Source organism: Diceros bicornis, chromosome 20 (assembly GCF_020826845.1).
Source record: "Diceros bicornis minor isolate mBicDic1 chromosome 20, mDicBic1.mat.cur, whole genome shotgun sequence".
Taxonomy (NCBI): Eukaryota; Metazoa; Chordata; class Mammalia; order Perissodactyla; family Rhinocerotidae; genus Diceros; species Diceros bicornis.
This window is the reverse complement of record NC_080759.1, coordinates 42,073,353-42,217,531: the sequence shown is the minus strand read 5'-3', so window position 1 is coordinate 42,217,531 and position 144,179 is coordinate 42,073,353. Positions and strand designations below refer to the sequence as shown.

Genomic DNA, 144,179 nt, shown 5'->3' with positions numbered 1-144,179 from the left:
TCCCCTCTATAAAAGAGTTACTCCTCCCCTTGTAGCTGGGGGATTTGCATGTGGCTCGCCATGGTTGTAGACCTCAAATTGCAATTCTTTGTTGATCTCAAATAAACCAGTTTTTGCTGGAGAAATAACTTGTTGTCTATTTGTTTGAGGTGAACACACCTCAGTGGCCATTGCCTTCTTTAACATGCCCAAATAATCGGTTTATTTCACAGCAGATAAAATTACTTCTAAAGTGTAAATCAGCATCTCATTTTTCCACAAATCTCCAATGCCTCTAGAGAATGACCTATAATCCTAGATGGACCCCACGATCCTTCATGATTTTCAGCTCCTATCTCTCTGACTGATTCCTAGAACCCATTATATTTGGAGCTCTCCTTTTCTCTGGTTCCCCATGCTTTTTCTAGTATCCATGACTGTCCATAGGTTTCAATTGAAACATCTAGTCATCCTAATGTATAAATGGATGCCTTTTTAGAAAAATAGTCTCTAAATATTTCTTGAATACATATTGATTACAGAAACCAAATGCTGGGCAGGTGGACTTTTGGTGCCCTTATCTAAACTCTCCCCCTCTTTTTTATTTTCCAAGCATTTGACCTCTAGCCCCAGTCTTCCATACATTTCTCAGTAACCAAAAAACAAACTCTTTCAGCAAAGCACAAATAGTCCACTGGACTCACCCTCCTTTGAGCCATTTTATTGATTACCAACCTAGAGAAATTGCACTGGTGCCTTACGCTCCTATAGAAACCACAAATCAACATTAATTTTCCAATATTAGATTGAACCATATAAAATTAGCATTTTTTCTTGGTCAAAGCATCTGATTTTGACAATTTTTTGTGATTTAATCTAATATGTACAAGATTATATTCTACAAAATACTAGCAAAAATAATTTTATCTGCCTTGTTACATTTCCAGTGACAATATGGTACTGGTCAGAGTTTGGTCTATCAGACACCTCACATGTTGATTCACCCTTTAATGTGTATTTGATTCAGATAAGATATTTTCTCTGGCTAAGATGGCTTTACCACTTTCTAAAAAAAAAATAGCTTTTACTTTTAAGAATAGTTTTAAATTCCCAGAAAAACTGAGTGGAAAGTACAGAGTTCCCATATCTCCCTTTGTCCCACACAGGGCAGCCTCCCCCACTGTCAGCATCCCCTGACCAGAGAGGGACATTTGTTACAATGAATCACGCTTCATTGACACATCATAATCACCCAAAGTCCATAATTTACATTAGGGTTCACTCTTGGTGTTGTACGTTCTGTGTTTAATGACATGTATCCATCATTATAGTATCATACAGAATATTTTCACTGCCCTAAAAATCCTCTGTGCTCTACCTTTTCATCCATCCCTCCCTCTTCCCAATCCCTGGCAACTATAGATCTTTTTATTGTCTCCATGGTTTTGTCTTTTCTAGGATGTCATATAGTTGGAACCATACAATATATAGCCTTTCCAGATTGGCTTTTTTCACTTAGTAGTATTCATATTCATTTAAGGTTCCTCCATGTCTTTTCATGACTTGATAGCTCATTTCTTTTTAGTGCTGAATAATATTCCATTGCCTGGATGTACCACCATTTATCTATCCATTCACCTACTAAAAGACATCTTGGTTGCTTCCAAGTTTTAACAATAACGAATAAAGCTGCTATCAACATCCACGTGCAGGTTTTTGTGTGGATATGTTTTCAACTCACTTGGATAAATACCTAGGGCAGGATTGCAGGATCATATGATAAGAGTATATTCAGTTTTGTAAGAAAATGCCAAAATTTCTAACAAAGTGGTGGTGCCATTCTGCATTCCCACCAAGCTTGATCACTTCTCATTGCTGGGAGGACTCTTGTACACTATTCAGATGGAGCTCCGTTCTGATTTTCTTTATGAAACCCTCACCATCTCCAGGTAAAACTAGGCATTTTGTTCTCCATTCTACCATATGTCTTAATTTATTTTTAAGCATATATTAAGTAGACCCCCAAATGAGGCCAAATCTAGGAAAGGAGGACAAGTGTCCTTCCAAGGATCAACTCATAGAAAAGATTATGGTGTGGAATGGTGATTTGTGTCAAATACTAAAGCTGAGGAATTGAGGAAGACATATTTTAGGTCAAAAAATGTGGGTGTTTCTGGTATCATCCTGGACTCTGTCACATTTGTCTATGGCTACAAACAACTGAATTAAACTACAAGTTTCTTAGAGCTTTCATTGTGGGAGCCCTGATCTGCTTTGGCATGAAGTTCTGTCTGAGCATTACACTGGGAAGATAGACTTCTTCCCCTCAACACCGAAGCAGTATTTGACAGATTGGGATCAGCAGAGTGCCCTAACATGGCGCTTCCTGTTGGGGACAGGATGCAGAGACAGCAGAAATCAGCAAGGGTCAGGATTTTGACTGGAGGAAGGGACTGCCTGGTTTCAGTTTTATCCTGCCTTTGAATCTATGACCTTTGAACAAAATTCTTAAAGAAATTGAGACTAGTAATTAATGATGCCCAGAAATCAGTTGATTTGTAAATCATCCTTAAGGGTTGAGGATTGACAAAAATTACTCAGGAAAGGGAATCAGTAGAGGAATAAACACCTCAAAATCAGCAGAAGGCAGGTACCTTTGAAATATGGTTAATAACAAGTATGAAACAGGATCTACTAGTTATGGAATAATTAGAGATCAAATGAAATAGTGCATATTGTTGTACTTTGAAATAATATGCTATAAAAAGGTAAAGTATTACCATAGAAATAAGTATCTTCTAATTGTACTTTGAAAATAATTTAAATAATGGCATTTTAATTAGTTAATATTCCTTATTGGGGAGATTGATATAGGAAAAAAGCCCCAAAAATGATTTCATTTAGTATGAAAATACAAATGTAGTTGTTCATTTTAATTTTATACTTTCTGTAATCTTCTGGTATTTTTTTTATTTTCTTTCGTTTTTTGGTGTGGAAGATCTGCCCTGAGCTAACATTCATTGCCGATCTCTCTCTTTTTGCTGAGGGAGATTAGCCCTGAGCTAACATCTGCGCCAGTCTTCCTCTATTTTGTATATGGGACGCCACCACAGCATGGCTTGGTGAGCGGCGCGTAGGTCTGCGCCCAGGATCCAAACCTGCGAACCCCAGGCCTGCGAAGCGGAGCGCGCGCACTTAACCGCTACGCCACTGGGCAGGCCCTTCTCCTGGTATTTTGACATTACTATTATCAGAGAACAAAAATGTGTTCACATACTGCCCTACAGGTAACTGGCCTGAGGAACTAAGGAATTCCACGAAAGTCCTGAGGAGGGCTGACCTGTTACCATTTTCAATTTTCCACGTTGAAAAAAGTGATCATCATTAGCTTTTAATAATGAATTCACGTGTCTAAATGCTTGCCAAACTGACAAGGAGGCTTTATATGTTATTGTTTTCCTCATTATTAAACCAACTGAAATTGACAGGAATACTCAAACTTAGAGGCGATTTTCGGAAGAGTTTCACCTTTAGTGTATTGTATCATCTGAAAGTTTCAAAATGCTTATAGAACTTTAGTTGTGGTGTAGATTTGTACTGTATATGCTTTCTATAAGAGTAATAATGATTGTATGCGTGTGACTGATTAGAAATGATTATCGTTAAACGTAGTAGTGGTTAAGAGCATAGATTTAGGTGTTAAACTTACAGTGTCAAATCTTATTTTGACAGTATTATCTGAGTGATGAGGGCAAATTAATAGTACCTCTTTCACTGAGATGTTTTGGGGATTAAATGAGTTGACATCTGTAAATGATGTGTTCAACATTCAAAATCAGTCTAATTTACTACATTAGCAGAATAAAGAATAAAATTGATATAATCATCTCAATAGATGGAAAAAGCTTTTGACAAAATTCAAAACCCAGTCATGATAAACAAACACCTTCAGTGACCTAGATATAGAAGGGATCATCTTTAATATGGTAAAAGATATCCATGAGAAACCTAGAGCTAACATAATACTAAATGGATAGAACACTAATTCCCTAAGATGGGAACAAGGCAAGGATGTCTGCTGTCGCTACTTCTATTCAACATTGTGTTGGAGTTCCTAGGGAAAGAAAAAAAGAAAAAATCGTTCAGTTAAGAATGGAAGAATAAAACTATCCTTTTGGAAGAAAACATGATTGCTTTTATATAAAATACTAGTTGATTAGGAAAAACATCCCTAAGATTATTAATAAATTAATTTAGCAAGATTATAGGACTCAAATCAATATGAAAAAATTAATTATATTTTCATATACTAGTAACAAACTATTGAAAATTACCATTTTAAAAACAATACCATTCACAGCAACTTTAAATTAAAAAAATATTTGGAATAAATATGGTGAGAACACTACAATGAAAAGTATAAAATAGAGCAGAGAGAAATTAAAGAAGATCTTAATAAATGGAAACATAGATCACGTCAAAAATTTAAAAGATTTAAACGTTGTTAATATGTAAATCTCCCAAAAACAATATACAAATTCAAGATCACTCCTGTTAATAATACAATGGGCTTTCTTGTAGAAATTGACACATTGATTCTAAAATGGACATGTAAACTCAAAGGACCATGATAGAAGACTTATAACTACTTGATTAATACCATAGTCACTATAAACCTCTGGTAATTAGGAGACTACAGGCATAGACAAATAGATCAATGGGACAGAATAGAGAGTCCAGGGTAGACATAAACATATACGACCAATTAAATCTTGATACAAGTATTAAGGTAATTAACTTGGGAAATGTTTACCTTTTCAAGAAATGTTCAAAAACGACTGGATATCTGTTAGAGGGAAAATGAATAGATACTCCTACCACAAATGATTCATTAAAATTAAATTGAAATGGATTGAACGGAACATGAATGTTCAACACAAAAAGTTTTAGAAGAAAACTTAGGATTATATCTTTGTGACCCCTAAGTAGGTAAAGATTTCTTATAAAAGATGCTAAAATCATTAAATATAGAAGAAAATTTGATAATTTAGACTTTATTAAAATTATACATTTCTACTCCTCAAAATATATACTAAGAAAATGAAAGAGCAAGTCACAAATTGGCAGAAAACACTTACTAGATGTAAAGCTATCAAAAGACTTGTATTCAGCATATCTGCACATCTATGTGTGTGTATGTGGAGGTGGTGTATCTTATAATTCAATAATAGGAATAGCAGTTTATAAAATGTGCAAAAGACTTCTGCATTACATGAAATGATGCTCAAAATGGTAGTCTTCAGGGAAAAGCAAATTAAAACCACCAAGAAAAATTACTTCATAGTCACTTTGAGGACTAAAATTAGAGTCTGACAGTATCAAGTGTTAACTAGTATGTGGAGCAGTTGGATCTCACACACTTTCCTTCTGGGAGTGTAAGATGTTACAATCACTTCAGAACATAGTTTGGCAGTTTCTTATAAAATCAAGCAAGACTTACGCTATGACCCATCAATTCCGATCCACTCAACATAGGACCCAGCAATTACTCTCAAGAGAATATTCACAAAAGCTTCTTTCACAGTAATTAAAAGGGAAAAATGACACTAATATCTATTAATATCTATTAACAGATGAAGAAATTGTGGCTTTCATACAATTCATATCAAACAGTAAAAGAGACAAAGAATTGACGCATGCAATGACATGGAGGAATTTCAAAACTTTGTGGTAAGTGAAAGAAGCCAGTTACAAGATAGTACATAAACATAATTCCATTTATATTAAGATCTAGAAAGGCAGAATTAATTGATAGTGATAGAAATCAGAAATTTGTTTTGCACTGGGGGACTTGGGAGTATGGATTTACTGAAACAGGACCTGAGAAACATATAGCAATGACAAAAATGTTCTATAGACTAATTAGGGTAGGGATTATACATTGCACCTATTTGGCAAAACCCCAAAAATTCTATACTTAAAGTATACTTTATTAAAAAAATAGTCTACCTCAAAGCAAAATATGACTTTCATCTACGACTAGTGATCTATAACTAAAAGCTGCTACAAAGAAGTACTATATGTGGAAATCATGTACATAATATCTATATAACTACATAGATGTGTAATTACACGTATGCATATAACAGTTTTATATGTATACATATAACAGTATTACAAGGGGATTTGTGTGAATATGTATACGTACATACAGGTGGGTGTGTATTGAACATATGTATATGTCACTTAGGGTACACCAATAAATGTTAAAAAGATTGTTAAGAATAGACAAGAGGGGCCAGCCTGGTGGTGGAGTGGTTGAGTTTGCGTGCTCCACTTCTGCAGCCTGGGTTTGCAGGCTGGGTGCAGATCCCATCCTGGGCTCAGACCTACGCACTGCTTATCAAGCCATGCTGTGGTAAGCGTCCCACGTATAAAGTAGAGGGAGATAGGCACAGACGTTAGGGGCCAATCTTCCTTAGCAAAGAGAGGATTGGCAACAGATGTTAGCTCAGGGCTAATCTTCCTCACACACACACACAAAAAGAATAACCAAGAAAATTCAATACAAATTAAAGTACATTTTAAAGCCTTGATGTTCTCCAGTTATTCAACCACGTGTTGAAAAGTTCATTTGAATATCAATATATTCAACTACATCTTAAAAGGCATGTTTACATATTTAAGTATTATAGTCATTATTTCTCCACACCTAGGTCAGCCCTATCTAATTACATAATTTAAAGCATATTTTTAATGTGTTAGTGATTTTGTTTATGCAGATCATTTTAAGGAGATAGATTTGGCTTATTATTCTTAATGTAATATTGTTTTTTAAAAGCAGTTCCTTTTTTTGCTCATTATAATAACAGAATAATGTTTTTTTCCTTCTTTGTGAGACAATCCTAAAATATTCTTAATAATTATAGTTTTAATCATAAACATACTTGGTAGGTAAATATAATCTTTGTTTCTCATTTTCTTCATTTCCAAAAAATACAAGTATTAACTAGTATTTCCTTTAATCTTATTATTTTCCTATGATTTCAAATCCATTTTTCTCAAATAAAGGAGAAGTTATGAGCCAAGATATAAGATGATAGAATGTAAAAGTTAAGAAAGACTTGAGCTGACATCCAAGCTTTTGACCAAATGAGAAATATGCATCAGCTCCCAGATTCCAACCTAAATAGGCAAGAAAGAGGATTGAAAGAACCGGAGTTAGCAACTACCACTGAATTCTGACAACTTCGTGGGAATATGTGGGGATCCCACGTGGGAGGGATAGCAGAAATGGACTTCAACACTGTTGGAGGAGAAATCACCGCCCAAGAGTGGGAAAGGACAAGAGGCCACAGACTGATGACAGAGAACAGGCTGGGGAAATTATTATATTTGTGCCTTCGTTCCTTTGCAAATCAACCAAGAGGGATCTTAGCTTATGTACTGGCTCAGTGAGGACTACAAACCACAGCCGATGCCATATTATAAAGTAAGAATGGGAGAGCTCTGGAGCTCATATGGATAACTAGGTACTAACAATGTGTAAAGTAAGGCACGTTGGTGTGTTTTCTCGTGTTTCTCCTGATCTACTTCCCAGAACACACCATATACGAGTGCTTGTCAATCACAACACACAATTGCAAACTAAGGGTTGTGTAGCTCCTGCAACAGAGGTGAGGAGAAATTATTTGGGGTTATAGGAAAACCTGTGGAGGAAAAAATGGGAGATATCAAGCCCTTTCTCCATCACCAAGAGGGTGTTTTTCAGACTGTTAAGCATAATTTACTTGTAGGGCACAAACCGTTTTAGTGGGTCACACTGAGTATGTTTACTTGAAAAGAAAGTGAATTGAAACATCAAGGTGTATCACGAGTAGCGGTGTTGTTTCATAAAATATTTTTAAGTTAAACTTTTTGAATGTGTGTGTATATATATGTATATATGTGTGTAAAATACTAACCTCATAATTACATCAATTTTGGCCTGTTTTCTCGATCCTGTTACCCAGGGAGTCAGATTGCACCAGTACTTAGTATTTTATAGGCACTCAATAAGCAACTTTAAATAAATACAAGTATGTGATACTTTATTAAAATATATTATGAAAAATATATTTTCCATGGTAGGTTGCAATAAAACAAAAGTTTGAAAACAGTGCTGTAATTTTAACTAAAAGAGCACAAGACAGGGACAAGATTTTCACCCCGTCTCCAGCCCCAGTTAGATATTATTAGCTAGAGTAAAACAAACATCCTTGAGCATTAAAAATGAGCACATGGCATATGAAGAAGACAGTTACAGTGAAAGACCATGAGGTATGTAAACCACCAACAAAAGAGAATCAAAACTAGTGTGTGTGTGTGTGTGTGTGTGTGTGTGTAACATTGAAAAGCAAAAAAAAGGATATTAGAAACATTAAGCAGGAATAAAAAGCAATTTGGGAAATAAAAAGCAATTGAAGATATTAGGTATAAAACTACAGTGTTGAAATAGAGATCATCTAGTTCAAAGCTCTCTTATTCAAAGAGGAAATTGAGACTGGAAACTGAGAAAGGAAATAATTGTTTCATGTCTCTGCATGATCTTTGAATTAATACATGAAAATGTAAATTTGCATATGACATATTTTGCTTTGCCTTTTTGCTATTTCTGAGACATTCTAATGATAGTTATTTTATTTAGTTCTAAAGAAACATATTTTTGCTTTCCTATATAATTTGATTTTAGTTTTATTTTAGCCAGCCATATCTTCACAAGTACTTAAACGTTAAAGAAATAAAAGGTGACTGTATAGTAAGCTTTGTCACTTAAAAAACATTAAAAACTCTGTTAAAATCCATCTTTACTAGTATATTTTAGTACCGATTAAAGAGATCCATGGCATATATACTTCTTCGGAAAGAGTGTTAGCTCTTTAGTTGTAAAGAGTAATACACAAGAGAACTTTGGCTCTGAAGGAAAATAGTGTTTGATTGAATCTGATTCTCTCCTCCTATTCTCCCCCCAAAAAAGCATAAGACCATAGCGAAACACACACACACACCCACATTCCATACCTTCAGCATTACTAAGAAACAGATAACATCACAAAAATTGTATTACCTGTAAGTAGACATATAAACACCAACTTTTTATAGTACTCCCACACTGCTGCAAGCTTCTTGGCACAGAGAGCAAATGTGGGGAGAGGAGACTTAAGAGATTCCTTGGAAAAGCAGAGGGGAAAGAGGAGAACTTCAACAAATCATACACTAAATTACCCTCATGACCTTCAGTTAGAGAAATTTCAGTACTAAATGCTAAAATACTAGATCCATCTGGGATTTGGTAGCTCACTGTACCAACTACAGGAAGGTAGCTTAAAAGAGAGAAGGACATGAAGTGAGAGACAGGCAGAAACATTTCTCTGGAGGAGAGGACAATAAATCAAGAAGGAGAAAAAGAGTGGGAGAGGTGAAGAATTAAACATTCTACAGAAATCAAGTGGAAACAAGACTCACTAACCCCTGACCTTCACCCACTACATCCAACTTCAAGAAGGTCATTACTTAAACAATATAAACTGACAGAGGTGGATGCTTTTGAACTAGGAACCTGTGTAGGCAGAATAATGGCCCCTAAAGGCATAAACATCCTAATCCCTGAAAACTGTGCATATATTTCCTTACACAACGAAAGGGAATTAAGGACACAGATGAAATTGAGGTTGCAAATCAGCTCACCTTAAAAGAGAGGTTATTCTGGATTTTGTAGTTGGGCCCAGTGTAATCATAAAAGTCCTTAGAAATGGAAGAAAAAAGCAGAAGAGAAAGTCAAAGCGCTGTGATGTGAAGACTCAACCCACCACTGGGATTTTAAGACACAGAAAATGGACACTGACTAAGGAATGCAACTGACCTCTAGAAGTTGAAAAAGGCAAGGAAATGGATTCACCCCTAGAGCTTCCAGAAAGGAACCCAGCCTGGTGGACATCTTGGTTTTAGCCCAGTCAGACCTGTGTCAGACTTCTGAACTACCAAACAGCAAGATAATAAACTTTTGCCATTTTTAATCCACTAAATTTGTGCTAATTTTTTAAAAGCAACAATAGGAAACTAATACAAACTCTTTCCACAAAATATTTAAGAAAATAAATCCAACAAACTCCATTTAAAGCTATGGTAAAAAGAGAAAACATGAATCAAAATATTTCAGCCAATGATTATCGTATGCCCAAGACATACACACACAGAGCAGAAGTAAATTTTATTACTGCTAATTGAAGTAAATATCCAAAATAAGCATTCTGAAATTTTAATTAATTAATTAATTTATTTATTTGGTGAGGAAGATTGGCCCTGAGCTAACATGCTTGCCAACCTTCCTCTTTTTGCTGAGGAAGATTAGCCCTGAGCTAACATCTGTGCCAATCTTCTTCTAGTTTGTATATGGCATGCCACCACAGTATGGCTTGATGAGCGGTGTGTGGGTCTACGTCGAGGATCTGAACCTGCAAACCCTGGGCTGCCAAAGCAGAGTATGCAAACTTAACCACTACACCACTGGGCTGGCCCATGAAGTGTTTCAAAAGTAACAAAAAGTCCCCTATAATCAGATCCAAATTTAAGAATAATAGACAAAAAGAGGAATAAGTACAAAGAGATTTAATTGGACCCAGGGAAGTAAAGATAAAAAAAATGAAAATGGCAGAAATAAAAAAAACTACAAAGTTGTCAAGCGAAAATAGACTAGAATAAAATTTAAGAAAGCAAATTTATGAAAGAAAATAAAACAACAGGGAGAAATGAAAACAAAATAAAGAAATTGAAAGATTCTGAAGTAAAATTGGTTGAAATGAAGGACAGGCAAAGAAGGTCCAATATCCATAGAGTTGGAGTGTTTGAAGAAGATAACAAAACAAACAGAATGACTATATCAAGCTATAATGCAAGAAATCTTTCAGAAATGATTTTTAAAATCTTAAATAAACTTATTGAAATTGCCCAGGATATACTTTGGAAAAATTAGTCTGCAAAAAAATCAATCCCGAGATATATCTCAGTAAAAGTTTTAGACTTTAAGACAAGGAAAAAAAATTCTTGGAAATGCTAAGCAAAAATATCAAACTACTTAGAAGTCATTGAAAACTAGGTTGGAATTAGATTTCCCAAATGCTACATACAAAACTGGGCAATGGGGTGGTAAACATGAAACTCAGGAAACAAAGTGCATGCCAAGGATTTTATATTCATCCATATCGTCCTTCAAATACAAAGGACTCGAAAAAACATTTTGAAAGGACAAAAACTCAAGGACTGCCCATTGTTGAGGGTTTAGGTAAACTACTCCACAGTATTGTTGCCTCCGCATCCATTTTGCATGGCCTAAGGACCTGCAGGGTCCTTGAACTGACACTAGCGCCTCCCTCAAGTGCATGCCCAGATAATACCCCCCGAGTCACAAGTCAATGTAGGTTCCTGATGTGACTCCCCCAGCTGCCCTTGTGATCAGCATGTTCTCCTTGTCCCAGGGCCTAGCCCTTCTGTGCCCCTTAAATAGGACCCCCTTGAAGCTTACCAAAACCTGGCTGCTTTTGGTTTCAATTGCCCAGTCTGGTCTTAGCCCAGGAACCCCAAAGCACTCCACCTGCAGACCCTGATAAAGGTGTGTGCCCCAGGTCCTGCCCCACTCTTTCTGTCTGTGCCCTATCTTGACCTCTTGTGTCCCCTCCAGGAGTGCTGTGTACCTGCTCCAGAACCTGTGAGTAATAAACTTCTCTATTTCACTTTCCCTTGTTGAACCAGGGTTCACCATCTGACACCCCAGGGCTTTACTTAACAAATATTAATTTAACAAAGTCACAATTGGCTTCAGGAACAGGATGGATTGAGTCAAGCACATAGCGGACCACAGGGAATGCCTTTTAGCTGCAAATGGTTTACAGACCGCCTTTCCCAGGTGAATAATTATTTCTGGCAGGGGTCCACTGTTTACTGGCTGCAGTTGCACTATTTTTCACTGAATTGTACTGGCTGTGCCAGGTTTTACCTTGGCTTCCCAGAGTACAAGCTCCGAAAAAAGCACCCAGAGTCCTCCTGAACCTCAGAGCATTGCTCATTGGAGCTGGTTTGAAGGGCTACGGATGTGTTTTCCGCCTATTAACATCCCATGGGGAGGGGCTAAGGTCCCCCGGCAGTTATTAAGCTTTGGGTATGTTTCCTGACTCTAAGAACTCACCCAGCTGCCAACTGTTAGGAGAATTGGCTAAGACTTTTGCAGAGTCCCATTGCATTAGTTAATGGCCTGGACATGAGAGTGGCAACCCCTGTCCAAGCGTGGGCTACTTTATAAAGGTGCCAGGCCTCACCCTTATAAGGAGGAGAGGGAGACTCCCCCTCCCTGACTGCTGTGTCTGTGGGCAGCACCAGGACGATTGGGGCACCCTTACTCAGGAAGTCATGGTCCCTGGTGAGGCAAGTGCAGCTGGGGCCTGAGGTCCCTCTGTCACTACATACCTTGCTGCTGTCACACCTCGTCCCCTGACTCTATGCGATACCGTGGGTCCCAACCCTGGCACGTAGCAGCACAAGATCTAATGGTCCAATACAAATGGCAGGAACACCTAGCACCAACCTGCCTTAAAATGCCCAAAGAGGTTAATAAGGACCTCGCTAAACTTAAAATGCCTGTAGAGGCAGACTGGGCACCGCTCAGCACCACGGCAAACCAACATGCCAAAATGCTTGTTCTACACTTTCAAAATCCAGGGCCCAGTCTTAAGGATCCTGCTGCCCTTGCGCTAGTGGAGGCTGACCCCAATCCCAGGGAGGTAGATTGGGACATCCTGGAGGAAACAGCTGTCGACAACTCTGGCCCCTGTGGACATCCACTGCAGATCTTTCCTGTGACAATCTGTAAGGTCAAATCAGTGGGGGATAATAGAGACTTAAAAACTCAAAACTTTACCAATCTGGAGATTCAAAATATTTTAAAAGACATGGTATAGCAGCAGGGAAAGAAAGGGGGCTGACTGGCTGTTGAGAGTGTTTAACACTGTCTCTGAGCTATAACTCACTGCCACATAAATAAGGCAACTAGCTGGTATTTCCAAGAATTACAAAATGCATAACCTTTTAAAAGTCCCCCGAAGCCTGAGGGCCAAATTCTTGAGAGACGCTGTGACTCCGATCCCCCACCTACACGGGACGGCCCCAGGACTAAGTCAACCAGACTTAAAGCAAAGGCTGCCACCTCGGACAGTCCCAAGGCCACAATCCAGGCTTCTAATGATGAGAGAGCGTCCAAACACAAAGACATAAGCCCTAAAGAGATAGAGGGAGAATCCTTCCTCTGCTTACTTGGATTTTTATGGCTTGGTGCTGAGCTCACCCTTCCACCAAGGTTATTACCTCAAAGGCTCAAAGCCAATGGAAGGCACTAGATGGAGCCTGGCTCTCTGTAAGGTTAGTACGTTCTAATGGATCTGTCAATTCTTCGAAGATAGCAACCCAGATGACCCAAATTTCGTCTCCAGTCCTGAGGAGGCCCCAATTGATGCTGACTCCAGAGAATTCTTCTTACACAGAACCCCTCGCCCTCTCAAATTACAGGGCTTACACTCCTCCACTACCTGGGGACTTCTCATGGTATTCAGAAGACCATGGAGGGGAGCTTCTGACACAATAGCCCTCCATAAGGGAGGTGCTCGCCCAGACTCCCAGATTTTATAGTACCAAGACAGCCCACAACCTCAAGAAGAGCCCTTGAGTGCCAGGCCCTGCACTGCACCTCACAAAACATTCTTCCCAGCGTCTGGTCCTGGAGTCCCCATGCCAACCATTTTGGGAAGCAATATCCACCAAGGATGATTCTAAACAGCAGAGTGCCTTATATCAACAGCTCCACCAATGGGGGTCCCCAGTGAGCTTGTGTCCGGGCAGCCCTGATGCAAACTCCTGTTTTTAAAACAATTGGTCACTTCATTACAGAATCCAGTCTCAATGGCCAAGAGGCCCTCAGAGGGTCCTGAGACTCCCTCTGCCCTAAATAACTTCCCCAACCTGTGGGTTTGGCAGCTCCCCAGAGCATTACCATAGAGATTGGAGCTTGTGTCACTTCTTGAGACAGTCATTCATTTACTACTCTGGTGGTCCACTGGGACAAAGGCAATAATCAGATATTCTTGGCTCTATTAGACATGGGACCCCAAGTCATTCCCATAGTAATTCCAGGTAACCCTTCTAAATTCTCCAAGGGAAGCTCCTACAGCCTACAAGGCATAGCAGGTAAAATTGTAAAGAGACTACAAATTAAGCTGGCTGTGTCTATTGGCACCATATTTCTAAAGCAGTTGCCAGTGGTGGTAGCCCCCCAGTTCTCTTTTTCTGTTATAGATATGGATGCCCTTGTCCAGCTACATGCCTGGTAGAATAAACCCAAATTCCAGGCCTTTTTCATGGGAGCTAACAAATGGGAACCTGCCCAGCTGCTTTCTCCAGTGGAAACAGTAAACACACCACAGTATCACCTGAAACAAGATAGAAAGGGCCTTCAGCCCATCGTTAGAGATATGCTTGACACCAGGCTCATTAGGCCTACCATCTCAGCTTTAATAGCCCTATCTGCCCAGTGTTAAAGCTAGCCACCAGTGAATGGAGGTTAACAACTATCTATCAAAACTTAAATCCATAGGTTCCTGCCATTAAGGCTCCCATTTCCAATATTATAGAGATGATAGATGACATCCAAAAAGCTCAGGGCCCTGGTTTTGCTGTTCTAGATCTAGCCAACACGTTTTACTTGGTCCGGATAACTGAAGACTCACAACCTCAATTTGCTTTGGGTTCCAAGGGCACCCAGTATACCTTTACCAGGCTGTCCACAGTTATCTAAATAGCACACCATCACATATAAGCTATGCAGACAAGATCTAAATTCATTCAAACTAACCCATTGCTGTCTTTGGCCTTATATAAAATGACATTCTACTATGACGGTTCTCTGAGGATGCCATCTGGGAAAACCTACACCTAGTAACACAATATTTACAGCGTAAAATCAAAGAACCAGACGCTGAGGTGTCAGCAGAGGGCCTCAAAACGCCTCACACTGTTAAACGTCAATTCACAATCAAGCCTTCCATTCCATTACAGCAGGCACAGCACATATCAGGTCTCTTCACCTTTTGGAGGCAATGCATTCCACACTTACCCATTCTACTTAAGTCTATTTATGATGTTACATGCAAATCGGCTTATTTCCATTGGAGAGAACCCCAACAAACTACCTTGTGGCTGGCCCAACAAGCCATACAGCAAGTCCTGTCTTAAGTCCCTCCAGCCTCATACTTCTGAATTGAGTCACTGGCAATGCTTTGTGGAATCTCTAGGTTAAGCACAGCTCTACCTGGCTTTCCATGGGGTTCTGGACCCAATGCCCGCCCCAGACAGCATCTGGGTACATGCTACTTGATCACCAAGTTTTGGCAGCCTACTAGGCCCTTTTAGAGACAGAGGCATTATTGTGCCCTATGACCCTCTTATCCTGGGGGACAAACTCCTACCAAATTGCTGAGAGATCATGATTATACAGATTTTATTGGCCCAGACGATGGCCCAGTACCAGCTGTGAACCTAAAGCCAAATATGTGTGGTTCAAATATTACTATATTTTTTTAATTAAAAACTTCATTCTCCATAACAACACTGATGATAGAAATCTTCTCACTATCATCACTGCCCTGAGACATCAAGATTTATTATTTTATCCTCACCAATAGTAAGCTTGGGTTTAGGAGCACTAACCTTAGAGTTGAGTCACTTGTGTTTCCCAGCTTCGTTGTGTAAAAAGAGTAGAAACTTGGGCAATTTTATTTAATCCTCACTTGTACTGTTTTCAAATGTAAAATGGAGATATTAATAGTACTTACCTCACAGAGTCACTGTGACAATTAAATGTGTTAGTATATATAAGACATTTTGAACAATGCCTGGCATATAACAGGCATGTAAATGTTAGTTACTATTATCGTCATCATCATCTTTATCCTCTTAATCATTACCATTATCGTAAATTATACACAGCCTTACAATCCTATGTTGAAGTTTTTCAATCACACATACTAAAGGTATTGTTAATCATTGACATTTTATGTACTTAAGTTTACCACTTAAAAGGTGCGTCATTATATTTTAAGTGATATGGAGAATAAGCTTTGTGTTTGTCTTTATTTTTCCTACTTTTCAACAAAATTGAAAAACTTATACTAATGAATGTATCAAGGTACAAAATTAATTGAGTTCAAAATTCTATATTAGTAAAGCACTGAGATTTTAGCTTCACAGATAGGGAAAACGAGATATACTATGGGTATCTTTAAATAAATTATTCACTTTGCCAATAAATACACCAGAAATTGAATTTCACTTTTTCTATTCCTGTCTCAAAAATAAAGTTTATAAAAGAGTGCATCGACTTTGAGTTTTCTTCCATCTATCTGAATGCTGTCTGCCCAGGCTATCACTTTTGGGGAGATGATGTAAGAAGGTTTCAATATATAGCTGGCATAATTGTGCATAGCTGCTGTCAAGAATTCCTAGGCAGAGACTGTCATCTTAAAAGGTTACTGTGACATTTCTAGAATATGCTTTTTCAAATATGAATGAAACATGTTGCCTTTTTGGTTGAGGGTAGGGAAGGCATGGAAACTGACATTTTCCACAGTGCCAAAATTAGAAAACAAAGTATTAGAATCACTCAACAAGTATTTATCTAATACATACTTAGGTGTCCAGCACTTAGAAGGAGCATTTTATCAGGTTTGTGTTTAACTAAATGTAACCTAAAAATCAAGGAGTTGCTTTAATCTGAATTAGATAGATCTGCCAAGAGAATGTTCCATTTGTTGGAACTGCTAAAGTACCTACACTCTTTTGAATGAACATTTTCTATGTTCAGTGTTATTACAAATGCAGAATCAAATTCTGCCTATAATAAAATTTAACTCTTTGAGGAAAGAGAAATATGAAATTTATGTAGTTAAGATGTATACATATAGCAAATCATTTTGTTGTACGCCTTAAACTTATACAACGTTATATGTCAATAATATGTCCATAAAGCTGGGAAAAGATAAATAATAATTTCAAATAAATAACTTTGTAATGCTAAAGTCCTGCTAATCTCAAAAAAAAGTAGAATATGCTGGAAGTAGAATCACTCACTAAGTTTGGGATGTTTTTAACCAAGATGCATTGACATTAACAAAATCACTTAGTAGAGATTTATTTTAAGATACATTAGTAGTGAGGATAATGGAAATAAATGTAAACTGTATCACAATGGCCTAGATTTTACACGTTGATAACAAAAAAAAACTCATTTAAAATCCTCTTGACTGTAAAAGGAGAGAGACAAAGATCATGGTAAGAGTCTTAGGAACGTTTCTAAATATTTCACATTATGTAGGAGGTTTGTTCAGATAAATTTGGGAATCAAGTTGCTGTGCTCTCCTTCCTGTGGAGCTGTAAATGTCATGTTCCAAATTCAGGATAATTCCACAGCTGGAAAGGAGTTTTCACAAACTGTCTACCAGTTTTCTATTATGCTGTTATTGATCATTAATTCTTTCCTATATAAATCCTTTAATTTAATGAAGAGTGTCCATTGTGCAACTTTATGCATATTCTAAAATAATCCTATTTATAATAGTAGTGGAAAATAAGGTTAAGTAAAGTATCTTTATTTGCCTTTTTGTTTGTTTTTACACATACGAATTAGAATTGTGAAAAGTACCTTTCTGTCTCTTCTTTTGCTTAGTTGGTTTCCAAATGTGAAATGAAATAGCTAGTTCAGCATGGAGGTTACTACTGTATTTGTAGCCTTAAACAAATCCTGAGGTTATCATGAGAATTCGATGCAAATTGTAATATGTATGATAAACGTTTGGGTAGACTAAAATAAATATATATATATATATAATCTATAATATATATATAAATTTTGTATACATACTGTTTTGCTAGCTTTTTTTTTGGGAGGCTGAGACTTTATATGTTTATTTATTTGTATATTTATATATGTGTGTATATATATATATATTTTTTTTAATTTTTAACCATCAATGTACCTTTGACTCCAAGCATCTTTGCTCATTCACATCAATTGTCTCAGCTCATTTCCTTGTTCTTTTTTGCGAGTTGTTGATTGATCAAGGCTGTCTCTAGAGTCCATGCCTAGGTAAAATTGGAGGGTGTTCTCTTTTCATATCAATAATGTGGTATGTTTTGGCAATTTCAACAAGTGAGACTTGTTAAAAGTAATCAAGAAAATACAAATCTAACTGTTTATACCCAGTAATTACGGCCTGTAAAAAATAAACAAAGAATACAAGAAACAAATAAATTACAAAATTAAACCCCAGTGCCTTTTGGCAAGGAGGCAGGAGAGCTGTCCCTGGGGCTCTGGTCTTCTTTTCCACTTCAACATTCCCTTTCATCATTATCTTTCTCAAAACTTTCCCTCATCAACAGTCCCGTTACTGGGCCTTTTCACAGCACTATCAAGGTCCCCAAAATCATGACCTAGACCCCAACCACACCAGAAGGGAACCCGAAAAGATAGTCAATCTCTGCCTCGATCATTTATTTTACGTCAATTCCTACTATCATAATCTTAGGCACTTCACAAGTATTCCAAACACATTTGTAATATAAGGTCATTTAAAACAATGTTTTGACTTTCTCAGATTTTTGTATCTTTTAAGATTTATTTTTAATTTCCTAAAGCAATTAGCCAAAATAATTATTAGCTAATTATCATTTATCCTTAAAATGATGGCCCAGTGGTGTACCAGTCTAGAAGAAAAAGGGTTCCCAGAAAATGAACAAAGTCACTAAGACCTCTCCTATAACTTTGAATAGTTCACCATCTAAAGGAGGAGGCAGAAATATCATATGTATATAATATGTATTTGCATACATATATATTTTAAATAAAGTATAGTATTGATAAGCTCAATAGTATAATATTTATTAATTCTTCCAAAAATATCTATTGAGCACCTAAACAGATAGAGGTAATTCTGTTTATTGGGCATCACAATGAACAAAACTGACAAAATCCATGCTCTCATGAATTTTATATTCTGTTTGAGGGAGATAGAAAATAATCATAGTAAACAAGTAAGTCCCATAACTTTAAAATTAAAAAGGTGGTGGTGTTTGGGAGAAAATAAACAGTGTAAGAGCAATGGGAGTGCCTAGGGAAACGCTATAACTCTGAGTAGGTGGACAGGGTAGACCTCAATTAAAAAACAGCATTTGATAAAGAACTTGAAGGAGGTAAGAACATGAGCTGGAGGAAGAGGGAATGGTCAGTGTGAACACGTGGAGACAGGAAAGAACAGCAGGGAGTGAGAGGCTGGAGCAGAGGAAATATATGGCAGAGGAGGTCAAAGGGGTATGAGAGGCTTTTAGGACGTTGTAGGATTTTTCTTCTACTCTGAGCAAAATGAGGAAGGAGTGGAATTTAGAACCAGAGAAACAACCAAATGGGAAACGCATTGTGAAAATATTTCTTTGACCTCCACGCTGATAGTAGTGTCAGCGGGGCAAGGTGGTAAGAGAGAGACCAGTTAGGAAGTTAATTGCTCCTAATAATGGAAGAGGTGTTGGTGACTTGGGCCAGGGAATGGAAACGGTGAAAAGTGGTGGGATTCTGTGTATGTTTTAAAAGTAAAACAAATCCAATTTCTTGGATGTGGGATTTGCAAGAAAAAGTAGGATCCAGAATGACTACAAAGTCTAGGGCTTGAGCATAACGTTGGAGGAAAAGGGAACCGACTTGGATCTCTCATGTGCTCTCAGCAAAATAAATAAATGACTTGACTAGAGGCTACTATTGCACACTATTTACAACCTGCAGAATGACCTGATGACCAAGCAGGGGTCCTGAACTCTTCTTTGTGGGCCAATACTGTACGCTTTCAAAGCAATGGGCGAGGTCCAGCAGGTGGGCCAGCGGATAAAAGGAGACCAGGGGTTTACTATTATTTCAAGGTTGAAGACAGGCTGCACTTCTAGCAGATCTGGAAGGGCAGCATGTGAGTCAGGGAAGTTCTGTTTATGGCCACAAGCAGCTGCAGCTTGCCCAGCACTCCTGCTGCGTTGCCTCAGGGTGCCTGCCCAGGCGCAAGTCCGCGGGGCCAGGGAGCTGCAGCACACGGTCCCAGCGCCAGGCAACAGATGGCCCGCAGGGTTGGGCTATAGCTGGTGAAGGCATATTGAAGGCATTGTATATAGATACTTATGTAGATGTATTGATAAATGAGCCCAGATACCTAGATATCCTTAATTCTCAATCCTAAATCTTAGGTTTCCTTCTTTTTGAATATCCTAGACACTAATTCTTCATAATTTATGTGTTTAAGTCTACCAAAACTTGTCTGGAACTCTTGCAGTTGTGTGACAGTATCTACTTGACATATAGAGAGAAACCTCAGCCTAAGAGCAGGAATTTATCATTGCATAAACTTTCTTTGATATTTTGTTGAAAATAGAACTGATGAAAACTGATTAACGTGCTCACCATTTCTAATTACCAAAGGTTTATAGATCATTTTATTTCATTTATCTGAATATTTAAAACATGAAAAAGCATGACAAAATACTTTCTTTTCTTTGTGTTTACAAAAACTAATAATAGTGAAAATTAGGTATTTTGTTATAAATTCTAAGTGGTTTGATAACTATTTTGCCATTTTTTCATTTTCATGAATAGAGTAATTATGCACATATATAAAAATTATATACGATTCATTATTACATCTCTAGGGTTTAGAGCACCCTTTGATTTTTATAATAGATACTCAAAATGTTTGATGAACGAAGAAATAAATGGATAAATAAATGAAAGGTCCACAGTTTTCTGGTGAAATCAATGACACTGAGACATTTTCCCCACTCCTCATACAAAATAAATTTTGGACAAAAAATAATCTGTATGTTGGGCATTCCTTTAGAAGAACATCATGCAAGGGAGAGTACTGAGAGAGTCTGAGCAGGTCTTTATAGGCATACTTTTTAATTTCAGGGTTTCCAAGAAATTAATTAATTAACATATTACCTTTATTATTAAAAAAATTAGGATATCTGTTACTGAGGACAATTTCAGTACTCTGAAAAATGATTTTTGTACAATATAGTTCTCATATCTCCAAAGAAGCCTGCTAATCAATCTCCTTCAAGAGAATTCTTGGGAGGTTCGTTTGGGTGATGCTAGAGATCACTGCTATAATTCTTTAAATTTATAAAAATTGGATGACAAATAAAATAAATGAAAGAGCAAGTTAATGTCAGTTTGAAATTATCTGAATGAGGATAATTAAAAATCTTCAAATAAGAATTCCGATTACTGACATCTAATATTAATAAAAATAGCCAGTGCTAGATATTTTAAAACTAATTTTCAATAAAATGAATATTATATTTTTAATCATAACTAATGTGAAATGCTCATAAGATATACCTTCTTATATCATTTCCATGTTTGCTGATTTTATTTGAATAATCTTTCTAGGACATTGAAGGTTTTCTTTTCCTTCAGTTCAGCATACATGATCAATTTTTTTTTTTTCTTAAACTTTGTCCTTTTGACAGTCAGTCTTCTGGGTACATTAATGGGTTTTTGAATATAGGAAGTCAACCAAGTTATGTTTTACTATGGTTGATGTGTCTCTTAGCCTTGTAATGTGATTGTAATTTTAACTAGACCACCTGGGTTGTTTTTCTTTCATAAATTACTAGGAAAACCAAAATGCTTGCAGTCAGATGAGTGAGTGCCTTTTCAGCCTAGAAGTTGGGGAAAAAGTATCATTCAAGAAGATTAAAATAATTAATTCTGCATTAAGGATATGTCAATATTGCAATCTGATTCACTCCAAAAGCATAGCATTTTCACTAATTGGAAAGCACACAAATATTTGTCTTGTTCACAATATACTCAGCGGGGAATGTGACTTTCTAGTGTAGGCCCAACAAAGTGTTCCATTTATAAATAAATCATGTTTGGATCTTGAGCAATGAGGGATGGGTTAGTGGTAGTTAGCCTCCATGAATCTCAGGATCTCCAGATAATTAACTGCCAGTATTTTTTTTTTTTTTTTTGCTTTCTATTGAATCATTCATTGACAGAAAAACAGACTTTGTTACAAATAGTATATAATGCACTTTCTAAAACTTGACATAATTACAATGCTGTATCTTAATGGAATATTCAGCATTATTACTGTCATTACTAGGCATTTTCAAAGTCACCATGGGAGGTAAGCATATTTTCCATCAAAGAATTATTTCAGTCTGAAATCTGTCTGAATTATTATTGCCTATAAACCTCAATAGCATAAATGTCATACAAAAATAAGAAAATGTTTTATTCTTTCAGATATTATTTTAGTGAATATGAACAAAATGAAATTACTGTATTGCTGGTGTTTTGGGATATTTAGCATAAGGATGGCTATGTTTTAAATGTGTTTAAATGGTAAAATTTTAAGTGATCTATAAATGACTAATACTTTTAATGTGAAGAGTTTTTCAGAAATCACAGCATAACAAGACTCATTGGAAAAATAATTCTTACCTAAATCATATTAATTTGGTTATAGTAATTGTAATGATTTTGTGTTCTTACCTGCTTTCAGTGTAATTTTGTACCAAGAAAGTTAGTCCATAGAGAAACTTTTTATTCCTAGGGAAAAAAGAGGCTGGAGACAAGGTAGTTGTAAAAACTGGTTTATTTTTTAAAAATAAATACAAAAATATAAATATAAAACATTAGCAGATAGAATTTGATGAAATGAAATTGCACAAACGTTTTTATACCAGGTTGCATATCACACCTACTAACACCACATGTACATTTTTCTCTTTAATTTAATGTACAGAACAGGATATATCTTAAATTTTTCTTCACCTTTTTAAAAGCTTCATTTGCACGGGCAGGACGTGTATCTAACAGAAGCGGCTTGTTTGTGAGGTTGCTTAAGGGAGAACTATCCTGTTCATGTTTCTGAAATTATCTTTTATTTCCTAAGATGGACAACACTGAATTTCCATAGCTTTGGCTCTTGGAAGTGATTAAATAAAATGTCGTATATATTCCATGAGACATCCTACAGGAAAGAATTAATGTAATTAATGAACAAATTAAAAAGTAAATGGGAAAAAAATTGTGCTGAGTGGCAGGAAAACTCTCCTGAATATCAAATAGTGTGAAGTGGAGATGGTGTGGGTAAAGTTACTTCCTCTTGTTTGAACAGAACATATATCCTAGGTTAAGAGTCTTTGTCACTTTCCCCGCCACCATACATTTCGGCCAGCTTATTAAACCGAGGGCCCCATTCTCGGAGGTAATCGTAGTTTTGGTCTCCATCAGTCGTACCTGATTCTAAAGAACTCAGAGATTCCGCGATGGAATCATTTCCTTCGTAGGCATAGGTTGCAAGTGAGTCGTAGGGAGGTGCGGTGGGATCCAGATCATGCTCTTTTAGCCTTTCGTTAATGAAATCCCGGACATCCGTGTTATCCGGCGCTGTGGGAGTCCTCCGTGGTATAAATAAAGTTTCTGGAATAATATCTCGCCGGAGCTTTTTTTCCTCGATAGCTGCAGGATTCCGCAGGGTGCCGATATCAAAGGCCTGGGTGTCCTCCTCGCCGCCGCCTTCATCGTTATAGCTCACGATGTTGTCTCTGATATCCTCTTTAGACAAGATCAGAGGCTCTTTTTTCCGCTGTCTTTTCAGAGCTGCAAACAGTACTACTATAACTTGAAAAAAGAAAAGAAGATACATTAGAGGTCCATCAAAAACACTGTATAAATAACCAGTGGAAGTAGTACAAAGGAATTTAAGTTATTAGGTTTTCCCTGGTAGGTTAGAATTTAAGATTAATTTTCTACTTCCAACAATTTATTTGGAGTGGGAAAGGGGGTTTTGAAGGATTTAGCCAGGGGTTTTGAAGGATTTAGCCAGGGTGTTGAAGGATTTAGCCAGAGTGGGTAGTGTTTAAGACCAGTGTTTGTAATTTATTTTTAAAGCAATGTGTGATATTTCACAAATACAGTGACTTATTTTTATTTTTCTAAGAACTGTTTCAAGATACTTCCTGATGGTACAGATATTATTTGTACTTTGAATTAAACAGTGACATAAGATGTTATATAAAAGAAATAGACACAAATTGAATTCAGCTTCAAACAATTAAGAAGAGCAAAAATATGCTCATATTTTTCACTTCCTTATATTAAAAAGGCAGCATTCTTCACAAGATATGAAGTATTGGTTTCTGTTAAATAGCTTTGCTGATGGATTTACATAGATTTGTTTTCTTACATTGTTAAAAGAAGACCATAATTACTGGGAAAAAAGACTACATTATTTAGACATTAGATTGGTTTAGAAATTTATGAGATTTTACATGGAAATACATACCATGCATAAGACCCAAAAAACATTGTTGGATCACACGATGGCAGAGAGTGAATTCACAACTACACTGAATTAACTACAAAAACCATACAAGAACTTTGACTGGATGCATCTCTTTTTTTGGTGAGGAAGATTGGCCTTGAGCTAACATCTGTGCCAATCTTCCTCTATTTTGTATGTGGGATGCCACCACAGCATGGCTGATGAGTGGTGTGTAGGTCGCATCTGGGATCTGAACTGGTGACCCCCAGGCTGCCAAAGTGGAGCATGCAAACTTAACCACTGCGTGCAAACTTAACCACTGCACCACCAGGCCGGCCCCCAGCTAGATGCATCTTAAACAAATGTAGATCCATAAGTGGAAATGTATTTCACTCAGAAAGGACATTTCCTTATTTCCATGAGAAAGTATCAATAATAATTTTAATAATCATAATAATGGTAATGGCATAAAAGATAGGAGAAAGTTAATATCAAATTCCCTCTGGTTGCATTAGTTTCGCACCCTCATTCACTATCCCCAAACATTTTGGTCCTAACCCTTTAAAATGATGATTCGGAAAAACAGATATGAATTCAATTAGATGGGAAAAAGGAGGGAAAATATCTTAGTAGGTATATACATGAAGAAATATCTGTATTTATTTACCCTCTTTAGAACAAACATTTAAAGGATATGGGATTTATTATTGCTATGGGCTGCATGTGTCCCCTCAAAATTCATATGTTGAAACCTAAATCCTCAATGCGATGGTATTTGGAGTGGGGTCTTTGGCAGGTAATTAGGTCGTCAAGGTGGGGCCGGCATGAATGGGATTATAAAAAGAGACACAAGAGAGATGATTGCTCTCTCTGGTCTGCACCATGTGAGGATACAACAGAGGACAGCCATTTGCAAACTAGGACGTGTGCCCTCAGCAAACACAGGATCTGCCAGCACTTTGATCTTGAGCTTCTCAGCCTCCAGAACTGTGAGAAATAAATTTCTGTGGTAAGCTACCAGTTTATGGTATTCTATTAGAGCAGCCCAAACTGACCAGGACAATTATATTATTATGTGAACGAGTGTTAAATTATGTTTTCTTTTTCATTAACATAGAACAGTAAGACTACTTGCTTTCAAGCTTGTGTGAGAGGGCAAATAAGGGACTTTTCTAATGCTACAAAAAAGAATGTTTAAATCCATTGATAAATATTCTTGACCTTCAAGGTGATTAAAATATAAATAGGCCACCGCCGAGAGAAAAAACGTTTATTCTTCAAGTTTTTTAGAAGAGATGACATTTTATTTTTCCTGAATTCATGTATTCAGGCACACACAAGAATTTGTGATGTAAAAATTTTAAACCTCAGATGGTTTACTATCAACCAAGGGATCCTACCCAGTAAAAAAGGTTCTAATAATGAGGATAATGAAACTTACTAAGATTGGCTCCAAAGTCCAAGTTCATTTTGCTGCTTCTTGAAATGTCAGGTACAATGTTTTTTTATTAGGGTCATGGGAATATTTACAATAGTTTTATTCCCACAACTAGAAAGTAAATTTAATCTGAGTTTTAATTCAAAAGCAGTTAAAAAGAGATTTGCTCTAGGTTATAAAATCAAGTAAAATCATTGTTTTGAAGACAAGAGAATGAGGTAAATGGCTATTTTAACATTATTTCAGTGAAAAGGTAAGACAGTGTGGCCTCCACTCAGCCATACTGAGAAAAAAAGTGAAATAAACTTTAGGTTTACTGAAAAACTATGTATAAAGTGACTAACAGTAAGGTGCCATGCCTTGGCTCAGCCACTCAGAAATTGTGTGACCTTGGAAAATATTTTGAATATTTCTAACTTTCAGTTTCATTATTTAAAAAAGGAAGGTCTTAAACTGGTCTGGTGACATAGTGGTTAAGTTTATGTGCTCCACTTTGATGGCCCGGGGTTTGCACGTTCGGATCCCAGGCATGGACCTACACACCACTCATTAAGCCATGCTGTGGTGGTGTCCCACATACAAAAAAATAGAGGAGGATTGGCACAGATGTTAGCTCAGGGACAATCTTCCTCAAGCAAAAAGAGAAAGATTTGCAACAGATGATAGCTCAGGGCCAATCTTCCTCACCAAAAAATAAGAAAGAAAAAAAAAGGAAGGTCTCTATCTGATCAGATAAAATATTTTTAATATAAACAACATTCCATAGTTAATTTATGTCTATGTTAAACATTGGGGTTAGTTTGGGGGAAGGTATTTTAACAGCAAAATTTCTTATGAGGAAACACACGAAAGTAAGCAACCTAGGAACTAGTCACATTTCCTTTAAAGTTTCTCACCCAGCAGAATAATGATGCAGAGGAGAATGGCGATCAAGGCCCCTGTGCTGAGGCCAGCCGGGAGGAGCAGGGCCTCAGCGCTGCAGGACTGCATGTTGCCTTGGCCGTCGCAAGCGCACACTCGGATGGTCAGGGTCCCTGTGCTGCTCTGAATGGGGTAATCGTTGTCTGATATCACCACAGGCAAGAGATAGGTACTGATTTCATGTCTACTGAATCCATTTTTTCTGGTTAAAATTCTGGCTGTATTATCTAAAACAAAATTTAAAATATCATAAATGGCTTGAAACAGTAAATTTGTCTCATCCTGATCACTATGGTTTGATATATATATAAATAAAAAGATGTTTATGTAAAATATAAAATTGATATCAATTTTCCTATAAAATGTATATAATGCAACTAAAATATAGATAAGATAAATTAGTTTGAGGAATCTAATACTCAAATTGCTTATTTATTAGATTTTTAACTAATTCTTAGATAACGTTTTCAAAGTGGTTAATTTTCGTAAGTGAATTTTTTATCAAGACTACATAGCTGATAGTATATTGTTTTTCAGAGTTTTCAGAAAACATAAATATTTTGCATACCAGGAAAAAAATCATAGTAAATGTTTTTCTTATTTACAAATGTGTAAATTTGTAAATTTACGTGCACACATGAAACACCCACATTAATCCAATATTCATGTAGAAAAATATGATTGGGTAAATTTTAAGAGTAGTTGCACTCTCTATATCAATATTGCAGTCAAAAACCTTCAAGAGTCCCAATATATGAACAGCAGTGAGCAAGTTACTTAATATTTCTGAACTTTGATTTCCACCCATTAAAATGAATACAATGTAACTCATTTATAACATTGAATATAATGGAACTCATTTGTATAACTCTAAGTACTGGTGGATGACAATGTGGAGTGCCTGATAGACCCATGGAAAGTAGTAGGGATTAATAAAGGCTAGTATCCTACCATGTGCTACTGATAATTCCTTTATCTAATAACTCACCCAGTATCCTTAAATGAGGGTTGTAGGGTTAATAAAAAAGATTTCTCTCAGCCCTGTATAACCAATATTAAAAAATAAAATCAATATATACTTGGATGATAATTTCCTATGTTTGTCCAACGCACTTAGTCTGGTTTAGCGAGTCCTATAGGGCTGTTTAAAATGTCACTATAGAGCCAGCCCTGATGGCCTAGTGGTTCTAGTTCAGTGTGCTCTGCTTCAGTGGCCTGGGTTCAGTTCCCGGGCTTGGAACCACACCACTTGTCTGTCAGTGGTCGTGCTGTCCTGGCGGCTCACATAAAAATGAAAAAAAAAAGGAGGAAGATTGGCAACAGATGTTAGCTCAGGGTGAATCTTCTTCAGCCAAACAAATGATAAAAAGCCACTGTAGGGAAGGGAGCGAGTTAGCCAAGTGCTAAATCAAACAAACAGGACAGCACACACACACAAAAAAGAATAGGAAAAAGAAGTGACAGTTTCTTACAGGTATAGTTGTTGAACATAAAACAATAATTTACTAAATTATTAGTGAGAAGTTAAATTCTACTATATCAGTTAACTACATAAACTAGGAAAGTAGACTAGCAAAATAGATGTACATGAGCAAATTTTAAAAATAAAATGTAGTCCTGATAATTTTGCAATTTTGACCTATGTTCCAAGAAGTATTATGACACAATTCTTCCATTCTCAAACCTACACTGAGATAAACATTTATATGCATGTGGGTATTTTTTGAATTTTCTTGCCTTATTGTTTTCTGACTTTTCAAAAGTTTCTAAATCTTAATGTTGCCTAGCTTTGATATATTGAAGAAACAAATGAAGTTTCACCCTAAACTAACCATTCTATTCAAGTTATTTTATTAAACATTCAGAAAGTCATCACACAATAATGCTTTTGACCTACAAGTTAGTGAAAAGTGAGGGAATCTTAAAAAGTTCCAAGTGTGGTAACACAGAAGCCAGAAATTAATCTTTTAAAAAATGATGCCATAGAATTAAAGATTTTCAAGATGAACAGGTAAATAAACGCACGGGTATTTTCTCAAGAAGAGCAACATTAAGGTGATGTCTATGTCATGGGAATTCCTTTCAAAATCCTCCCAATAACAGAAAATAGTGAATTTATGCAGGATTAGATCAAATACTCCATCAGACTTTAGTGATATTCTAGTTAGTAACATGTTCAGGTTCATATTCATACGGCTTGAACCCTTGCTTTGAGTAACTTATATAAAACCAGGAACTCTTCCTAACGTAGGAAAATGGCACTACTTGTCACAAATTAATTAAAATTAGGGACCAGCCCAGTGGCATAGCAGTTAAGTGTGCACACTCTGCTTTGCAGGCCCAGGGTTTGCTGGTTTGGATCCTGGGCACGGACCTATGCACTGCTCATCAAGCCATTCTGAGGGGCGTCCCACATACAGCAACTAGAAGGCTGTACAACCATGACATACAACTATCTGCTGGGGCTTTGAGGGGAAAAAAGGAAAAAAGGAGGAAGATTGGCAACAGATATTAGCTCAGGGCCAATCTTCCTCAAAATAAAAATAAAAAATAAAGTGTCTGTATGTAAAAAAAAAAAGAATTAATTAAGATTAGCCTTGAGTTTTTTCTCCAGGAACTGAAATGCTGTGATAAGACCACGCTATTTCAAGTCTCTATTACTTTTTAAAATTGAGAGATACCTTGTTGAGATCCAGGGCTCAGCTTAAAAGGAATATAAAACAAATGAAAAAGACAACTAGAAAGAAGTATAATATTGTAAATTCAGTACTAAGGATGTCCAGTCTATATGTTTAGGTTGCCAGATTCAGCAAATTAAAACAATGGGTGTTGTTTATCTGAAATTCAGATTTAGCTGGGAATTTTGTATTTTATTTGCCAACTCTATGTTAATTTCCCAGTCACAGTTATTTTAAGTGTCCAGAGGGATAGAAAACATAGACATTTCAGAAACACAGATTTAGGAAACTGATGTTACCAACAGATGCCCTCTCTTCCACTGATTTGTGCAAAGCTTCTACTACATCAAATATCTCAAATAATAGTTGGCTCACTGTAAAACTGTCTATTATCTTAAACCACTTTCTGATATTCTGCAAGCCACTTAGAGGTGATATGGCAGCCTGGCTCTGCCGGCATACATGCACTGTTATGAAGTTAATGTAAATATGCCAATCTAGTTATTAGATTTATTTTAAGAATACCTATATCTTCAGTTGCTCTAAAACAAGTATGATTTTTTAACAAAACCTAGCTGATATAATTAGTTTAACATAAATGTACTAACGAGAGAAATACTCTAATTACATACTTTTGTTTCGACTAGAATAATTACCATACATATTTTCCAAAGACTAAAGCTGTTCAACTTTTTAAAAATAGTTACCATTTTCATTTCATTTTCCTCTAAAATATGTTTCTGCCTTTTTTGAGAATGCAAGAAATATAATTTCAGTATTTTTTATCACAGTGAGATTATAAAATTCATATAGTACACAGGACAATAGTACGTCTTGCCCTTGCAATTATGCTTTTGCACTTAACCCCCTCACAGGCTAATATGGCTACATACTTCTCACCCATCTTCTATGCCTTTTTGGCTTTGGTGAATCTGCTGCTGCTAAATCTCATTGAAGTTTGCACAAGAGTCAAGTCATTCATTTCTCTACCCTATGTGTCTCACCCTTTTTGTTACAGGAACTGATTCTTTCCAGCCTTTTCGTGTTTTCAAGATTCAGTCTTTTCATTAGTACCCATACAGAGACTTCTTTCATATATTTTATTATTTTAAAATTCAAGAGAGTAAACACTGTCAATCAATATCTTATTAAATATCTGATGAAAACAAAATTTTGTAACACAGATCAATAAATCAATACATAATTTATATGATAATTGTTACTTTGGAGGAAATTTCTTGTTAATGTCACCTTAAATCATAATGAACACTGTCTAAAATTTACCTTCATTATCCTGTACTGTGAAGTTTGGATTGACAGCAGCCAAACTGAAGAAAAATTTCTGTCCACCTAAAGGGTCATCTTTGTCTACTGCACTTATAGTCTGTATTAGCTGCAGAAAAGAGAAAAATATATATTTATCAAACTTTCAAGGGTATAATCTGCTTTATAATATGTAATTTATTAACATCCAATTTTGTCTAACATTTTTTAAAGGCAATCCATTTTCTTCCTTGTGCATGTATCTTTGAGTTATTCCATCTTTCCTATTATTCCTTTGATTTTAACAGTGTCTCTCTCTCTCTCTCTCTGCCTTTCTCCCTCTCTCTCTCTATTTCTGTCTCTGTCTCTGTCTTACTTTCTCCTAGATAGTATCCATTCCTTCAAAATAGGAAATACTAATGTTATATTCTTTGCAGTTTTATTAATTTAGATATAGCATTTGAAGTGAGTAGGTTATTTCATACATATTTAAACATTGATCTGATGCAGGAAAAATTTAGAAAATTACTGTGATGGCCTTCCTCCTCATCAAAAGTAAAGTGAAAACTGTTCAAAGAATGTAGAGATTTTATAGACAATATTATACATAATTTTTAAAGGAAAATCTTAAACATGATTATCTACTTTAACAGTAACAGTTCACTTCACTTGCACTGTCAATAAAATTATATATTTTTAAATTCAACATATGCATACTACAGGGAATGGTTATTTTATACAGGTCTACTCTTCAATTTTAGGGTAGGAGATAATATAAGAAGAGCTATCTGGTAACGAAGTAGGAAACTTAATACCATATACTCTAGTCAGATCACTGCTTTGAATATATTATATGATTGATTAATATTATACATATACATGTGTCACAGACAGCTATGTACTTTTTCCTGTATATATCCATCTTGTCCTTAACTTATATGTATAATAGCAATTTATATATATTTTTTGCATTTAATTTTGTAAGAAGACCTCAGAAGTTGTTAAATATTTGTATTGATACCTATATAAATGGTCAAATTTATGCTTAACTAAAAGGAATATACTTTTACTGCATTAACCCAATTAAACATTGTATGGATATTTGATGTAAATAGGTTACTGATGTTTGTTGATTTAAAAATGGTTTCAAGTTTAGGACATTAAGTAAATTAATTAGAAAAATTAAGAAATTATTTTAACTATTCTTTATTAAATTATTTTTCTTTTAATGTGTCTTCTAAAAATAAAAATGTGGTAAATTTGAGGTACTCCTTATTGAATTAAAACCCTAACCATTTATTTCAAAATGATACAAGAAATATAATTGGACCAAAGAAAGATAAATGCTTATTGTCTAGAAATAAGCAGCAAAAAACTATTTAAAACTTGGAATAATTTAAAAAATATATTTTAGAATATAACATAACTACTTTATAAAATTTTAGTGGTAATTTAAGATTAAATAGAAGCAAGAATATATGGCTAAAGGCTTATTCATTCAATAAAAAAACCAAGAGATGGTACATGTATGAAGGTTATAAAGAGAAAAATGTTAAAATAATGTTAGCTAATACACTTTAAGAGGTATCAATTCAGTTACAAAAACATTTCTTGACTGACTCTTACTTGTCAAGCAGTGTAAAGGATTTTATTTTTAAACAGTGATTAATAAGTTGAAGAGGAAAAAATGGCATAAATGAAATAACATATCAAGAAAGATAGAAGATGGGGCTGGCCCTGTGGCGCAAGCAGTTAAATGCACGTGCTCCACTGTGGCGGCCCGCAATTCTCTGATTCGGATCCCAGGCGCGCACCGACGCACCGCCATGCTGTGGCGGTGTCTCATATAAAGTGGAGGAAGATGGGCACGGATGTTAGCCCAGGGCCAGTCTTCCTCAGCAAAAACAGAGGAGGATTGGCAGATGTTAGCACAGGGCTGATCTCCTCACAAAAAAAAAAAAAGAAAGAAAGATAGTAGACTAATGGAAATTCTTATGTTTAGATATATCATTAAGATTAATATTTTAACACTCACATATAGACACATAAAATGATAAAAAGTAAATTAGAGATAAGAGTCTTTTAAAATAAAAATAACAATGTCTCAAAATAAATATATATTTGCAACTGTGATTACAAATTACAATTCCAGTTCATTTTTATGGATCAAAATAATACATTTCAGAGGACAAAATGGCCACATCTTTACGTAGATCTATAAGAAATTATAAAGATTTACATAAAAATTCTCAAAATGCATTATTTCAATAAAAGATGACAGCATTGTTGATTTCAAAATCAGTGGTTCATTGATGTATTTTCACTAAATATTATAAAAGGAATAAGTCAAACTCATATTAAAAATACAAACAAAATAGAATTACATGTTGCAAATCCATATCACACTAAAGCACATTTTTATGACCTGAAGACTTCTTCTCTATTGCAGATGGAGGCACTTACTTCCTTTACAAGATACGTTTTTTTCCTTTGAGACACAACTTGGCTTCTGGTGTCCAACTTCTTCATGTCCAGCATATACTTTTCAATATAGTCCTCCTTTCCATTTCCACTAATACATTCAAAAATCACAGTATTTTGTTTTGATATATGTACCATAAAGAGTTGCAATAGAAATCAGAAGTTGGCAACAAGAAGTTAAAACTGTTTCCCCTGTCTTTATCTATAAGCACTCACTGTTTTATTTCTGCTGGAGACAAATTCATTTTGACCCATTTCCAATAAAAGAGGTTGCCACAATGAGGAAAAAAAAATACCGGCGATGTGCGTATTCATTGTGAGTATAAGAAGAATAGACACAGATCAAGTCATTTATATTTTACCTCCTTAGCAGTTACATAATTGGTTTGTATTTTCACTGGCCTGTCGAAAATAATCTTCAATCAACTAAAGGAGTGTCTCAGTGATCATATTATAATGGAGTGTGGAATGATGAATAGATGTTAAGATATTTAAAGTTAGAGAATTGGTCACTAAGTTTTAATGTAGCTTTTTCAGAGGAAAGACCAGTAGTTTCCATTGAGAAAAAAATTCCCTTTGTTCTGGTAAAAAGCACCCTTTTCAGTTGTTGGGGAAGTAACTAAACACTGTTATGGAAAATACGTAATGAGATATTTTGGGTTTGATAAGGGCCTGGAGCTTAGATACACTCCTCCCTGGGGAGATTCCCTGAGAAATCTCTTGTGAGGTTGAAATGATATTTCCGTGCCAAAGAGATTAAAAATTATTGAAATATATTTTATTGACTGAAGGAGTGGGGGTATGTATGAGGAAAAATGGGAGAACAGAGAAACAGCCAGTCCCCTCTCCTCCCCTTTCCCCAGGTCCCCCGACTGAAAAAGATGGGGAGTCAAGTAGTCAAGTTCAGGCACAAGAGGGGACTATTAATCCTCTATCAGTTGTAAATTGCATCCTTTCCAAGGGAGAAAGTCTTCTACCCTTAGCCCAAGGAATAGGCAAGAAAGGAGAAGGTGGTGGCAATTAGCTTTATTTCTGTCTCCTTATTTTGTCCCCACACCAAATGAGTAGAATTATTTTCCATGTTGTTGTTCTAAGTGCTACTCTTAAAAAGCACTTAATTCAAAGGAGTACTGGGTGGACTGAAATACTCTATAAATAATTAAATCACACTCAGAAGTCCTAACAAGCTCCTACTTCCCTGGGAGGAAGGGAGACAGAGTTAACAAGTGAATTTCAAGGAAGCCTCAATAAAGAAGGACTTGACCAGATAACCACTTTGGTTTTGCCTGCTAGGATGTCATAACCTAGAATTCCATCAAGTATATAACAGTTTGGTTTAAGCAACCATTTTTCAGCCCATGAGACCATAACAACATCTAAATGGTCTTACTAAAATTAACTGCTATGGGAGACTGGTGCACATGTAGGCTACAATTAGACAAAAATTACTAAACATGCTCTTCGTATCAAGTTTGTCAAAGTAAGCTAACAACTTTCTTATTAAAATAATCTTTCATTTGATTATTTTCCTTTAATATGCCAACTGGTTTTAAAAATCCAAAAAATATAGTTACTGAGCCAGATATAGTTAAAAAAAGAAAAAAGGCATAAGGAAAATAAACACAATCCCGTACTTTGTATATTTTGCATACATTTGGAAATCAGTATTTATAATGACTCAAATGCTCTGAAAAAATATCTCCTGAAAATCAAATAGAATAACCATAGAAGGAGCAATGTATGCGGCAGTTGCAAAGTGGGTAATTTATCTCTTAGAGAAAAGGCTTCGACTTATATCATGCTGAGCCTGCCACGCAGAGGACTATTTGGAACCGTATTTTTAGGGCACACACTGTTTCATTAAGAAGTAGGTCGGAAGTAGCTAAGTCATTTAAATATTCCAAATTAAACATTTCCATAACATATTCAAATAAAAAAAATGAATCCAATTGCAGCAATTTTACCATTTCAAACAATAGACAGACTATTGAATTCCTGTTAGAATCTTCAGAAGGAAGATTTTGAGTTATTCCACAATGCAATTTGCATGAAAATGTAACAATGACATTGATGTTTATAAAGAGCATCAAATGATGTCAAAACAGAATACAGTTTCACAATGGCTCCTCTTTCTTTAATAAAACACATTTGATTCCCAATTATTATTTATAACATGCAGCTTCCTTCTGTGAAGATAGCACTCAAACCAATTAAGAGCATTTCTTTCAGCTATATACGCTAGAGCTTTTCAAACAACAAAATGAGTCCACTGAGGAAAAGACTTAAAGAGTTATAAACAAAGCTGATGCAGAAAGAATGTTTTAAAGGATGAAAACTAAGTCATTAAGCACTTCATGTGTTTCTATAATGATGACATGCAATGTGTAATCCACGGAGCAAATTCTGCGGCCTTGCTTCAGAATGGTATTTGCATACGTTGGAATATTGATGGAATTTTCACCGATCCCATATATTTGTCTCTTTTTCCCAACTTCATTTCCTGTCTCTCTAGAAGTTATCAATATCTATCTAATGGCACAGCAGCAGGTTTTTTCCTTTGTTTCTTTGTTTATTTGCTTTTGTTTTTGAAAGTTTGAAAAGTTAATTTCTTCTTACACCTGGACTTTTGTGGCAACAATGAAATCTTATCTTTATATTAGAACTTTACAAAGGAAATATGAGAACTGTTATACCGTTATTTAAAACATCTTCAACCCTAAAAAACATTAGCCTCTTTTTTTTAAAATTATATTATTGGGACTATATATGAGTGTTTTTATCTCTGTTTCTTCATTCCTCTCAAGATTGTGAAAATAAAATATTTAACATGCCATTAAAGTCTTCCTACGATTTTAAATCCTACCGGTGCTCACCTGTCCTGGTCTGGCATTTTCACATACAAAAGTGTCATAGAACACAGCAAATTGTGGGGCATTGTCATTAACATCCAAAATTCTCACAAAAACAGCCACACGAGTCATCTCTTTGGGATTGTCTAGAACGGGGAAAGGAAAACTTTGTTGAGGAAGACACATTTGTACACCAGATTTAATTTATATAAGTATCTTGTGGATATTAAGTGCTAACATACAAACAAGCACTGCATTCATTCTACAAACATAATGAGCAAATGCAATAAAGAGAATTACTACAGTGCCTAATTAAGTAGTCATGAATTCAGTTATTATTGGGCTCATGAGCACTACTATTATTTTGGAGAATCTTTTTAAAAGCACAACCCGTTGTAATTGAGTTCATATTATATTTGTGTCCTTACTGTCCAAATATAAAAAATGACAACCAATATTTATTAAACTCTTGTTATACATTATTTATTACTTAATCTTTACCAATTTTTTGGATGAAGAAATAGTCTTAAACAAATTAGGAACTTGCCCAAGGTCATTAACTCCTGAGTGGTAGTTGTTACATTACAACCAACCCCTCTGACTATTTTTATCATTAAAATATATTCCAACAGCTACTCTCAACTCTCCTTTTGGAATTTTAATATATGGCTACCAATTTTACAAATTGGATGGAAACTTACAATGAAATATGAGTTCAAATATTTCATTAAAGTAACTGTTATTGGTACCATTTCAACAATCCAGTCCCATTTTGCATTAAAAAATTAGTGCAATAGTAACAAATAATATATTAATCATGATTATTTTACTACAAATGCTAAAATCAAGAGCATCAAAGTTTTCACATAAAATATGCATTTAAAAATTGTTTTGATTTATAAATGGAATTTAAAAATGTAAATGTCTATTTAGCTTAGCCTTGGGTAACAACTTCATATTAGTCATAATTGCATTATTTCTACTATGGCTTTCTCTAAGGCACTTGTACTAATATCTGAGAGTGTTGTGACATCTTAAATTCAGGTTATATTCATCAGCCTTCATGATATCAAAACCTCACTCTTTGTATATAGTTCAACTTCTGTGTGAACTTTGACAAAGTCAAGCTGAATATAAAGGAGAAAGGAGATAATTATCTAAAAACAAAGCAGAACAGAAAAATAGCAGATGAGCTGAGGGACAGCAGCAATCTTGTTAAATGGCCTCTACCAACATGAGTGATGAGTAATATCATTTACCCTTGTAAAATTTATCTGACTTTCTAATTTTATCTAAATCATTTTCAGATACGTACAAATAGGGAGAGTATCACTACTCAAAAGAATTTATTTCTCCTCCTTTCTCTCCATGTAATTATAATGTTACTAAAATAATGAAATCAGCACTTTTTAAAAGTAATGTGTAAGAACTGATTACTCAGCAGGGACATTAGCAAGGCTGACATAGTATGAAGGAAGGCAGACAGAATTCTAAACTCATTTGAAGTGTATTTACCTTTCCTTCCTCTTTTCAAGAGAAAATTTAAAACACATCCCCTCTTCAGTCTTACTTCAGTCTTCTTAACCTATGTGTATTCAGTTCTCAGATTCTGATTTCATATTTGCTAATGTATTGTTGCATATTGTTCATTTCTTAGTGTGTCAGTGGTTAAGAGTTTAGACCCTGGAGTCAAACAGAGCTGCTTTGATTCCCAGGTCCACCACGCATTCATCGTGAGATTTCGGCCAATTTATTCCACCTCTCTAATGCCTCAGTTTACTCCATATGAATCAAAATAGAACTTCCAATCTTAAAGAGTTATTTGAAAAATTAGGAGAGTTAATGCATGAAAAGTTCTTATCAAAGCATCCATTTGTTGGTAAACACTCAATCAGTGTTGACTGCTATTATTAAGTTCATCTTTATTATCACTGTCACATCTTCTTCATTTCCTTACATTACTTAAGAGCTTATGCTATCTTTCTCCACAAAAAGCATCCACACAATAAAAATATGTTAACTAGTTTTCCTACAATTCATGTGGGTCTGAAAAGGAGTACCTTTGGGGAGAAGTGGAGAGAGGAGAAAAATGCTATTTCACTATTTTCCTACCTCCTCTAATTCTAGACCATTTGCTAATACCCAGAGGTGTTCACCTATAAATGAACCCTCAACTACCTAAAGTAACTTGTTGCTATGGAGAAGAGTGGGAAGCTATGATTTTTCCATATTTTCTGGAATGTGCTCTTTAACGTACTTGTATAGTTAGTGGACATAAAATATTTTCTTTCAATATAAAGTCTTGACATAAACATAACTCTTTTGTTGGTAGCAATTTGCTTTCTAACTATGCCACAGAAGCTGAGAGACAGAAAGGTTTTATATCTAAAAAATTGCACCACCAGTCCCACCCCTAACACAATATGGAGATTCTCCAGCCTCTGTATGAATAACTCAGGGCTCTTCAAATCAAAAGCTAAATCCACAGGGATAAACGTGCTTTGTAAAGCATCAGGCCTGGAGTCACTTATTCAAAAAATAGTGCTTATATCAATCTTTTTACTGGCAGATCCTGCAGCTTATGTATAAATAAAAATATAAAGCATTCCAAGGAAGCATCATACTGAATAGTAGCTGGCATATATTTACCACTTGAGTCTCTTTCAAAGTCATCCAGGCAAACTCTACTGTAGCAAGAATGTATCAGCAATAAAGGAGCTTAAAGTGTATGTCCCAAGGTGAAACCATTCCTATGTATTCACAGGCTTTTCTATACCTCCAAGAAGAGGAAAGCTTAAATCATTATCTAGAAATCCCAGGCTTTACAAAGGTGTACCTTTTCTACATGCTTGGCACAAGAAATTCCACTAATAAGGAACTAGGTATAGATAATGGAGTCCTTCAGTCATAAACTTTGCTTTACAGTCCTCAGAATGTATTCCAATGATTATAATTCAGTTTTCAGATGCAGTTATAGAAATTCACTGGTTTTTACTACAATATGTTCTACAATCCCTGATTGTGACTTTAATTTTAGATTTTTTATTCTCCATATGGCGTTTAAAAATATTTTTCAAAGAATAAAAGAGAAGTTATTCCACAGTATAATGCACTGAATAATTACCTGGAGTAGTATTTGCCATATGATGCAATATACTGCCATGAAATGTAGAATTAAACTGTTCAAGGCAGGGCCTGGAAACACATTGGTAAGAAGTACATTCATACATCATTCTGCCCTGCACAGGGCTTGGTGTATGACACACTTACCATAAACCCAGTGTCTAAAGTCTAGTCAAAACAATTCCCTATATGCTGTTTCCCTCTCCATCTCTTTCCACTTAATACTCAGAACAGCATAATGGGCCCCTGACTGTTTGTGGTTTGGCAGGTAGGCATTTCCAGCAGTTACTCTATAGACTGATTTTATTTAAGGGCAAAAAATAGGTTTAGTTCTTAAAAAGAAGAACTTAATTGGCTTAGCTTTTTACAGAATCGTAATTATTTCAACTAGCTTTAGAAGTTAACTTTCTCGAAGTATCTGAAATGGAAAATGCCATTTCTAGCTCATTAGGCTTGAATAAGGATCTTGAATCTAGCAGAGAGCACAAACTATTGTGATTCTGGAATGACCAGATTGGATCCTGTCAGACACATCTAACTATGGTGATATGGAGACCGACATAGAAATAAAAACTTCCCTTGAAAGAAAATCTCAAAAAATCTTCAGTCTGCCTTAAAAGGCACAGTCATTTATATCTCACTGCAAAAAAAAAAAAAAGGATCATTTGGATGGCGGTGTTAATCTGTATTTCAGAGCCAGATTTAAGGAGAAAGCTAAATCGACTATTTTATCTTGAAGCTTTGAATTCATTCCTAATGTTCTGTCTAACCCAGTTCCAGCCTTCTGAGACTCTTGATGATTCAGCCCCAATGCTCTGCCTTCCAAATCCTGGAACGGTTACTTCAAATAACTTGACCTTGATATGTGTTTGTGGATTCAGCTTAGTATTTCAGATCTGGAATTTATAGGCTTAGTTTTTCACCATGATTCATTCCCTAATTAATGTTTCTCTTTAAAACAGTTAAAGGGTTGCTCTACTCCTTGTACATCATAGGACAGGTATCAGAAACCATGAACAGGTTTGCACGTGTGGACAGGGCTGGCTCCATGGGCACTCGCAATTGTACAGGGCCTCACACTTAGAAGGGCGCCATGCTTGTTTTAATGCTCTGCTGTTGCTGTGGTAAATTTCTTAATCTTTTTCTACCAAGAGGCTTGATATCTTCATTTTATAATGGCCTCCACAAATTATGTAGTCAGTCCTGTGTATGGGCAAGAACTTTTATAATTAGAGAGAGATATGGTTTTGAATCCTGGCTCTGCCTGTTACTAGTTGGACGAAATTTTGTAAATTAGGTATAGAACTAAGCACTGGATCTAGAAACAGAACGGCTGGTTTCAAATCCCAGTTTTAACTACATGTGGCATTGTGACCTTGGGCAAGTTGCTCAAGCCTCTGGAGTCTCATTGCTGTCTCGGTTAAATAAGGTCAATAAAAATATTAGTAGGAGAGAATTAATTTAAAATTCTTATAATAATGCCTGGCACAGAGTGCTTAATGTTAGCTATTATTACCAATACTTTGGCTTCTTCTTCTGTAAAAGGAAGTAATAATATCTACCTAATTGTTTTTGTTAAATGATATACATTCAGCATTTAGCATAGATTTTAATTCAGTGTCCATGCAACCAATTTAATAATTTCTTTTTCCTCAAAAGAGAATATCTTTAGTTCCCAGTTCTAGATCATTTTTATTAGTTAATATTAAACGTAGATTTATGAATACCTGTAGCTAACCCTCAGTATATATAGAACTATTGAAAAACATTATGGTGTTGAGAAGCCTTTTAAAAACTTGGATTAAAATTACAATTCATGTGTGCAATTAAAAAGGAATTGTCTGTAATATAAAATTATACCTAAGAATATATGTTAAATATTATATACATAAAATTCATCTTACTGATTTCAGCAGCTATAACAGAAAGATTATGCCATTGAGCTAGTTCACGGTCAAGTGGCTTTGATGTATAAAGGGATCCATTTCCAGAATGTATGTTAAAGATCCTGTCAAGGTCAGTATGGCGATCCAAGGAAAATCTGAACATAGAGGGCAAAGAAAAATACATGGCAATATTATTGATGGTTTTCAGGAGAAAATGATGAAATGCAAAGACACACATATATTAATACATAATAATTTCAGGAAAGTACATACTACTGATCTATAATGCAGACTTGTTTCACCAATTTATCATAGACACACACACACGCATACACACACATAAACTCCCCTCCCTCACTTCTTCCCAAGACGTGAGTTGGCACTTTGTTCTGCATTCAAATGTTGGTCTTCTGAATGTTTGTATTATTAAATCATTATCTATTGCCATATTCAACTGACCTTGATGTATTTTTTCCACAAAATAGTTGGTATGACAGGTGGTTACATTACCAGCTGACTTGACCTAGTGAGTGAGAATTCTGCTGAGGAATTATTACAAGGATCCAATGCAAGAGATCATTCCGAGAAGCAAAGTCTTTTCCTTACTGAGAAAACTGGAGACAACCTTAGTTTCCTCAGAGTAGTAGGTCATCAATTTATGATGGTGTTTAGTAGCTTCATGGTATAATACATATGTGCCTTCAGTTTCTTAACCACATGTATCATTATAAAATGTATACATTTTAATTAGAGATGTTTTAAAAATAGAAAAGTTTGGGATAGGAGTTTTCATACATTGGTTTCAAACAAAGTCTTAGTATATGTATAAAAAAACAACTATGCTGCAAATTGATCAAAGGTATTGTGTTGGGTGTCATTCTAAAGCCTAACACCAGGTTTATCAATCACGTTGATGGAGTTCGGATAAATCCCATTACTTTTGGGACCGTCAGCTGAGGTTTAAAATAGCTATACCCTTTATCAGTTCCTGTCACTCCACAATCCCAGTGCCTTACAAATGTTTTATAGTTCTTGAGCTAGCAAGAATAATCCCTAAGTTATATTTAATGCTCCCTATTAAAAAATAAAGAAAACAAAGATGACAAGAATAGGAGTAATGTTCAGTTATAGCATGTGTTTTCCTACGCCACAACTGTCATTTATTTTAAGGAAAAATAAACGAAATTTTATTTTTAAATTGTGTTTTGTAATAATACAAAATAATTAAAAAGATGCCATAAAACTCTTTTCTCTTTTAGTGATCCAAACTTGTATAATATTTACAAAAGTCAATTGAAATTTACAATCTTTATGTATGGTTTTGAATAAATTGCATTAGAAAAACAATTTAACATGTCAATACAGCTAACGTAGTTTTACTTTGGAGGACTGCTTATTTTAGATTTTTATTTTAAATTAGTTCTAAATAGTATAGACTAGTAATTTATAAATCTCCTTAATAAACTCTAGTCCTCTCTATTAACACAACATAAATCCAGTTTTGTATTGCACATATATCCACATATATATATATATTTAACTTGCGTAGTCTATCAAGATTAACATTCAAGAATATTCATTTGCATTTTCTACATCAAGTTAGCATAAATTCAAGTATACATCAACCTTCACGGTTTAAACTACGTCATTAATAAGCAATGAAGTCATTAATTCTGTTGCATACAGTATACGTAAATGTATTCTTTCCTCCTGGTCTTTAGACTTGCATCCTGATTAAATATTTTATTTTTTGGTTCAAAAATCCACAGACATATTTTGATATATAATAACCCTTATTCTACAAAGGATGCTAAATCTATTTCATTATGTGGATAAATATCTTTATGTTGCCACTTAATAATGCCACTAGATTTAAACTGAACTCTTTTTAAAATATTATATTTCATTTTAAAAAGGCCATTTAAAAATCAGGAACACAGAACACAGCCTGTTAAAGTCAGTTAGGAGCTATGCCAAGGAAATACTTGGTAAGTACTTAATGGGGAAAATTAAATGTCTATTTTGGTTATTTAAAAGCTTCAAAGGAAAAAAAATCCAAGGAATGCAGCAATTTCAATGAAGATAAATGGATTGAGGAAGAGGCATTTATGAGGAAGTCATGCTGGCAGATGGGAGCTGTACGTGGTGATTGCCATGTACAGGTTTCTGCTGCCAATATGTAACCTGTGATGCTGTGTGAATATAAGAAAATATTTAGGTAAAATTATATAAACCAAATTAGGTAAAATTTTTATTTAAAATATGACTTCACTTGAAGAGAACCTACAGAATTTTTAACATTAAATCAAGCTAGAGTCACATGGCACATAAAATTAGATATTCCCTACATTCCACTGCCGCATACTTAAGAGTCAGAGAAGAGTGAAATTGGAAATTGCACAACTGTTAGAACTCCTACTTGACTGGTCCACGTGGAACAAGGGGCAAGCGAAATCAGCTTGCTGAGAATTAGAGAAACAAATGAAATTCAAAACACACAATGGACTAACAGTTTAAAGTGAGCAGTCATTTTGATGTTGAATTGAATATTATGTATAGATATTTATATTTCTTTAAAATGATTGAACAAATGTCAGTGATAACTTTGAGTCTTTCTCATTCATATGTGTCTATCACATCTCATGTTTTTAGGTTGCCATAAGAAAGCAAAGGAAAAAAAAGTGAAATTACTCTGTTCTTTCTGGAATGTTCTAATATTTTTTGAGGCAGCCAAAATAACAACAGCAACAAAAACTTCTCTCTTTGATGGCAGGAGTATAGGGGAGTGTCTAAAATCATAATGTAACTGCATTGTAACATTGTTATATTCTTTTTAGCTGTTAAAACTCTTCTCGACCTCACATATTATTTAAGAACCTGAAAGCACAAATAAAGTGATTTGGTTACACGGTAAATGCACAGCCTAAATAGTTGCCTTTATCTGTACCAGGGGTCAGATCATCAAATACTTTACATAGACAGATAGATAATACAAGCCAAGTTTCCAGCTAAGGGGCATGATTAAAACTGAAGTAAACTATGAAACTTGTGCATGCCCTGCCCCCCTCAAAAGAGACAATTTACTTTAAACACTTGTGCTCACCAAATTTGTGTACAATTTATGGAGAGATTTTCTTATTTTTCAATGCATTAAATGCTTTAAATAGATTTCATGATCTCTATATCTACTTCAATTCCCTTTCTTTTCATCTTAAACACAGGCATAATTACCTAATGGGGCTAGAAGTAGAATCTGGGTCCCTGGCCATTACAGTACCAATGATTGTGCCCACTTCAATATCTTCATGAACCTCAAACAGATAGGAGGATCTGCTAAAAACAGGAGGTTCATCCACATCTTCTATAGAGATTTTCACAATTGTTGTGTCTTTAAATGGTCCTAGGTAATAAAAACGTGGATCCACATGGGTATTTTCTGCTTCAACCTTCAGAGTGTAAAGTCTTCGGCTCTCATAGTCAAGTGACTGTATAAAAGAATAAATCATCAAATTAGAGTGAGGAAAAATGGATTATATGTTCCTTCTAAGTTACAGTGTGATTTTTAAAGCCCAGTTGAGGTCTGTCAAGTTTTTCATTAACCATAAACAATTAAAAGTAATTAAAAAAATATAATCTTTACATATCAGATAAGATTCAATTTTTACTTTTTATGTATTCAATATGTAATACTTCATAACATAGGAAAATGAGATTTTAAATCTTGGAAAAACTGGAAAGGATATTAAAACTTATCTCATAAGGTGGTGACTCATTACAAAAAATGGGCTGGTGGGTTGTGTCTGTGTGTTTGTATGTGCATGTGTGTGTGCTGAGGTATTGTCTACTGCTAAATTTTTCTAAGCAAAAAATTCAGTTATCATTTTAAATTTATGTTGCGATACTTCCGTTCAGTTAATGGGCTCGTGGTACTACCTAAACTTGATGAAATTTTGAAGACTAATAAAACTTTCAACAATTGTATGAAACATTGAAGATAAGGAAAACCTTGGGTAAAGACAAAAATTTTGATAACAAATTAGTAATTAGGTTACAATATGAAACAAGAAGGAACTTAGATATTGATATAGTTTAACTGTCACAAGTATAAAATTAAGCCCCCGCCTCTCACCTATTCTCAAAAGTATGTTGTATTAGAAAAAAGGCATTATTGATTCAGAATCCCTCAATCTTCTTTTTGTATCTGAGAAGCAGCAGATTCCATTTGTATTACTATTACTTCCCCGCCATGAAAAAACAGCAAGAAAGCTGCTTTTTCCCCTCTGCTGGTAACTGTTCATTTAAAAACAGTTGGTTGTGTACCTTGGCTTTGCAATAGAATCTTGGGAAAGTTTCATGATGAACCAGTGCTTCAGTGGTTATTTTATGCATATAGAGTGTTCAGGATGTTTCATTAGGATCTAAACTTTATTGTGCCTTACTATTTTCTTATAATGATGGTACTCACTCTACAATAAAAAACTAGTTACCTCTAAACTGTATCACTGAGCATATGTTAGCAGAAAAGTTTAATTTATGTAGCAGAAGGGAAAATGTGAACAATTAAATTATCTTCCAATCCATGCTGTCTCTTTTTAGTAGCAACTCTAATTATTGCTTCATACATCTGGATAGATGGCATGCTACTTTTTATGCCTCCAACGGTGGTGATATATTGCCATTATTAGCTATTAACTTTTTTTAAAAAAACAATGTTACTGTGGGGGGCTTTTATTAATGTGGCTCAGAAATATAATCACACATATATTAACTTGCCTTTTCTATTTTGTAAAATCTCAGGTTTCATATTTCAATTAACAAACATATTTTGTCAAAATGTCCAAGGAGATCTTCGGCTTTATGGCCCTCGTACTTATGCACAATGTAAATTTTTATTTGAACATGATATTCATTTGAAATATATGAAAATTATATTTGAACATGATAGTGATAGTTCTTAACGGATAATGCATGAGTGGATAGTACATAATGAAATCTCTACTTTCTAAACAGGCAGATTCTTATTCATACTGATGCTGTGCACCTTTTTCACAGTTATGATGCCTTCCTGTGTGTCCTTCTCAGTTATGATGTCAAACATATCAGTCCCGTCACCATCAATAATTCGGTACTCTACTTCAGCATTTTTCCCAGTGTCGGCATCAGTTGCTTTTACACTTCCAATGGCTGTGCCAACTGGGGATGATTCAAGAACTCGAAGATGGATGGTGTCTGCAAAGAATAAAGAAAAGAAGAGAGAACGAGAGAGAGAGATTTCTCAATAGAATATTCAAGGGTAAAATGTGCATCCGAGAACATAATAAATCTTAAACTCTACATTAGATGTTGACTAATTAATGAGGTGAATACACATAATATGAATAATATTCAAGTCTAGGAACAGAAAAGTGGAACTTTTGGGGATTTGGTCTGTGCATATTATGAAACGGGAGTACCAACTTCTAATTATGTTAGGAATTCTGGTTTTAAAAATGAGCATGTTGTCTTTTTTTGCTTTTGCACAAATAACTAGAGATCTGCTTCGAGTGCAGATATGTACCCATGTATGTTTATACAATCACAGCAAATCACAGAATATGCAGTGAATATTTATATTTAATCGTTTTTCTTTTTTTATATTTAGTTATTACTACTCAGTTTATTTCAGATGCAGGGCAGAATATTACAAAATTCCATGAAATCAGCCATAATGGGGAGGAATCCTATTTCTGCTTGTGACAGGAAAAACAATGGATAGTCTGTGGGAGAAATACAAAGATGTCTTTCACAGTGTCAGTGTAAAAATGCTCAATTCTGACAAACTCTCCTCCATTCCAGAGCAAAACAAGAATTTATCTAAGTCCCGAGTTCACCACGATGTGCATGAACAACCTCTACTGCTAATGAGATTTATGTTTTAGCACCTGATCATAAACTACATTTTACTGACAGCTTAATCGACCTGAAGCACACTTCTGATTATAGCACCTTCTTGCTCATAAACCTTAAGTAATTCTCCTTAATATACATAATAAAGTCCAGATCTCTTAGCCAGCCATGCTCTTGCCTGAGTATATCTTTCCTAATGTGTTTTTCCTTTAGTCACATACATGAAACATTTGCACCAAATTGGACTTTTCAAAGTTTTCTTGTCAAAACTTAATTTCCTATATCTCTCTCTTACCCCATTACCTTCATATAATCATAATACAATTGACCAAATCTAAGAAAATGGCACTGATATGGATTAAGTGTTTGGAAGGCTGTGCCTTCCACCCCTAATTCACATGTTGAACCCCTAACCCCCATCCAGTAATTGAAAGATGTAATTAAGGTTAAATGAGAACATTAGGATGAGCTCTAATCTAGTATGACCAGTGTCCTTATAAGAAGAGATTTGGACACAGACAGGCACAGAGAGAAGGCTATGTGAAGACACAGAGAGAAGATGGCCATCTACAAGTCAAGGAGAGACCTCAGAAGAAACCACCTTGATCTTGGACTTCTAGCTTCCAGAACTGTGAGAAAATAAATTTCTGTTGTTTAAGCCACCCAGTCTGAGGTACCTTCTGATGACACCCCTAACAAACTAATACAGGCACCTATATCTGCTCAGTTTAGTAAGTCATTTCCTAGGAGACATCATTAAGACAGTTTCCATCACACTCCAGTAATTCTCTTAGCCTGTATTTTTGATTCTCTTTCTACATTTTCTCTCTCTCTTTCTTTGGTAACACCCTATTGAAAAAAACTCCACTCATTCCTTGGCTACTGTCTCATTGGCTCTCTTTGACTTTGCTATTTCTTTTCCTAGAAACACTTGTCCCTGGATATTCAGATGGCTGTCTCGCTTACTTTCTTCAGGGGATTTTTCAACTGTGATCTCCTCAGGGGACTTTTCAACTGTGATCTCCTCAGAAGCTTTCACCAATAACCTTACTGAAAACAATCTTATTGAAAATATCACTATTAATCACTCTTCTTATCACTTCCCATTGCAAGGTATTATATTATTTACTTATTTATTTGTATGTACCATGAGGATGTAATACAAAACAAGGACTTTGTATTTTTTCACCATTATTTTCCCATTGTATTTCTTTGAGTGTAGTAGGCACTATCTATTTATTTGTGTATTGGATAAATGAGAAACTTCCTAACTAGTCTACCAGCTCCTTTACTTGACCAAATCCAATCAAATCTCAGATTCTCTCAGTACACACTGCAGCCATATTATCCTTTTGAAAACAATAATTGTATCAATAATTACTCAGAGCTTCAAAACTCTTTGATTGCTCCCTTTGTACTTAAAATAAAACACACAGAGGCTGGACCTCCATAAATCAGTTCCTCTTTCCTGTCATACTCTTCTCTTAATTAATGCTCTCCATAACACTGGTCTCCTTTAGATTTTTTGAATATGCCTTTCTTATTTCAATTTTATACACTTTTCCTCCTTATGATAGATTTTCCACATAGCTCTTTGCCTGGCAAGCTCTGACTCTTCCTTTTGATATATATCTATTTCACTAGCTTTGCTTCTATCACAGAACATCATTAACTCTAGCCTACCTACTGCAAGGACTTTCTTTAAAAAATTAAATCTTATAGAAGCAGCACCTCAATAGATTGATTTATTACCTGTAGCAGAAGTAACCTTTCTAAAATATAAAAATGTTATCATTGCTCTACTGTAAGCACTTATTATTGATGTTAATATTGATGGGATTTAGGGTAGTCTGTTTCCAAATATGCCACTTTGGCATATTGATTATTTTGAATTAACGTTACTTGAGAAACAGCTGCTGCAAGAAGGAAACTCTGATCCTCCAGTCTGTCCCCTGGAATGCAGAAAATAAATCTCACACACAAAAAGGTACCCTCCTTCTACCAGGCGGTAGAGACATCCTTATCACCAGAGACAGGGAAATCAGGGCTGAAAAGACTGTGTAAACAAACTCTGCTTAGTTTCTTCACTAACTAGTACCCAAGCCTAAGTTTCTTTGTCTTGTCAGTTCTTCACAAATTCATTGTTTCTTTGTCTAAAAGGTACATAAACAGCCTGCTTTGGTCACTACTTGGGTCCTGTATCTATGAGACCTCCGTACGTGCAAAATTAAATTTGTTTTTTTTTTTTTCTCCTGTTAATATATCTTGTGTGAACTTAATTATTATACCAGCCAAAAGATCCAAGAGGGGTAAGGGGAAATTTTTCCCTCCCTGACAGGATAAATTATTTCTTTATTTGGTTTACAATGTCTTGTAAAATCTGGTTTCTGTTAAAATCTTCAGTGTCATAATTATCTATTCTCAAATCTAGAGTATATTTGAAATACAGCCACATTAATGTTTTTGCAGTTAATGCTTAGTCAACCAGATTGAAAATATTACAAATACATGGAATATTTAACAAAATAAATACAAATGATATGGATGATTTGATTGATGTGTATACAAAACCCGCATGCACCATCTAGCGAATACAGATTCTTTTCAAGCAAGTATGAATTGAACCCAATTTCATAAGTACTAAGTTATTAGACAAGTTTGAATAAATTTTAATAAATCAGTATCCACTTAATTCTCTGACCATGATACAATTAAAGTAGAGGTTAACACAAAAAAAGACAACCCCAAAATACTCATTGTCTTGAAATTTTTAAAATAAGAAAATTTTAAATAACTTCTATGTAACTGATGGTTCAAATAAGATAAAAATTTGGATACTTAAAAAAATTGAAAAAGCAATGAAAAGAAATTAAAACATGTGGTGCAGGGGCTGGCCCAGTGGCACAGAGTTTAAATGTGCGAGCTCCGCTTCAGTGGCCCAGGGTTCACAGGTTCAGATCCCAGGCACGCACCGATGCACTGCTTGTTAAGCCATACTGTGGCAGTGTCCCATATAAAGTAGAGGAGGACAGGCATGGATATTAGCTCAGGGCTGATCTTCCTCACAAAAAACAAAAACAAAAACAAACATGTGGTGCGGATAAAATTATTCCACTTAGAAAAGGTAATTTATAACTTTATGTGTTGACATACAGAGAAAGACAAGCTGAAATTAATGAGCGAAGCATTAAACCTAAGAAACTAAAAAAGAAATACATAATAATTGCCAAAGAAATAGGACATAATTAAGATAAAAACATAAAGTAATGAAGTTGAAAACAAATATACAAAAAAGAGAATAAAAATGCCAAAATTTGGGTTTTTGAAAGGGCTCACAAAATAAGTACGTATCTGGCAAAACTGCTTATTGAAAGGAGAGGAAGGCAAAAAGTATTATTAAGAATTTTTAAAAAGAAATGCAATGGCAGATAATGTAGTGATTTAGAAGATTAGAGATTATTATGAACACCTATATGTCAATAAAATTGAATATTTAGCTATAGTGGTAAATTCCTAAAAATAATTAAAAATATACAAAACCCTACTAAAGAGGAAATAAAGTATGATTTAAAATGATCTACTCTCCCAAATACAAAGAGCTTAAATATTTTCAAAGAACATTCATGGTATAGAAAATTTCTCATCTTCCTGGAGAAAGAATGTGAGAAAAAATGAGGATTGTTTCCCAACTCACTAGATGAGAACAGTGTAACCCTGACACCAAAACCAGATAAGAAGGGTCAAATAGTTATACAATATGGGTTAAAATTCAAGATCCATCACATCTCATTGTATAACATTCAGCAAGTTCATTTTTAATTTTTAATTCTCAATCACTTATACGTTTAGTTTATGAGAAACACTACTCTAATCACTGTACTATTAACTAAATTCCAGCCTTTGTTTGAATTTCATCACCTTTTCCATTAAAGTCTTTCCAGAGACCCTACTTTGCATTTGGTTGTCCTGTCTCCTTACTCTCCCTCAATCTGTGAGTTCTTCAGTCTTTCCTTGTCTTCTATGACCTTGACACTTTTAAAGAATACTGATCAGTTTGTAAAATGTCTTTCAATTTGAGTTTGTCTCATATTTCCTCATGATTAGGTTGAGGTTAGGCATTTTTGTCAGCTCTATCACAGAAGTGATGTGTTCTCAGTGTATCACACATCAGGGAGCATGTGATGTCAATACGTCTTATGACTGATGTTAAACCTTGATCACTTGGTTAAGAAGGTGTTTCTGCCAGTTTTCTCCATTGTTAAGTAAATATTTTTCTTTATAATCAATATATATCTTGGAAGATATACTTTAAGATTATGCAACTATCCTGTGGGTCTCTCAAAAATCTGCCCATTAATTTTAGCATCAATCAGTCATCTTGCCTTCAATAATTAATACTACGGTTTTCTAATGGTGATTTTCTATTTTCTTCATTTTTTCCACATTTATTATTTGGAATTCTTCTGTAAGGAAAAGCTGACACTTCTCCTCTATTTATCTATTTATTTATTTATTTTTAATTAATTAATTTATTATATCAGTATAGACTCAAGGACATTTATTCTACATGTCATAATACAATAATATGGTTATTTATTGTTTTGTGCACATTTTTCCTTAATTCCTGGCATCACAAAATGTTACGGGTTCATCTTATATTTTCCCTGCCCAAGACCTGAAATGAACCACTTCTCTAAGCTAGTCCTGGTTTCTTTTTACATAATTTTTTAATATAGTCAGAATTCAAAAATTTTAATAAATGGAGTAACTTGTGCTTCATAATGTTCAAATATGTTCAAAAAGCCAAAAGGAAGATAACTATTTGTATTTGAAATAAGAAATCTAATTATGTCCTTGATATAAAAATTTAAATAACAGTAAATTATTGTCTTTTAACATGTTACTTGACCTTTGCTTTAGAAATAAAATATCTGTATCTTTCAAAAGGAATTTAGAGTGCTGTACTTTATACTATTAGGATTTAAGACTTTTCAGCATAAGAGAAAAATCCTGTACTATAATGAAATAAAAGTATTTAAATAGAAACAATATAATATTGGAACTGACTACACAAATCTTTATTTATAAATTCATACTTGTAAAGTAGGGCATTTTTGTTTTAATCCTTGTCACTGAAAAAGGCCACTAGCTTGAAACACAACTCTAATGCCCAAACACAGGTTACTAATACAAGTGTTTTTCCATAATATAAACTAAGTCTTCTTGGAGATTTCTAAATCTGAGGAAGGGAAAGGAAAGTGAGATTAAGATTTCTTGAGGCAGAAATTAAGTGAGATATCCAAGATTAATGGGATCATTTAAAAGTACAAGGAAACTAATCAACTTGGTTCTATTGGCCAGCATTTTGAAAATCTGATTGTCGATAAGATAATCATTTAGTTGATTAAAACACATTAAATCAGATTTGGTTGCTGGCAATACAAGCTGGATAATCCAGTACAACTTTTCAGCTGAAAAACAATCAACATTTGTGGATTATAGATAGAGACAGAGATGCACACGTAAAGGTATTTAAAAATTACAAGCCCCAAATTGAAGGGAAATGAGAACCTAGAGAAGTAAGTGGAAAATTGAAGCTTCCTTTTGGCCTCAGGATATTTGCCATTTTCACAAAATTGATCTTTATTTTCATGGCCTCTTGAAGCAAGGAGGACTTATATTAAACTTCAGGTAATCCATAGGGTGGTTAACAACAGCAAAGTCTCCACAATGAACTAGGACTAGCGTTTTGCATTCAGTGGAGGGGTTCTAGACACAAGCCACCTCTAACAACATTTTACATTCATAATATGAGTTCAGATGACGCTGGAGAGCTATGTATTTAGAGACTCAGGCAGCTTTAACCGCTAGGGAGAAAGATGGTGCTAGGGCATCCACAACACAAGGGGTGAAGGATCATAGGATGGTCTACAGTTACTTCAGGAAGAATCTGTGCACGGACAAGAAAACTACTGAGATTATGCCACCTGGGAGGACCTTTCTGGACTGCCTCCCCTCATTTCTTCCTTCCTCAAGTGCCTTTTAGAAAAGTGAGAGACATTAACAGCCCAAGAAAGATGTATTATAGCTCAATGAAAATATAGTTGTAACTACTTGGCTCATAAAGCCACAAAGGAAGGAGAATGATGGAGTCAGGTGCCGTAAGATATAGACAACATGTCAAATGTCTGTGGGGGACTCACACACACACACGCACATATATAAATCATCTTAACAAACTAATAGATCTTTAATATTTTAATGGAATATTTTATCAGCAATCTTTACAAATAAGTTTTTAAATCTCCCAGCGATGATAAATTCAGCCCTGCCAGAGTGTTGCAGGTTTCTCTGCCTTGATTATCACAAGATCTCCCCCTCCAATGAACATCATAAGTTTCCTCTCTTTTTCCTGCATGTTTCAAAATAATACTTGAGTTGCAATTACTAAGCAATATCTATATATTAATCAAGTTATTTTACCACCAAAGACAGCTTTAACCTACCTGGGAGAGGGATTACAATGAGATGTGGTAATTTCCAACTTTATCCTTTAAGGGCCCCTTTTTATTTCCTTCACACGTGCAAAATTTTAGTTATAAATTCTGAGCCAGTGTCTTTTCAGTTATCCACAAAAATCCTAAACTCACAAAAACATGTTTCTAAAACTTTAAATTAATTTACAAGTAAATATAGGCCAATATTTTAATGATCTTTAGTAAGGAAAGCATTTCTAAATCAAAACAAACAACTAAGAAAGCATATGATACAGGCTGATAAATCAATCGATACTCAAATTAACAACTTCTATAAATAAAAGACAATATAGAGAAAGTGAAACATATTACAAATAAAGAGAGGAGGATAATTTCAGCACACATATGGACAAACATAGATCCATAAGAAAAGATAGATAAACTAGTAAAAAAATTAGTCGAAGATGTGAATGGAAAACATATTACCGTAAGGGAAACAAGAAAGAAAAATAAACAGAGAGAAACAGACTGGATCTTAATCAAGCAAATGAAAATTAAGGCCATGATATGATGCCATTTCACACTTACTAAATTAACAAAAATTAAGTCTCACCAAACCAAGTGTTAAAAGTATGTGGTAAAATAGGAACTATTACACAGAGCTGATGGGTGTTAAATTTGGCACAATGACTGGGAAATGTATTAGATTCCTAGGGCTGCTATAACAGAGTACCAAAAACTAGGTGGCTTAAAACAAGAGAAATTTATTGTCTTACAGCTCTGGAGGCTGGAAGTCTGAAATCTAGGTATCTGGCAGGGCCATGCCCCCTTGACGGCTCTAGGGGAGAATCTTCCCTTGCCTCTCTCTTCTAGCTTCTGGTGTTTGCCAACAATCCTTGACATTCCTTGGCTTATAGATGCATTATTGCAGTTACATGGCTATCATCCCTGTATGTTCACACCAGCTTCCCTCTGTGCATGTCTCTTTCTGTGTCCAAAGTGCCCCTTTTTATATAGGACACCAGTTATATTGAATTAGGGCCCTAACCCTAAGGACTTCCTTTCAACTTGATCACCTCTGCAAAGACCTTATTTCCAAATAAGGTCACATTCTTTGGTACTGGGGGTTAGGACTTCAAAATAAATTTTTCAGGGGACACAATTCAATCCATAACAGGAAACAAAATGAGATTATATGATATGATATGAAATTAAATATTAGCCTAAATAAAATCCAGCAATGTGTATGAGGAGAACAGTTGCAGAAATGTCATACAGAATTATTGTTTGTATAATTAAAAAAAAAAAAAGAGAACCCAAATGTCAAACTGCATGAGAATGGGTAAATAAACTGTTATACAATCACACATCCCAACATAATACAAAGTGAAAACTGTGAGCTACAGTTACATGAGAAAAATATGGATGAGTCTTAGATGCATAATATTAAGTGGAAAAAGGCAAGTTTCAGAAAATTATATATAGTGCAAGCCTATTTTTATAAACCATCAACAAGAAGAAAAGAAGAATTCAATATTTTGTTTAGGGATACATAAATAATATATATATATGTTTAAATACATATACATAAATAATCTTTCTCTCTCTCCCTCTGTATATATATCTCAAATAGCACAAAATTCAAGGACCATACATGTGAATGTAAACTACTTTTAAAGTCCTTGTAATGCTTTAAAGTGGTTCTACATATAGTCTCCTGTAGTTATTATATACTATAGGAAAACTTAAAACAAACAAGCAAACCCATACATACCACAAATAATTGTCAAGTCAAGCATCACTTAAAAGTTCTGGTAGTGTTCCTGACACTTGACAGAAGCAAACATCTTTTATTTAGGATTCAACATCAGGCCTCACAAATTTCAATGATTATAAATTTCAAAAAAATATATATATATATACAACAACAAAAGGAAACAAGAGTGAGTGTTATCAAGAAAGCAAAAACAAAACAATAAAAAGCAACTACAACAAAAAAAATCCAAAAGCAAAAAATAAAACCCTCTAGCTTAATCAGATCAATAAAACAACTAAGATGGAGTTATCACATGCAGAATATAAAAATAATACTTAATATGCTTTAAGAAGTAAAAGTGGTCATAAAAATCTCACCAGAGAATAACTATGAAAAGCAGCTGGACATATTTGATATGGAGCCAAATACAATAAACAGTTATTAACAATATAATAGTTGAAGTTAAAAAATAATGGATGGGTTAAGCAGAAGATTAAAATCATCCAAGGAGAGAATGAGTGAGCTGGAGGATAAACGGAAGGAAGTACACAATTAAAGACTAATATACACATAATTGTGAGGTTGAAAAAAAAATACGTGGGTAAAAAGATCATTGGACCTTTCAAGGCAACGTCTGATCCCAAAAAAATGTATTGAGGAATGTCATCAAAATTTGATGATAAAGTTACTTTGGATCTTGAACACTCACTCTAGCCATTAATCAAGTGTGATAATCCAATAAAGATAGTTTTAGACTCAGCAAATTTATCTCCCTTGGGTCCTTTTTTTTTTTTTGTGAGGAAGACTGGCTCTGAGCTAACATCCTTTGCCAATCCCCCTTTTTTTGCTAAGATTAGCTCTAAGCTAAGATCTGTGCCCATCTCCCTCCATTTTATATATGGGACACCACCAGCGCATGGCTTGATGAGCAGTGCATATGTCTGCGCCCAGGATCCAAACTCGCCTACCCTGGGCTGCTGAAGCGGAGTGCATGAACTTAACCACTACACCACCAGGCTTGCCCCACTTTCTCTTGGGCTTTTTAAAAGAACCTAATGAAGAAGTTATTCCAGGAAAATAACAGGCTAAGTCAGGACATAGGACTACATGAGATCCAATGAGCTGTGTATCCAAACTATAAAAGTAAAAAAGAAATATCTGGGATGGCAGGTTTTCCTGAGCTACCGAGATTAGCCAGCCCATGTTAGAACACGCATACTGAGGGCTCCAGGTTTGCAACTCTGGATGCTGCCAAAATGAAGCTAAATGCTATAGGGCTGTTGACCAATAAATTCTGAGCGGCTGTACACACAGCACATCAAAAGCATAAACCTGTATCTTGGAAAATACAGTTTTGCTAAAGAGGATTTCTGATATTCAATGTTGAAATTATTACCTGGGAAATAAAATGTCTGCCTTTTTCTCTTAGATCTTGGAGAGTATGCTTTATAGCTGGCATAAAAGACTAAAATTTTACAGAGTTAATAGTATAGTATTTCGATAAGTGCATTTTGAAAATTATAGGGTTTTTTTAGACAATAAAAATATATATCTTCAGTAACAATGCTCTTGGGACAAAAAGAGAGGGAAGTTGACAAGGGTGGATACAAAAGACTCTTTATAATGTGGGGGATCAGAATTGGCCACCCCAAAATATTTCTCTTTAGCTTGATTATTTTTAAGGACAAAAGAATCTGAAAGAAACTTTGACCTTCCCCCTAACTGGCTAAAAGAATTTAAGAGAGAAGGTCTGTTCCAGGAAGGAGCGATCACCATAGATAACTACAGTATGATATGAACTAGGTGTGGTGGACAGGGAGGAACCCAGCAAGGGCTTTTTCATCAAAGGCCTCCCCATGTCTCATTGTCTCTGCATGGCATGGTCAATATCGTTTATCAAACATTTGCTTTTTATCTCCATGTGAATTGCCTTCCTCCCCTTTGAAATCCCAAACAACCACCCCCAACATCCTCCTTTGTCTTTAGCTGAAGATGGTATTCAAGGTGGTGGCTTTGGCTATTTGGCAAGTTACTCAGTTTTCCTGGGTTCCTTCCATGTATACATGTTATTAAACTATGTTTGATCTTCTCCTGTTATTCTCTCTCCTGTCAATTTAATTCTTAGACCAGCCAGAAGAACCTAGAGGGTAGAGGCATAGTTTTTCCTCCCCTACAATAACAAACTATTTAAATTTGCTAAGATAAGCAATAGAGAAACTGAAAAAAAACGGATATAGTTATGTTTGAGGGAGAATAGATTGAGATGTTACTGAGCTCCATTTTCATCAATCATGAAAGGAAGTCAAGAGGTAATATACAAAAATATTTCAAGAAATAACAAGAAGAAGATATTACTTAGAGAATTGTGGTTTAACCTAGATGAACTAAAAAGAAGAAGAGTTTAAAGTTGTTTTCTGTGAGAATTAGAGCTGTGGGTGAGGAAGAACGGAAAGGGTGGCTTAGTTTCCTTTTTAAAAAAATTATCTGTGAATTTATTACTTCATTGAAAATTATTTTCAAAAAAATTTAATAGAAAAATTTCCTGATGATATTAGAGATTATCAGGTTATGGTGAAAAGTTTCCATATCATGGATCTTGTTTTAACAGACAGAGAGAGAACAAAAGAAGAAAACATTTTTTTGTTTCATGAATTTTACTGTCACATAGATTTCACTGTGAGCATTGTCTCTGGGAATTTGTTCTCCCACTTTTTATTTTTAGCTTGGATTTCTTTGAGATTGCTTGTATTTTTAGGCACATGCTTAGACTCTGAAAATCTATCTGCTTTGAACTTGTCATTATGGTTCTGGTCAAGGATCCAAAATTATTTGTTTCTCGGTTGATGCAGAGACTATCTCCATTACAAAGTGTATTTTATTTTGATTAGAGTCAGCATTATCCATGTTAATTTTCAGCACCTTCTGAGACTTAAATAGGAAAGTGATCATGCTCCATTGGTTCATATTATAATGAGCCTAAATTATTACATATATATATCAGGTCTCTTCCACAGTATTTTGTTGGAAGGGATACACACACACACATACACACGTGGGTGAGTGGGTGAGTAGATGAATTGCAAGTGTGTATGTGCATACATGCACACATATATATATATTTATTTTTCCCTGAAACATTAATAAAAGTGTTTTCAAGATATTCTATACTTTCCAGAAAAGCTATGATTAAGATTGAGCCCATTCATCAAAATAGTCTAGATTTAGTTCTTCTGTTAAATAATTTAAATGGCTATATTATAAAGATATATATGTTGTTACACTGATACAATGCACATATTCATGATTGTTTTGATTATATGGTGACTTTACTAATTAATTAATTCAACAAGTATGTATTCAGTGCCTAACATGTATAATTTAATAACGCTTTCTCTGGAATTATGTTTATGCTCAGAAATGAACCTGGGAACAGGATTTATTGGGTCTATTTCAAAGTTAAAAAGTACATTTACATATTTTAAACATATGAAAGAGCTATTCATTCATACGTTTTATTTATTTCCAAGACTTGTCTATTGAACACTAGAATCAGAGTTTTTCAAGCAAACTGAAATTACTTTAATTAAGAGCCTGCAAGTGTTTACCACGCAGGGCGCGCAGCAGGAGGGGAACCAGGAAGGAGACATGGTTTGTTATGCATACACTGACACAGGCATAGGAGCACCTGTCACCCATCGTAAATTTCATTTTTCCTTAAAGACTTCTATTTGCATGCTCCTTATTTTTTATCTTACAGTTAATGGAACTTTTAATTATGTGGTAGGCTTTCCTATCAATTCCAATTTATAGTTGTTTTAAATTCATTCCCAAGTGTCAGACTGAATCATTTGCTTCTCTTTTAATGTTTAGGGCAGATAAATATTTCTTCCTGGTGAGTACGTTCCTAGTTTGATTATCGACTTAAGAACTAAGGCATGAATGAGGAGGAGAGAGATAATTGCCATTTCTGTATCACACACAGAAAGTTGTAGTTAGAAGTAAAAATCTAAAAGGCAATATTGCAAAGAAGGCTTCCTAAGGTCTGAGCAAAATGTATGGCTCCTTAAATAAGTGCACTTGGAGACTGTTATTAACCTCACACAACACCTGAATATTCATTATTAAAGATTTCAAACAATTTTGATGTTCTGGCTTTTTAGGATTCAAGACCAAATATTCCAGGTCATTTGTTCTACCAAAAACTTGATCAATAGGACCTTTGCACTTGAATATTAAAAATACTGCAGATTTGTGTACTAGAATTAGAAATAATTGACAGCTCAATATAAGAGACTTTGGAGGAAAAATGTAAGTGAGACAAAGTAAGAGATGTGACAGAATGACTTCCTCAGAAACAAAAGAGATGCCAGGACACAGCTGAGAGGACAGTAAGGGCAAACTCAGGTTTTGATTTTGGCAACAAATAGCTGCTGTTTTATTTGTTGCTTAAAAAAATGACGTTCAAAGAGATATAATTTGTCTTTTTCCTTTGTTCCCTGCCCTGTTTCTATTCACTTTTACATAAGAACTCTCTACTTTTCTAGAGTTGAGATTAAAGAAGCACCACATATACGAATCAACAAAATAATTTAACATTAGTTTAATTTTTTTATTTGCTTTGTGTGTAATCTTATTGTAACATCTCTATGCTGCATAATAATCTCCAACAATACTTGCTTTAAGAAAAATGACACAATTACGCACGTTTATAAACCATTCCATTGTATAATGTTTAAAAGATGTTTTTTAATGAGCTTAACAGGAAGAAATTAAAAACAAGATAAAGCTCCTTGGAGGAAACTGCAGAGTAGTTAAGGAAATTATGCTATGCTAAATGGGCGTTTAGGAGAAGAGGAGAACTGAAAGTCACACTAGAGACTGACAAAGGATTGCGGCTCTGGAATTGAAGACTCTCACCAGAGGAAAGACAGAAACCTAAATTCGTGAGCACTGGAGACACGATCACCAACTTAGCTTTGGGCATTTAAGTTAAATTAGAGCACAATGAGATGCTGCAAGATGTGAGTTTCCTGTTCATGCTATTGAGGAAAGCAACAGGACAAAGCTTTCCCAGAAGCTGCCATTAATCTCCAGAGACTAAGGAAGCCATCTTTTTTTTTTTTTTTTTTGGTGAGGAAGATCAGCCCTCAGCTAATATCCATGCCAATCCTACTCTTTTTTTTTTTTTTTTTTTTTTTACTGAGGAAGACTGGCCCTGAGCTAACATCTATTGCCAATCCTCCTCCTTTGGTCTCCCTTTTTCTGCCCAAAGCCCCAGTAGATAGTTGTATGTCATAGTTGCACATCCTTCTAGTTGCTGTAGGTGGGATGCTGCCTCAGTATGTCGGGACAAGCAGTGCGTCAGTGAGCGCCTGGAATCCGAACCCAGGCCGCCAGTAGTGGAGCGCACGCACTTAACCGCTAAGCCACGGGGCTGGCCCCAGGGAATACATCTTGATATATTTCTTTGAAATTATCTCCAAGTTAATTGGCATCAATAGATACATACAATTGCAATGTCTAGAAACATAAAAATTATATAGGATTGGGGGAGGTTAAGATAACCTTCATTTAGTCATTCATAAACATATTACATTGTTTTAGGTGCTCAGTCTTTTTGCAATGTGTCTCACCTGAAATTGTAGGCACACTAAAAACTCTGTAACAGCAGACTAATTGAGTCTAAACACATTTGCACAGCTAGTTTTGTATCTATATATCTATGTCTATACCTACCCGGGGGTATTTTCCAAGTTTGTTCTAGAGGATACCATAATACAGATGGACTTTGAATCTCATTATGCAAAATGCCAAGTAGTTTAGTCTAAGGCAACTTTCCACTGGAATACCTGAAGAGTTCCAAGTGGATTTTTGTATAATTTCCATGCACGCTATTTTTCTTAGAGAATTATATATTGCATCACACTTGGAACATTGTATATTTCCCCAGTTACGTCACTCTAAACATTTAGCTTGGCTGAGATCACACGTGTCTGTTTTCACTTACATGTCACGTGTGTATCTCAGAACAATATATTTTACTATCTACTAGATAATTAAAACCCAGTATCTTTCTGCAGACATCTCAATTCAAAATGTTCAAATCAAATTGAAATCACTGTTTTCCTTCAAACAAGCACTTCTGGTAGAAAGCTAGAAAATATATTTTGCTTTCCTCTCTCCCTCAAAACTTTTATCAACTTAACTACTAAATTCTATGGCTCACCCGAGTAAGTATATCTGAAAACCCTCCTCTCCTCAGCATTAGTTCAGACTCTTATCAACTGTTGTTCTTCCAATCCAAGCAGTGTGCTTCATTGCTGCCAGAATAATTAGTCAAAATGAAGAACTGTGCCTGGTGCTCTCCTAAAATATGCTCCCTTAGATAACAGATGTGGCATTTTACTTTTGTATGCAACTCTTTTTATGATGCTAACACTGCCTATATTTCCATTCTCATCTCGCTCCAACCCTAAGATCCAGTCATGTCAAATCACACCCATTTCTCTGAATGCCACCTTTGTTCATCCTGTCCCCCCTAACAAAAATGTTCTCCCTCTCAATGCCCCTTGTTTTCCTGCCTGGAAAACTCTTAGATAATTTTCTGTTTCCTGATGCCCTTACATCTGAAGAGTTTATCATTTTATGATTTGGGCTTTAATTAACAATTATAGCATGAATGTTACTGCATCATTCTCCAATTGTATGTGCATACAAAAGTTTATATACATATGTATATATGTACATATATGTGTATATATACTTATATTTCTGCATATATATATTTAAACTATATCTACATACAAAAGCAAACAAGAAAAAGAGTGAGAGACACAATGTGTATGAGAGAAACCCCAATGCAATAAAATAAAGGTGTATGTATGTGTGTTTGTGAGAAACAGAGAGTTTGTGTCTATATGACCTTTCAAAATGCAAACCACTTATGGATGTATCCTGTATTTTATTTCTCACCGTAAGACTATTAGTTTATTGTTATTTCCTAGCATATTTCCTACCATATATAGGGCTTCAGTTAGTGTTTAATAAATTAAGGAATACTTTAATAACATTATTTCTTTGTAATTTTTACAAATTATAAATATTGGGAAGATGGGGGAAAATCCTACAAATATTTGAGGGTATTTTCCTGGTCACGGTAAAAATCACAGCTATGTCTAACCAACATAAATTGTAGAACAGTGCTTTTGAATATAAGAATACTCAATTTTTTTCTAGATAATAAAAAAGGGAAAAAGAGACATTTTTAATTTCATTCCCTTCTTTCTAATGCTAAGGTATCTTCCTTGGGACACACCTGACTGCTGCTCTAGTTGAAATGTGCCTGATAATTTTAAAATATGCAGATCAGCCTAGGGCCTACATTACCTTAGAATCCCCAGTAGAGGAGAGGTTGACTCTATTTACAAAATGAAAATCAGCACTTATTAAATCAAACCTCTTCTGTACCAGGCAGGGATTATGGAAGTCTCACAGCTCACTGAATGTACGTGTCTTAAATCCCTGTGTATATCATATAGACATTTCCTTGAAAGACCTTGTCGCATGCAAACTTGTTTACTTATCTGACCAAGCAGTATGAGGATCCCAGCAAAGGAATCAGTTGTCTTTGGTTCTTAGGTATTGCAAAAGCACTAACCAATAAAGGTTTGATTTTCCTGTGTATGTATCAAAGTGTACAGACATTTTAAGAATTCAGTGTGACCTACCTGAAGTTGTCCCTATATTCTATATACAAGTAGTGAATCACGGCATTAACTAAAGGCAGGATGTACCAGGGAAGACAAAGAGAGTCTTTGATGTACCAATTTCTTTCTTGGTGTAGTGGTTAGAAGCATGCATTTTTGAATCAAAGAATCTGGGTCCCCAACTTGGCTTTTATTTATTTTCTGGCTGTAGAACCATGGACAAGTGACTTAAATTTATGTTTCAGTTATTTTTTTTAACTAACAAAAAGGAGTAAACAATTATATTATGCAAGGTGAAAATTAAACGAGTTATTTATATTTTATAGTGTTTAGTACAGGCTGTCATACTGTGCCTATTACTATTATTTTTATACTGATGTTTTATTTTATTTAAATTGAGGCAAACCAGATAATCCATATTTATGTAATTGAATGGGCTAAATAAAGTCAGTAGCCAATCAAGATCATTCAGGGAAAACAAACAAACATAGACATGAAATATCTTTTAGGCTCTGAATTCTAGAATTGCTTACTCTTGCTTCTGAATTGGCTATAGTTGTATAAAATCTTTAGATATAATTTGATGGGAAATATAAAGAGATGGTATCAAAATATTCAGGAAAGTAGAGTCTCATTAAGTTTATTTGCACACCAAAAATATGCCATCACCTATAATTTATCTTAATAAAATCTTTCCTATAAGTGAGAAATTCTTTGTTAATTTTCAGAACTTATAACCAAACGGTGAAGAATTGATTTTTGTTACTATTCTCAATAACTCATGGCAAAAAATACAGTAGACAACAATAAATTTACTCTTTTGAGTTCACTTGAGATAGATCTGGAAGCTTACATAAAAATATTATATCAAATTCTCATAAATTTGATATTGATTACCTATATACATACTATTCTGAAACTCATCTTAAGAGGGTCAAAGATAAATAAATACAAATACGACCATCACTCAATCGTACGATATTTTGTTTGCAGTTTATAAATTTTCTGCCCCTCATAAAGTCTCAGCTCAGCTGACATTATGTAAATATACTTGCTACTGGTCCCTGACTTCCACTTGTCCACCTAAGCTGGGCAAACGTGTCTGTGACTCAATGACAAGTAGACCAGAGGCATGGTTCTGAGAGCTGGGTTTCTCTCCCAGCTGTCAAGCAGAATGTGAAAATAGTCTACTCTCTGTCTTTTGTCTCTGTGATAGAAGGTGTGAGAATGTGAAAATAGTCTACTCTCTGTCTTTTGTCTCTGTGATAGAAGGTGTGAGAAAGTACTTAAATGTGAATAAAGAGCTGTGATCTTGAACTGTGTTCTAGAGTTGGATCATTTGTGGGTTGGAACATTTTGCCTGATCTCAGATGCTTAGTTTCCTTCCTTCTTCTTGAGTCCTAGAGACATACTGTCCCATCCAAGAACTAGAGCCAAGTCCCAGGCACCAGCTGGTTGGCTGGGACCCTGGCCATCTGCGTAACTGCTTTTGTAAACTTTTTCTCCAGGCCTGGACCTTCCTTCCTGATGTCTATTTTTTTCTTTTTTGGAATGGATTTGAGAGTCTTATCATATAGCATTCTCTGCTGTAATAAGGCAAAGATACCAGGACTAGCCTGGCCTCTGCAGATCAGATATCTCCTAATCACCGACTCTGGTCTGGATGAAAATCATTATTCTGACATTTTCCCAGAGTGGTTTAAAAAAAGGCCATTTGGGCACAAATCCTATTGTGCCGGTTGGTTTTTACCAAGCCCTACAATGATCAGGTTCCAGTAATTAATCTTTTCGTAGACCTTTGCCACGAAGCACATCTTGTTTTTCTGATTTCAGGGAAAGAAGGAAGGAAATGTGGTGAAGGAGACTAAAACATTCAAGTGGGAATACGAAGTAGTTTCATTTAAGGTGAGGAAGTGTGACGTTTTTCTCTGTTAGCAAAATTCAAGGACCATTGAATGACTGGCTGGAGAGCAGGAAAATTTGCTCTGGAGTCTTCATTCATGGAAGTGTTCATTTGTTCATATGAGGTAAGTGCATCATTTTGTTTTGGTCATCAAGCTTATAGGTCTCTCCAGGCTTAAGGTACTTTTATTTAATCTTTGGTTGGCCATAAAAGAACAGCTGCACAGCATCAGAGCAAGGAAAACAATAAGATCAGAAACAATAGATACTCTCCTTGAGAAGGAAAAGAGAAGGAGAGGAAATCCATATGTATTAAGAACCTAGTTTATGTTACAGTTACTACTGAAGATATTTTATCTATGTGACCTTATTTCTTAATTGTAACACTATAAGTATTGTGTATGTAGGAACTGAGCTCTACAGAAGCCAAATTGCCTAATTTTATGCGTTTTCAGGTTTTGAAATTATTCAGGCCTCCTCAGAGAAGCCTCCCCTATTCATCCTTCCTAAATGGGCACCCCTGTCATCCTCTAGTCCTTTAACTGCTTTATGTTCTTCAGAGCACTTAGCGCACGGCTAGATGTCTTATTATATACTCATGTGGTTATCACTTTACTGTCTACACCTTCAACCAGAAGCTCAGGTCCCTTATTGGCTACTGTAGCCTAACTCCTGCTTAGAGCCTGGGATATAGAAGGCTCTCAAAAATTGTCTACTGATCCATTCTTAATCCAGGATTTCTAACTACTACAGTATATTCCTTTTCTATTGTATTTTCTTGTTTATCTCAGCTTCTTAAAGTGCAAGCATTATTTTGATCCTCTTCTGTCTTTCTTTTATCGCTCAACTTATTATCTTTCAGCTTCTTCCAAAATGATTTCTACTAAAACCAATTGGGAAAGATTATCCACAATTACCCCCATTATGTCAATTCTAGTAGCTGCCATCCAGTGCTGGTTTTGTTGGACTTCTTCAAAGCAATTGTCATTTTTGTTCTTTCCATCCTTTATTATTCTGCTTCTTTTTAGAATTATAAAGTTATACAAATATATAAAAAATAGGAAATATAGAAAAGCAAACATTAATAGCATCTATTATTTCATCACTAAAGAGAGCGTTCTGCTCTCATTGCTTTGAAGCACGTCCTTTACCATTTTCTTTTTTTCCTGCGCAGAATATGCTCTTTCATAAATTGTAACTTTGCTAATTTCCAACTTCATGAACTCACTTTCTTTTCCTATCCTTATGTCTTATATAGTTTTAAGAAAGGAGTTAATCAAAAGATAAGGTCTCTGAAAAAAGCTTCTACTGTAGAGGATGCACTCATCCACTAACCCCCGTATTTGGATAAGTGCTGTTCCTCTGTACGCCCACCGCATTCTGTGCATAGTTCCTTTACCACACTTATCATCTCATATTGAAACATTCTCTCCCCTGCTAGACAATAAGCCACTCATAACAAGGAATCAAGACTTATTAATCTTCATGTGCTTAATTGCAAACACAGTGCTTATCACTGGAAGGTAAGCAATAGATTTTTTTCTTCACTCATTGTTTTCAAAATTAAATCACTTGAAACGACCCAAGATTCTGAAATAATTTCAACAGAGACATCTTTTTAGAGTAAAAAATACAATTTAATATCTATAGCAAAAGAGTAGAAAATACTTTAGAACTCAGTTTTCAGGTGTACCTCAGCCTCTAATCCATTGCTTCTCTTTTAGAATCATACTAAGGTGCACATGTTATACTAATGTTCACACATTTATATACCTCTAAAACCAGAAGACCATAATGATAACTTAGGCCAGGCACACAGTTATGTGTTTGTTAATTGCAAGAATAATTTACTATTGCCAATGTTCCTGTGAGTGCAGAACTCTCTCATCTAATCTCCCACCAACCTCCTTCTTGTTTGGTATGATCCAGCCACACTGGTCTTCAGTTCTTGACATAGTACCATTCAATTTCCAACCTCAGGCTTTCTCACATGCTTTTCTCTCTGCTTGGAGGATTTTCCCATCTCTTAGTATGGGTGGGTCTACTCTGTTTAAAAGTGTTCCAGTGAAATATCACCTCTTGAATGAGACCTTCCCGTCTCCCCCCCCCCCCCCCCCGTTCCCCCATCACATAAATTTTCCTCTTTTTATTCAGGACTGAACCGATACTTTGTATGTATACAGTGTTTTTACTTATGTATGATCTGCCTCGCCTGTTCTAATGAAAGGTCATAGGGACAAAAAGCAGGGCCATTTTTTTTTTTTTTTTGCAAAGTTCATTTATCTCATTTCTAAAATAGTATTCTCAATAAATAATTTTAGTTAAATGAATTTATGATTTCACTTGAACAGATCCTCATATAACATATCAATTTCTCAACCTCAGCACTGTTGACATTTTGGGCCAGGTAATTCTTCACCATGTGAATTTTAAGGAGGTTTAGCAGCATTCCTAGCTTAGATGCCAGTAGCACCCACCAGTGGAGATAAGCCAAAAATATCTCAAGATGTTGCCAAATGTCCTCTAGGGGGAAAAACTGTCCCTGACTGAGAACCATTGTTATAGATCCATATAATGAAAGAAGCTAAACAATGAAGCGGGGCATCTGAGTTTTCATCCCTCCCTGTCTTCTTCAAATGACTGATATTTTTATCTTCCACAGATGCAGCATATGGGGAAATGTTGAATTTAGATCAGGCAATCTGCCTGGAAGTTTAAGTTCTGGTCCTACTTTTACAATATTGACTAATAGTAACAATAGAGCAGTATTTGAACAAATCAACATTATTGAACACATAGATACACCAGTGCCAGCCACTGAGTCAAGTGTTTCAGAGATATTAAATTATCCAGTCTTATACCACTCCATGGGTTATGCACTGCTATCCAGTTTTACTGAAAGGCATGGAAAAATAGAGAGGTCAGTTTAATTGATCAAGGTGAAAAAGCTACCAAATGAAGAAGAGCATTGGGACTCATGTAAAATACCTCCAGCTGTTCCATGGCAGCCACTAGCCAAGCCACTAACCCTCCGGCAGCGATTGACTGGAAATGTGGTTAGTCTGAACTGAGACTTGATGGAACTGGAAAATACTTGATGTAAGTGGGTATTTCAAAGAATTATGGGAAAAAAAGAATATAAAATATCTGAATAAGCTTTATATTGATATATTGATGATATGTATAAAGGATAGTGTTGGGTTAAAGAACGTATAGGATTAAAATAAATGTTTCCTGCTTCTTTTAACTTTTTTAATATGGCTGATAGAAAATTTAAACTTAAATACATGGCACACATTTTTGGTTTGGATTATATTTCTATTAGGCAGCATTGGTTTGTTCTCTTTATCAATTCCACTCTGAACCTCCTTTACTTTTTCTGTACATTGGGTATAATAATAATAACAATTGGTCTTTGCAGGTTAGTTGTGAGTTTTCAGTGGTGTGCTACATGTGAAAGTCTTCATAACCTGTGGAACTCTCTCCAAACTTTGGCTATTCAATGAAATGATATTAGAAATTAAAAACTAGTTTTCTGGATGTTAGATGACTTAGACTATCAAGCAACTTTCTAATTGCCGTGACTGAGTGTTCCCAATAGTAAGATATGGTTGCAAATATTCATAGCAGAAAAGATAATTGAGAAAATAAAAATCCGTAAATTATGTTTCCATCTATAATTAAAAAATAATGAGACAAGATACAGGATGCTCTAAAATTCCTCTAAATGTATTGTGTTGTACATCTGGACTTGGACATGGATTTCAACCCACCTCTGCCACTACTTACAGTTTAGCCTTAACGCCTATAACCTTTGTTTTCTCGTTTGTAGAATGGAGATCATAATACTGATCTGAATGATTGTTAAGATTTAAATAAAGTAGGGCAATAAATAACTTGGTACAGTGTCCAACAAAAATGCCATTCAGAAAATATAAGTTGCAGTGCTGCTTCTTTTTGTTATTATCATTACATTATTATTATTATTATTACTATCATTATTAAGTCTAGGCTTGTGTAATATTCCTACCAGATTCCAATCACAAATTCTGAGTTAACAAAAGGAAAAGAAATAATTATTGAATGAATTAATAAAGGTGTTAGATGAAAAAATAATAAAATGAATTTTCATTGGACATTATTGTCTTTTGAATGTCTAATTTTTCCACTTAATTAGAACGTATTAATTTTCTTATGGAAGGCATCATTTTTAAATGGACTGCATTTTAGACACATGTGTATATATGTACTTGAGCATTTAAAATATAATACTCCTCTTAATGGACATTTACTATTGATAAGATATTTTTTTCAGGAATATTTTTGCTCATTGTGGATTTTGCAATTAATCATTTATTCTCCCGGATTTGCATCTTTATTCTCCTGGTAACAAGCTCACACTAAGAGGTGGTCAGAAATACATATAAAATGTGAAATTTAAATTTTAATGTAACTAGGTATGTCTTTAGGCCTGTTCTAAAAGAACTATAAAGGACTATTATTGGTTTTCTTTTCCCCACCAATGCTTATAGGTAACCTGGAGCTGAAACCTGATTATTTGAAAAGGGCATAAATGAACACTCTTCTCTTTGTGTTTTGGGCCGAACACCACAATAGCAGACCTGAGGGGCATGTACCGTAAATATCTAACAAAAGAATCATCACAAATACATCAGCACGTGATTAGCCTGCTCAAGAAAATTCTATCTGAATTGTATCGTCTTTCCACACACATGATTTTAAACAATTCAATTCAAATCATGCACTATTAATAATCAAAGTTAGATAAAAATAGCATAGAAAAGAGGTAAAATGCTTTTAAACAGTCAAAATAATATTCAATTCTTAGACCATAATTTCTTCTGCATAATAGTCTTTAATGTAAAGATATAAATAACATAGAAAGCTATATTTTAGTATTTTATCACAAACGTATTTAAGCCAAAAACTAACTAAAATTGGGAGATCACTTTAGAAGTTAATATATAGCAAATGCTAAAAATTAAGGACATAGATCATACTCAAGCTTGCATTTTATGTCACATTCCTAGCAACACGAAATTTTATCTTGAAGCATAGGATCTTTAAGATTAGCAGGAAATTGGCTGAGTCTTGAGAGTGTCCATTAAGACCTAATATCATCGTCTCTAGCTGCATGTCTACCAAATCTGTGTAAGAAAGGAGAATACATACATGTATTATATAGTCAGAAGCTAACAGTTCTTAACCTATTTTGAAAATTTGAAAGGTTAATTTCATAGAACAAAATACATCTATAAATAGACCAGGAATACAAAATGTTTTAGTATGATGGCCATTCCAAACACAGAGATATTAAATGACAACATGACATGGTGATATTAAGTGCCAAATCTGATTAGTTTGTAAGATTCTCCCTATGTAGCTCTGCTTGGCTAATTCCTTATATTATGACAAATCAGATTTTTTTATTGAACAATTTTACCCTCAAATTAGGATCCTCCCTATTAAATTCTAAGTGGAAATAAACATACTCATTGTAGATGTATGAGTTTGTTTTCCAGTAAAACATTATTTCCTTTTGCTAACTGAAAGAAATAGCTCTTAGATTACAATCATAAATGTAGAGCATATATATACACAGAGAAGTTTTTTGTTCACAGATCCCCCGTCTCCCAATGAAATATGACTGAAATATTTAATTTTTATCTTTTAATAACAGTGAATTCATCCACATATACCTTTCTTTTTCATTTTGGTAGCACATTTTCAACATGTTTTAAGTTAAATGATCATTTGCTTTTTTCTTTTGTTACTCTAAAGCTTTTGCCCTATAGAAACACCAGGAAATGCAGCTTACTCTGGGGGAAGCGAGGTGGGTTGTCATTGACGTCTGTCAGCGTGATGTTCACTGTGGTGGTCCCTGATAAGCCTCCCATCTGGCCGCCCATGTCTTTGGCCTGGATTACCACTTGGTATTGCTCCCTGTTTTCTCTGTTCATGTTCGGTAAAGCAGTCCTGATGATACCTTGAGAAAATATAAAAATTTTGTTATCCTCATTAAAATCTCAATTATTAGTTGATTAAACCCATAAATTGTATATCTAAAGTAGTGATTTTTGAAAGACAAAATATGTTTGCTATTAATCTTTATTGTCTAGAAATTGTAAAAGTGATTTGATGTAAATATTTCACTATTTGTGTTGTTTTTCTATTTCCTAAAGAACACCATATGTGCTCTACAGTGGCTTAAATCCATATGTAAAAACATAGAACAGGTAGACTTCCATAAGCTGATTCAGTCATTCAACTATGAGTTCTTAAATCTTTAAGTGTGGCATCATCACTCTTCTGTGAGTATTAATGTTAAGGTTTTGTTCTTATTTCCCGCCTTTTTTCTACTTAAAAAGATCATAAAGACTTTTAAATTAACAAACACCAATTCATGATTCCTGACCTGTTTCAGGCTCCACAGAGAAATACGGCTGCCCTTGAAGTATGCTGTAAATGACTCGGGCGCTGTTCCCATAGGAAGGGTCATCGGCATCTGTAGCGGTGACTTGCACCACAGAAGTACCTGAAGTATCCAAATTCAGCTTAGTTCTGCACAGTACCAAAGGAGGAGCAAAAGCACTGGTTTTCATGGAAGACGTGAATGATTTTTGGCTTTAATAATGACCTCTTAAAGAAACATTTACATATAATTTAGATGAAAATCACATACATACTGTTATTATAGGTAAACTCTGATTTCCACTACATATATACATAGCCAACAGATGTAGTCTATGCACACAATAGATAATGCTACAGTGTATCAAGTTATAATAAACGCGGTCACTTTACAAATGCTCAGGTTTGATACTTAAATTCATTTTCACATAATAGATTTGTTTTGTGTAAAGGGCATATCTAATCACAAAGGAGTAAGTATGCTCTTCTTTCCCCCTCTCCACTAATTAACTATAAAAATAATTAACATCTGCTCTAGAATACAATTTTATGAATAGATTAAATTCTAAATTTAGAAACAATCCAGGATGATCCCAAGTTCCATGAACTATTAAAAGGTATTTAATAAAGTTCAAGATATTTAGAAGGGCTTTCTAATAAGGTGATTGCCAAAAGTCCTTGGGATTTAGTGAAGTAAATATTAAATAATAATCCTAGAACAATGTTTTTGAGAAATGCAGAGTTGAAAATTTGCTATTATAACTGTTACAAGAAAAAAAAAGTATCAGAATTGTTTCATCGGTCTATACAACTACTCCCACATTTGAGAAATGCATCTATTCTACTAAATCTAAATACATATTTGTAAAAATGTTATCACTGTTTCCTGATGTTTAATTTTCTCTCATTCTCCATTTAATAAAAAAATTAAAGCAGTCTTAACTTTCTTTGCTTACAAATACAACGTCTATTTATTTACTCTGCAAAGGGAAATTCCATTTTCTTAAATGTTATACTTCTAGTTTTTTAATGCTTTATGTCTTACAGAAAGTTACACAATTTAAGTTTTTAATTCTGTATCTATATGTGATTAGCTGTAGATTTTAAACTGGTTTATATGAATAAGAGATTTATACTGGCAGAGTTTTATATATAATGAAAGGATGTTTTTAAATGATGTTATAATGAAAGAATGTTTTTAAATATTTAATATGAGAGAAGTAGATAATCTAATCATTTTCATCATTCTTATTATCTAGATAATTCAGACAAACTCTTTAGGCAAATTATGACTAGAGAATATATGCAAAGATTCCATATTATGTCTATGGTGTTCTAAATGTACTTATATTTGGGGTCAAAATTTTACACAGCTGTCATCTAAATCCATGTGATGAAGAATTATATTTTCATAGTTTTCTACTATGTTCAATAGTATTTTCTTGGATTTTTGAGGAAAGTGTCTACTTATTTGTATTGTAAAGATTTACAAATCCATCAGAAGTGAAAAATGCATTCATCCTTTTTGTTCCTGATTCATTTCCTAAATGAGGTAATTAACATATATACTCTTAGTAGGGAATCAAAGATGATTTCAATTAACTGATCACAAAATTTTATGAATTTCTTGATAATTATTTTTCATACTTTTTGATGACCATCATGAATGTTGTACACAAACTTACCTACAACGGACATTTCAGGCACACTAGCTGTATAAATTTCCTCTGGGAACGTTGGCTCGTTGTCATTGATATCATGGATTTTGATCACAAACTCAGACTCTGGTTCTACTGGCCTCAAAGTTCTTCTGTTAATAGCTTGTGCACGTAGAGTATAAAAGGCCTTTTCTTCCCTATCAATTCTTCTTGTGGCATGAATGTCACCTGTTTTTTCATCAATAATAAAAAGAGTACCAGCTCCATCTCCAGATAAAATATATTTGAGTGATCCATCTCCTTTATCTTGGTCTGAATGAAGCTAGGGGAAATAAAAAAGAGCATATCCATGATAATGTCTAAAAGTACATAATGCTGAAAGAATTCAAAGAAGGTCTCTCATGTCCCATCACTGAATAATGGGGTCACTTATCTTAGTTCTTGAAATGAGAGTTGAATAAGTATGATTGCACTCTTCTATATACTTTAAACAATAGGACTAGCCTTTCACATATCAGTGGGATTTTTTTGTCCAAATGGAAAAAAGTAATAAAAAAAACCAAACACAGCTCCCATCTTTGCTTTGCTTGGTAAATAACCATTTTCATAGGCAAATAACTCCTGAAAAAGACATAAGTCATCAGTCTTGACATGCTGGTGTAAACATTGCTTCTCTCATCTATTTCTGTGAGTGGAAAACTCTTTTACTTTTGTATTATGCAGGAAATTCATCTCCTATAAACTTATGATTTGTTATTGCATTTCCATTGGGGTATTAATGATATCTTAAGAACCGTGAGACAGGCAAAGTTATATGAGACACAGCTCCTATATGAGAAACACTATGCATCACTTTTTGGCTTATACAAAAGACAGTGCCTGCCCCACAAGTATTTGTGGGGCTCAGAGTAAGAGTACAAATAGATGTCTATATAACACTTGGCTATATATTTTAAAGTTATAAATCAAGTTAATAAACTATAAAATAAAATACGTTCTATCTAGCCTCCTACCTTGTCAAGTCTGTCTTCTTAACAACCTCAAACAACAAGTTCTGTGAAGGAACAAGGCAATGTAGGGCAAGTCTGTTTCTTGCCCCCTTGCCTATGCCCACAACTCTAATCTTCCAGAATCCAAGTCATCACATCAAAGAGCATACATTCATGTGGACATCTCAGCCCAGTGCACACCCCAACCCAGTGCCAATGCTAGCCCAGGAGCCCATGTGTCATGGTAAAATTCCATTTATGTTGTCTTTTAATAGAGGCCCACTGGGCCAGCCCTCAAGGTTAAGGGTGCGTGGAACAGTGGGTGAGTCTGGCTTTTGGGTGATTGACCTGGAGAAGAGACCCTTCTTGGACCTAGAAGCAAGCTCAGGAATTTTTTGGCAAGGAATAATGGGTCCCAAGTAGCTTGACTATGGTCTGGAAATGGCTGTGTGGGTTCCAGATGTGAATATCCCCTGCCTCCCATGGAATTCTTACCCTGAAGGGAGGAGCTTAGCCATTGGAGGAACAGAACGTGGCTTTGTAAAACACAAGGATTGTAAGTTTTTATTTAATTATACCCCCAAACCCATAAACATTTTCTATGCTATGATCACAGTTTTATTATTTGCAATAAGATATTATGCTTTTTAAGTTTTTATTTTGTTTTTAATTAGATAAGAAATACAAAAACAATGCGTAGATTTTCTAAATTTCTACAAAGCATTTATTATAACTTAGATATCATTACCAACATGTTTTCTTTTTAATGTTCATATAAAATGTATTCATAAACCAGAACAGGCACACCAACCTGTAGCCTAGAGAATTAAAAATTGGAGACAATAGCGTTCAATTATGCAAAAAATTGTAAAGAGTTTGATATTTATCTAAGTAGGTTTTATTTTTGCTCTTTAGACTACTTGCACCTACAAACATTTTCATCTAATTATGTCTAGAAATATTAAATTGATGACTTTCTATTTAAAGAAAATTTTGTTTCTTTTTCTTTATGGGAGCTTATGTCAATGAACTTGACTGTGAAACATTTTTATATGGACATCAAAACTGTTTAAATTAAATAAATATTTAAACACACACACATATGCCTAATACATTGTATCACTGGTTATTGTTGGGTCTTCAAAAGCAGTCTATTTTTTGGTTAACTGTTTGTAGTAATTAGCATTTAGCCATCAAATTTAGATCAAACTCCATTTTTCTGATTTCTGGACAAATAACTAATTATTATAGATATAATGGATAAAGAAAACCCCAAACGGATATGTACTTTGGAGAAAAAGATAAAGAAGTCAGGTAACAAATAGTTTTTCACTACATTTTTAGCTATTCATAAACAACAAAGTAAGGTTGAAAAACTCAAGAAATATCTGCTTTTAACTAAAAAGCTCTCAGAAGTAACATAAGACTGTGTTGTCCAGGGAACCATTCTCAAAAAGTCACAAGATTGATGCTTTTTAGTAATTGAAAATGCACATAGTTGCCGGGAAACTTTCCAATTATATTAATGTGCAACACAGTGGCAATTTTCCAAATGGCAGATATAAGCGTTACATATTTCTTGTTCTGTCTGGGAATCAAAATAATTCAAGAAAAGATTATTGATATTATCAATCATTTGATCAGATAACTGTGGATTGCAATAGACAGTTATGACATTTATTGTCTATTCATTCAACAATTTTAATTGAGAAATATTTCTTTACTCTCATAAGAATCAGGTACTTCTAAAAGTAAATCAACAATTCCATTCCAGTTCTATAGAAGATTCGAACATTGTGTGTAATGAAAATTCACAGGACAGCCCCTAAACGAGCCCACAGGAATGAGTGAGGATTTCCCGAAGCATATAACACCTAAACTACTGATAAAGAATGAGTAGAAGTTTAAATCTGGGAAATTTTTTGCATTTTACAAATTTTGCATCTCATAAAGAATGCTGGATGAATATAGAACACAGATTCAAGGTGAAGAAGGATATAAGGCAAGCTGGGAATCATTAAGAACGTTCTGTTATTCTACTCAGTTGGACATGTAGAAAACTTGCTAGTATGTTGAGATTTTAATTTTTATAAAGCTCAGTTCTGGAATATGAATCACAGCAGGATTCTTACCTTCACTTATACTACAGAGAGTGAAAATTAAATCTTGTAATTGGACCACATACTGTGGGAGTTTCTATTGGATTAGAAAATTGAACATGGTAGCAGGGAATCAAAGAGATGAGGGTTGGAAGTCAGACTGTGGTTGTGAGAATCAGAAATGAAGAGATTTCTACTTTCTCCAATGGGAATATAATTAAGAGAAACAAATTAGGCCTACAAATTTGTAAGTGTTGGTCTTGAGAAGCCAGACTTATAAGAAATCTTTCTTGAATCATTAGAGCTTGCATAAAAGAAAAAAAGTACCTTCTTTTCTTACAAAGGGAAACAACTGAACACTAATACTAGAATAAATGACCAAAATGACCGTATCTGAGGACTTGACTTTAGCTTATGTTTATGGAAATATTATTTAAATAAACATATTTAAGAACTAGACAAGTAAAGAAACTATAACAGATATTTACTATATCGATGCCTTTCTAGAGCTCCTGAGACTTGGGGAGTTGCTTCCTCCCCCAGAGGAAACTGATGGGAAACAAGAGATAATTAATAACAGGTACATTGATGATGATTATTTCCTAACAGTTACAGAAAGAGACCAATGGACGAAGTTCTTTAATTATAGTTTCCCGCCTAAGCTCCCCCTCTTCCTTCTTAAAGTTCTCTGTATTATGTTAATTATCTCTTCCTTTTCATACTTTTTCCACCCTTACTTACCCTGACATTGTATTTCTCTCTCATTCCTTGTGTGTATGATAGAATTTTATTTCACATTCCACCTCATTTACAAAGTAATGATCAGGCAAGGGTTAGTTCTTAAAACTATAGCTTTCTCATTACTTTTCCTTTTTTTACTTGGATCTTAGATATCGATACTCGGATTTATTAAAAATTTAATTGAACAAAATTAATTGTTTGTGTTACTGAGAAGTGGGATTATGGATCGTGTGCCGAATAACTCACAGCATCTCCTTTGAAATAACTTTTCTATTGATTTGACCTTGTGCTATTTTATTATGTGAGACATTAAGTTTTCTTTAAACATAGAAAAAATGTCAGAGTATTGTGGCTTTAGTTCCTCAGTAACACCTGTTCTCCGGTGTGAAACATTTGTGCCACAAATCATTGAGAAGAATTTTATGTTAATACTGACCTTTTCTTTCCTTGAGGAAAGCCTATTAAAAATTCAGAACCTGCTGTGTTCCTTGTAAATTCACAAGCAGATAAAGGACACGGCAAGACGCATGACGATTAAGAAAAATAGAACAACTGGGACTGTGCTGCATATTAAAAGTCATTTTCCTATTATTTAACTTTTTTATTTAGATGTGCTTAATTATAACTCATTTTCTTATATTGAGTAGATTAATAATTAAAACTAAACAATTCATTAAATTTAAAGAAATATTTTAATGAAAAATTATTTAATGAAGGCCTGGTAATTTTAAATGTGGCAGGTTTCTGATGATTTTGTAACATTTCATGTAAAGCATCATCTTAAGATATTTGTCTAAAACAAAGTTTGTAAGCTAAAAGAGGTCTTGTGGCTTATCTAGTTTAAGGCCATCTTTTTTTTTTGAGGAAGAAACTGAAATCCAATCAATTTTTTATCATACAGATGTTAAATTAAGATAACACTTCAGGATAGGTGCTATGTTGGTGGAACATTTACCTCTTAATATCAATTCATTTTTATTTTTCAGTTCCTCATATTAAATGAGGAAATACCATAAAAAGCAATCAAAGTATTTATCTACAAAGTACAGGAAATTTAAGTAATTTGTTACCAGAAGGATAACTGATAAAAGATTTACCTTATATTTTCACCCTTGGCTGGAAGAAAAATAAACATGTTTTAAAAAGTGAAGAACCATATTTGTCAATACTGCCAGTAAAAGTCTGATTACTAGTTCAGAGGAATTTATATTGTTGTGTCAGCTTCTTTTTCATTCAGAATATTGATACCTTTATGCATATTGGTAATTGTTGGTATTTGATTCCATTGCAAAAATTGGGAAAAGACAATAGAGAAAATGAGAATTATATCTGTAGATTTATATTAGAATTTTTTTATAATGGTTAGACTAGTTCTTTAAAGGATAAATTTTGATGAATGAATCACAGGGACTATAACATTTACTGTCTGAGTTTGACAACTTCTCATTTTTGTGTGTGTGTACTCATTAACTTTTAAATTTGAGATATTTTTGAATAGATTTTCTAATGTACAGTGATAATTTTATGCCTGCTCTTCTTTCAAACAGCCAATGTATGCTATATTTGTTTTAAAAAATTCAGAATATGGCAAATACACTATGCTATTCTGGTAGCATCATCATTAGCATTTTGCTCTAATTGCTCTAGTGAGTAACATAATATCAAATGGAAAATGAGGCACTGAATCAAATAACTTTAAATTTGCATCCAATGAAAAAATACTAGTGAAGATGGCGCAACATCAGAAAGCCGATGACAGCATGCTAAAGCAAGTAAACACAATCTGGTCAGAAATAAGTAGTTACTCATTTTGTTGAGACTGGGGGAAAAAGGGGAGGGGGTGGTAAAATTTGAATTGAAGTAGGTAAACCTTACAGAGGAAGACTGGGCATTATTTTAATATTAGTGATATAGGAAAATATTGACCAATGTCTAAGAATCCCAATGAAACAATTTTTCCATCAAGAATGGAAATGGGGAGGAGAAATAAATGGAATGGATGGTAAAAACAATTATAATAACTTAAAAATACTCCGTATATATGATTTGGATCAATGAATACTTTTCTGAACAATTTCTGGGACCAGAGGCAACCATAGAGGATTAAATGGTGGATGGACAATGATGTCTGCATAGCTTAGGTTCTGGGAAAAAAATTAAGTGATTTATTTTCCACATTTGAGAGGGTTCTCTAGAGATCTCCTCCAGGAGGAAAAATCCCAGTGGGGTCTGGCTTCAATAACTAGGGATTCCTTTTCCCATTTGGTCTTCCAAGAGTGCAGCTTGTTCAAAGTTGGCCTTGTGAGTATGGGTCGCCCCAACTGGTAAATCTAACCTAAGATCATTCTGGAGTTTTGAAGCCTCTTTTTGAAGCCATTAGGAATTACTCAAGACAGATTTCTTTGTAAAGAGTGCTATAAAATTCAAGAAAACATCTCCTGCTAGAATTGCTGCTAACTCATGTCTTGAAGTGTCTCAACTAGGGTACATTTCTTTGCCAGTACTGTAACGAGACCCAGATCACATTGAAGGCGTTTATTTAAGTTTTTCATAGACATACTTTTACAGGGCATTCCCTGCTTCAAGACCTTAAATGGTGTGTATGACACACAGTAGACACATTCTTTCTAATGTATTAGTTTATCCTTTCTAAAGAAAGTTATTGGGAAATGTTGTAGAAAAGGTTCATATTCTTTTAGAAGCCTGGCATCTTCCTTCTTATAGTTTTGAAAATCACTAAATTATGCAAAGTATCCCATTGTGGTGTGAAAATGACATTGCACATTTTACCCCGTATTTTTCCCCACAACTTGAAGAAGTCTTCTTAAGCATGTTGGATTTATAATATAGAAATATATGTAAGTATATGCCCAAAAAGTTTTTAAGTAAAAGAAAAATATTTAAAACCAAGAGATTCATCTTTGATTAATAAGGTGAAAAGAAATTAGAGAAGAGTTAATAAAGGCCTATCACTTCTTTTCAATGGACTACACAGGGAGCTGAGAATCTCTCCTCCTTCCTTTTCACCAAGAAAGCTGTGATGATAGGAGGTGTGAAAGGAAGGAGAGGGCTGGGGATAGGTATTCACCGAAGGAGGTTATTTAAATAAGTATTTCTTGAATTGGATTGAACTAAACTAAATTGAAGAGTGTGATGAGAATTTCAGGTGTGGTATTTTAGATTTGGAGATTCTGGAGTTCTGGAGATTTTGCCACAGAGGCAGTATTTGAAGCTGTTGGGTTTCTAAGGCTTGTAAAGATGCTTTTATCTTTAAAGCTATAGAGTGACAAGTATATGATTGGATGCCCAAAGGAGAGGGACCAGGCAGCTGCTTGCTGTCTCTAGGGTCTATGGTCAAAGAGGGGAAAAATGAAAAGAGGTTGGGATCTTTACATTTATTGGATGTTTTGAGGCACTGACTGAAATGAGAATCTAAAGAAGTGCTACGGATGCCATCCTAGGAAAAACATTACCTATACGTATATGTGCATGTGTGTGTACAATATACAAAAACTATGTTATATGCAGTACCAGGGAGTACAAATATCCCCTGAAATACAACCAAAGAGCACTAAATAAAAAATTCCTATTATAGGTCGACTTTCTATGTTTTTCCACAAAGAAGGGAATTGAGAAATCGAAGTAGATGTTCTCCTCAGGAAAGGGGATTGCTCATTTGGCTGAGAGACATTCATATCTTCATCAAATGAAGAAAATTAGTCCCCAAATTTATCAGACAATACCATGCCTCTATAACTTGTCTCTTTCCTCACTAACTTGATTATCTACCCTGCAAATTCTTACTCATCTTTAAAGATCCTATTTTTATGCCTTATCTCCTATATGAAGCACTTTTTCAAACTCATGTAAGGGTGAATTAACCTCTCTTTCTTTTGTGCCCCAGTTATAATTTGTGTGTGTCTGTATGAATGTATATATAAAATATAAAATTATATGTGTATATACACACATAAAATATATATAATATAAAATTACATATATGCGTATATATATAAAATTTTATAACACCTGTACAAATTTTGAACTATTATTTTTATATGTCTTACGGAACTACAGACATATTTATTTTGAGGATAAGAACCAAGTTTTCGGGGCCGGCCCGGTGGTGCAAGCAGTTAAGTGCACGCGCTCCGCTGTGGCGGCCCGGGGTTCGCCGGTTCGGATCCCGGGAGTGCACCATCACACCACTTGTCAGGCCATACTGTGGCGGCATCCCATATAAAGTGGAGGAAGATGGGCATGGTTGTTAGCCCAGGGCCAGTCTTCTCAGCAAAAAAAGAGGAGGATTGGCAGATGTTAGCTCAGGGCCAATCTTCCTCACCAAAAAAAAAAAAAAAAAAGAAAGAACCAAGTTTTCTATTCTTTTGGACTCCTAACATTTCACGGTACATAATACAGAATTATTTATCTGTAGAAGGAAATGGATATCAGAGTCAAATGTCACAGGCCTGAGGAATAAAGAGTTCATTTTGTGTTGCTTCTTTGGAAAGGCTGAATATTCTGAATGGAGGAAAATGGAATTAGAAGTCCATAATGAAAAGTGGGAATCTGCAATTACATTATAAGTATAAATGTATGTAAAGAAAATCTTATTCTTCATATTGAAAAAGATTGGGGCTGTAAGTTATATAGAAATTCCAGTTAACCATAGGATTGGATCAGTGGAATATGATATATACATAGATCGCCAGGGGACAAATCTAAATTTTTCAATCAAGAACCAGGGATAGAAATGCAAATCCAAATTTGTCTCTGAAACCGTATGATAAGTCATCATAGACATCTGCAATTTATTTTAAGAGTAGGATAAGGTAGTTCAGTAATAATAATAGGACAACATTCCCACTGACAACATAAAGAACAGCCAGACAGATTACAAAAACAATCATATTGCCAAGGCCAAGTTGCTCTGTAAACAACAAGAACTGAATGAACTAAAATCTGGGTGGGGGGGATTGTTCAAAGGTGAACTTGTCACTGACTACCTGCCTGAAAAACTCAAAGAAGGTTTTGGAAGCACTTAATTCTTTCTCAAAGGTGTTTTTTAGTTATGTTAAGAGATGCAATCACCAACCACCCTGAGCCAGTCCAAACCCCACCACAAGAGTGATGCCTGTGCAGATGGGCTGAGAAGTGTCCAAGAGTCACCTTTTTTTCATTTTAATGTTAAGATCTCCACCCCAGGAGGAGCTTAGGCCTTATTACCATAACATGCGACATATGTGGAAGCATGTTTTCAACCTGTGCCTGTGTGAGCGAATACCCACCTCTAAGTGTGATAATGAAACCTCTCTTTTGAATATTCATTCTCCATCTGAAATAAAAGGTTCCTGTTTCTCCCTTGTTTAGGAGCCACGGATTTCAAAGCGATTCCCTGTGGGTTCTTTATTTGCTGCAAATAAATTTTACTTTGTGTGACAACTACTTCTGGTGAAGGCTTTGATTTCAACGCAGCGAGAAGTGAACCGACTTTCGTTCAGTAACAAAATTTCGTGACCATGAAGGGACTTCTGTCCCTCTGAGGTTCCAGCCCTCTGGTCACCTAGTCAATGGACAGAGCAGCAGGCTGCATCAGCATGCTTAGGCTAACCCATTCACTCTACTGGAGGTTGAGGGGTGGATCTCAAAAGGAGGACTCTCTTCTTGGTGCTTGTGCTGCTGGCATGATGTCACTGCCCCATGGGGAGACCCAGCAGCTGCACTGAGTGCTTTGCTCAAGGATCTCTTGACGGACACAAGTGGTGCTGACCCCAAGACACAGCTATAAGAGTTAAGTTGTTCTCACAAAGTCTGTTTAAGCCTGGCTTATAGAATTGAGGGATTGCATGACCTGGCCATTGGGAGGCCTAAAAGCCTTGGGTCTGGCATAATGGGAGCAATTCAACCCTTGACTTGTCTTTCCTGAAAGTTCAAGTCCTGGAGTGACAAGGTATGCATTTGAGGCTCCTCTGGACTCACTGAGTCAGTTGTTTGTGGGTGTGAAGCCCCTCTGGAGTCAATGAGTCTATCTTTTTGGTTGGGGATGCCTGACATTGACCTTGTTTCTCTATAGTCTGGCTTTTTGGACTCCTAGGTCCCCCTCTTTTCCTTGCCTTCTTTACTGGCAGTCCCTGGGTGAAACCAGCTTCCACCAGTTTTATTTTCCCTTTCATTCTCTGCTAAAGGACTTCCACTGGTCTCCTTTCCCTCCCACAACACCTCCTCAGGTCTCAGTGAGGTACTTTTGTCTCTTTAGTCATCTACTTATGGGATTTGGCCAACAAAAGGGAGGACCTCTTCCTGGGCCTTTTTCCCAGTCAACAGAAGATCTTGCAACTTAGCTCATTCTTTTCTTAAAGCGAGAAATTCAGTCTGAAATCTTATACCTTAGTCAGGCCTCTCCAGACCCTCTGCCCAGTCCACTTCTTTGGCACTGTCTGGGGGGAGCAGGAATTCTAGAGGTGTCCCTTATAGACAGCTCTCAAGCCCTGGTACTTGACCTTCTAACATCCACTTGGACATCCAACCATCAGCTCTTACTTGGCTTGGGTCTGGTTTCAGGCTACTAGAGTGCTAAATTTCTGGGCAAAATCTTGTGGCATCTGTATCACCACTAACCATTATATGTTGCCTCTGGGAGGCTGGAAACAGACCATAAGAAAAGATTCTAGAATATGGGGATGGGGCAAGCTCCATCCCAGAGAAGAGCCCATTGGGCTGCATATTGCAGAATTGGAAGGCCTTCAGGTATTCCCCATTGATCCAAAAGTAGATGATCCTTTTATGTAACACAGTCTGGCTGCAATATTCAATGGAGGATGGGGAAAAATGGGCCAAATATGGGACGCTAAATTTTAACACCATACTACAATTGGATCTATTTTGCAAAAGAACCAAGAAATGAGAAGAAATCCCCTATGTTCAGTGCTGCGTGGCACTATATCAAAATGAAGGGTTACAAAGAAAATGTAAAATTTGAAAATTAAAGATTGGACCTAAGACTTTGAAAATACTTCCCTTGTAACAAGATCTTTCTGATGAGGAGGACATGATCCTCCAAGTCAGGAAAGATGGGGCTAAGGAAAGCCACCCCAGAGTCCACCCCACTCACACACTCCAGCTTTGGTGCCACCATCAGGCCAACTGGTGACCTCCGAGAGATCTATTCAGACCACATCCCCACTCAAGCTGGAGGCTGTAACCCCAACGTCCCTAACCTCAGTGGATTCAAGGCCAAACCCTTTACTATCCCCACCAAGCAATTCCCCTACATGGAATTTGACTCTCCAACAACCAAAGACACTTTACTCTCCTCTTCCAGGTAGTACAACTAGATTAGGAACCAGTTACAAACCTGGGATATATCCCCTGAGACAGCTGCCTGATGCCGAGGTGATACTTATTAATGTTCACGTCCCCCTTTCCACCTCTGATTTGTACATTTGGAAAGCACACACTAAACGATTGAGGGCTGACCCAGAGTAATTCATAAACCTGACAAAGGGAATCTTCTCCACACATAATCCAACCTGAGAAGATATTCAAAGCCTGTTAACTACCCTCCTCACAGCCAAGGAAAAGTCAGCTGTTCTGCTAGAAACTGGGGAACAAGCGGATAAAGAACGTGACTGAGGATGAGACATTCACAGGTCTGGTGAACAGGCTGTGCCAGGGACTGACCCTGGATGGCATCCTAAGGACCCTGATGATCAAGAAAAGTTAGGACATTTTTGGGGTCTGCTCTTGAGAGCCACGGAAATGGTAAGCTAGCCACCCATTAACCGGTCTAAATTAAGAGAGATCCAACAGGGCCCTGACGAAAGCTCCTCTGCCTTTTTACAGAGGCTTCAGGACTGCTTCCAACAACATACAAATTGGATCCCTGAAGCCCAGGGCAATACAGTGGCTCTTAACACCTATTTCATATCTCAAAGTGCTCCAGATACCTGTAGGAAACTCCAGAAGTTGGCTATAGGTCCTGATACTAATTTTGCACAGCTAGTAGAGGCTTCCTTTAGAGTGCTCAACAACTGGCATGTAACTGAGGATGAAAAAGAAGATAAAAAGATGAAACGCCAACCTGCCCTGCTAGCTGTAGCTCTCCACTCTACTCAAGGTAACCTGAGGGAAAGGAAGAAGACACCATGGGTGAGTATTCCCGGCCCCCACCAAGGGACCAGAAGGCCACCAACAAAGTTGGGGGCTAACCAGTGCATGCACTGCAAACAGGAAGGACATTGGCAGCGGGATTGTCCAAACCATCCCCATAGAGGGAGGGGATTGAACAAGACCGAGCCGTGGCAACTTCCCTAGACTATACATGAGATGTGATGGGGCTGTGGGGCTCCTCAGTTGGCTCTGGGCAACCAAATCCTCATCTCCCCTGAGGAGCCCCGGGTGACATTAACAGTGGGAGGAGAGCATGTTGAATTCTTGCTCAATACTAGAGCTACATTCTCAGTGCTGAATACCCAAAAGGGAAACCTTTCAAAAAGAAAGTGTGACATAAAAGGAGTATCAGGAAAAGGAAACACCAAAAGGTTTCTGAACCAAAAGAATGCTGAAGCATTCTTTTCTGTATGTACCAGAATGCTCTGTTCCCCTTCTAGGGAGGGATATACTAAGTTAGGGGCCTCAGGAGACTGGGAACAAGATAAAGTAGAGATCAAAGTCCCTAAAAGTTGGGGAGTTGAGCTCATGGCCCTATTGCAAGATACACCAGCATTTGAGAAGGAAGAGATTCCCCCAAATGTTTTAAGTTGAGTTTACTCAAAAGTATGGGCACAAGGACAGGCTGGGTGAGCAGCCAGTGCCATACCAGTAAAGGTAAAATTGAAGCAGATAGATCACTGGCCCCAGGTAAAACAATACTCCTTGAAGCCAGAAGTTATAGGAAGAATCCTTCCTGTAATCAATAGGCTTTTATAACATATTGATCAGGCCATGTAGATCCCCATGGAATACTCCCATTTTATCCATTAAAAAGCCAGGAATAGCGGAATGTAGATTTGTCAACAAGGCTGTCCAAGACATACATCCTGTAGTGCCTAATCCATACACTCTGCTAGTTATCCTCCCTGGGGACAGTAGGTTCTATACAGTGCTGGAATTAAAAGATGCTTTTTTCTGCATCCCATTGGATCCCGAGTCCCAGGAGATATTTGCCTTTGAATGGGAGGATCCAGACTCCCACCAGAAGCAATGGTACTGTTGGACTGTCTTATCCCAAGGGTTCAAAAACTCTCCTACTATCTTCAGGGAAATCTTGGGCCAAGATTAAGGGAATTAAAATTTGAACAGAGTACTGTGTTATAGTTTGTGGATAGAATCCTAATAGCCTGCCCTACTAAGGGAATATCTGATAAAAATACTGTAATTATGTTGAACTTCTTAGCCAGTAAGGGATATAAAGTGTCTAAGGAGAAGTCATAAATATCTAAAGAGACTGTACAGTATTTGGGGTTTGTCATTTCAAAAGGGCAATGCAGCCATTCTCAAGAGAGAAAAATGATAATATGTCAACTTGCTCCACCAAAAACTCAGGTAGCTGTAAGGATTGTTGGGGATGGCTGGCTTTTGCCACATTTGGATCCCTAACTTTGGGTTAACTGTCAAGCCTCTTTATGATAAACTACAGGGGCCAGAAATGGACCCCTTTGAATGGGATAAGCTATGTGACCAAGCTTTAAATAAGATTAAAAATTTGCTAATGGAAGCACCTGCACTGGCCTTACCAGACCTGAGCAAAATGTTTGACCTATGTGATCATGAAAGCCAGGGAATAGCTACAGGAGGGCTAACGCAAATGTTGAGACCCTTAAAAAGAGCAGTAGTCTATTTCTCAAAGAAGCTAGAGACCGTGGTGAAAGGATGGCCCCCATGCTTAAGAGCTATAACTGCCACCTGCCTCTTAATCAAGGAAGCAGAAAAACTGACTATGGGCCCATCCATGATGGGGTGGACTCCCCATTAAGTCTCTAGCCTGCTAGAGACTAAAGGACATCCATGGCTATCCCAGAATAGAATACTACAATATCAAGCTATGCTGCTAGATTTCTCTCATATTTCTTTAAAACCCTGTCATACTCTAAACCCAGCTACCCCGCTCCTTGATTCCAGTGGGCCTAGTACCCTTGCCTACCCAGAAGTGATTGATCAGGTTTCCTCTAGCCACAGAAATCTCTGGAGCGAACTATTACCTAATGTAGAGGAAGTATGGTTTGTAGATGGGAGTAGCTTCATGAATAACGGACAAAGAAGAGCCGATTATGTAGCAGTGTCCCTGCATGCAACTGCAGAAGCCAAGGGGCTGACACCAGGCACCTTGCCTCAAAAAGCAGAAATAATTTCATTAACTAGAGCTTTGGAATTGGGAAAGGAAAAAATAATAACAATATACACAGACTCTAAGTATGCTTTCTCTGTAATTCACGCTTATGGAGCCATTCGGAAAGAAAAAGTACATCTTAACATTAGCAGTAAAGAAATTAAACATAGGCCAGAGATTCTTAAACTGTTAGAAGTGGTACAGGACCCCAATGAAGTAGGTGTGGTCCATTGTAAAGGCCACCACGGGGGAGAATGAGAGGCCATAAAAGGAAATAACTTGGCAGTGGCAGCTGCAAAAAGGGCTGCTATATCAGGAGATCTTCTCCGATTACCATTAATTCCCACTTTACCCTTCTATGAATTTACACTAGTGTATTCCCCTGATGAAGTAAAGGAAGCCACTACAAAGTGTTACCAGTTGTCTCCAATAGTTAAGGGCCAGATGATAAACCAATGACGGAAGATTTGGGTCCCCAAACAAACAGCTTAGGGCCTCCTTAAGAGTGCTCATGATTCTAACCATTATGGAAAAGAGACCTTAAATCTATGGCTGACGAAGGTCATAAGCACCCCAGATATAAAAGAAATTATTGAAAAAATAACTGAACGATGTGTTTATTACCAGAGGAACAATGTACAAACCAGACCTCCTGTACCTCCCCTGGCCAGAGCAACTCAAATTCAGGGAACTTTGCCAGGGGAAGACTGGCAAGTTGATTTTACTGTTATGCCTACAGCCCCTGGAGGGATACAAATACCTCTTGGTGTTTATGGATACATTTACTGGATTGATTGAAGCCTTTCCTTGTAGGTCGGAAAGGGCGAATGAGGTAACAAAGCTATTGTTAAAAGAGATAATTCCCCATTTTGGGTTGCCTAGATCAATTCAAAGTAACAATGTGGCAGACTTTATATCAAAGATAACCTCTGAAGTAGCCAGGGTTCTACAAATTAAATGGAGGCTACATGCTCCGTGAAAACTACAATCATCTGGAAAAACTGAGTGGGCCAATCAAACTTTAAAGAAAATCTTGTCTAAGCTGTGCCAAGAGATGCAGGAAAATTAGCTAACATTACTGCCAATAGCCCTCACTCTGATAAGGGCAGCTCCAAAAGGCAAACTGAAGCTTACCCCTTTGAAATGACCTGTGGGAGGCCATTCTCTAAGATTCAGATTCACTCACAAACCTGGACCCAGAGGTCTTCATGGCAATCAAACACATAATCAATCTAAAACAAGTGGTAGAGGCACTCAATATATATGGAAACTTTTGTTTTCCCTTGCCTACAGAGGTCAAGCTCCAAACATATGAACCTGGAGATTGGGTCTATCTTAAAACTTGGAAAAGTGGTTTGTCCCAAGATTGGCTAAATCTTATTTGGGTAGGGCCTTGCTTGGTGTTACTAACCATTCACTCTTCCCTAAAATTAGGAGTCAACCCTTGGATCCACCACACATGGGTAAAAAAGACACACATGCCTGAACATCAAGGGAGATCGTCGCAGACCATTGATGATGCCAAGTTTTCCTGAGAACCACTCTCTGATTTGAAACTGTTGCTTCAGTGACACCATAAAGATAATTAAGTCCCTATGACCTGTCAATCTACTCCTGTAGAAATACTGGGGATTACATTCATTATAGCCTTGTTCATAGCTTTAACACTTACACTTACCTGCGCCCCACCTGGGATACCCATAACAGAGCGCTTTGGCTCTTCTAATATGACTCACTCCTACTCCCAGTAGGAACATTAAAAGTTAGAATGGCTGTATTACCGTGGAATGTTATAGATAGTTATATAGTCATTGGTGCTTTCTTCTGTCGCATTATGGCAGAACAAGGAGGAGTCTGTGCCAAAGAAACTTGCTGTTTCTTTGTTAACACTAGTGGCACTATAGAAAAAAGGGTAACCAGGTTACTGGAAAAGGCCGCTTAGCTAACAGAAAAAAGCCAGCTAGACCTCACAGAACAAATTTGGAATAGAGTCAAACAAGCTCTTCCCAGCTTAACTTGGTTCCTCCCACTTTGGGGGCTCTTAACGGCTATCTTTCTCATGTTCCTTGGACCCCGCAAATTTAATTGTCTGGTACAGTTTGTGACTAAACACATTGAAGCCATAAAGTTACAGATGGTTGTGACACAAGGATATGAGCAACTTGGGGCAATAACTGGTGACCAACAAACCTATCTAAAGTTAACCGGGGAAAAACTCTGCTCCTCTGCTGGTCCCTATGACAATGCCCATCATCAGCAGGCAGCAGTTACAGAAGGACCTTTGCCCTGTGCCTCTCAAGAATGAGGAGCATGATAAAACTAGAGGAGGGATTTTGTCACCAACTAACTTCCTGAATAACTCAAAGGAGGTTTCAGAAGCACTTAATTGTTTCTCAAAGGTGTTTTTAATTTATGTTAAGAGATGCAATCACCGACTGCCGTGAACCAGTCCATACCCCACCACAAGAGTAATGGCTGTGCAGATGGGCTGAGAAGTGTCCCAGAGTCACCTGTGCTTCATTTTAATGTTAAGATCTCTGCCCCTGGAGGAGCTGAGGCCTTATTGCCATAACATGCAATATATGTGGAAGCATGTTCTCAAACTGCTCCTGCGCAAGCGAATAGCCACCTCTACGTGATGATGAAAACCCCCTTTTGAATATTCATTCCCCATCCGAAATAAAAGGTATCTGTTTTCCCTTGCTCAGGAGCCAGGTTTTGGAAGCAATTCCCCATGGTCTCTTTATTTGCTGCCAATAAATTTTACTTCGTGTGACAACTACTTCTGGTGAAGGCTTTGATTTCAACTCACCAAGAAGTGAATTCACTTTGGTTTGGTAACAAACCGGGGACTGGCAGCTGCTTTTTCCCTAGGGGAATTTGCCAGTCTGGGCCTGGGTTTGGAGGTAAGAATATGTGATTGTCCCAATAAGAGGGTACTTCTGGGATAAAAAGAAACCAGAAAAGATTTTAGAGTTCATGTGGTACTGGAGTGAAAACAGTGGAGAAGTGATGGTCCTCAAATGCATTGCCAGTCTTCCCATAAAACATTTGGTGAATTGAGTCTGTAGATGGTTAAAGAGCCAGGCTGAAAACTTCTGAAAGCCATAATATAACTGTCCACATTCCCAGGGAATTGTGGTTCTCAGGTTCAAAATAAAAAACAATAGTAAATAGGTGAAATTTGAAAGCCCTCCAGGGAATGTTGAATTTAATCTGAGGATCTACAGGGACTTTCACCTAGAAGCATTCAACTATTCTCAGTACCTCCAGAGGCTAAAAATACAGGCTTGGTCCTTTGACAAATGGCCACCGCTGGGGAGAAAGAAAGCAGGAGATGCAGTGTTCTGCGTGCAAAGCCGAAGTGGCAAAACACACAGCTGATTCTCTCCTGGACACTTCTGTCAATTGTTGAAGCAGCATCAAGTAGGTGATTAAAGATCTAAGCTGAGAACTTTTAAAGGGTGGAACTGAACATCCTGAGGAATTTGGGGACAGAGGAGCAGGAACCACTTTCATTTGAAGGGTTCAGGCTCTGGGAAAAGGGATAAACAATGGCAGATATACTTTTTTGTGTGTGAGGAAGATTGACCCTGAGCTAACATCTGTTGCCAATCTTCTTCTTTTTTACTTGAGGAAGATTGTCCCTCAGCTAACATCTGTGCCAATCTTCCCCTATTTTGCATATGGGAGGCCGCCACAGCATGGCTCCATGAGCGGTATGTAGGTCCACGCTCGGGATCTGAACTCGTGAACCCCTGGCCGCCAAAGCAGAGTGCACGAACTTCACCACTACATCACTGGGTTGGACCCTGGTAGACGTAGTTTTACCAAATGGCAACTTAGCCTGATCTTCCTCAATCCCTGATTGAAATGTGGTGATGTATTAGTTAGGGTTCTCTAAAAAAACAGAACCAATAGGCGATCTATCTATATCTATAATGTATCTTTCTATCTATCTGTCTAGAGAGAGAGAGAGAAAAAGAATTTTAAGGAATTGGCTCATGGGATTGTGGAGGCTGGAAAATCCAAAATCCACAGGGAAGGACAGCAAAATTCAGGTAAGTGTTGATGGTATAATCTTGAGTCAAATCTACTGGGCAGGCCAGCAGGCTAGAGACTCAGGCAGGGTTTCTATGTTACAGCTTTGATGCAAAAGTCATTTTTCTTTAGGAAACTTCAATTTTTGCTTTTAAGGCCTTTAGCTGATTGGACGAGGCCCACCCACATTATGGAGGGTAATCTACTTTGATTATAGTCTACTGTTATAAAGGTTAATGAAATCTAAAAAATACCTTCATAGCAACATCTAGACTAACAAGTGGGCACCATGTTCTAGCCAAGTTGACACATAAAGTTAATGATCACATATATTAGACAAATAATCTAATAAACAAAAAGAAGAAGACTTTTGATTGAAAAATAACCCATTCTGGAGTCTTTAAGTCCTTTATGTATAGCGTGTGGAAAGAATAAAAAGTTACTATACATGCAAAAAGGCAAGATCATATGACCTATGCAAGAGTAAAAACAGACTAAAAAGAGACTATAGATGATTAATATATCACATTTAGGAGACAAAATTGCAAGATAACTATGTATAATATATTTGAAAATCTAAGGAAAAGATGGAAAGAAAAAATGAAAAATGAATATGAAAAAAGAATCAGAAGAGCATTCTAAAACCAAAAATACAATGTCTGATATTCACAAATCAATAGAGAGTGTTTACGGCAGATTGGATATAGTAAAACACAAGATTAGTCTTTTGGAAGGTAAAAAGAGATGGCCAACATGGAGTTAGGTATATAGAAAACACACAGACTGAAACTCAGAGAGAAAAAATACAAAAAAAAACCATAGATAAGATCATTGAATGCTTGTGAAACAGAATCAAAAGCTGCAACAACATGAAATTGAATTCCCAGAAAGAGGGAAAAAGAGAGAATGGAGCACAAATTATATTTGAAGGGAATATGGGTAAGAATTTTTTTTTAATTGGTGAAAGATATCAACTAACACATTCAATAAGATCTGAGAAACTCCAAAAGGATAAATAAAAGTAAAACCACAGCTAATCCCATTATAGTCATATTTTTGAAATTCGAAAGCATAGAGAAAACTGTAAAAGTGTTCAGGAAAAAAAGATGCATTAACTTCAAAGCAGCAAGTATAAGCCTGATTGCTTGTTTCTCAACAGAAATGATGGAAGCCAAAACACAATGGAATGACATCTTAAAGCTGTGATAGAAAATAACTAGCAACCTAAAATTCTACACTGTGCAAAAATAAGCTTCACAAGGGAAGGTGAAATAAGTATATTCTTGGACAAAATCCACGGATATTACCTCAATAGCCAGTCCACAAAAGAAGTATTAAATGAAATTTTCAGATGGAAGAAAATGATCCCACATAAAATTTCCGAAGGACATGAAAACACTAGAACTGTAATTATGTGGTAAATATAAATGATTACTGAATATATAAAACAATAGCAATATCTTTGGATTTAGAAATAAAGCATATGACAATAACATAATAGAAATAAAGAGGGGATAATGTTTAAAAGTATTCTTAATTTAAACTGGTTTGTGAAAATACATTGAATTGTGCAGTTTTGATATGCACGTTTCTGTATGATTGTTATTCTTCAATAAAAAATGAGCATAATTTATCTTTGATGTCTTCTCACTTTCCATCTGACCCCACCACCTTCACCCCCCATCAACTCCAGGCTTATAAATCTAGCTATCATTCCCAAAGAAAATGGATGCCATCGTAATGGAATATAACAAAAACATGGAGAACAATAAAACGAACGAGTGCCAGGATTGCATAAATGTCAATATTTTGCCAAGTTTATGTCAGATCCTTTTTGTTTTAAGAAATAAAATCAAATTAAAAGAAACTGTAATTCATACAATTGAAGCCTTTTCTGTCCTTTTATTCCTTTCCTTTCATCCTTACACATGCCACCATCCTGAAGGTGGCACACATCTTTTTCTTCCATATCTTATATTTTTACAATTTGAGTAATAGTACTTGTCCTAAACAGAATGCTTCATTTCCACTCTCCTCACAAATCAACTCTTCTCATTTCAGTAAACTGTATGATTATCAAGCCAATTGTTCAAACTAAAAACCTAGAAGTCGTTGATTTTCCCCCATCTCTACCCATTTATTCTATAAGCAAAGCCCCTCTGAGTTCAAAATATATCTGTAATTGCTTCTCACAGCCTCCATTGCTGCCATTCCAATACAGGTCACTACAATCTCTCACCAAAGCTTCCATTTAGTTTCCCCACTTGTATTTCCATCTTTCTATGGTTACTCTCCACTCACTAGCCAGAGTGATTAAAAAATGCAAATTGGAGCATGCCACAGCTCTGCTCAAAATCCACCAGTGGCTTCCCATTGCATTTAGAACACTATCTAAACACCTTCCCCTGATTTACAGCATTCGTAATGATGTAGCCCTTGCCTGTCAGATTGGCTTCATCTCTTTCCATTCTCTCTTTAATCACTTGAACTCACATTGACCATCCTGTTTCTTGAACATGCTCAATTTATTTCTACCTCAGACATTTGCACTTGCTGTTCCTTTGAATAAGACACACTTCACTTAATTTTTCACCGGCTATTCAGTTTCTCTCTTCTGTGCATTCACATCTTCTTTCTCTCTGTTTCCCTTGTTCTGTTTTTCATATTCTTCTCCATTTGTAAGAAAATCTTTATATATCTGAATATCAATAATTTGTTGTTATATCATTACAAATGTCGTCTTCTAGTCTGGAATATTTCTTTTTAACGTTGCTAATAGTTTCTTTTGCCCTAGAGAATGTTTAATTTTAATGTAGTCAAATTTATCAATTATTCCTTCTATGGTTATTTCTTTTTGAATCTTATTCAATTTTCCTCACCCAAAGGCATACATATGGTCTCATTTAGTCTCTTCACTTTTAATATTTTTAAAGCTTTTCTTTTGATTTTTACCTTACTTTTACCATTGGAATGTTGTGTGTGTGTGCATGTGTGTGTACATGTGTGTGTGCACGTGTATGTATAGGGTTTTTAGATCTATTTATAATAGATATTCATTAAACCATTGATTTTAATTACAGCCATCACCTAAAAATTTTCTATATAATCACAGGTATGTTTTTTTTTTTACTTACTTAATTTTTTTGACCATTACACCAACAAGAAGAGTGCGGTCCAGGGCCTGCTGGATATCACGCTGCTGATGGCGAACGCCTCCCAGCCGAGGGCCCCCATCCAGTAGGGCCCCAGCCTCGCCACCTCCATCCCCCTGTGGTCCTCACCTCCAACTCCCCAGTGCTGTAGATCTGCGTGGGCGTGCTCTCACCTTCCTTGTCAAGTGCAATTCAACAACCTCGCCACGGGCAGCAAGCTGGGTTTCCTCAATAACCTGGCCACTGGCCTGGTCCTCATCATCGTGGGCAACATCTTCATTGCCGCCTTTGGCGTCCAGAAGCCCATGATGGACATGGCACCCTGGCAGTAGGGTCTCAGACGCCCCCGGATCGCGCCTGGTCACAGCCATCCGGACCCCAGAAGAAAGCCGCCTGGCCCTTGGGCCCCCTCCCTGTGCGGCGCTCCCCGACACCGCCAGGCCCCAGGCCGGCCCCCCTGGGCTGTGTCTGGGGATGAGCCGCCCGCGGTCGGGCCACGCTGGCCAGCGCGGGGCCTGCTCCTGTCCTTGGCGGCTCCTCCTCCTGGAGCGTGGGGCGGCGCGGAAGGCAGAAGTGAGAACCCCCGAGAGGGGTCGTGGCCGCCCACGGACACACGGCAGGCCTGAGGAGGGGCTGTCGAGGGGCCAGCGCGGCCCTCAGTCTCAGGACATTCCCAGGGACGAGGAGACACCCCTCCCTCTGCCACTGCAGCCAGGATACTGGTCTCTCCTGCAGCCCACCCTGGGTGACCCTCGTCCTCCGTCACCTCCTGACCCAGGATACTGGACCCCCATTGCCTCCCTTGGCCCCCGCATGGCCGCTGGTTGGGGACTCACGCCTCGGCTTGAGGGCCATCCTGAGGGAGCCAGCCTCATCTTGACCCCTGCATACTGTCCTCCACCAGCAGCGACCAGGCAGGGCCCCAGTCTCCTCCTCAGGGGTCCAAGCCCTCACTTTTCTGAGCATGAATGACCAATAAAGCTGATGTTCCTTCAAAACATTTTGTTTTCCTATTAAACCACAGACATGTTTTAGAGCCTTCTATTTTGTTTCGTTTGTCTATTGGCACCATTACAGCATAACGGAAGCATAAGGAAGTACCTTTCCTTATCCATTTTTTAAAAAATTGTCTTGGGGTTCTTGGTCTTTACCACATATTTTTACATCAGCATTATACTTTCTTTTTTAAAAAAAAAACAAAATAATGAAGAACAAAAAACTTGGCTAAATATTTGATCGGGATTGCAATGAATTTACAGATTGGGGAGAGTAGCATCTTAAACATATGAACACTTCATATTCTCAAATATTGTGCATATCTCCATTTATTAAGGACATATGGATGCCCTTCAGTATAATTTTACATTTTGTTTTGATATCTTGCTTTTACCGTCTGAATTTGTGAGACTCTTTGTTAGGTCTCTAGAGACTTTGTCCTGTTTAGTAGGATCATTTTTGTATACTTTTTAAATTATATCTTTGCTTCTAGTATGCAAAACTGTTATTAATTATTGTAATTTGAAGAAAATTCATTATATATGCAGATCAACATCAATACAGTTATACAATCAGTATAATAAATGTTTTCCACCAAACACTATTTCATAATTTTTTTGTGAGCTTTTCCTATAATCTTATAGAAATACCTCACAATAACTTTAGCAATTCTTTTGTCTATTATCATATTACTAATCATTCTTTAATTTTGCTAGTAATTTTCCATGCATTAGTTTCAATTTTTCTTTGTTAATATAATTAAAGTCAACTCCTAAAAACATAGAGTTGATTTTGGTTCTATTCCTCCAGCTCCATAATGATTAATTTTCCTTTCCAATACAATATCTTTGTCACTACTCTTAACTTTCTCCTTTCCTCACAAATACTAATGGTATAAAGTCTTAGTTTTCTATGCTCTTTTTTTCTTTAATTCAACCACAAACTCTCACACAACTGCCTAAATTTCCTCTCAACCTGCTGAGGATGAATGGGTTTCATCTTTCTGAACAGTCTCCCACAGCCTTCTGACATGTTCCAAAAGGGGCTGTTTGAGATTCAGACTTTGTTTACAGCAGTTAGTCTCTATCTTTCTTCACCAGAATCCTTTGCCGTTCCTATCTCCAGTAAGATTTCCTCTTTTTTTTTTGTTTTTTCGTTACTCTTGGATTCTGATGTGACATCCAAATGCTGGATGTACATGTATTCTCTTGTTGGGCAGAGAAGTCAAGGCTGGATATTATTTTTCTACACTACTCATCTTCTTCATATTAGTATTGCTGTTAAGAAATCTGTAGTCTTTCTGATGTCTGATCTTTGTGTAAGATCCATGGATTTATTTTCTCTGGAAGCTTATAGAATCTTCTGCCCAGATTTCTGAAAATTTATGTTATTGTTCCTTGGTGTTTGTATATTTCTATCAAAATTGCAGGATACTCACTAGGCCCTTTCATTCTGCAATCTCATGCTGTTCTGTTCTGGGACATTCTAATGAATTTTTCATTGATATCCCCTCTCTTCCATTTTTCTTGTTCTAGAAATCCTATTATTCAAATATCAGACCTCATTGTGTCTCCCTTTAATTTCATTATCCCTTAGCTCCGAGTTGCCATCTCTTTGTCTACTTACTTTCTAGGTTATGTTCCTAATGTTATTTTCCATGCCATCTATTGAGATTCTTATATATAGTATCATATCTTTAAATTCCAAAGGCAATTTTTCATATATGAATTCATTTTTTAAAATTATATTTATGTAGCAGATAGTATTTTCCACAGGTGGCTGCGACAATATTTTCACCCTATATCCTCTTCTGGTAACTTGCCACTCTCTAATCAAGAGGAAGAGCTCAATACTCTTGAGGTGGAGTCTAGCTCCTTTCCCTTTGAATCTCTTGTAATGGACAGAATGTAGCTAAGGTGATGCTGCATGATTTTCGAGGCTGGGTCAGAAAAAGTCAAGAGACTTCTGCCTTGTGAGCTGTAACACTAGGACTACAGGTCTGAGTCACTGGTAAGCAGTCCAGCTGCTCTGAAGCTACCAGGCTCTGAGGAATCCCAAAATAGGCATGGAGAGACCACATGGAGAAGCATCGAGATCAACAGAGAGAGAGAGAGAAAGACGGAGAGAGAGAGAGAGAGAAACCATGGCAAATAATAAAATTATTATTGTGGAAAGTCATTAAATTTTGTGACATTAGGCAGCAATGGCTAACCAGAAGAGTAATCCATTTCATTTTTTGAGTGTAACATATATGAATTAATATTGCATTATATATTAATATATATTAATCTTATATATCTGTAGAAGTTAGTTTTTTATGTTTTTTCTCTATATATTCTATAATTCTTTCAAATTGCTTTTTCTCTGATTTATAATAATAGCTTTCTTCAAATGTCTTCATTTATAATTTAGCTATATATATAATGTTATGTTCCAAATAATTTTTTTCCTCAGAAAAATTAAAAAATTGTGCCATTTTCTTCTAATACACAATTTTGCTGTTGAAAACTCTAGTCAGAATTTGATTTTCATTTGATTATAGTAAAACAAAAGATATTCTGGGTATATTTAGATTGAAGATTTTATCTTTGTGGTTTTAAAATCTCATGATAATAATTCTAGAAATTAAGCTCCTCATTTTGATGTTTTATAGAGTCCTTTCAGTTTGATCATTGATGTCTTTCCTCAGCTTTAGAAAAAAATATTGATGTTTAATATTTGATTATCTCTGCATTTTCTAATCTTTATTCTCTCCTTTCCTTGCACCCTCCCACCACCACCAGTCTCTCTCCCTCCCTCTTCCTCTCCCTTTGTCTCTTTTTCTAGGTTTTCTATTAGCAGCTTATTAGATCTTCTGGATTTATCCTTGACTGTTTTATCCATATCACCCCTTTTAAAATTTGCTTTAATTATTTATCCTTTGAAATCTAATTTTTGCTTGTTTCAAATGACTCCTCTTATAAAAATGTTCTACATTTTCTCCATTCTCTTAGAAGATACAATTTCATTGTTCTAAAGTTCCTTACTCTTCTCTGACTCATTTCTTGTTCCCCAGAGAGTGACGCTCTATTTCTTACATGAGGTTCTTGTTTTGTGCTGGGGGATTTCCTAAAGTGTTAGTGACGTTTTGTTATTCTTTTACATTTGTGTAAATGGTTCATTAGAGGCTTAAACGACGTATCGCCTTCCTTACAAGCCTGACCGTTAAATGAGCATGAGGGCCACACGCTGTCCCAGTGGGACTGTAAGGGGCCCAGCAGTTCCCAAGCATTGCGTGGCGGAAGCTGCTTGGGTGGCTTGCCACACTGCCATAGATTTGGACACAAAAGACACAATGAGGCCAAATAGATTCAGACAATTTCTTACTCTAAGCAGAGCAGACAGCCTAAGCTTCATGTTTGTATTAATTCCCCTTGCTCCCTAAGTCCCAAGGGGGTGATGCATATAGTGGGTCTGTGTCACGTCTGAGAGACACCGAGCCCAGGAAATCCCCAAGGGCATTTCTAGCATTATCTTTATTTCCTTGGAATGTAAGTAAATCTTCACAGGGATGGGAAGGAGAGGTTTTTATCTACTATCCTGAAATATCACTGGGGAGTGAGCTATTTTCTATTTGCACTATTCTGCAATATAAGTCAATCTAAGCAAAAGGGCCGTAAATACCGAGAAATGAAGAAATGTGAGAGAAATATGGAAAATTGTCTTCCAACAAAGATAGAACATGTCTATCAGGATTTAGAACTTCAAAATAAACTGTACAAATGGGAAACGTGAAGGAGATGGGCTCCCATCTCCACCACCATGCACAAATATTGGGAATTAGTAATTCCCAACGTGAGAGCCATAATCACTTCCAGGAAGATATGTGATTGAAAGTTTGCTTATGCTGTTAGTGGAGGTGGGAGGTGGGGAGGTGGGAAGGAGAAGCCAATCAATACAGCTGATTGTTGAGGAGGAAGTAAACTAAATAACCAATGGGTCCAAACTAAAGTTGAAAATAATACTCACTTCCATCTCAACTTTCTTCTGTACTACTCTCATGAATGTCTACTTCTGTTTTGGTGACTGGTGTAGCTATCACAGTGACCCACCCCACTTTCAGTTGCCCATAAAGTCTTCATAATTTTTGTTCATCTGAAGGCTCATCAGTTTGTTCCCTGTGCCTCTAATCTATACATATCATTTCATTTTCTTCTTTTATAGAAAGAAAAGGAAATAACCAAGAGTAATTAGGCTACCATGTTGAAGGAAATGTACCTTTTTGGTTTGTGAGGAAGATTGGCACTGAGCTAACATCTGTTGCCAATCTCCCTCTATTTTGTATGTGGAACACCACCACAGCATGAGTGGTGTGTAGGTCGGCACCCGGGATCCAAACGTGAGAACCTCTGGCTGCCGAAGTAGAGCAAGCAAACTTAACCACTATGCCCCTGGGCCAGCATAGTGCAATTGTACAGAGTCAAGTTGAAATTGTAGGCTTTAATTGCTCTACTGATAATTTTGGTTTAATTTATGTTATTAAATAAAATAAAACTGTAAAGGCTGTGTTAATTTTTATTTTTGCTGTAGAATCTCCAAACTTGAAGGACATTTAAAATCTATAAAATGTAGTTATTTTGTGTGATTAACTCATCAGGCCTTCTTTATAAGGTTTAATTAAAATCGCTAAGTCTAAGCTCCATCCTTACTGAAAAATCTCTTGAAGGCCCTTCTACTACAAACAATTAAACAAAATTTTTGATTGAACTAACCATTAAATAGTAATTGCTTGGATGATTTTTAAATTTAATGACCAGAAAATTATAAAGAATAGATTTAAAATATTAATAAAATTTAATAAAATATTTAATACATCTTTATTAAAAAGCAGCCCATTGGTCTATAATAGAGACTAGTGTATGACAGACAGCATGTATGACAACCTGTAATAGAGGAAATTAATTGAGCATAATTTATTCTTCTTATTATTACACATTCACTTGTTTTCTAGAGTTGTTCACAAAAAATATTTTTATATATACACTCACATATTTGAAATGATTTAAAACCAAGTTGATAAATTTTAATCTCAAGAATTTTTTTAAAAATCATAACTATGAACTAAATTTGAAGATATTCCTGTTTTCGAGTTTGCCTAAACCGTCTCACTTCCTTTGCCTAAATTCTGTGAAAAATGTTAACGTGTATATGTGGTGGGGATTTGGTGAGGCAGTAGATGGCTTTCTGTTGTTAGCATTATATTTTACAACTTTGACCAAAGATAAAAATGTGGTTATAAAAATCCATTCCTTTATTTATTTTGTATTTACTTTCTACAGTTCAATTTAGATGCTTTCTATTTACCATTGATATCTTCTTGACAATTTTTTAAGTTGAAATTTTCTGTTTTTTTCACATTACTTGTAATTTGATTTTATGGCCAACTATGAAGGCTTGATTTTTTCCTCCTGGTTTAATAATCTTAAATAATCATTCTTATTTCACATCGTGTCATTGTCAATTTATACCCATTCTGTTTTTAGTAAAACAGAACTGATTGCTGGTTGAAAAAGGGATTCAATATATTTCCATATAATTTTATGCTTAATTTCATTTGTGATCCTCTTCACACAAAAATAAAGATAATACACCACTCAAATTCTATAGCTTAATATCATTTTTCAGCCAAGTTATTTGCTTGCATCCTTTAGTCATTAGTCAAGGGGAAAGAAAATGAGATGAATTCACAGAGTTTAATTCCCATCAGTTAAAAAAAAAAGACTTGAGGCTGCCAAGAAGTATCTCTGTCTATGAGAACAAACTACTACTTCAGCTTCTGCAGCAACTGATGATGTCCCAACCAAACCCTCCCTCCTGAATTTAATAATTACTTAAAAATTGGAATAGTCACTAAACAAAATAAGATGAGTAGAATGGATTGAAGATGCAACTAATGATGCATATCAATTTTCTCAAGAAAGAACTGAATTTGTTTTCAACTCCTTTGAGAAATCATTACAGAAATTTTATATTTTGCTTAAAACTTTTAACCAGCCCTAGAATTAAAGCTTTTTGAAACAGGAGGCAAAGTATAAAAATAAAATACTTTTGTGCCTAATATAATTTTATGTGATATTAAGCAAAATAAGCATAGGAAAAAGGAAAAAAAGACAAATTATATTTTTTAAACTGTGAGTAAAAATAAGTACAGTGTAAACCAGAGATCATTTAAGTGTTGAAAATCTGTAAGACTTTCAGTAAGTCATGCGGAGAATTACTTATGGCAAACTTTGGGCAAACTTTCTGTAACTGAAGCTGTTTAATATAATGCTAGTATATTTTATCATTTCAGAATATTTATACAAAAATTACACACATAATTTACATAATTAAATTTGTGTAGTAGTTTATTATTATAAGCTCTGATTGGGATTCTGAATTTTCTGGAACTTCACAATTTCAAATATTCTTCCAAACTATTGTTTATGTTTAGCAAGCAAAGACAGTATGAAAAAATAATTACAAGATATTAAGTAAAGTAACAAAATCTATTGGGATGGAAATTTAAAAAATCATAATTAGTCTGGAGGTCTAATAAAAAATATTTTTATTTTAGATGATCATACTTTATATGCAAAACTCCAGTCAATCTCTAAAGGGAGTAGGTATATATTTTTGAGAGATATTAAAATTCATGACCGTTCTCAGGGTATGCTTTTGAGACTGAACAAAGAAAAAGTTTGAGTCAAGCAATGGAAATGAGGCATAAAAACTGAAAGAGAAAAAGGAACAGAGAAGAGAAAAATCAAAGAAATATTGTAAGAAAAGATATACAGATTATTACAATTTATATCAATTTGGTTCCACAAACACAAAGCTTGTATTCTATGTTAGAATCAGGGTGTTCAATGATGGGGAAGTCTTTGTTTTCACTCTGCTGTGACCTGCCAATACAAATTTAACATATCATATTAGTTATTGAAATATTTTACATCTATGTGTTTTAAGATCCAGTATATTTTTCTCATGAGCCTAGTCCTATCTCTTTTAGCATCCCACTTTTATTTTTATTTTTAGGGAATTTTTTTATCCTATCCTTTAAAAGCAAATATTTTGCTTAGGGTTCTGCCTAATATGAATTATTTGTCTTAACTGGTCTCTTTAGTAGAACAATTCTTTTCAAAAAACATACATTTAATTCCCTATTTTGTTTTATTAGTACACACAAATAAACATGCTGTTAGGAAATGGGTATCAAAGGAATTATTTTTCCCAGTGTTTAGTAGAAATAAACAGGTAAAGAAAATAGACTGTAGTCGTTTTACTCTTCAGGCAAACCATCCTACACACCTGCTTTAGCCAAGCTGTATATCACAGCCAATTTTAGTAGTGAATAGACATCTGTTGAAATTTATTATTTGGTTGTGACATTTTTAGCTATTAATTTGTGTAATCAATAGCCTATCTGGGCACATAAAAGAAACATTCTTAATGAATTACCTTTTTTTTTTTTTAGCCCACTGCTACAATATGCATAAATTGACCCCAGATCAATATCCAATCAACAATGCTTCCTTCAGACATTTCACTGTTGGACTGATTCACACTGCAGTACTCTATCTGTCTTGAAAAATGTGTTTATTGGAAGAGAAAACTCAAAAGGTTTCTGCTCAGCTGAGAGTTATGGGCAGGAAAGAGAAAAACACTCTGCTCTGATACAAGAAAATTTGTGGTTAAAATATTACCAAAAATGCAGACTTCTGACAACGAAACAGGTTACAAGAGTAATTGATAGGTTAAAAAAAAAAAAAACAGGTTGCAAAATGATGCTTTGAGAACAAAGTCCAAATTTCATTATAATCCAGTTTAAAATTACTATGCAAAAAATGGAGAATGAAAATTTCCGTTTGGAACTGTTTAACTGGTTAGTATGGGGGAAAAAATCAATTTCTTTATTTCACGGGACAGATTTCAGTTGCTATATTGCATTTGGCCAGAGAACAAATTAAATATATGGTCATATTTTCCCTGTTTTAATGTGTAACTTTTTAATATTTTGCTACTTTCACATCATTGCTCTTAAATGACTTACTAATTTTCATTATTTTATCTCCAAATTTGTGAACATCTGGCTATTTGTGTCTTGCCTTTACCTTAACATTTTTGGATGATTTTACTTTAGTAATCCATGATCCCAGCTGCTCAACCAAAAGCAAGATTTTCTTTACTTTCTGTTGATTAAATTAAAATTAAGATAATGATATTTCATGGAAAAATCTTCCAATTCTATACATGTGTGTATTTTTCAGTATTCTACACAGTTTCTTTGGCTTGCATGTGTCTGGCATATTAAACAGGGCAGTAGGAAAGTATGTTGGGAAAGAAGCCCAACCATAAACATAGCACATGGCCAACATGTAATTGTTACTTATGCTCTTGCTTCCATTTCTGAGCATTTCCTTTAGCTTCCTCTTTTCATTTATATAATTAAAACTGCATTGAATTAAATATGCTTTTTGTTAGAAGCTATTGTGTTTTTTCATTGACTTGTGTTCTAAATTGTAATAAAGCTGTGCATTTGGATGGGGCTTGATAGATTTTAAAGAGTTTGCATATTCATCATCTAATTTTGATTTCAGAAATTACAGTTTGCATGAATAGATGTTATTATTTCCTCTAAAAATATGGAAACTGAGAGTCTGGGAGATTAGGTCTCGTTTTCAAGAAATCTTGGCTGCTAATGTGTGTGGAAGTTGAAACTCCAGGGTTCTTTCCTCTACAAATGGTTGTCAGTATTTAAGAGTAAGCAATTTCAGGTTGAAATTTATTGCTGACAGATTTACGTATTCAATAAGAACCTTACCCACAAAAATGAAATAAAATAAAGTTGTGTTTTCTCTGTGATGTCTTACATCTATTTACTAATATGCTAGTACACTATACTGAAATAATCCAAGTTTCTTGATAAGATAGTATGAGATTTGAATCCTAGTTGTATAATTTATTAGCTAAATAACTAGATATAACAGCTAGCTTCTCTAAGCTTCAGTTTCCTCTTGGTAAAGTAGGTATAGCAATCCGTATGTTGCAACGTGTGTTGTACAGATTATGGCATCTAAAGTGCCTAGCAATAATTAGCATACACTATGACCTCAATAAATGGTAACTAGTATTACTTTTATTATTTAATGCTTGAAAGTTTTACATATATTTCATTTTTGTAAATAAGTGCTTATATTATGTCATACATATAGTAAAAATTTGAATAGAACTGAATATTTATGAAATTTGAAAGTAGAAATCTCAAGGAGATTAACATAAATTTCATACTATATATTAGTCACTTCAGAGATATGTGTTTGGGATAAATTTGCATTTGATCAAAATGGATCACAGACCTAAATGTAAAACACAAAACTATAAAAACTCTGGAAAAAAGCATAGGAGAAAATCTAGAGAAATTAAATATGCTGATGACTTTAGATATATCAAAGGTATGATTCATGAAAGAAAGAATTAATAAGCTGGACTTCATTAAAATCAAAAATTTCTGCTCTACAAAAGACAATGTGAAGAGAATGAGAAGACAAGCCACAGACTCGAAGAAAATATTTGCAAAAGACACATTTGATAAAGGATTGTTATCCAAAATATACAAATAACTCTTAAAATCAACAATAAGAAAACAAACAACCCGATTAAAAAGTAGGCTAAAGACCTTAAGAGACAGCTCACAAAAGAAGATATAAAGATGGCAGATAAGGACAGGAAAAGATGCTTCACATCATATGTCATTGGGGAAAGGTAAATTAAAATAGCAGTGAGATATCACAACACACCTATTAGAATGCCCGAAATCTGGAACACTGACAACTCTCTACTGAGCAAGGATGTGGAGCAATAAGAACTCTCATTGGTTACTGGTCAGAATGTAAAATGGTACAGCCACTTGGAAGACAGTTTGGAGTTTCTCACTAACCTAAGCATACTTTTACCATATGATCCAGCAATAGGGCTCCTTGGTATTTACCCAACGGAGTGGAAAACTTATGTCTACACAACAATCTGCACATTGATATCTATAGCAACTTTATTTGTAATTGCCATACTTGGAAGCAACCGAGATGTTCTTCTGTAGGGGAATGGATAAATAAACTGTGGTACATCCAGACAATGGAATATTATTTAGCACTAAAAAGAGATGAACAGTCATGAAAAGATATGGAGTAACCTTAAATGCATGTTACTCAATAAAAGAAGCCAATCTGAAAAGGCTACGTAATGTTAGATTCCAACTATATGACATTCTGGAAAAGGCAAAACTATACAGTAAAAAGATCATAGTTGCCAGGGGTTGGAGGTGTGGAAGAGATGAATAGGTAGAGCACAGAGAATTTTAGGGCAGTGAAAATACTCTGTATGGTAACATAATGATGGACAGATGTCATTTTGTCTTTGTCCAAACCCACAGAATGTACAACACCAAGGGTAACCATAATGTAACCTTGAACTCTGGGTGATTATGATGTGTCAATGTAGGTTTGCCAATTGTAACAGCTATACCACTTTGTTGAGTGATGTTGATAATGAGGAGGCTATCTATGTCAGGGTAGGGGGCTATGTGGGAAATCACTGTACTTTTCCCTCAATTTTACTGTGAGTCTGAAACTGCTGTAAACAAATAAAGTCTTAATTTAAATAAACAAATAAAAAGTAAATAATTCTGTGAGGAAATTATGAGGATAAGCTTCAACAGAAAGAAGAAAAATAACGATACTATATGTACAATTATAGCAGTGTTACAGTAAATTTACTCTGACACTAATTTAAGGGTAATTTAGTGATCAGCTGGAAACAAGCCATCATTAATGACCTTATTGCATTATCCTTGTCGCTTATCTCTTCTTGTATAATTTATTAGGCTTATCCCAACTTTTATTCACCCTCTTTCTCCAACAATTAAATGAAAATGAAAAAGTATACTTATGTTTTTAAAGAATAAAGCCACCGTGTTGTATTAGAACAGAAAGTATAAAGGTTCTGGAAAGTTCCTAGAGTGCAGATTATTTGGAATGATGGAAAATTAAAGCAAATTAAAACCACAGCGTAAAACAACTGATAATAAGATCAGTTCTTCCCTAATACATCCTGAAGAAGCTTAAGCTTGGAGTAACAAATCATAATATTACAAAGAAGTCATGGGACAATGACCATAGTAATTCATTAAAAACAGGGATTCAGAACTCTAGAGGAGGCCAAGCTCATGTTTCTATTCCCACTGTTGACCAGCCACAGGAATTAAAAAAAATAAAAACAAAAACAAACAAACAAAAAACACATCTAGCTCTTATTGTTGACCAATTGAATTGGAAACTTTCTGGGTAGGGCTGATGAATGGTTTGTTGGTTTGTTTGTCATTTTGTTTTTAATTTGGTAGATGCCTATAATAAAATAATGTGCGACAGTTAAATTTGACACTACATATGTAGAAATAATGTTATAAATCTTTAAACTACATGTAGTGTTAATAAGGAAAGAATAAAAATAAAAATGAAATTACTATTAATGAAATAGGATCATGCAAATTAAAAAATACACAATTAACAATATATTTTTAAACATACTACATTCATAAGTTTCATAAGGAAACATAAACATATGTAAATTATACCTCAATAGTTTAAAATACTTTTCTTGAAGAGATTATTGGAGAAATTTATAGAAAGGTTAAATAAGTCAAGAGTTTATTTTATTTTATTTTCTCCCCTCCCTATACCTATGAGTGTATTTTTTTCTCTTCCTTTTATTTCATAAGCCATGATAACATAGAATTACAGAATGTAATGGTGTCTCAAATTTAATCTTACCAACTACTCTGCTTTTAGTCATGATGAAACCAGAAACCCAGGGGATTAAATGACTTGTCCATAATCATATTGATAATTATGGTAGAGCATGGGATTCAACATGTCTCATAATGTGCTCTCTAGAAAAATATCTACAAGACTCTTAGCCTCAACTGTCTTTTTACTTATTTTTTTATTATAAGCAACATCAAAACCTTATTTTCTATTTATTCTACAAAATTTTTGCAGCTAATATCACATATGATGTGGAAAGGCAGAATGATTTTCCTGTAAGGTCAAAAGAGGACAAGATTTTTCATTCTCATCATTTCCATTTAACATAATACTGAAGATCCAACCATTGCAATTTGTAAATAAAATATAATCACAGGTGTACTAATTGCAAAGGGAGAAATAAGCTCTTTTAAAAGAAAATTGAAACATTCACAAACATTAAAAGTTGGAACTACAGTATATAGAATTTCTTTCTCTCTTAACCATTTGAGAGTAGGTTGTCAACTTGACGTACTATCATTCCTGACTTTTTTAGTTGGCATTCCTCATCAATGAGCGAATTCTCTTGCACATCTTAAATCATCTATCAAAATTACTAATGTAACATTGATATATTACAATGTAATTCTCAGGATCCATTTAAATTCCACCAATTTTTCCAATAACATCTTTTGTAGTAAATGTATTCACCTCAAATCATGTGCTGCATTTAGGTGTTATGTCTTTTTAGTATTTTGAGGCTGGGATGGTTAGTTCGTCCTCAACTCCATGATTTGAACAATTATAATAATCACAGATGAGTTATTTTGTAGTATCTTCCTCAATTTAGGTATATATGATGTTTCCTTATGTTGTAATTTAGGTTAGGCATTTTTGGTAAGATTTTCACAGAAGTGGTGTTATGTCTTTAGTGCATCTTGTCAACAAGCACAAGTTTCAATTTATCTCTTTATTGATGGTATTCACTTTGATCAACTGATTTAGTCTTCTCAACTGGAAAGTTATAAATTTTCCCTTTGTAATTAATATACGTTTTATGGGGACCTTTTAAAAAACTATGTAAATATCCCATTCCTCATAAAATTTTCTAATCAATCAATCAATTATATCTTCAAGGACTAATGCTTTCCTATCTTCTCCAATGGGTCATAATGCTTTATTAACATTTTTTATTTTGATGTTCAAATAGCCCCCAATTTGAACATTCAGTGGGAACCTATCCAAGTTGCTTCCGTGTCTTTTACACAAGATCCCTTCATTCTTTGAGCACTTGCTTTCTGGCACAACAAGATGGATCAAGTTTGTCTTGTACACACCCTGCACCAGCTGTGGAATCATCCATCTCTCAAAAGATCTCTGGCTCCTTTTAGTCAAAAATGGTACTTAGAAGCAAAGATCTGGGGTATTTGGTACACTCATTGTTATTGGGATATTGCTTTCCCCAGGCTCTGTCATTGGACACAACTAAGGAACATTTGTATACTCACATACTATACATAGATATATTTCTGTATCAATACATGTATATAAATATATTGAAAACCAAGATTTCACACCAATATCTCTAATTGCAATCCAATAGCACTGAAGTGATTCTAGTTTTCTTCCTTTCCTTATTTGTAACTCCCTTTTATTACAGAAAGAATATTTGCTATGACAGTCCTTAATATATCAACATATCACTCCTCCTGTATATAACAAATCTCCCATAACTGCCACCATCACCTCTCTCTCAGGAGACTTCAGCTACCTGCCTAGGCTCTGATATGTCATATTGGTTCATCCTCTGCATGGATGTGGCTTCCTCTGCTCACACTCTGAATCTTACACTGGGCCACTCCACTGTGTATATGCCCTCCTCATCCTTTTCTGACTCTGTCGGCTCCCACAAGCACAAATCCCTACATAATCTTCCTTACCATGCTGTCTCTGACACTCCACCTCAGGCTGCCATCTCTAAGGATGCTTACTTACCCTGATTTTGTTCTGAAATCTCATTCTGTGCAACGGAGCCTTTTTCAGTCCTGAAAGTGGATGTCTAGTTTGCTCTATCCCAAATAGATTTAACTGAATTGTCCAGTAAGGGAATGAAATAGAAGGAAAAGAGAAGAGGAAAGAAGGGATGTAAAATTATCTTTATTTAGGCCATATGTGTAGAAAATCCTAAGCAATCTGTTTTAAAAAATGCTAGATTTGCTAAATAAATTAATTAAGGCCACAATATACAAGGTCAAAATATGTTATAATTTGTATTTCTACCTACTAGCAAAATACATTTGGGAAATGGACTCTAAAATATCACACCATTTACAAAACCATTAAAGAACATAAAACACTCAGAGAAAATCATAACATAATGTATATAAGATCCCTACACATAAATCTGCAAAACACTGTTGAAAGAATTAAAGAAGTCCTAAATAGATGGAAAGATCACATGTTCATAGATTAGAAGACTCAGTGTTTAGATGTGTTATGGACTGAATTTTTGTGTCCCCTTCAAATTCATATGTTAAAGCCCTAAGCCCCTAGTTTGGCTATATTTGGCAATGGGGCCTCTAAAGAAGTAATTAAGGTTAAATGAAGTCATAAGGGTGGGGCTCTGACCCTACAGGAATTGTGTCTTAATAAGAAGAGACACTAGAGACCTCACTCTCTCTTTCCTGCCTCCATGGGCACATGCATGGAGGAAAGGCCAAGAGAGGACACAGTGGGAAGGCGACTGTCTGCAAGCCAGAAAGAGAGCTCTCAACAGAAACGGAATCTGCTGGACCTTGACTTGGGACCTTTAGCCTCCAGAAGTGTGAGGAAATAAATTGCTGTTGTCTAAGCCATCAGTATATGGTATTTTGTTATGGTAGCCCAAGCAGATTAATATAAGATGTCAATTCTCTCCAAGTTAATTTATAGATCCAATAAAATCCAAATAACAACCCAGTATATTTTAAATATATTTTTGATGAAGCTAAAATTTATATGAAAATGCAAATAAGAATTATCAAAAATACTTAGAAAAAAAATCAAAGTTGGTGCACTTACTTGATTTCAAAACTTATTTTAAAGCTACAGTAAGCAAGACAACATCATAATGGCATAACAATATAAAAATAGATTAATGGAACAGAATTGATCATTCGTAATTAGACTACAATATATATGGTCAAGTTATTTTTGACTAAGTCATGATGGCATTGCAAACAGGAAAGTATTTTCACAAATTATGCTAGAACAAATGGTTCTCTATATAGAAAATACAATAACAACAACAAAACTCTCTTTTTATATTTTACACTATACTCAAAAATATGTAAGATCTAAAAGGAAAATATAAAACTATAAATTTTCCAGAAGCAATTATAGGAGAAGAATAACCTCATGACCTTAAGGTAATGAAACATTTTTAGATAAGACTCCTTTTCCTCATAAAAGGAAAAAAACAAAAAGATAAAATGGACTCCTTCAAAATTAAAACCTTCTCCTCAACATAAAGAAAATGAATGAATTGCTTCCAGGCCTTTTGACTAAAATCAGATGTATTCTCTGTTCTTATCAGAAAATGAACGAGCCGGCCACAGACTGGGGGAAAAATCATTTGCAATAACTACATATCTGACAAAGAATTTACATTCAAAATATATAAACAACTTCTATGACTCAATTATAAAAGCCTAACAACCCAATAAAACATTGGGCAAAACTCAAAAAGAAATTGCATAAAGGGATACATATATACAAATGGCCAGTGGCCATTTTATTAAGCCATATTAAACATGCTGAACATCCCCAGTCATTGGGGAAACAGAAATAAAGATCACATTGTTTTGTTTTGTTTTTTAAAGATTTTATTTATTTATTTTTTTCCCCCAAAACCCCAGTAGATAGTTGTATGTCATAGTTGCACATCCTTCTAGTTGCTGTATGTGGGACACGGCCTCAGTGTGGCCGGAGAAGTGGTGCGTCGGTGTGCCCCTGGGATCGGAACCCGGGCCGCCAGCAGCGGAGCGCGCACTTAACCGCTAAGCCACGGGGCCGGCCCAAGACCACATTGTGATACCATTGTACACTCTAAAGAATGGCTCAATTTAAAGATATTATCAACACCAATGTTAGCAACAGGAGCTCTCATACATTAGTGGCAAGACTTTAAAATGGTACCTACAACCACTTCACAAAACTGGAATTTTTCTCATTCAGTTAACCATATACCTAGCGCACAACCAAGAAATTTCACTTCTATGCATTTGCCAAAAAAAAAAAAAAAAAAAAAATGAAAAATGTGTTCACAAAAGGACCCAAATGCCTATCAACAGGAGATTGGATAAACAAGTTGTGGTATAGTAACGCAATGGAACACTGCTCAGCAATAATGAGAAATAAGCCACCGATAAATGCAATAGCATGCGGAAAACCTCAAAAAATATTATGCTGAGAAAAAGAAACCACAACAAAAGACTACCTGATCTGTAAATTCATTTACATGAAATTGTAAATGAGGAAATAATAATCTCTGTTGAAAGAAGTCAGAACAGTGGGTGCCTGTAGGCAGTAGAGGATTGACTGGGAAGGAACACAGGGAACTTTCCAGGGTGACGGAAATGTTTTATATCTTCATGTGATTGCAGAGGTATATGTCTTTGTCAAAACTCATCAGATCACGCTCAAGATCAGTGTGTTTTGCTATAGGTAAATAATGCTTCAAAATTTAAAAATGCTTTTTTTTTTGTGTGTGTGAGGAGGATTGGTCCTAAACTAACTTATGTCACCAATCCTCCTCTTTTTGCTTGAGGAAGATTGTCCCTGAGCTAACATTCATGCCAATCCTCCTCTATTTTAGTATGTGGGACACTGCCGCAGAATGGCTTGATGAGCAATGTGTAGATCTGCACCCAGGATCTGAACCCGTGAACCTGCGAACCTCTGGCCACTGAAGTGGAGCACGCAAACTTAACCACTATGCCATGGCGCCAGCCCCTAAAAATGCTTTTTTTTGAAGAGAGTTATTGGGAAAGTTTAAATATGCCAACAAATATTATCTCCCCTTCTTATAACTGTGTAACTATGTGTGTATTTCTACCTTTCTTTGTTTTTATTATTTTATCAGTTGTGTTAATATAGAATTACAGAATATAGTGGTGTCTCAAATTTGGTCTCACCCTACTCCATTTTTTACTGATAATCAAACCAGAAACTGAACGAATTAAATGATTTTCCCATATTCATACAGAGAGTTGGCTGCAGCACATGGAATCAACACCAGTATCGTGATTTACTCTCCAGAAAAATATCTACAAGACTTCTTTGCCTTAACTGTGTTCTTTTGGTTTTAGTGTTTAGTATAAGAAACTTCAAAAAACTTATTAAAAAGTAGGCTTGTTATAAAAGTAAATAAAAAATATAGAATATAAATCAGAAAGAAAAACATTAATGTATTAAATGTATCACCTGTGTAAAGGAATATTGGGCATAGAGAATGTATTCTTAATTCTCATTTAAAAAATCATTCAAATGAAAGAATTTTAAACAAACATCCCAATTAAAAAAATGGGCAAAGGACTTGATTAGACATTTCTCCAAAGAAGATGTACAAATAGCCAATAAGCCCATGAAAAGATGCTCAATATCACTAGTCCTTGGAGGAATGCAAATCAAAACCATAATGAGATCCCATTAGGATGCCTATTATCAGCAAAACAGAAAAAACAAGTACTGGCAAGAATGTGGAGAAATTGGAACCCTTTTGCTTTGCTGGTGGGAATGTAAAATGGTGCAGCTGCTGTGGAAAATAGAATGGTGGTCCCTAAAAAAATTAAATATAGAATTTTCATATGATCCAGAAATTCCACATCTGGTTACATATACAAAAGAATTGAAAGCAGGGACTCAAACATATACTTGCACCACAATGTTCATAGCAGCATTATTCACGTGTGGTAACAACCCAAATGTCCACCGACGAGTGAATGGATAAACAAAATATGGTGTATACATAAAATAGAATATTATTCAGCCATAAAAAGGAATGGATTCCTGATACATACTACAACATGGATGAACCATAAAAACATTATGCTAAGTAAAATAAACCAGACGGAAAAGGACCGATATTGTGTGACTCCACTTACACGAAGTACCCAGAACAGGCAAATTCACAGGAGCAGAAAATAGAATAGCGGTTACTAGGAGCTCAGGAGAGAGGGTAAAGGGAAGTTATTGTTTAATTGTCAGAGTTTCAGTTTGAAATGATGAAATTTCTCTGGAGATGGATAGTGGTGATTGTTGCACAATAATGTGAATGTGCTCAATGCCATTGAATTGTACATGTAAAAATGGTTAGAATGGTAAATTTTATGTTATGTATATTTTACCACAACAGTAAAATAAGCAATTTTAAGAACCTTATTAGCATACTTAATTTTAAAATAGATGATGTGTAATGCCTTTTATACATATGTTAAAAGAAATAAAATAAATGTATGCCTCTAAAGATTCATTGAGATATTTTGAAAATAATTTCTACTGTCAAAAACAAGTTTTGTAATTTCTAAAAGAATTCATGTAAATTTATGTTATTTAAAATGACACTATATTTTTTCTTAATTTAAATTATTTATTTTTTTTACAAAATTTTAGTAGACAGTAAATTTATTTCAAATAAATATGTATTTTTTATAAAATTTTTTCTTTCTTGGGGAGATACTGTCATCTGTGTATATGCTTGTGTGCTTTCCTTGAGATTTATTTTTGTCCAAAAATGTTTCAATTTTCTATCGCATCGTGAATTCATTATTTTCTTAGAGATACTAATTTGTAGAAACCTTTGCATATGATTTTAACAGAGATAAAATATTTGTATTCGATTTTGTTTTAACTAAAAACAATAAGGCTAACATATTTATCTGTGGTTTGTGCATTGAGTTGCCAGCCCCAGTTCTGCCTTGAAGGAAAGAATGTTGTGCTAGCTATGTGAAATCCCCTTCATGGATTGCCTCAACTTCAGAGAGCTGCCTCACTTCAGGTCACCATTTCCGAGGGAAAGCCACATACGGAATCTGATGGAGGTAGAGGTATAAGAACCCGGCCATTTCAATTCAATAAAAGAAGATTCTGATGGGATATTTAAGCTCCAGAGACCCCAAGAGGTGGGCTGAGATGGTAGGCCCTGCATCACTGATCAATTCCCTCTTTGTCCAATCCTGATTCTTACATCTCCCTTCCACAGGTGTTTATGCCAAAGAACTCCCTAATATATATCCTGATAAAGGCTGCATCATGCAAAACACAAAATACACACTATCTGCTTTCTATCTAAGTACTGCAAAGAAATTTATACTAACAAAATGCTCTCTGCACTTCTATCTAATCAGATCTCAAGATTTAAAAATTGTCTCCACTGAATATCTAGAAGTTGTCTGCTTATGATACTTTTGTGCTTCATATTTTCAATCTAATTTGCTTTGGCATCATTTAAATTTTACCAGTTAGGAACAAGCTACTTTTGTGAATGCTTTGAAATCATTTTGGTTTTTCCAAAGGAAGTTATAACCTGGGTAGACTCATTGTAGTGTGAGGTGATACAAATGTATCAGTAGCTGCTGATTTTGAAGTCCTGCTGGCTTATTACCTATTTTAATAAAGATTTGTTCCTGATAACCTGTTTCAAAATTTGATCTGAAGAAAGAAAATGAATCTCCCTTAACTCATTCCTTCTTTTAGAAGTTGCATCTTACTCAAAATGGAATTTCGCATCAGTAAAGATTGAATTTAAGAGTTTTTAGGGAGAACCAATCCTTTCTCACTTTATTATAACATTCATTATAATCAGCATCTCAGTAGTCAGTTGGGGATTGGACATATAGGGTAAATATATTAATAATTTATATGGTTCAGTGCATTTTAATAGCGAGATTCATGATGAACCATGGCGACTGTAGAGGCAAAGGGAAAGACTTTAAGAAATTGGAAAAAAGAAAAAAACAGGATGTCACAAATGATAGGAACAGCTTCAATTAAACTAAGAAGAGATTGATTAATGCTAGAAGCCACAGGGGTCAGCAGGAAGAAAATGTCTCAGAGAAAGGAATAAGTAAGGAATTATGTGATAGGAAAACAAATTAATTTAAGGCAAAGGCCAAGAAAGCATTATTATTCAGTATTGAGTCAAGGTCAGTGTAAGAACAGTGAAACAACTAAGAAGAAATTCCATGAGAACTGAAGTTAGAACACTGGTTAGAGTAGCCTAGCAGGAATGCAAGAAAGGGAAGAGATCACTAACATTTACTAAGTATTCACAATATGCCAGAAAACATACTTAATGTATTCCATAAATTATTATATTCAATTCTAGCAATGTCTTTGTGGGAAAAAAAAATGCTGTTCTACAGTAGTGAACTGGCAAATCTTTAACTAGCTTTCTAAGGGAAGGAGGCCTGATTTGTAACCTCTGCCAATTTCTGTGATGTAAATACCACGCCGTGCTTAATTTCAAACTACCACCATGGCATCAACTGGTATGCAAACATCCTGGAAAATTAACAATGGGCCCTTGCAAGCAGGCACGAGCTGGCTCCAGCACAGCAGTGCTGCTATGTCTAGTTTAAAAATGAAGACACTAATGCAAATCATAAATCCAGGCAAGAGTGGATTCAAATTTATGCAAACTTTTCCGGTTCAAAAGTCCTTGATATTTTTACTAAAGCAGTCTTCACGAAAAGCAAACAAAACAAAATAACTTGTTGTCTGGATGGCTATGAAGAAGTCAATATTACCCCAGACTTCTGGCTGCGCCAGAAATCAAAAGTAATTTGGAGCTTAATAGGACCCAAGAAACCCAAGCGGCAGAGCTGGAGGAAGAGTCAACCCTCCTCTGCATATCCAGAATAGAGTTCTTGAAACTTGCCTTACAACTTCCAGCTACAGAAGAACACTCTATAGAGAAGGTTTGCCTCTTTCTCTTCTTTAAAACACCTAAAGGAATTTAGGACATCCAGAAAGAATAACATCAGCCCCATCTTTGAAGAAACCAAATTGATACCCTATGGTTACCCATGATCAGTGAATTTTAAAATGGCAGGAGGAAAAGACACTTGGAGATGATACCTGAAGCTGAAGATCTAAGAAAATGCTGGTAGAGTTCAATTTGACAAAATATTTGATATTACACAGCAAAAAAAAAAAACAAAAAAAACTACATCCTCTTATTTAGAAAAAAAGGAATGGTTATGTGGGTCGATGGCAGGAGTAAAGAGGATCAGGTTGATGCACATGTGGCGGGGTACAATGAAGAGTGGAAGAGTCATATTTGCAGGAAGCTACATTAGCATGAGACTGAAAGAGGAGAGATATCTACATTTGGAACAGTTCTAGAGCCATCAATTTGAGTTGGCTGCGAAGAAGTAAAATCAAACAAATAAAAATCTTGCCTCTTATTCACACCGCATTCTTATACAGCTCACATCCTATTCACATATACAGAGAATTCCTGTCCTTCACTCTTGCCTCTGCTTCACATATTGCCTACAAATAACTGGACCAGGACAAACATTGCATGCAGTGATGAATAAAAAGGAACCAGCTCAGAATCTGTCTAATTATACTAGAATAAGAAAAAAAAGGAACAAAAGGACAGGACGAAAGGATATATGCCAAAAAAAAAAGAAAAGAAAAAAGAAAAAAAGGTCATCAGAAAATTATGATGTATCAGGCATTAATTGTTTGTTTTGTATTTTTTTACAGTATGATACAATTTACGTGGAATTTCAAAATTCTATGCAAGTTCTGATTTATGTAGTAAATTAAGAAAAAACAGAAATAATAAGCAAAACATTTAGGATAACAGGCATGAATTGTTTAAAAGAAATGTAACAAGAAAATGTGTTCCTACACAAGAGCCCAAACATTGACACAAGAGCTGATAGAAGATACTCCAATAATACAGAAAGGGGTTAACATTTAAACAGACAGAATTCAGGAGAAAATGAGAACAGTGAAATGAAACAAAAAGGATGGTAACATTGGAAACAACAAGAGTAGAATTTGCTATAAACATAGTAAATAAAAGAGAAGACCAGATCGAGAAAGGCAAGCAAAATGAATAAGAAAGTAGAGTCAAAAAGATTTAGAAATAGGCTAAAAGAGAAAAGTCACATGATCATATCAATGGATACAGAAAAACATTTGACAAAATCCAATACCTATTCATGTTAAAAAACTCTAATTATACAAAAAAAGGAAAATTTTATTAACTTGATAAAAAATATCTACAAAAAACCTACAAATAACACCATACTTAACGATGAGAAACTCAAAGCTTTCCTGTCAAGATGAGGTATAATGGCAGCATGACCCCTCGCACCACTACATTTGAACATCAAACTGGAAGTTCTAGCTAATGCAATTAGACAAGAAAAAGACATAAAAGGTAGACAGATCGGGAATAAAGAAATAAAATAAGCTTTTTTCACAGATGATATGATTGTCTATGTAGAAACTCCAAAAGAATCAACCAAAAAACTCTTGGAACAAGTAAGTGATTATAGCAAGGTTGCAGGATATAAGATTAATATACAAAAGTCAATCGCTTTCCTGTATACCAGCAATGAGCAAGAGGAACCTGAAATTCAAAACAGAATACCATTACATTAGGACCCCCCAAAATGAAATACTTAGGTATAAATCTAGCACAGTATCAAGATCTATATGAGGAAAACTACAAAACCCTGAAGAAAGAAATCAAAGAACTAAATAAATGGAGAGAAATTCCACATTCATGGATAGGAAGACTCAATATTTTCAATATGTCAGTATTCTCGACTTGATCTATAGATTCAATACAATCTTAACCAAAATCTCATCATTTTTGTGGATATTGACAAACTGATTCTAATGTTTATATGATTCTAAGGTTTACATGGAAGGGCAAAAGACCTAGAATAGCCAACATAATATTAAAGGAAAAGAAAGAAGTCGGAGGGCTGACATTAATCAACTTCAAGACTTAGACTCTATTTGTGATAATCCAGCAATTGTCTTCCTTGGTATTTGCCCAAAGGAGTGGAAAACTTATATCCACACAAAAACCTACACACAAATGTTTATATCAGCTTTATTTATAATTGTCAAAACTTGGAAACAAGCTAGATGTCCTCCCACAGGTGAATGGATAAATAAATTGTGGTACATCCAGATGATGGAATATTATTCAGCACTAAAAAAAAATGAGTTATGAAGCTATGGAAAGGCATGAAAGAAGCATTAAATGCATTAAATGAAAGAAGCCAATCTGAAAAGACTACATATTATATTATTCCAACTATATGACATTTTGGAAAAGACAAAACTATGGAGACACTAAAAAGATCATTGGTTGCCAGGGTTAGGGGATGGGGAGGAATGAATAAGTGGAACACAGAGGATTTTTAGGGCAGTGAAATAGTCCCTATAATTTCATAATGATGGATACATGTCATTATGTGTTGTCCAAACCCAGAGAACGTACAATATCACAAGTGAACTGTGAGGTAAAATATGGACTTTGGGTGATTACGATGTGTCAATATAGGTTCATCAATTGTAACAAATGTACCACTGTAATTGATAATGGGGAGGCTATACATGTGTGGAGGTAGGAGTGTATGAGAAATATCTGTCCCTCTTTTCAATTGTGCTTTGAATCTAAAATTGCTCTTAAAAATAGTCTTAGAAATAAATTAAAATAATATATAAAAAAAGGAATAAGTAACAAGAGTAACTTTACAGCAGAGACGCCATTTTAATCCAATCGTCATAGTTATCACCAGTAACGGGACAAATTGAAATCTTTCACCACCTCATAAAACACAATGAGAAAAATGCATCACTTCTGTGATTTCCTGCCAAAGATGCATAACCTAAATGTAATCATGAGAAAATGTCAGACAAACCCAAATTGAAGGACATTCTACAAAATGACTGGCCGGTAATCATCAAAAGTGTCAAGGTCACAAAGTCTTTTACTTTACTTTTACTTTTAAGGCTGAGAACTACACCACAAGACAGAAGGACACCCAAGAGGCACGGCAACTCAACGTGATGATGACTGAGAGCTGCATCATTTTGCTATAAAAGACGTCATCAGGACAAATGGTAAAATTTGAATGGGGCTTGAGGTAGATGTTTGTAATGTACCAATGTCAATTTCCTGATTCTGACGGTCCTATTATGATCATGTAAGAGAATGCCTTTGTTTAAAAGAAATAAACACTAAATTATTTGTGTGTGGAATAAAAGATTTTGAGAGAAAAAAAAAAAGGGATGAAAGAAGTTGTTTCCAAGAATAGAATCAGGGGGAAAAACTTAGAAGATAAAAACAAATAAATTATTTAATTTCATAAAACTAATCAAAGAATCTGTCTAGGAGTACATACTCAAATGGTTAAATACAATATATACTGGTGAAAATATATTTGCAACTCATAATAAAACTCTCTGAGAGTTTCATCCTCAGGTACAGCAGAGAAGTTGTTGGGAAAAACTTACATTGGAAACAATTTAAAATGCTGGAAAGAATATAAACAACAGTTCCATAAAAATAATAAAGACAAGACAAGATACTGGAACAAAGCCTAATGGAAAGTAAAAACTTGTACAACAGAGCACAAAGCTGCTTTTTCTATGAGAATATGTTTATAAGGGAAAACTTGCTTTCCAGCCTTGTTGTTCTCCTTGGATAACAGGTACACGATTTAAGGCCAAAGATGTAGACTCAACATGCAAAGATTTAACACTTAAGACCAGCTGCTCATGCTATGCAACTGGAGAGAAAATTACCTTACCATAAGCAAAGCTAGAGGAATAAAGGAAAGAAAATGCATACTTTACTAAAGGTAAACAAAAAAACAACTGACCTTGAGAAGCTCTGACCACGGGCTGGCCCTCACCAATATTTTGAGCCAGATTAAAAACGTGTAAGCAAACCAGAGCACTCTAAGATAAAATCTTGATAGCAGTCAGACAAAAACAGGCTAATTATCGTGAAAAGAGAGGCAGATTGAGGCAGATTGTCAGCTGATTTCTCAATAGCAACAATCCATTAGTAATCCAGGAGACAGACAAATGTTACCTGATGCGTCTCTCATTCTTAAATTCTATACCCACAAAAATTAGCTTTTTAACACAAGGCCAAAAATACCTTTAGATAAGCAAAGCTGAAGATATCCTTGCCAGCATATATACAAATAAATATACTTATTTTGTAAAAAAAGCTAGTGATCCCTAATTGAATGTCTGAGAAGTGAAAAGAAATAGTTAGGAGAATGCAAAATATGTGAGTAAATCTAAACAAAGAAGGAACATAAAAGACAATGACAGTATAATTCACGTTGGAGATAAATAATGCTAATATATTCTGTGGTGCTTTTACAATCCAGCATCCAGGTAACATTATAGATAAATGGAACTCTTAAAAATATTTCACAACAACGAATTTAGAAAGGAGTGTGAGAATTTGCCAAGACATAAAAAAGATGATCACTCTGTATCATGTATATGATGAGAAGGCAAGCACTATTTAAACTACTCTAACCTTTTTTAATAAAGAAAAAACACACTAATTCTCAATGTTTCTTTTAAATTACAGCCCACTCCATAATATTAGTTTTCTATTTTTTTCATTTCCTATATATTTTTTTTTTGAAGAAGAAGATCAGCCCTGAGCTAACATCCATGCTAATCCTCCTCTTTTTGCTGAGGAAGACCGGCTCTGAGCTAACATCTATTGCCAATCCTCCTCCTTTTTATTTTCTTCCCCAAAGCCCCAGTAGATAGTCATATGTCATAGCTGCACATCCTGCTAGTTGCTGTATGTGGGACACCGCCACAGCATGGCCGGAGAAGCGGTGCGTCGGTGCGCGCCCGGGATCCGAACTCGGGCCACTAGTAGAGCGCATGCACTTAACCACTAAGCCATGGGGCCGGCCCCTATTTCCTATACATTTATAGCAAACACTAGAAGGGTTTTGAAGTTTTGACAAAAAAGAAATTTTAAAGTAATAGAGCAGTTGTAATTTTCCCCAATAATTATTAAGATTATGTTGCAAGGTTTCAGCATGCACAGACATTTTTATGGTACCATATTACCATGCAAAAAGAGGACTAGGTGGACTACTATTCCTAAAGAAACCACTAAGACAGGGTCAGTAAACTTTTGTGTGTGTGTAAAGAGGTAGATAGTAAATTATTTAGATTTTGAGGGACACATACAGTCTTTACACTGTAGTTTTCTTCTTTTTCCTTTTTTTTTAAACCCAACCTTAAAAACATGCACAAATTATTTTTAGATCATGAACTAAGAGGTTGCCATCTGGATTTAGTCCACTAGCCACAGCTTACTAACTCTTGCACTAAGATACCAAAATGAAGAGTTACAAACAAGCCGAAACAAAAAGTAATAATATGAGATTATTAAAAAATTGAAGTATTTCAAAAGAAGGTAGAAAACAAGAAAGAAGGGAACAAAACCAGATGGTACAAATAGCAAGTTGATAGATTCAAACCTAAACACATCAATAATCATATTAAGTGTAAATAATCTAAATATCCCAGAATTTTATTTAGAAATGAAGTTAATCATGTTGAAGTTTTACCAGGAATGTCTCTCCAACAGAATTAAGAGTAATTGTACAAAAATATATTATTTTCAGGTAAATTTTTTATAGTCATTCAAACTGATCTGAGACAAGGAAGTTAACTTCACCTTCGGTATATCCTGCATCCTCAGTCTGAAATTTTAGAATACTCTATTGCTTCCATCTATGAATTAACTTAAGATATTTTGCCTAAAATTTAACTTAATGAACATTTGACTCTATTTATATTGCTTTAAAATGTTTTGAGCTTTTACCAAAATATAAGTTTTATGAAGACCAGAACTACATCTGACTTGTCACACTGTATCCTCAGATCTCACACATTGTAGGTGCTCAAAGAGATAAGCATCTATTAAAGGACTGAATAAATGATTGTGAATGAGCAGACGTATATATTCACTTAATTATAAATAGTGCATGCTTTCTATTTTGTAATATTTTTTCCAGTAACAAAAATATTCTTTCCCAGTCACATTTCCAATATAGTCTGTATGTTTGTTATTTTAAGACTTGTGCAAGTTTTACATTGTGTTATTTTAATTGCTTAGCCATTATCCTGTTGTTGGGAGTTTGGATAGGTTTCCATTTGTTGTTTTATAAGTAGCAATTCTGTAAATATTTTTGTCTTTTTGTGATTGATGCTTTCCTTTTTTTTTTTTTTTTGTGAGGAAGATCAGAAACTAACAACTCATGTTGGCATGAGCTAACATCCATGCCAATCCTCCTCTTTTTGCTGAGGAAGACTGACCCTGAGCTAACATCTATTGCCAGTCCTCCTCCTTTTTTTTTTTTTTTTTCCATTTTTCTCCCCAAGGCCCCAGTAGATAGTTGTATTTCGTAGTTGCACACCCTGCTAGTTGCTGTATGTGGGACACGGCCTCAGCATGGCCAGAGAAGTGGTGCATCGGTGCGCGCCCGGGATCCGAACCCGGGCCGCCAGTAGCAGAGGGTGCGCACCTAACCGCTAAGCCACAGGGCCGGCCCCCTGTGATTGATAATTTCCAAACTGTGCAAAGTGGAATTACCAGATCAATGATATAAAAATGTATAGTTTGTTACATATTGTCTGAAATATTGACTCCTAATAATTTGAATCAAATTATAGAGCTATCATTCATGTGTATCTGTTTCTTACTAATCTGTCAATGACATTTTTACTTATTTTTGCAACTTTATTTTTAAGATATTTATTTCTCTCATTTCTAATGACAATTTGCACTTTTCTTTGTGATGACCTGTCATCTGCATTTCTTCAGTTATATCAGCTATCGTTTGAATTTAAATTCCCTATGCTTTTAGCCAGTAGCTCCAAGAGCAATTAAAGAGAGGATGACTTTGCTGTTACTGAGTTGCTCCTGATGTGTATTACACTTAATTTTCATAACAATTTATATCATCTTTCAGAATTTCTCTTATTACATTGGATTTTTTTTTCTTTTTGTTGTCAGAGCCATGTGCTTTTCAGGATTATGACATAATTTGATGTAAACTCTGGAAGATAAAATCTCCTCATTGCCTTTCTATTTTAAAAAATGTCTTCTGAACAATATCTTGTTTGCAAGACAGGGGTAGAAAATACACAAGATGAACCTGGGATATCTTACAGTTCTAGAAAATAAGAAAGTGCTCAATAAACAAAATGATGGGGTGTGTCAAAGGAACACAGGAGCCAATCTGAAAGACCTCCCAATGGCCAAAGCTGGATCAATTTGGGCAACAATTAATTCAAGTAATAAATTGAAACCCAACATAAAAAAATAAATACCCACATGTCTATATGAATATAAATAAATGATTAAATAAATAAGTAGGAGAGAAGACACAAATCTCCCACACAAAAGAACTTCAATTTTGTAGATTCTACCCCTCAAGGAGTTGGAGTTTGTCCCTTTAGTGTGGGCTATGCTTTAGTGACTAGTTTCCAAAGAGGACAATATGGAAAGGGATGTTACAGTGGAGACCTTAGTCAGGTAGCAAATCAATGTTAACGTCACCCGTAGTAAGTGATATTTAAAGCATGTGCCCATGCCATGGCATGAGGTTGACAACAGCACTTCACCTCTGTGCTCTTCCTCCCTAAAGCCCACAGCTACAGTCTATCCATGAGAAAAGTATCAGGAAAACCCAAATTAAGAGACATTCTAAAAAATACCTGATCAGTACACATCAAAAATGTCAAAGTCGGGGGCCAGCCCGGGGGCGCAAGCGGTTAAGTGCATGCGCTCCGCTGCGGTGGTCCCGGGGTTCACGGGTTCAGATCCTGGACGCGCACAGACGCACTGCTTGTCAAGCCATGCTGTGGCGGCGTCCCATATAAAGTGGAGGAAGATGGACACAGATGTTAGCCCAGGGCCAGTCTCCCTTAGCGAAAAGAGGAGGATTGGCAGATGTTAGCTCAGGGCCGATCTTCCTCACAAAAAAATAAAAAGGTCAAAGTCATCAAAATAGAGGAAATCTGAGAAACTTCCAAGCCCAGAGAAACCTAAAAATACATCACTGTCAAATGCAATGTGGTCTCCTGTGGGATCTTGGAACAGAAAACTGTTGTTAAGGAAAATATAATGAAATCCTAATAAAGTATCGAGTTTAGCTAAAAAATAATCTATACATATTATCCATTACTTGTGACAAATGCACTATAGTAATTTAAAATGTTAAGGGAAACCAGGTGTAGGGTGAACAAGAACTCTGTACTTTTGCAACTCTTCTGTAAAACTAAAATGATTCTCAAATAAAATAGTTAATTTTCAAAAAGTCTCTTTCGGACTCTTTTCTGCATTATTGTTTTGTTTCTTTCAAAAAATATTTAATACATACCAAAAATGCAATTTATAAAAACTAAGTCAAGAAGGAAAGAGAACCTGAGTAGCCCCAGGACCATTAAAGAAAATAAGTCAATAGCCCAGATTTCCCTATAATAAAACTATTATACCAAAGGGTATTTTAGTGAATTCTAGCCAACATTCATGACAGCAAACATAAATTATTTAACTTAATGGAAACAATGGCAATATTTCCTATTTTATGTGGCTTTGATAACTTTGACATCTAAATACAAGAGGAACAGTCTTAAAAGAAAATTTACAGGTTAATATCTTGGATAAAAATCAATGATTTTATAAAAGTTGAATTTTAAACAAGATAGGAGCAAGTGGAATACAACAATATAAGGCTATTATATCATTACCAATGTGGACTTTTTCCAAATCTGCAAGTTTAGTTCAAATAAGAAAAATCATTTAAGTTAATCCCTCAGATTAACATATTAATGGGAAAACAAACAGTTCAATAGATGCATAAATATACTTGATAACATTTCATACTCATTTATGATTTAAAAACATAGCACACTAGGATTAAAAGGCAATTCTTTAGTATGATCAAAATATCTTTAAAAACAATGTTAAGAAACTTCACAACTAACAGTAAAAAATTGAACTTTTTTTACAAATCAAGAACAAAATAAAGATGCTCCCTCTCAAATCATCTACTCAATATTGTATTGGAGTTTTTATCAATGCAGTAAGACAAGTAAAAGAAAATGATTTTTTTTTCCTTGATCCCACTAACACTCTCTCCTGCTAGATACTGCTGCATACATTTCTCCTCTCTGCAACAAGACTCTCAAAAGTTGTCGGCTTGTACATTCTCCATTTTTTCTCTCTCCATTCTCTTTTAAATCCACTGCAATAAGAATTCTGGACCCACAATGCCACTGAAACTATAAACATCAAGCTTACCTACAATTTGCATGAAACTAAAGTCAATAGTCAATTCAAACTCTCAACGGACTTGACTTAGCAGCAGCTTTTGAGGTAGTTAACACACTTCTCCAAACACCTTCTTACCTGACTTCTGAATCACCCAAGGCTTAGTGTTCCTTGCAGCTCAAGGAATATTTATTTTCAGGTGCATTTGTCGGTTTTTCTTCTTTCTCCCCACATCCTCTCCCACCTCACGCACGTCTTAATGTGGTTTGCCCCTGAAAACAGCCCTATTTCCTCCTCTCACTACACTCACTTTCTTGATATCATACAGTGCCATGACTTTAAATACCTTCTACATGCTGATGACTCCTAAGAGGTCCCAGCTGAGAACTCTTCCTGAACCTGTATAATCTCTAAACTCCATTATCTTAATACATCCAAAGATGAACTCTCCTTCTTACTCCTAATGCTCTAGCACTCCAAATAAAAGCAAATCCATCTTTCCAGTTGCTCAGCCCAAATTTTTTTGAGTCATCTGTAACAGCACTCCCTAACGCTCCAGGTATAATACCACAGAAATTTCTACTTAACAACTTTAAAGCCAGAAGGATATGTTAAAACACAATTCACATAATGTCAGTGTTCTGCCCCCAATTCTACAATATCTTCCCTTTTCACTCAGAGTAAAAATCAGAATACTTACAAAGTCCTATGTGTTAGTTCCCTGTTGCTGCTACAACAAATTACCACAAACAATATGTGTTGCTTAAAACAACATATATTTATTCTCCTACAGTTCTGGAAGTCAGAAGTCTAAAACCAAAGTGTTAGCAGGCCTCCATTCCTTCTGGAGGCTTCAGGGGAGACCGTTTCCTTGCAGTTTTCAGCTTCCGGAGGCTGTCTGCACTCCTTGGCTTGTGGCCCCTTCCTCCAGTTTCAAAGCTCATTACTCTAACCTCTGGTTCTGTTCTCACATCTCTTTTTTCTGACTTTGACCCTCTTGCCTCCCTCCTATAGGGACCATGTGATTACACTGAGATCACCTGGATAATCATGGATACTCTCCCCATCTCAAGATCCTTTATTTGATTACAGCTATATAGCCTTCTTTTGCTATTTACAATAACATGTTCACAAATTCTGAGAATTAGGAGTTGGACATCTTTGGCGACCACTATTCTACCTACCATTCTCTGTAGGATCTGGACATCCCATTATCTCTCTGATCTCCCCTTGTACCGCTGTTTCTGGTTTCCTTTACTCCAGCCACACTCACCTCCTTGCCCTTCATTGAATATTCTCAAGGAACCTCCTGATTTAGAGTGTTTGCAGTAACTTCTTCATGCAAAAAATATTCCATTGATAGCTGCTTAGTTACCTCTTTAACTTCCTTCTAATCCTTTGTTCAAATATCACCCTCTCAGTGAGGAAGTGTTGACCACCACCACCTGCTCTGTCCCACCTCGCTATATTCCTCAACTTTCTTGATCTCTTCATTTCTGATAGCACTCTTCATCTTCTAACATATCATAAGAGTAATATATTTATTATGTTTATTTTGCATTTCTTGCATTTCCCACTAAAAATGTGAGCTTCATGACCCAGGATGTGTTGTCCTTTATTTAGCGATGTGACATAGTGACCTTGAGAGTGTCTGGAAAATACAGGTGCTCCACATCTATGATGGATTTGGAAATGAAGCAATCAATAAGAAAAGAATAAATGACCTGAAGAAAAACAATTGGTATAACATTTGAAAAATTTCTTCACAAAAATGAAAGCTCATTGTTATTTAGGGAAACGCAAATTAAACCACCAGATTCAAAAAAAAAAATTCTAAAAATAATAAGCTTGAGTGTCGACACAGAATAACAGGAACTCTCACATACCGCCAGTGAGAGTATGTATTGGTTAAAACTTTGGAAACCAGTATGTCAATATCTGCAAAAACTGAAGCTGGGCACACACTATAGATCAACAATTTTACTCCTAATTATATACACTCTAAAGTTATTCAACGTACATAAGTATCAGGATGTATGTACAGAAATGTTCATAGAAGCATTGTTAGTGACAGCCAAAGCTAGCAAAAGGGGCAACACCGTATATACATTGTTGATAGGGTATAAATAAAGCCAAACATATTCATATAAAGAGGTCCTCTGCAAACAATATGGTTTAATTTCATAAACCTATCTGAGCAAAAGAAGAAAGACACAAGAAAATATATGAGCTATGATTACACTCAATTTCAGAAACATTAAAAACTCTAGTATTTGTTTAGGAACAGCTACATAAAGGTTCAAACTATAAAGAGAAGCAAGACATTTAACACAAAATGAAGCTTCTCGTCACCTCTAGAAAGAAGAAATGGTGTGTTATTAATAGACCCCTAGAGAGGGTTTCTTAGGTGTTGTGGTCCTGACCCAGGTTATGGTCACGCCGCTTGATTTATATTTATTCATTAAAGTGTATATATGTGTTTTATACAACTTTTAGTACGTATTATATTTGAAAATTAAAAAAAGAATCAAAGGGCAATTAATAAGGAGAACTTATAGATTAAAAGAAAAAAAAAGACTATCTTGTCAATAGAAAAATTAGTAAAGGATATAAACACTTATTTAAAGAAATGGAAAATGCTTTAAACACATAGAGAAATGCTCATCCTTGCTTAAAATAAGAGAAATATGTTTTCATTTATAAGATTGGAAAATTTTTGAAGTAATGATAATACAGAGATTTGATACAATTGTGGAGAAATAGTTATTTTCATACATTGTGGCTGGTATGATAGATTGAAACAATATCAAGGGAGAGCAATTTACCAATACCAATGAAAATTTAAAATTTCTCAAGACTTTGCTTCAGCATTTCCACTTCTAGTTATATTCCTAAAGATATACCAGCACTGTGTGAAATAACACGTCATATTATTATATTACTAAATGATTTTTAAAAATAACTAATACCCTTCAAAAGGAAAATGGTAAAACGAATTATGACACATCCACTGGAAGGAATGCTATGCAGTTACTAAAATTTAAAAAATGAAGCATATCTTTATTTACCAAAATGGAATGAGTCCACAAGTTACTTTTCGTTTTGTTTTGTTTTTTGCTGAGGAAGATTCACCCTGAGCTAACATCCACTTCCAGTCTTTCTTTTTTTGCAAGTTAGCCGCCACCACAGCATGGCCACTGACAGACGAGTCGTGTAGGTCTGCACCCTGGAACTGAACTTAGGTCGCCGAAGCGGAGTGTGCCAAACTTAACCACTAGGCCACTGGGGCAGGCCATCATATTACATTTTTAAGTAAAAACAAAAACCCCACCATATATAACATTGCATAAAATACACCATCATTTATGTAAAAAATAATCATACATACATGTTTACGTAGTTCTATAATGTATCTTGGAATATATACCAAACCACCCCCAAAACTGGTAAATGTGGTTGTTTCTTAGGAAGAGAACTGTGGATGCCTGAGGATCACGGTGGGAGACTTAGTTTTAACTGTATCCCCTATTTTGCCTTTTAAATTTTATATAAGGCGCATACATTAACAATTCCACATGTGAATTATAGTTTATAAATTACACATGTAATATTAATAACAATATTATTAATAGTAATGGTGCAGTGAGGTATAATGTTGGTTAGTATATACTCTGGAGTCATACTTTCCAAGTTAGAAGTCCATCTCTACAAGTTACTCAATTTGTGCTTTAGACAACTTATTTAGAAAATAAGCACATACTTTCCTGACTTATAAGTGAGAGATAATAATAAAAACTAACTTATGAGGTTGTTGGAATATTAAGCAATAAATAACAAATTTTAGAGGTTTAGAAGTATCATTATCAGGATATATTAGGATGTCTCAGAATATTTTCTACTACATCATTTAATTCTCTCATAAAACTATATATGATATTATTTACATGGTTATTTTGCTTCCAGAAGTGTGTTAAATATTAGTGATGAAAAACATGGGGTTTTACTCCTATTGGTGTTCTAAATGAGAATACTTTTTTTGTTTAGCAATTATGTATGATGCTGGCTGTCAGTTTAATAGAAATATTTTTAATTCTAATTTTTAATAAGGAGAGTGAGCTCACCTGTTGAGCCCATTCACATCCCCTCTTTCTGTCTATATCATAATATCTTATCTCTAGCTCTTCTTCATTTCAAAATATCTCACTGTTCACTTATTTTATCTTATTGATAATATGCCTGTAAGAAACTGGTGTGTTGCTTTCTTCTGGGCTAAACCAAAGCCATCTGACTCCCATTTGCCTCAGATTATTGGAATAATTCTCTCCTTGGTCCACACCGATTTCTAAATTGCTACAGCTGTCTCCTTTATGAGTTTGCATCATTCAACAAGAGTAGTTACCTATTCTTTGGAGTTTTTCCTCCTCTGGCCTCTATAATTGTCCTGGTCTGGCCCTTCTCCTCACCTCCCCCTTCTCTTGGATGTTCTCTACCTCTACCTCTACGTTATTTGATTTATAATCAAAGGTCATTTTCTTGATCTTTGCTTTATCTCCTTATTGTCTCCCCGCAGAAGCTCAACTTCTGCGGGGAGACAATAAGCTTGGAAGCTTGGTCCGTTCATGATTCACAGCTCTATCCCTTTGCTCTGCTGGACTCAGGTTAATCAAAGATACACAAATTAGACTTAGTGTTAGATTTTGATGCTGGTTTGCAAATAATGACAGAATTAGTATCAAGAGAAACTGAAAAACCCAGTGATCTTGGAGCTTTTGGGGGGTATTTATTTGGAACACACAACACTGAACTGGAAAGTTCACTGATGGAATTTAAGCTAAACAGCACCCAAAATAGGAAATATTCTTTTAGAAAAATGTCTGTAATAGTTCACAGTCTTACTTAGAAAAATTTCCTACTCGGTAAAATAATTTTAGTCTGGGGCTCAGATTTAATGTCTTAATTTAAAAATCTAAATTTTATAGTTTATGTAATCTATAAATGCATAAAGTATAGTTTTAAATGCGAAGTTAGTGAAAGAATTTTACTAAAAAGAAAATCTTAAATTTACGTAAAGTGCCCTTTGCCTATCGTAGATGAGAGTTCTAAGGAGAGAACCAAAGGTTTGCATATTATCTCCCAACAAAATTACTGCTCCCTTTTCTAAATTTAGTCCGTTTCCCTGGAAACTTACATGCTTTTCTTAAACTTTTAGTTACAATTAGCAGGAGCCATGGAATGCCGTTACCTATTTAGCAATACAATAATAATAACAAGAGTAATAATAATGATAATAAGAAAACAAAATATTTATGTTAAATAATGTCTTTTAATAAAATGAATGTAAAAATTTAACTATATTATGTGAATATTTGAGAATTAACTTCAAAAAGTTTATTAAAGTGTCCCCTCGTTCTCTATTCATGCTTTCATAAGAAGCAACTGAGAATCTGAATATATGAACATGTACCAAGTATGAGACATTGGTGAGCAAACACAATAATATTCATCCCACTTTTTCATTATCTTTACTGAAAAGAACACTATTTTTCAGTACAATGGGGACAAAGTTTAATGGAATATATAATTACATATTGTCTCCAAGAAAGAAAATGAGAGGGCTGTGGTAGAAATTCATAATATCATAATAATAATTTCCATGCTTCATGGCCATTACACATGCACTCGTTACTGATAAATTACACTGAGATACTTTCTGCAGAGCAAATTTATGTGAGATTTAATACATTTTTTCACCTACAGAGATTTCTCTCGAGTTTTTGCTGAAAATCATCAACTCAATTTTCATATAATCTTCATTCCAAGATGATTATATTTCTTAAAATTTCTATATTTGAAATATGATGGGTTAAATTGTAGATTTAAATTTTTTATTTGAATTTGAATATTTTAAAATAATAAAGTTTTTCAAACTTTATTTGGCACAGAAAAATTTCTTTGAGTCATTTTTTATTATTATCACTCTATTATTATTATCAAAGTCCTTCTATCTACTTCCAACTATTACTAGTCTGTCAATTCATTGGCCTAAAACCACACGATTAATATTTTTTAGAAAATAAATCCATAATTATCTCTGCTCTAAAACATATTCCAATAAAAATAAATTCAAGGGACATAACATAGAGAGGTGGATTGTAAAAGATGCTGTGTGAGCCCCTGACGAAACAGGAAAAAGAGATGAAGAAACTTCTGAGAGAAGAGGTTAATGAAATGGTGAATATGAGAGAGAAATATATAAAAATAAGGCTATAGTGGGAAAGAAAAGATGACAACACTCACAGCATCTCTGGGTTAGTAAGTCAACAGGAAAAAAATGAGAGTAAGAGGGTGGACTTCCCACAAATCCCTAGAGTATGGTATGGGCAGTGGAGCACGGTCAATGTGTTTAATGGTGTAGGTGTGTTCTTGTTGTTTCATGAAGGCTGTAAAATGAACTCATATATACATGAATAATCTTCATATTTGATTACATGTTATGTAAATAACTTCATGGAAGAGTTTAGTACACATATATTATCACTATTACCAGTAAGAACTTAGAATAAAAGGACGATGGTGGTTATTTATATATGAGCATTCCACACCTCATTTCATTTATCTTGGCTTTTGTTACATTCGACATATGACATCTGACATTTTGCTTGAAAACGCTAACAGAGAGCCTATTTCCTATTTCTATAAATGGGAAAACATATACACATTAAACCCAAACTCAAAACCAATTTCCTAAAATGTAACTAAAACAGAGTAAAATCTGTATATATGAATAACATGCTGTAATGTTAACATGTAAAATGCTTAAACCAGTGTTACTTAATCACTTAAATGTTAATAGGAATTATCATGGCTTCTCTAAGTGATTATAAATATTAGATGCACAGTCTTTTTGACAGCCTTTGTTATCTTCACACCACCTATAGGTGGTTTTGAAGTTCTACCAAGTATATCTGGAATGTAATTCAAAATATTCCCAGATATTGCTTTTTTACAATATTATAGTGAGCTTTGAGGATGTAAGCATCGTTTCGCTGTATAATTACTGGCTAAAATATCATTGTATTAAAAGATACAAACATTGTACGCATTTTGAGAATTAAAAACCAAGACGTGGTCTAACTGGGAAATATTGTCAGGGTTCTACAGTGCATACCTCTATTTAAAAATGTTTTTATTCCTGAGTAGTATTCCATTGTATATATATACCACATTTTCTTGATCCAATCGCCAGTCGAGGGACACTTAGGTTGCTTCCACTTCTTAGCTATAGTGAATAATGCTGCAATGAACATAGGGGTGCACAACCCTCTTTGGATTGTTGATTTCAGGTTCGTTGGATAGATTCCCAGTAGTGGGATGGCTGGATCATAGGGCATCTCTATTTTTAATTCTTTGAGGAATCTCCATACCGTTTTCCATAGAGGCTGCAAAATCGTCCCATTTGCAACAACATGGATGGGCCTGGAGGGTATTATGTTAAGTGAAGTAAGCCAGAAAGAGAAAGACAAACACTGTATGCTCTCACTCATATGTGGAATATAAACCAACACATTGACAGAGAAAACTGTATTGTGGTTACCAGGGGCAATGGGGGTGGGGGGGTGGGCACAAGGGGTGAAGGGAGACATATATATGGTGATGGACAAACAAAAATGTACAACCCAAAATTTCACAATGTTAAAAACTATTAAAACATCAATTAAAAAATGTTTTTATTATCTCTTGCTTGAGGATTAGTATAAAAAGTTCTTACAAACTCTAATGCAGAGTCACCTTATTCTGTGGTCTTTATATATCAGGGAAATAATGTCTTTATTCATCCAAAATTCCAAAAGTCCCCTCATCAGAAAGGTCTATAACCATTTAATCTAAAGTAGTCTCTGTCAATGTGTATCATGTCATCCTGATTTATTTTCTGCCAGAACTTCTTCTACCTAACATTACCTACTATAATTCTTTCATACTCCATCCTTTTTATGGCTGCAATGAATAGGATTCAAATAGAAAATAATTGTATATCAACAAACACCCCTCCTGCCCCTGTCCCACCACTAAAATCAGGTCTACACATATTGAGCCACTAAATGGTTTTTTATGTAGGTCTTTTTTGTCATGTTTGAATTAAAAAAATAGTCACCTGGGAATTTTTAGTCTCAAGAACAGGATCATTACAGTTATTAAAATGTCCAAGAGAGTGTTTCCAACTCTCTGAACTCACATAATGCAAGGTTTCTCTATGTGCTCAATTTAGATCTAGCTCACGTAGGAAGACTGCCGTAGGGAGGCCAGCTCAGCTTCTTCTCTCTATCCTAGTTCTAACCACTCCTTCCCCTGCTGTAGCCAGGATTGACTTGATTGTGCCCATATTTTTAAAAGCAAAAGGGACACGATCTAATATGGTGGGCACAGTTGGTATTTCCAGGCTTTGTAGATGTTTCACTTTGGGTTATTCTTTCCCGGTTCATGTTTTTCCAGTTTCTGGGAGATCCCTTTTCTACAAATTTCCAATGATCACTTTTTTGTGAGACACTGTACATCAAAAGACTCTTCCAAAGAAATAAACAGATTAATAAGAAAAGCATATACCTTGACTCTCCAATTTCAATAATTAATGACATTAATTCATGTAATGCTAATCCCAAAACTCTTTTATTTCCACTCTATTTGCAAGTACTGCAGAGATAGAACGTGTGGAGATATTTGGCATTTATTGTTTTGTTTTTTGCTTTTGAGGCCTGTGCCGTATACGAGATAAAAAGAGGCCCATAACTTCCTGTTACTCTTATTTACTATTTTCTCCTTCTGTTAAAGGCAGATACTTTGTGAGCAGAGAAACTATATTTTCACCACCGTATATTTAATACCAGTGCCGTACCTGAGTAGTAGAAGGTCTTCTAGATATTTATTGAAAGAATGAATAAATACTTTGTTCATAGTGGGTTTGTGGAGCCCACAAATCTACAGAGAAGGATGATCAAGAGGCTGAAGCCAAATTCCCTTAAGGATTAGACAGGATATGAAGGAAAGGAAACCTTGAGAGAAATCCAACTTTAGAAAGCAAATACTAATGGAAACATTGAAGGGAAGAAATATGATTATAATAGAGAGCAGATTCAGAACCAAGAACCCAGAAAGAAGTAAAATAAAGATTGAGCTGTTTAGGAACATGTAAAAGACTCTAGCAAACTAAGGAGGTCTAGGACAGGGTTTCTCAGTCTCAGCACTATTGACATTTAGGACTGGAAAACTCTATGGGTGTCTGTCCTGTGCATTGTAGAATTTTTAGCAGCATCCCTGGCCTCTGCCAGCTAGACGCCAGTAGCACTCCTTCCTCTACCTAATTGTTTTTGTTATATCAAGAAGATATAGACAGTTGTCCTAAGTATTTTTTTAAAATTATGTTTTTACTTCCCAGAGTGAATTATCTTACTATACTAACTCACAATCAGGATTATTGTTACCCAATTATGTTATTAATTTTTTTAATGTTTTGGGATTTTTCTATCTCTGGTTTTGATTGAAAATTTATTTATTTATTTATTTATTTATTAATTTTTTTGTGAGGAGATCAGCCCTGTGCTAACATCCGCCAATCCTCCTCTTTTTTTTTTTTTGCTGAGGAAGACGGCCCTGGGCTAACATCTGTGCCCATCTTCCTCCACTTTATACGGGACGCCGCCACAGCATGGCTTGCCAAGCAGTGCGTCGGTGCGCGCCCGGGATGTGAACCAGCGAACCCCGGGCCGCTGCAGCGGAGCACGCGCACCTAACCGCTTGCGCCACCGGGCAGGCCCCTGAAAATTTATTTTTAACATGCTTTTCTCCACTTGAGAATAATCATTATATAAATTGCAGACAAAGTTTGCACAGTAAATAAAATTAGTAATTCTCTTAGAACTATATATTTGTTCCAGCTAAAAGTAAATTCAAGAATATGTAGATTAATGTCATTATTTATTTTATTTGAATATTTGGAAGCCTAGAAATTTGAAATTATCTGTCCAAGGCAACTATATCAGGCAATGGGAAACTGTGATTAAAAGCCACATAGAAGACATTAAACTAATAAAAAGTTTATAATCACAATATTTTTCAAATCTTAAATTAGGAATTTTAATATGTTTATAGAAGGTTGCAATATGAAAGAAACAGCTCAAAAGTAGATTACTCAAAGTTCAAGTTTAAAACCCCTTGCTATGGAAGGTGAAGAAAGGGGAGAAGCTGTTATCCCGTATAGGAAATTTCTTAAAGGTCCATTTTGTGATTAACTCGCTGAAAAGAAAAAAAGAACTTGCACTGAATATATTTTGGTTTAGGATGTATTTGATTGAATGATTTAAAGGAAAATGCTTTTTTGTCGTTGAGAGTTGAACAAAGAAATGTTTTGAGTTCATTATTGGTTGGCTTGGTTTCTTAATAACAATTATGGCACTGACAATTTAGCTATTGGGCTTGTTTTCTCTTTTTCTCTGTCTCTCTTTATTTCTTCTTTTTTTCTAAATGGGTATTTTAAAATATTCACAGATTTTATAATTATAATGTAAAATGTTATTAAATTAAAAATGAATATATATTAAAATGCGTGTATTAAAATTAATGTATATAAAACATGTAATATATATTAAATATATAAAAAATGAATATATATATTAAACCACTAATATAATAATACAGTTTAATTTCATAGGTTAGAAAATGAAGGCCAAGAGAAGTTAGCTGATTTAACCATTGAAAAAAAAATAGTAGCAGAAACAAGGCTACATCCTAGGTCTTCTGAATGATAGTTATATGCTTTTCCCAAGCTTCCTTCTGCTTTAACCCAACGAGAAGTGGTGGATTTTTCCCTCTGCTTTAAACCTTTAAGCAGTAACAGATTTTTATCTGAAAAATTAAATGTCACCCATTCTTTATAGGATTTGGTTGGCTAATTGTTTGGTGTTTGTAAATTTTTCTCCCTTTTCACACACGTGCTTTCCACACTTTCTACCAGTGAGAATTTCCACCAGTATAATGCTTTCCATTGTTCCTATTCTGAGCTCCCCAAATATTTCCCACTATAATGAGGAGTCTATCACTATCTTCCCACATGTTGAGTAATTAGGACATGTATTACTACATCTAAACTAACCTAGAGATATTGAATCACTTTAGCATCAATATCACAATTCTACTTTAAAGGTAGTAAAAACTGGAAGGGAAGGATGAATATGTAATAAATTCATTAGAAATAATGTTGGAAAGAATATCTAGAGGATTTTAAATTTTTTATACTTCATGAAGAACGTATATCTTAGCCTCAACTTACATACATTATAATGTATGTTTATTAAAATATTCTATATTGCACATTGCCTTTTTGGCATATACAAATACAAATGTTTATATCTAAATAAGGTTTTTAATTATATAAGTAATTAATGTAATATAAATAATTAGTAAGTAATTAATACAAGTACAGTAGATCTGAAATACAAGCTAAAAAAATCCACTCTGGACATTAGAAGTAAACTCATAGCTACAGAATCTAATCAATTTCTGTTGATCTAGTAGTTCAGCATATACTGTATAGAAAGGAACTGGTGAGCACATCCCATAAATTCCTGATGTACTCATTAAAGAGTTTTCTGATTTGCTTTTATAGAGCAAAGTAAGGAAGAATAAAATTTCAGCTGTATATCAAGATGCATATATCTTAAGTGTTTACCAGCTTTAATTGCCAATAGTGATGTACTTTTCTAGACTAGTTTTCTACCAAAGATCCAAGTGATATCAGATGATTCTGGGAATTCAATTCAATACAACTTAGGTGAATTCAATCAACTAAATATTAAGCTCTAAGAGCTCAAGACCAAGTGAGATATGAAGTAAAGTTCTTGATTTCAGGGTGCTGATATTCTTTTGGGAGAGAACAAATGAAAATACATAAGCAGTAGCTTGACTATCACAAGAGAGTATATAATGTAATGATAATTTAATTTACCAACATTTAAGATCCTCATTAAGGACCAGATGAAAGAAAATAGATGCAAATAGACCAAATAAGTTCTATGTCCAGGAAGAACCAAAGGAAACTGTTTACTTTACAGTTTCTATGGTCCAGATTTCTATTATTACATTTTCCTGGGGTTGGTTTCATAACTAAAATTTGCCTACTGCAGCAACCACGAAATTTACTGTAACTCTCCAATCTTAGGCCTCCAATCAGATGAGACTGTGACAAGTGCGCTACTAAGTGCTTTCTGATAATATTGCTAAGGTTGCTGATTCTTTTCTTTCTCCTTCTAGTCAATATGACTTTTAACCTTTAATGTCATCTTTCCCATATTGCCGGACATTTAAAAATTTAAAAAGGACTGAAATAATTGGAACATGAAAAAACATACAACAGTGTTTGAAAATCAATGAAAATGTCTTCTCTCACAAATAGTTTTCCTTAGAAGAAAAAAATTTTGGCTCAGTTTTAATTATTTGACAGAAGCCATTAAATTTTAGATTAATGCAAAAGTCGCCAACATATTAATGCATCTATCATAATTTTACAGTGTTAACATGTGATGTATTAACGTGATTATATCTGTTTTCCTTTTGTTAGTATACTTGACTTCTCTTTTCTTTGACATATTTTGATAGACTCTCCATAAAAATAATAACCTGGACTACTAAAACAAATTCTTTCTTAAGACATTATGTAACTTCGATTAGATTCAGATGGTGCCAAGAAGGAAAATTGGAAATTAGTACAATCTAGTGCATAAAAGCATTCATTGTTGCTTGTATGTCAGACTTTTCATTCCATTCCCAACCATAACTTGTTTTCCTCACTAACTTGTATAATTGGATAGAATGAAAACTCGTCTCTGTTCACATCACATCGCAGTAAGTAAACTACTTTTACCTGCTTGTGTTCCTATTTATTTTTCCTTTATATAAATGTACCCACGGTGGGACTTAAGAAAAATAAATAACACTCATATCTGGAATAAGTTTTCTTATAAAAAAGCAAATTTTGGCCCTAGGTCATATTTTTAATGACATTTGCTTCTCATTCTGTAGAATATTAAACAAGTTTTAAATATGTCTTTTCTTCCTCACTGAAGTCAACAGCGATATGTGCTATATATACAATACATATATTACATAGATGCACTGTCAATTTAAAATAACTATATTGACATATAGTTTTCTCACTACTATTGATTTCTATCTACAAATTCTAAAATTGCAATTTTCAGTACCTCTTTAATCTATGAGGTATTGGGCAGAAATAATTCTAGTAAATTAATTCCTACCTTTATCATGTTACCTCCATTCATTCCATAGTTTTTCAAATTATAGTTTGTATTGCATAAATAAAAATTGCTCTAGGGATACTTAGAGAATCAAATTTATAGGAATGATGGTCTTGATAATCTTCAAATTTTCCTTACTAAGACATATAAAGAAAGAATGCAAATACTTGCCATTTCAATACAGACTTACCTTGCCCACGTATTGATAGTCGGATCCTGTATATTCCTCCAGTAAGAAAAACTGATTCCACATCCAACCACGTTTTTGACGATGCAGAATTTTGCCATCACTTCTAGGTACACGTGCACCTAAAATTCTTTGCTGGGGCACAGGAGTCCTTCTGAACATTATCTCCGGAGAACAGAAATGTGGCAGGCATACCCAGAGTAGAAACAGTAGCAAAAATTGATATATTGTCATAGTTCACTTCTTGAAAATTCCTGATGTGGATGAAGAGAAAGCCGTCTTATTGTATTGGGTTGAATTTTATTGTGTTTCAACTAGTTTCCAACATTTCATCAATGTTTTGGACATGTTTCCAAAAGCTTCAAACAAACAAACAAATAAAAAAAGTCAGTTGACAACATTATGAATGTTACCTGTCACTTTAAACTTAAAGTGACAAAGATTAATTAATAAGAGCAACGAAAATATTTACTTTCCTTCTTTTACATAAAATAATGATTAGTTTTGGGAAACATTACTTGTCTAGTAACATGTCTACAATTGAAGAAAAGATAATGGTAAATAATTTCTTTCAAACAAATTCTAAAGGGATACATTAAGCTTTTATTTTTCCTTTCTTTCGGCACTTTGTTTTCAGAAATTATAATTCCTACATAGAGTGGAATGTAGTTAATTTTGCATGTCAATTTTTCCAGAGTAATTTAACATAAATTAAAACATTGAAAACAAAATAGTGATTTAAATAAACTATAGAAAACATGCATTTTTGGGGCTGGCCCAGTGGCGCAAGTAGTTAAGTGTGCGGCTCTGCTGCGGCAGCCCAGGGTTCGCCGGTTCGGATCCCGGACGCGCACCCACGCTCCGCTAGGCAAGCCATGCTGTGGCAGTGACCCATATAAAGCAGAGGAAGATGGGCACGGATGTTAGCCCAGGGCCAGTCTTGCTCAGCAAAAAAAGAGGAGGATTGGCAGATGTTAGCACAGGGCTGATCTTCCTCACACACAAAAAAAGAAAGCATGCATTTGCTGTGCAATGCAATGATATTTAAATGTTTTTTAAAGAGCGGCACAATTTCTTCAGATTTAATCCTGCTCGAAGGTAGAAGTAAAGCCAAAAACAAAACTAAAAATAGGAGTGCCTTTGGCGGAAGACCGCTCCTCTCTTCCCTATTGGATTGGTCTGTGGAACACGTAGAGTTTCCTGGAGTAGAAAAAATCTCTACTATAGTAAATCAATTTGTAATACAATTAATACTGTTTTGTAGAAGGATTTAATCATGTCGTCAGCTATACTTTTGATACGTTTGGGCAATTTGTCCACTTCTAACCACCCCCACTGCCACGCCATTCTAGAACCCCACGCTGCCCAGCCTGACTAGGGCAATAAGCTCCTGACTGCTCTCTGCCTCTCTCCCTGTGCAACTTTCTCAACAAAATATCCCAGGTAATCCCATTAAAACGTAAGTCAGGGTCAGCCCTGCGGCTTACTGGTTGGGTGCACGTGCTCCGCTACTGGCGGCCCGGGTTCAGATCCCGGGCGTGCACCGACGCACCACTTCTCTGGCCATGCTGAGGCCGCGTCCCACATACAGCAACTAGAAGGATGTGCAACTATGACATACAACTATCTACTGAGGCTTTGGGGAAAAAAAGGAGGAGGATTGGCCATAGATGTTAGCTCAGAGCTGGTCTTCCTCAGCAAAAAGAGAAGGATTAGCATGGATGTTAGCCCAGGGCTGATCTTCCTCACAAAAAAAAAAAAAAAAAAAACGTAAGTCAGATCATGTCACTTCTCTGTACAAAACTTCCAATGACTTCTCATCTCACTTAGATTAAAACTCAAGGGGCCGGCCCCGTGGCTTAGCGGTTAAGTGCGCGCGCTCTGCTGCTGGCGGCCCGGGGTTCGGATCCCGGCGCGCACCGACACACCGCCTCTCCGGCCATGCTGAGGCCGCGTCCCACATACAGCAACTGGTAGGATGTGCAACTGTGACATACAACTATCTACTGGGGCTTTGGGGGAAAAATAAATAAATAAAATCATAAAAAAAAAAAAAAAACTCAATGTCCGGCAAGGACCTACAGTTCTGTACTTGGTGTTGTGAGTGTTGATCACTTCTCTGACCTCATGTTTTACTTCAATCCCCCATGCCACTCCCCAAAATTGACTTCTTTCCAGCCAAAGTGTCCTTCTTACTTCACCCTGCAACACACTTCCTATGCTCCTCTCCTCAGCCAGGACCTTTCTACTTGTGCCCTCTGCCTGGAATGCTTTTCCCCATAGAGATCACAGAGGTAGACCTCTGTTTCCTTTAGGTCTTTCTTGAAACCTTTCCCAACATTTCATATATACCAATATACTACGTGTGCTTTATTTATTTATTGTGTATATATGCTGTCTCCCTGCTATAATTCCATGAAGGAAGAGAATTTTGCTCCTTTCTTCGTTACTGTTTTCACTTCTCTAGAATAGAATCTTGCACAAAGTAGATACTCAATAAACACTTTGATTTGAATGAATGAATGAATGAATAAGTTGATTTAAACATATGAGTACCATTACCTTCTCTATGTAGTTATGCCCCAACATTCATGCATGAATATACATATTTTAAAATCAAAATTACTTTATTTTATTCTTTGTATTGTTAGGATATTATTTTTATTTTAAAATTTTCTCTATAGATTGTTTTGTTTCCTGTTAGGTATGAATTTTATTTCAGGATAGGATAAAATATTTGATATAAAAAGTGGTTTGGGGGCTAAAAGGATTGCGTTCCACTTCTCTAAAATGGCAATGCTTTCTAAGTACTCCAGCATTGATATTTGTGCTTCCATCCACAATGATTTGTAAGCAATCTGTTTACTTTTCTTTGTTTTATTATTAAGATTTAAAGGTCCAATGCAAACATGCTTTAGAAATAAGATTAACGGTGAAGCAGTATTTCCCTTGAGTGTATTAAACAACTGTGGAGCTCTCCACAGTGTGTGAAGCATTCAACATGACAGATGTAAACTGTATTAAAATACGTCCTGTAATGCTATACTTGTAGAAATTATCTGATGCACAAAGTGGTTTTACATCACAAAGCACTGACTTTACAGAGACTCAAGTTGATTGGATTCTAAGTAATAGAACATTTACCAAAATGAAGTTTGTCTTTTTATGTATCAGGACACTATAGAAACTTACACTGTTCCTAAGAGTTAGGGGAGAGTTTGCATAATTCAGGGTATATTTTTTCTTCTATAAAAGCTTTAAAAATTATTGAAGCAACAGTCTTTCTCGTTTCTTTTTTTATCTTAAAATTATTTGTCAGCAACTATATGTTTGATTGGTGATCAATAAAATCACCATCATCTTTTGATCATCTTTTCAATACAATTATAACATTACCTATAATTTTAGAAGTGTAAGAACAAAATATTTTGGGGAAGGAGTAGGTGGAGATTGTATCTGTAAAATTGTTAGTAAATAATTGGACTCCACATATACATGGGATCGTTTTTTTCCACTATTGTTCTAGGTTCTATTATTTAATGATAAATTTCCTAGAGAGTCTATAGTAAAATGCACTTTTTAATACTGATTTAAGATAATTAAAATGTTTAAAATATATTTTACATAAATATTTGATAAAACCATTGCAAACAACGACAAGATTAAATGAAAATAAGAAAAGCAAAAGTTTTAAATTTTGATTAATTTGATTTTTGAATTTTTTTATTTAATAGATTGGCCTTTTGGTCTCATATCTAAAAGTCTGCCTAACTTGAGGTCAAAAAAGGTTTTCTCATTTTTTTTTAGAAGTTTTATATTCTTAGTTCTTACGTTTAGGTCTATGATCCAATTTGAATCAAGCTTTGTATATAGTGCAAGAGGTGAATTGAAGTTCTTTGTTTTGTTTATGAATATCCAATTGTTCAGCACTATTTGTTGAAAAGCCCATCCTTTCTCCACTGAGTTGCCTTTGTGCCTTTGTTAAAAACTAGTTGTCTATATATGTGTGGGTCTATTTTTGGACTTTCTAATCTATTACATTCATCTATTTGTCCATCTTTATACCAACAGCATACGGTCTTGATTACTGTAATTTATAAGTCTTGAAATCAGTTAATGCTAGTCCTCCAACATTGGTCTTATTTTAAATGTTTTTGGTTATTATTGGTCTTCTACATTTTTCATTAAATTTTATAATTACCTTGCAATTTATATATAAAAGACAGTAGGGATTCTGATTGGGATTGCATTGAATCTTTAGAAGAATTTGGGAAAATGGACATCATAGCAACATTTACCCTTCTGACCTCTGAACACTATATATCTCTATTGGGTTCTTCTCAGTAATGTTTTGTAGATTTCAGTACACAGGTCTTGCTCACTTTTTGTCAAGTTTAACCCTAATATTTTCATATTTTGATTCTATTTTATTTTTATTTTTAAACCACTTTGTTGAGGTATGATTGAGATACAAAAAGCTGCACATATTAAATGTATACAAATTGATGAGTTTGGACACTGTTGAGAGAAAAAAATAGACAAGCCATAGCCTGGCAAAAATATATGATAGCAGATTGCAAATCATATCTGATCATAAACTTGCATCTAGAATATATAAAGAACTTCCAAAATCCAACAATCAAAAAACACAAACGCCAATAAAAAAACAGGGAAAAGCTTTGAACTGATGCTTCACCTAAGAGGACAGAGGGCAAAAAAATACATGAAAAGATATTCAACATCATTCATTATTTGAGAAATGCAAATTAAAATGACTAGCCATTAACAAGTGTAGGTGAGGATGTGGAGGAACTAGAACTCTTTTACATTGTTGATGGGAATGTAAAATGATATAACTGCTTTGGAAGACAATGTGGTAGGTTGAGTAATGGCCCCTCAAAGATGCTCTCATCCTAATCCCTGGAACCCATGATATAAGATAACCCATGTTATCTTATATGATAAAAGGGACTTTGCAGATGTGATTAACTGAAAGATCGTGGAGATTAAGGGGAGTATCCTGGATTAGGCAGGTGGGACCAATGTAATCACAAGGATCCTAATAAGAGAGAGGCATGAGGATCAGAGTCAGTCATAAGACAGATGGTCACAGAAGCAGGAGGTTAGGGTGTCCTGAGGAAGAGGGCAGTAGCCAAGGAATGCAGGAAGCCTCGAAGCTGAGAGCAGAAAGCAACAGGTTGTCCCCTGGAGCCTCCAGAAGGAATACAGTTGCGAGGACAACTTCATTTTAGACTTTTGACCCCTAGATACATAATTGATAAATCTGTG

General features: G+C 35.3%; 1 protein-coding gene across 1 annotated transcript; it reads right to left on the bottom strand.

The window, feature by feature from the left end:
* Positions 1 to 23,182: 23,182 nt before the first annotated feature.
* Positions 23,183 to 139,234, bottom strand: LOC131418922 (cadherin-10). Its single transcript, XM_058563494.1, has 11 exons — positions 138,894 to 139,234; positions 72,911 to 73,205; positions 71,230 to 71,349; positions 70,633 to 70,800; positions 46,109 to 46,296; positions 44,299 to 44,552; positions 41,086 to 41,222; positions 36,083 to 36,204; positions 30,750 to 30,858; positions 26,763 to 27,014; positions 23,183 to 23,785 (listed from the first exon to the last, which is right to left on the bottom strand). The coding sequence occupies exons 1-11, from the start codon at positions 139,122 to 139,124 to the stop codon at positions 23,295 to 23,297; spliced, it is 2,367 nt and encodes a 788-aa protein (XP_058419477.1). The 5' UTR covers positions 139,125 to 139,234; the 3' UTR covers positions 23,183 to 23,294.
* Between the last annotated feature and the right edge of the window lie 4,945 nt (positions 139,235 to 144,179).

What these genes read in the sequence shown, in the direction of transcription:
- LOC131418922 (XM_058563494.1), bottom strand. Translation starts at nt 139,124, where the DNA reads ATGACAATATATCAATTTTTGCTACTGTTTCTACTCTGGGTATGCCTG. An exon ending in TCTACTTCTAGCCCCATTAG is followed by an intron (nt 41,223 to 44,298) that starts GTAATTATGCCT and finishes CTCTATGTTCAG; the next exon opens with ATTTTCCTTGGATCGCCATA. An exon ending in TGTTATAGCTGCTGAAATCA is followed by an intron (nt 36,205 to 41,085) that starts GTAAGATGAATT and finishes TCCCCGTTCTAG; the next exon opens with ACAATCCCAAAGAGATGACT.